Raw genomic sequence first — 139243 nt, forward strand, 5'->3', positions numbered from 1 at the left:
GGACCATGTGCCAAACAGAGCTGGGAGAATGGGCAGATGGGCTAATAAGATGGAGTCTTGGGTGACTCCACACTTGTCACACAGCATCTGCACTGTGAGTTTCAGTGTTCCAGGATCATAGAGGGCTGCGGACATGCCCCAGTGCTACAGTACTTCCCAAGCATGCAACACCATGTTTCCTCAGCACTGAGATGGAGGAAGCCTCTCTTGGTCAGCTCTGAACCTGCCTTGGACCTCACCCTTCTTGCCTTCTTGGATGACTGTCTCCTGGGTAGAGGCTTTCAGGGATCTCTGATGGTGTCTGCCCTGACCTGCTCCTGGAAGTTGAGACAGGGAACCTCTTTCCTCAGCTGTGCTGAGCTCTCCAGAGAAGGCTCTTCTTACTCTTGATTCTGCCTTTTCATCAGCATGACTTTAGCTTAGTAGAGGAAACCACAGTGAGAGTCAGGACCATGTAAATGTCTCCTGAGCCACAGGCCAAACATGGTGGGGAATGGGTTGGAACATTCATAGACTTTTAACAGGATGGGGCTCCTGACTCTTAAGTCAGGGGTCAAGACAACCCCATCATGCCACCTCTAACTCCGACAACACGAGCAGATCTCATCCCACCTGGAGATCCTGAAGCTCTTCCAGGAAACTGTTCACATCAACAGTGACATCACAAGACAGTCTTGCAAACATTTGCCAGCTCAGAGTTGTCTAGAGGAAACCTCAGCCAATGAAATGTGATCTGAATCCAATTGAAGGTAACCTATTTCTATGCTGTATAAATATTAACCTTCCCATTTGCAGGGGTGTCAACACAAAGGAGTCAGGCCACCAAGGTTACCCTATCCTATTCAGAACTCTAGAGAAGTGGGTTGTCTCAGACCAATGGGACCAGGCATGTTGTTACCTGTATCAGAGAGCATCGATCTTTCAAGTAGCCTCCCTTTGTGTAGAGACCTTAAAGGAGACAGAAATCTTCCATATGAACAGTGACATCATGATTGGTGTAATCATCTGAGGAACTAAAACAGACAAATCCCCCGGACCACAAGCACAGAAAAGGCAATTTCATGCCATACCAACAGCCCATTCTGAACCAGTCTGTTTCCCCAGAAGAAGTGAAATCCTTGAGCTCTCAAGGATTTCATGCAATTCTCATCCTTGAGAGTTTGAGATGCATCAGGACACTTCAAACACCATGACATTGTTGTCCTGTGGTGAAGGGAAGTGAGGAGACCTTGTCTAGAGGAGACAGTGAGCCAACCTTACACAGGCTCAATGTGTCAGTGCAGGGGTCCAGCTTGGCCTGACTTCAGCTGTTTTGAGTCCAACCATCAAGAGCCACAACAAGAAACCTCAACCTGCTCTGCCTGCATGGGCCCCTGCCGTTGCAGTGGACTGTAGGTGTTTGTGAAGATTCCCAAGTGCTGCCAGTGCAGGAACCAAGCCTGACATTGGTGGCATTAGCTGAGACTAGAACAGACACTTCCTGACTCTGGTTAATGCCAGGATTATCCTGCTCACCACTCCTCCCTCTGAGAGCTGTGGCAGCACACCAGCCTTCCTACCTTCCTCAGCCTGGTGTTTGCCCATATCTTCCTACCTCAGATCAGTCTGATTTATCCTGACCGCCTTTGTCTTTGGTCCCATGCCACCTTCTGCTGTCATTGACTGCTATATACTCCATTTTCTAGACCACAGTTAATATTTATTGAACACAAATTATAGTAGACAAGAATTATAGTTCATAAATATTGACAAATTATAGAAGACAAGAGGACAAAATCCAGGTTATCTAGACACTATCTTGGCCATCACACCTCCCCACAGTATGAGAGGAAGCTGAGGGTCACAGACTGAGTATCTTGTCACAAACATGTTGACCCCAAACAATACTTTGTTTGACATCTTAAGTACATCTGCCTTGACTCTCTATCTCCAAAGACCCAATAATGACACAGCACAGCATAGACTTTCACTTTGATGTCATCGGTCTCTCTGGTGACCTTGTCCCCTTGGAGGACTGACTACTTCTCAAGAATTCCATCTTTTCTTCTGTCACCACCACCATCCTCAACATCATCTACATCCCCATCATCATCACCATCACTATCACTATGCAGAAATTACTTCCTAGAAGACACGAGGGTGAGTTCATCCTGCTGATGCTGGGATGAATCACCTAGAGTTCATAGGGACCCTGCCCTCAGGGAACGGTATGTGGTCCCCTGCTCTGGCTTCAGCTCCCACTCTGGCTTTCTCCCATCTTCAGCCATCTAGGTTTCCTAGGTTCTCATGGCTTGTTCCTGTACTGCTCTCCATATCAGACCCTCTGTATTGCAGTCCTAGTCCCATTCTCTGGGCATTCTTGCCCCTTATTTTAGACTCCAGATTCTGTCTTCTTTAAGCACTGCATTGACCTTGCTCTGCTCAGCCAGAGATTCAAACTCCTTAACCCTCAGGTCCATAGACTTGATCATGCCTTATTTCCCTTATAACTGTATGTTTCCCCCCCACTTCTTGTCCTCACCCCTGTACATGTCATTTCTCCTGATCTCTTAACTGCTTGGTGGAGGGATCACTGAGGCTAGACTGACTGTAGATCCTTGTGGAGCTGCTCAAATTCACGCAACCTCTCTTCTAGATTGTTAACCACCTCCCGTAGCACTCCTCCTGACTGTGTCTTTGCCCCATTGTGTAAATCTATGGAGTCTGTCACAAGGTTATACACATCAAGTGCATGTAGTGAAAGCTTACCGACTCCTTTTACAATCCTGGCTTGTCTGGTTCCAAGGGAAATATTGCGTGAGATGAGATTCCTCAACTGCCTAATACCTTCTCTAAATGTTGGGAAGGTCAAGATTCTGCCTGTCCTGATGGCTTGAACATGATCCCTGAGGGTTTTCCAGGTACAACATAACTCCACACCCTGACCACTGTCTTTGAATGTGATCAAAGGCATGATATTCAAAATTTTGTTCACTATGTCTATGCTGGCATCAACCAGCCGCCTGGCTTCACTTTTATCTGTCCCTCTGATGGATGCTTCCACAATGCCAGTGGTGAGACTAGTCGCAGCTGATGCTGCTCCTAGACCTGCTGCTGCGATAGCCAGAGAGGCCCCTCCTGCGAAGGGTGCCAGAATAAATCCAGTGATTGTGGCGGCGATGCCGGTGGAGCCGGACACCACATTGGCGATGGTGAAGCCCCTGTGCACCTCGTCAAGATGGTCAGCCAGAGCTCGGAGCTTACTGATGTTTTCTTCAAGTTTCCTTTTCAACTCAGGAAATTTTTTCAGAAATTTTTTTTTCCGCTGCCTCTTTTCTGTTTCATCTTTTTCATCTGCGGGCTCCCGGGCTAAATGCTCCTTCAGTGCATCACGCAGGGCAGCTTCCTCCTCACTGTGTCAGAAGAGATCAAGTTCATGAATAAAACAGTTACTTTTTGAATGTTAAAGCCTGGTTCAAACCTTCGTTTCATACCACAGACCCAGCAGGAGTAACGCAGCAGAAATCTGTAATCTGCCCTCTACCCGGATCATCTGTTACAGCATAGAGGTCCAGGGCCTTAGTCCATAGGGGTCAGTGTGTGAAGTCAGGACACTTGACAAAATTAGAGGCACTGATAAAATGATTTCACTCAAGGTCAAGTCAATGCCATCACTGTCTGTGGGAGCCCTGTAGATGAGCACTGTGTTGTGGGCTTAGAGCGATTACTCTTTTAGTCAGAGAACTGTGCGTGGTGTATGGAATTCCCCTTTCCCCAGAGTCTCCTCTCTGTTCCTGGTTGCCCTGAAGTCATCTGCAGCCCATGCAGTATCCAGCTGGCAGGAATGCCTGTGCTTGCCTGTGAGGTCTGTAATGGAGCATTCACAGGGCAAGCCAAGTGTGGATCCCTCATTCTGAATGAATTCCAAACCTAGCAACCAAAACTCCACATCTGTCCTCATGGGACAATACACAGCGACAGCACAACTGATTATAAAGAATTACACAAGACTCCTCCATCTCCTGTACACTGTCAGCATTCAGGCAGATTCAGGCTCCATCTGTAATATACTTCACTAAATATCTGCAGGTGTTTCAAAGTGTGGAAAATGCAGGGTCTGAGATGCATCTGTTTCCGAGAATTTCCTATGAACATGCTCAACCTGAAAGATGTGGGAACTTTAGTGCCATTTCTGACCTGCAGAGGAACTGGAAGCCAAAACACTGATCTTAGGAAGATCCCCCTGAGGCCTGTGTCACCGGAATTGATTTGTTATTGATGTCCATGGAAGGGATCTGTGGTCCTGCCCTCCTGACAGGTGTCTCTAAGTCCCCAGATCTCTGTGTGTGCAGTATTGATGGAGGAAGGTCATTGGTTAAAATAAAAGAAGCTGCTTGGCTCTCATTGTTTAGGATATAGGTGGGAGGAGTAGTACCGGGAGGAAGAGGAAGTGAGGTCAGACTCCACAGCTCTGCTCTCTGGAGCAGACGCAGGAGAGACGCCATGCTACCTGCTCCAGGGAAGACGCATGCTATGAAGCTCCGACCCAGGATGGACTTAGGCTAGAATCTTCCCGGTAAGACCGGTGCTATATAGATGAAAAGAAATGGGCTAAATTAATATGTGAGAATTAGCCTAGAAGAGGCTAGATAGAAATGGGCCAAAGCAGTGTTTAAATGAATACAGTGTCTGTGTAATTATTTCGGGGCATAAGCTAGCCGGGCCAGGCGGCTGGGGTATTGGGGACGCAGCCCTGCCGCCCCTATTACTACACAGTATGGCTCCATGTTTGTCCCCTAGGGCAACAGTCCTGAGCAGTGTTCTCCTGGCTTCTTGGACCTACTTCAGGATGAAGATTGTTTCCTAGGGAGGGTTCCTGTTGTGCAGTAGTTATGTGATTTCCTGGTGTGCAGTAGTTATGTGACTTCCTGGTGTGCAGTAGTCATGTGATTTCCTGGTGTACAGTGGTCATGTGATTTCCAAGTGTGCAGTGGTCATGTGACCTCCTAGAGTGCAGTGGTCATGTGATTTCCTGGTATGCAGTGTTCATGTGATTTGTCACACTCAATGCCAGGCAAAACTCCACACTGAAGCTTGAAGCTCTCTCATATCCATCTGGTGGATGTTTCCATCAGGTCATTTTAAACCCTCTGTGCTCCGTGGTCAACTGTTACTATGTGCCAACTGTCTTATATGTGCATTCTTTTTGTGGTTTTTGCAATTTCTCAGTCCTGTTTGGATTAGAGTTGTCCTTCATTAATGGCTAGTGTCAAATATAAAAAGAAGGCTCACCGGGACTCTTTCCTCAGACTTTGTCATTTAGCTATTTTTGAGAATTTAAAATTAAACCCAAAACAAACCTTCAGAGCCACAAGAGACTTTCCAGATCCTTTTGCCTGCTGTCTGCTCTCTGCAGATTGCAAAATTCCTTTCCCTCCATGACTGGATCTCACAAGGTCAAGTGGCTGCCTGAGGTGACTGGGACAGGACAGCTGCCATTAACCCTGGCTCCACACTGACTCCCACGCCTCACTCACTCTTGACCAGGTCTAGTCAGAGCCCTGCAAACAGAGGTCACCCTGCTATCAGATACTACAGCTAGTGACAGTGTCTCATTTGAACACAGCAAGACCATGTGCAAAGATGCAAGGGGCCTGGGGATAACTAATAGTGCCAGGCAGGCTGGACATCGCCTGAAGCTGGACAAGGCTATAAGGGAAATATTGTACTCCGAGATGGTGACATGCGATCCCCTCAGACTCTCATGCGATCCCTCAGACTCTCAGATTCTGCAAATTGTCCTCCAACCACATTGCCTGTGGACTCTTGTCTCTAGCCACACATCCTTCTGATATTCAGGGAGTGCTTGGTAGAACAGAATAGAGTCTGCTATACCACCTGAGAACATCTGAGCACACACAGCACGTGGAGGGTGTGTCCAAACACAATGCTGCACACCCATAAATCATGAGGTCATGGCTGAGGAGATAAACACTCTTCTACATCTTGATGTCACCTGCTAGGCCTCTTCTCTGTGCCTCCAATTCCTCCATCCTTCCAGCCCTGCTGTCCTTGCCTTCTTCCTACACCTCCATTCTATGGTCACTCTCAGTCTTTCCTGGACCATGGCTGAGACACTGGTCTTTGTCTCTGTGGGTTTGGGAAAGGGTGCTGGCTCTTGGTTTTCCGTCCCTGACCTGCTCCTCATCCCAGACTGTCATCATGTCCTATAAGCCTGCACTTTTATTCCTACTGAACACAGCTGGGCTCCAGATCTCAGTAAGGACAGTCAGGGTCAACCCGGCTTTGTGTAGCTGCACTGTGGGCTTCAGACTCCTCAGTTCACAGGGGACCCTGCTGTTGTCACAGCTCCTCACATGGGAGGAAAGTGACTGAGACAGAACCTGGGGACAGGGCTAACCATGTCTACATTTTTCTCACGTGTCTCACAATAAGTTCTTGATTTCTCAGTCCTACAGGAGACTCCTGGCCCTGGTCTCTTCGCATGTCTAAAGTAGCTCTCAGTGATAAATTCAGGGGCACCCACTGTGTACTGGCCACATGCTGAGAGCTGCACACACATGATCTTATTTTCTCACACTGCAGTCTCATTGTGGTGACACTCAGGAAGTGGCTAACTAACTTGCCAAGGTCACAAAACTAGTAGATGGCAGAATCGGTCCCGGCACCTTGAGCAACATCTTCAGTCAACCCGAGGTGATGTCCACGAAGGATAAAATAGTGGAAACATCCCCCTGGATTGTTGAGAAGGATGTCAACAACCCCACCCCTGGGACTGCCTAGAGTGCGATTGCCCGCCCAGGAAAACCCTCATCCTCATGGTCTGGTGGGCAGTGCTGAGTGCACTATGCAGGTAACCTTGACAACTCTGCTGCCTCCACAAACGCCTTCCAGGCTCCATCTTCAGTTATCATGAGCTTCAGGTCATCTCTGCACACTTCGTTAGTGATGAAGGTAGTTATGTTGTCCACTATGCTTAGCGACGCTGTATACCAAGAAAAAGAGTGAGGTTAGAGGTCAGAAAGGAAGAGGTTAAAGGGCAAGTGGCAGCAGTCGGTGAGATAACATGTTCCCGATCATTTTTCTTCAGGTTCTAATGGGGTCTCCTGGGTTGTAGGTTCAATTATGTCCCCCTAAATTCATATGTAAAAGCTCTTAGGCTCAGCAAATGTTGCTTGGATACAGAACCTTTAAGGAAGTAAAGTAATGAAGACCAAATGATGCTCTAAATATAGAGCGCTACTCAGTGGGACGGGTGTCCTCATGACAGTGAGATACCCGAGGTCTGTTCTCTGTCATCTCTCCATCATTTCATTATCTATCATATGTTCACACGGTTGGCTCTGTGTCCACCTACCTCTCTGTCTATGTCTATGCATACAGAGGAGACTCCATGTGCAGATGTAGTGACCCTTCTCCTTCTGCATACCAACAAGAGGATGCTTACTGGGACTAAATTTCCCAATGTTCATTATAGATATGGGCTTCCATTGCAGAGGGAATTGACAGACTTTTGTTGAATTCCTCTTTGCCCCCACCACCAGCTTCTAACACATCAAAATCTGTGGTAGCAGCGCCTTCAGATGTGACTGTCCATCCACTGGTGAGCTCTCCATTGGCTGATTGTGTCAGTAGTAGAATGTTAGAGATATGGAATCAACATCAGTGTCTACTGAACATGGAGGGACTCAGGTTGTTTCCTGGCTCAGGGCACTCTGACACCATGAAGAAATCATCCAGGACCACTCGACTCTTGCATCATTCATGACTCCACAGCCAGTACCCACTAACTACTACTAGCAATACTGCTAGGTACGGCTGCCAGCTTGGGGCAGACCATTGTCCCCTCAAACACACCAGCAGCAGCTTTGTACAGTGAAGCAGTGTTTTTCCTGGAGGAAGCAAATGTTGGGCTTTATCTTTTCTGGGCCATAGCTGAAACTCCAAACTGAAACTTAGTTGGCCAGCACCTTGCCTGGAATGCACCCTCCCATACTTCCCCAATAGCAGGAGCCTTCCCACAGTGCCCCCCAGTGTCCTTGTGTCCTTGGCAGTCACAGCCATGGCTCCACACTGAGCTTCCTAGCGTCCTTTTCTCTCCAAATACAAAATGTCAAACACTTGTCATTTATTACAGCCCTACCTGCTCTTTCATTGTTGACCTCCATACAGAGTCAGGATGAATAACCATTCCACAGACTCAAAATTATAGCATATTGACCTTACCCCACAAAGAAATTATCTGTTGCTTTTTAATTTAGCTCTTTGTAATTTCTCAGAATATGGACAGATAACACCTAGGTTATTTCCAAGATATTACAGAAATGGCCTCTATCCCAATTGCCAATAAAGTCCTTGCATCTCTCTGAAACCACATGAACCAGAATCCCCAATTCTGTGTTGCTTTCAGCAGGACTGCCTTCGAGGATCCTGCCCGACTGACCCCTGGGTCTTTGCTTACAGTGTTCAACTGCATGTCTAGTCCAGTGTTCCAAAGCCTCCCACATTTCTTGCATATATGTATATTCCTCTCTCTTCACTCTCTTTCTATACATATACAGCAACTATTTGCTATATATACTTCACATACACACACACATGCACAAACACAGGCACACACACACACAGACAACGACACACACACACACACACGTACACGTGCTTGTAACCAGGTTCTTCACAGAAGGAACCCACTCTCTGGTGAGAATTTCTGGATTCTTGCTTCTCTGTTGTCATAAACACCACGACTACTCTCATGAAACTCATTTGGCCTCCAGCTGCACAGGGTTAGATGTCCATAGTGGCAGTGAAGGGACCGAAACAGGTGTTGGAAGCTGAGAGATCACATCTCTACTGCACCTAAGAAGTGCAGAATATACTGGAAGTTGCAAGCTTATGGATTCTATTTTATTTTTTAGCCTTATTTTATTTTATTGTTGAGACAAAGTCTCATCATGAAGCTCTGACTGACCTAGAACTCAATATGTATATTAGACTAGAATCAAATTCACAGAGATCCTCCTACCTCAACTTCCCCAGTGCTGGGATTAAAGCATGCGTACTTCAATAAAGTGGGTTATAAACTCTAAAGGCCCACCCTCAGGGATGGACTTCCTTCAGGAAGGCTCCATGTCCTGTAAGTTCTGTAACTGCCTAAATGGCAACACTAATTGAGAACCAAGTATTCAAATGCTTGACCTTCTGGGGTATCTTTAGTAGGAACAGCCAGCACAATTATACACACAGGCACCAACACAGGCGAACCACGAAGACAAAAAGAACCTGGTTTGGACAAGTAAAAGGTGCAGCATTTCCTTCCCCCTTTGAACTGTTGTGAGATGGAAGAAGGAAAGAATAAAGGTAGTTGGCTACCAGATGCCATGACTGCGTCCGTTCCTCAGCACCAGCTCTGGGACTTCAGACAGGTTCTTCTCACAGCTCTTTGCGTGTCCAGGCTGGAGGGAGGAGAAAGACAACTGTAAGATGCCATGGGGACAGCTGAGGGAAGTCAGATGGGAGGGGAGAGAGACCGAGAGGCTACACCAAAGTGGGGGTAAAGGACCAAACAACTGGTAGCCAGAGTTTCTCCTCCTGTGGGCCCCACACTGCTGCTTAGAGATGTCGGTCATCTGATCTACCCTCTCCCCTTTCCCTGGCCACGTCAGAGCCTTCATGTGCTGTATTGTCCGTGAAGAATGTCGCCAGCTAGGGACATAGCTATGAAGGAAAACAACATACAATCTATATACAAGATATATATGTAAAGAGATACTCTGTGAATTTCTAGGTGGGCACCTATGGGAACTGAAGGTAATAGCAGATGTTTTCTGTATGTCTGTGATACCCAGGGCTCCTAATACAACCTCATTAGGTGACCAACATCCTCTATGAGATGAGGACACTCATGAGCCCCATTGTAAAGCTAACTGAAGATCCTAAAGGTTGCTGACAACAATCTGCCATATTTCCCAGTAATGCTATACCACAGATTGAACCTGATTGGCACCTCCCTTTTTAGGTATGACTCCCCACACCCTTAAACACACAGTAGCGCTTCCTTTATGTCCCATGTGACTGTGAGAGCGTTCTCACTCAAACAAGGGCAGGTTCCCTGTGACACCTTAAATTCTTGTATGCTACAGGCAGCTCCTTGAGGCCATACCCTCTTTGTTTCTACAGGATCCTGGGCTGGAATCCTGTCAGTCCCTGCCCTGGCCCATCTATTCCTCTGCCCTCTTCCTAAGTGTTCAACCTTAGGTCATTTCTAATCATGTGAACAGCAGTGGAAGGCTATTTTCCTGTGAGAAACGTCTGCACTGGGATTATTTTCTGTAAGGTATTTCTAAAAGCAAAATGCCTGGATCATGTAGTATCTATCTTTAAATTTTCATAACCTGAAGCTTATTGTTGTAGACATAATGTGTGAGAACCCACACTCCCACAGGCGGTGCATGAGGGCAGACATTCCTCCTGGACTCCTAGCGCACAGTAGCCTGAAACAGCAAATCTGACTGCATGTGGAGAGGCTGAGGCAGGGTGGGGGCTGACAGTTTGAGGCCAGCGGAGGCTTCTCATGCAGACAGTAGATCTAACTTAGGACCATCACCACTGAGGTTAGGGGTAAGGTTGCCTTTCTATGTATGTCAGGTAGACAGAGGGGCATCCATCAAGTCCAGAGGCAACTATAGTGAAGGCACATGCATGGCGACCCGGAGGTGGCAGGGGCCTGAACACTCAGAACCCCAGATTCTCTTAGGCTTCGTGCAGGATATCACACTCTACGCTTCCAATGACCTTTAATGTATGTGCTGTTTGTGTCCCTGTTCCCCTCTCTCTGTAGCCCCCTCCCTGCCTTCCAAGCAGTGACATGTCCACCCCAATCGTCCTCCTCCCCTTCATACTTCTGACAGCTTAGGGACCTGTGTCTCTTTTCCTCTCTACCAGTGCTCAGCCTTGCAGCAACCATAGATGGAGAGCAGCCTGCGGGACTCAGTGGGGCAGCAATCCAGCTTCCTCTATCAGAGGATTAAAACAGGGACATGGAGAAGTGTGACAAACCCCATGTCACACAGCACGCAGAGCAGAGAGGTGAGGGAAACAACAGCCCTGACTCTGAACCGAGGAGAAATCCTGTGGATTCAACACTCTGGGTCCCTCTGCTCTATTGGAGTCCACTCTGCCGCACAATCTGCACCTAGTGTTATGCTGGGGTGCCATGATCCTGGGATTCTGCACTGAGTCCACTCTCAGTCCCCTTTCCTGAGTCCCTTCCACACCTGCACACACAGGACAGCCTTGGCTTCCTTCTCTGTCCCCACAGGCTAGCAGAGGGTAGCTGATGACAAGGAGTGAGCCTCTCACCCACCTGGTCAGCCTCCCTCCAGGTACTCTACACAGGTCACTCTCTGCTATGCCTCAGTTTCTCCACAGTTCCTGACATAGCATAGTCAACAAGGACCACATGAGCCAGCACCCCTTAGTCATCCTGTACATCTTAGTAAAACCTCATTCTCATTGATCCAAGAACAGACCCCAAGACAAGTGTTGTTTGTCCATGCAGCACAGTTGCTATCCCTGTGTCCCCCAAACTCTTCCAGTTTCTTCTTCTATTTTTTATCTATTTAAAATGACAGACTACGAAAAATGGCTACCTTCCCTCTAGGGTCCCTGATCATGTCTCAGGCTGACCTGCAAGGATTTTCAGGGCCCAAGCAGTGTGGGGATCCCATCTGCGGCATCCCACACCCTCTCCTGGGATGAGCGCAGAGGAATAGAGAGAAGTAGACAGACCTCGTTCTGACTTCAAGTCCAGCCATGCTGCTGCTGAGTCTGCGACCTGAACCATTGTCCAACCTTGTTGAGTTCAGCCATAAAATGGGGCTATAACCCTCCTCCTCCAGAGCACTTGAAAGGATAAATATGTGGGGACAAGGATTTTCAACTCACCTAGGAATCTTCCCGTAACCAAGGGTTGATGGGTCCCAGCTGTCCTAAGCTATGTGGAACCAGTCACCGGCTGCATGTGTGAGACACAAACAGACTAGCTCTAGGCTCTCTATCCCCAGTGCCTGAAAGTGAAAGAAAAATTTCTGGTTGTGGTCTCTCATGATAAACAACCCAGCAGGCATGATGTCTGCCAGGCACCACCCTACTGATGCCCCATGGCCAGGAGCTGTTATGCGCAATAGCACGTCTGGCCTGGGTGAGATAAGAGTAGACCAAGAATGAAGGTTGCTGATGTGGCTTCAGCTGGGTGCCCACTTCCAAGGAAAAGAACACATTCGTGACTGTGATGATAAGAGAATGCTTGGTCTCACAACAGGGACCACCCTTGTTTCCATGGATTGGAGGAGAGAGAATAAACTTGGGACTCGCCACAGTCATGGGTACATTTCTCATGCATCTCTCAGGACTTTCTGATGATTGAAAGGTTCAGAGTAATAGAAGCTTACTATAGCATGGCTGGGAGGAGAGGGTGGCCAGGGAGGAGGGCACCAATAGGAAGGCAGTCAAGGTCTAGCAGAGGGCACTTAAGAGGCACAAGGGACATTGCTTCCCTCACAGCTCTGACCTCAGGCTTCATGAGCTGCAGAGCTGTGCATGGGTGCCCTCTACACACTGTCTGCTCTGAGGGGTCCATGATGATATTAGTGCCTGTCTTCTGATTTAATCAGAGTTCCCAGAACATCACAAAGAATGTGTGGCTACAGATAACTCCCAAAGTCAGTGCGATTGAAGGAAGATTTTCATAAATCCAGCATGAGTGGGTCCTATGTCCCCATCTCAGATGAAAACTCTTCCCTTGTTGCCTCTCACAATTTGAGTGGATTTCCTAGCTGCACTTTATGATTGGTGTTCTCCTGGCCACTTTCGTCCTAGCAGGCAGCCTTGCTTTATTCCAATGCAACACTGGCACCTAGTGTGGTGTCTGTTGCCTGGTGACATCTGTCTGCAGGATCTCGAACGAGACCTGCCATGGGGGTTTATAGCCAGTGAGGGACGAGAGTCATCCTGGAGCCAGGGAGAGTTGAGGTCTTCTGCTCTCAGCAGCTGACCCTGGGTGTTTTATAGATGGGGGGAGTGGGCTGTGGGCATCTGTATAGAGCATTCCGGAGGCAATAGATGTGGGGCCTCACTTATGGCTCTGAGTTTGTTTTTTTGTTTGTTTGTTTTTTGTTTGTTTTCAACTGCATTGTAAGTTGCCAGGAGTACTTAAGTTGGCCAAGTCTAAAACAACAGTCTTAATTAGCTGCTTGCACCTTTCTGATAATGTCTTAGGTAGGGTTTCTGTTGCTGTGATGAAAACCATGACTAAAAGCAATTGTGGAGAAAAGGGTTTGTTTAGCTTACACGTCCCTTCCATGGGCCAAGATGGGAAGAAGTCAGGACAGGAACTCAAACTGGGCGGTATCCTGGTGGCAGAAGCTGACAGAGCAGTGATGGAAACTGTTGCTTTCTGGCTTGTTCCCAGTGTCTTTCTCTGCTTGAATTCTTGGGGCAGTCCACGGGTATTGCCACCCACAATGTGTTTGCCCCCCAACATCAATCACTAATTAAGGAAGATGACAGTGGCTTGCCTAGGTGTCAGAGCAATGCTGAGACAGCTTCATATTGGACGGTGGCTCTTATTTAGATTTTTATCCTCTTTATATGCTCACCTAGTTAGGTTCCATTGCCGAGCTCTCCAGGCAAGCACAGACATTCCTGCAGCATGGAAGCCTTGGGGCAGCAGATGACTTCCCAGCAGCCAAGAGAGGGAAGACTCTGGAAAGGGGAAACCCTCACGACTCTTTAACACTCTCTGAGCTTGGAGATTTGCTCTGATCCCACATCCCCGAGCTCATTCCCAGAGTCACCAGTGGACAAATATTTTGGTAGTGATGTCATTGAGTGAGGGCATCTTATCAAGTGCCTGTCACCAAGGTGTCTTGACACTACTTTACACACTGTTTCTGTGCACTAAGGATCATAGGCTTCTCTGTTGTATCAAAGGTTCATGGCAAAATCATGGAAGTAGATTAATTGAATTTTGACAATATTTAGTGTGATTTAAATTAGACAAGGGTTAAGGGCCCATGTTAGAGCTAAGCCAACCTTTTCTCAAATGCTTGACCACTGCTGTCATGGGGAGGAGGAAGTTGCCCTGTCTGATGCTCTGAAGAAGCACACAGCACACATGGGAGTGGCTGACGACAGAAATCTTCATTAGAAAGGCATGACAGGAAGAGAGCTTGGGCAGTTTTCCTTGATTGAAAGGGAAACTGAAGAGCCCCTCCGGAAAGTCCCAGCCCAGTGATCATCTTGAGTAGGCTCACAGGGACTGTGCTCTCTGTAATGTCGTGCCCAACTCCTCCAGCACTACCTTAGGAGTCCTGGCATCCTGGGTCTAGCTCTGCCACAGCAGGTGCAGCCTGCAGCTCTCAGCAGCTAGGTTGTGGCTGCTAGTCACAACTGCTGTGATGGTGCTAGTGCTGCAATTATGGAGGAGTCGTACAGGCAGGCAGCTGCAGCTGAAGCCAGGTGCATGGTTGGTGCAGGTACAAACACACGGATGGAGCTCCAGGGTATAATGGGCAGGCAGCTGCTTCTTACTGGGGCCCTGATGTGCAGCGAGTGAGCTTAGTCAGGTGCAATGAAAATATCATCTTGCACCCACCCACTGAGACAGTGGAGCTGATCTAATGGGAGCTCACCAAGGCCAGCTGGACTGTGACTAAAAAAGCATGGGATAAAACTGGACTCTCTGAACATGGCGAACAATGAGGGCTGATGAGATGCCAAGGACAATGGTACGGGATTTTAATCCTATGCAATGTGCTGGCTTTGTGGGAGCCTAGCCAGTTTGGATGTTCACCTTCCTAGATATGGACAGAAGGGGGCGGACCTAGGACTTACCACAGGGCAGGGAACCCTAACTGCTCTCTGGCCTGGAGAGGGAGGGGGAGAGGAGTGGGAGGAGGGGGAGAAGGGCGGGAGGAGCGAGAGAAGGGTGGGAGGAGGGGGAGTGAAATGGGAGGCTGGGAGGAGGTGGAAACTTGTTTTTTTTCTTCCTTTTCTCAATAAAAAATAAATTTTAAAAAAGAAAGCAATAAAATAAAAAGAAAATACCATCTGAAATTACACCTAAGGTGTGTCAGTATATGCCTTGTAGAGAATGGTCTCCCTTACTTAAGATATCTAATTGTGTGTGTGTGTGTATCTGTCTGTTTGTGTGTGTGTGTATGTGTGTGTGTGTGCACGTGTGTTAAAATGCAGAGATGCCCAATCATACTACAAAAGCATTTGTTCAACTATGTTCATAGCAGCACTATTTGTACTAGCCAGAACTTGGAAACAACCTAGGTGTCCCTCAGTAGAAGAATGGATAAAGACGGTGTGGCACATATACACATTAGAGTTCTACCCCGAGGTGAAAAACAATGACATCTTAAATTTTGTATGAAATGGATGGAAATAGAAAACACTCTACCGAGTGAGATAACCCAGATTTAAAAAGAGGAATATGGTATGTACTTACTCACACGTAGATTCTGGCCATAAACAAAGGACATTGAGCCTATAGTTCGTGATCCTAGAGAAGCTAAATAAGAAGGTGAACCCAAAGAAAAACATATATTTATCCTCCTGGATATTGGAAGTATACAAGCTCGTGGGGCAAAAGTTTTGAGCATGGGGATTTGGGGGGGGGGTTGGGAGAAGGGTCAATATGGGAGCAGGGAAGAAGATACCTTATCTAAGGGAGCCATTTTAGGGTTGGCAAGAGACTTAGCTCTAATTGGGTTCCCAGGTGTACAAGGGCTGTCCCCAGCTGGGTGGTTGGTCAGCAGAGGAAAGGGTTTGTGGCACACTGCATTCCCGTGTGTCCTAGAACCCAGTTGGTGAGCTTCGGTCAAGGGGCTGGAGGTTGAGAATACACACTCAGAGACAGACCGAAATAAACAGAGACAGACCAATACACGGACCTCTCAACACTGGTTCAGAAAGCCCCTCTTTAATTAAAACCATGGAGGCTTAAATACACTGCAGTCAATGGCCAAAAGGTGAAAATCCCATCCTCTGATCCTTTAAGCTAGGCACAGCTTCTAGGAACTTCAATTAGAAGGTTCTAGCAGGGAAGAGCAGCTGAAGGCCAGGACTCATTAGTCCCAACAAGGGTGTCTGAACTGGCCTTGTCCCATAGTCACACTGATGAATATCTCAAATATTACATGGAACATCCTTCTGGCGATGGATGGAGATAGAGACAGAGACCCTAATCAGAGCATTGGACTGAGCTCCCAAGGTCCAGTTGAAGAGCAGAAGAAGGGTGAAGATGAACAAGGAAGTCAGGACCGCAAGGGATTGGTCTATCCACTGAGACAGTGTGCCTGATTTAATCGGAGCTCACCAAGGCCAGTTGTAGTGGGACCTAATGAGCATGTGATCAAAATGAACTCTCTGAATGTGGCTGACAATGACACACCCCACAACTAGAGCTTTGGATGTTCAGTGTCCAAAAGGAGAGGCAGACGTGGGGAGAAGAGCAGAGGAGTGGATTCTGTACAGGTGGATGCGCATCAGCGTCCTCGGGAGACACTGGGCTACTGCGATGAGGTCAGTGAGCAGCCAGTGAGGAAAGGAATCTTTGGGAGCCGGTTACCTTTGACAGGCTTCACAGGGACACCTCCCAGATGCCTCGGTTTATTCATTCCTCCTACAAGACACTAGCAGCCGATGCCGATACAGTCCATGTCCGTCAGCCAAAAGTCCCAAGGACACTCCTGCCAGAGTCAGGTGAGTCAGTCATGTGTTCTCCTCAGTGAGGGAGAAGGGTCACGCTGGCATCAGGATATTACTGAAGGTGATGGGAGAAGCCACGGTAGGAGCTGGGCTTTGGTGAACTTGGTTGGAAGTGACCAAACAACCCTTCAATACATTTCCTCATGTTATGGTGACCCCAGCCATAATAAAATTGCCACTTCATAACTCTCATTTTATGGCTGTTTTGAGTGTTTTGGTTTTTTTGGTTTTTTTGAGACAGGACTTCTCTGTGTAGCTTTAGAACCTGTCCTGGAACTCTCTCTGTAGATCAAGCTGGCCTCAAAATCACTGAGATTTTTCTGCTTCTGCCTCTTGAGTGCTAGAATTAAGCCATGTACCACCACTGCCTGACCAGTTATGAATCTTACTGTAAATATCTGATATATCCAGTGCTCTTAGGAGACCCCATGAAAGGGTTGTTTAACTGCCAAACATCTTGTCTGCAGTGTCTGCTTTAGAAAGTGAAGAGATGGATCCACATAGACGTGTCTCCATAAATCCTATCTCTACTGAGAGACAGCGGAGAGGGGACGTCCCGAAAACATCACTCTATCTTGAAGGTCAAAACAAATCTCTCCATCTATTCTGAGACACCGACAGGATGAAGCCTGTGACTAGGTCATTAGGAAGAATGAAGTTCTGTGTAGCTCATGGATCAGAGACTGGAGTCCGGGAACATGGCACCAGCTCTGCCTGGGATTCTGCATCACACACAGGATAGAGCAAGCATGAAGGCTCAGGGTTCCCGTCCTTTTCTTCATTCTTTATTTTATTCTTTAAGTGTTTTATTAACATATATAAGTTATATGTAATAGTGGATTTTATTATTCCATTTATATTCATGTATTTTATACATTTTGATCAGATTCAGCACAATGACCCTCTTAGGCCCCTCTTACACCCAATGACCCCTCCCTCTTACCAACTAGCCACACTTCAACTTTCCTGTGTTGATTTTGAGACAGGGTTTCTCTGTGTAACAGCCCTGGCTGCCCTAGAACTGGCATTGCAGACCAGGCTGGCCTCAACCTCAATAAGATCCACCTGCCTCTGCCTCTCAAATTCTGGGATTAAATGGGTGTGACACTACCTCCCAGCCCCAGAGTCTGTGTGTGTGTGTGTGTGAGAGAGAGTGTTACTATTGTATCACTAGGGTTCACCTGTGACTTTACACGTAGCAGCTCAATTTTCGGGACTTGTTCTGCCTCTTTTGTTGTTCACACATGTAGAATTGTGATACCTTCTTGAATGATGTTTCCCATAATCAGAGGCCATCTCTATCCTTTTATAGTCGTTTCTGTTTGAAGTCTTGTGGAAGGACGCTTAAAAAAATCCCACACTAGTTCAGAATTGAGAAATAGATGCTTATTTATTTAGGGGGAAACTAAAAAATCAGAATCTTTGCTTGAACGGAGAACAGGGACCGAATCCAGAAACTGGAATGAGTGGCCAGAAAAGAGGCTGGATGCAGGCTCTGCATTACCATATATAGTCAAAGAGGCCACACACCAGTGGGCAGGGAACCACAAGCTGGAAGACTTCCCACAGCACCTCCCCCTCTTGTTTAAATAAGAGAGTTCTTAGCATAATACATAATTATATACAATAAGAACAAATATGTTTAACAATTATCATATCCTAACTAGGTTAAGTCTCATATAAGAAATAACTTGGCAAAGTCATGAGACCAAAGTAACTACAACTATCTACTCTTCAACCCCATCGAAGATCCAAGAAGGGAAATAATATTACTCCAGAAAGCAGAAAGTGCAATCAAGCAACTTCCAAAATTTCCCGGGGAAGGGGAATAAGGACAAACATGCTTTCTGATGATATCTTTCTCTTTTACTTCTCTTGAAAAAAATCCTCTCTGATTTTTCTCTCTTGCTCTTCTACATAGTTTTCCACAGCTCTCTATGTAGCTCTACACAGCCTCTTCTCAATCCTCACTCTGAAAAATTATATGTTACCTTTCCAGGGCCGGACTCATTCTCATAACACAAGATAAGTCAGAGTTTCTCTTAGGCTAGGGAGGTCACATTAACTGTCCAGTGTGGAACATATGACTATGTACATGGGTCCACATTGGTGAGGGTCCCAGACAGAAAGTGTCATTGAAATTCAGGACTTAAACAATAACCACTTACCCGAAACTAGCGTGGTAGGGAGTATGTCCATGAGGTCCATTACTATTGGTACCAAAGTTGCTTCAAGTCTGACCTTGAATCCGTAATAAACACCTGGATATTCCTCCTTGTGTATTCATTGCAAGGGGCAACCAGTTGCTTTGAATTTGTTCTGAAGTCTAAAATTAGCTGTTCTTGTGATTGAAAATACAGTTACTTTCCTATGTCAGTCTGAACAATGTAAAATATCTTAGCATTATTTCTATTTATCAAAATCATCTCAGGTTAAGCAGAAATCATCATCCTGACCATCCACAGCTGTACGTGTGTACAATATATGGAATATACAGATAAGAGAAACACACAAACAGAGGGAAAATACCCATCCAGTTCTCAGGGAAGGAATGCAGTTCTTAGGGAAGAAACGAAGTGGTACAAGAGAGAAAGTACAGACAGAAGCAACTGATTACATTCAGTGACTCCATGTCCTTCCCAGTTGGGTCTCCCCATCAGAGTCATTCATCTGGTGGGTTGACCTACTGAACACTAATTGTCACCTGCCGTAAGCTCCCATGGCCCCCTTCAGACCCTTAGACATGAGGACCATGTGCCAAACAGAGCTGGGAGAATGGGCAGATGGAATAATAAGATGGAGTCTTGGTGACTCCACACTTGTCAAACAGCATCTGCACTGTGTGTTTCAGTGTTCCAGGATCATAGAAGGCTGTGGACATGCCCCAGTGCTACAGTACTTCCCAAGTATGCAACACCCTGTATCCTCAGCACTGAGATGGAGGCAGGCTCTCTTGGTCAGCTCTGAACCTGCCTTGGACCTCACCCTTCTTGCCTTCTTGGAATACTTTCCCCTGGTTAGATGCTTTCAGGGATCTCTGATGGTGTCTGCCCTTCCTGCTCCTGGAAGTTGAGGCAGGGAACCTCTTTCCCAGCTGTGCTGAGCTCTCCAGATAAGGCTCTTCTTACTCTTGGTTCTGCCTTTTTCATTAGCTTGACTTTATCTTAGTGGAGGAAACCACAGTGAGAGTCAGGACCATGCAAATGTCCCCTGAGCCACAGGCCAAACATGGTGGGGAATGGGTTGGAACATTCATAGACTTTTAACCGTCAGGATGGGGCTCCTGACTCTTAAGTCAGGGGTCAAGACAACCCCATCCTGCCATCTCTAACTCCAACAACACGAGCAGATCTCATCCCACCTGGAGATCCTGAAGATCTTCCAGGGAACTGTTCACATCAACAGTGACATCACAAGACACTCATGCAAATATTTGCCAGCTCAGAGTTGTCTAGAAGAAACTTCAGCCAATGGAAATGTGACCTCAATCCAAATGAAGGTATCCTAAATCTACACTTATCTTGTGGAGAAAGGAGTGACCAGCAGAAAGGAGCCAGGCCACCAAGGTAACTCTAACCTAACCAGCACTCTTCAGAAGGGGGTTGGTCTGACCAAATGGACCAGGCATGTGGTTACCTGTATCAAAAAGCATCTACCTTTCAAGTGGCCTCCCTTTGTGTAGAGACCTTAAAGGAGACAGGAATCTTCCATGTGGACAGTGACATCATGTCTGCTGTAATCATCGGAGGAACTAAAACAGACAAACCTCCCGGACCACAAGCACAGAGAAGGCAGTTTCATGCCATACCGACAGCCCATTCTGAACCAGTCTGTTTCCCCAGAAGAAGTGAGATCCTTGAGCTCTCATGAGTTTTGAAAATGTGATTCTCATCCTTGAGACCCTGAGATGAGACAGGACACTTCAAACACCATGACATTGTTGTCCTGTGGTGAAGGGAAGTGAGGAGACCCGTGTCTAGAGGAGCCAGTGAGCCAACATTACACAGGCTCAATGTGTCAGTGCAGGGGTCCAGCTTGGCCTGACTTCAGCTGTTTTGAGTCCAACCATCAAGATCCACCACAAGAAACCCCAACCTGCTCTGCCTGCATGGGCCCCTGCCGTTGCAGTGGACTGTAGGTGTTTGTGAGGGGTCCCAAGTGCTGCCAGTGCAGGAACCAAGCCTGACATTGGTGGCATTAGCTGAGACTAGAACACACACTTTCTGACTCTGGTTAATGCCAGGATTATCCTGCTCACCACTCCTCCCTCTGAGAGCAGTGGCAGCCCACCAGCCTTCCTACCTTCCTCAGCCTGGTGTTTGCCCATATCTCTCTACCTCAGATCAGTCTGATTTATCCTGTCTGAATTTGTCTTTGTTCCCATGCCAACTTCTTCTGCTGTCATTGACTGCTATATACTCCATTTTCTAGACCACAGTTAATATTTATTGAACACAAATTATAGAAGACAAGAGGACAAAATCCAGGATATCTAGACACTATCTTGGCCATCACACCTTCCCACAGTATGAGAGGAAGCTGAGGGTCACAGACTGAGTCTCTTGTCACAAACATGTTGACCCCAAACAATACTTTGTTTGACATCTTATGTACATCTGCCTTGACTCTCTATCTCCAAAGACCCAATAATGACTCATCACAGCACAGACATTCACTTTGATGCTATTGGTCTCTCTGGTGACCCTGTCCCCTTGGAGGGTTGACTACTTCTCAAGAACTCCATCTTTTCTGCTGGCACCACCACCATCCTCAACATCGTCTACATCCCCATCATCATCACCATCACTATCACTATCCAGACATTACTTCCTAGAAGACACAAGGGTGAGTTGATCCTGCTGATGCTGGGAAGAATCACCTAGAGGTCATAGGGACCCTGCTCTCAAGGAATGGGACATGGTCCCCTGCTCTGGCTTCAGTGACCACTCTGGCTTTCTCCCATCTTCAGCTCTCCAGGTTTCCTAGGTTCTCATGGCTTGTTCCTGTACTGCTCTCCATATCAGACCCTCTGTATTGCAGTCCTAGTCCCATTCTCTAGGAATTCTGGCCCCTTATTTTAGACTTCAGTTCTCATCTTCTTAAAGCACTGCATTGACCTTGCTCTGCTCAGACAGAGAAATAGAAACCACTCAACCCTCAGGTCAATAGACTTGATCATGCCTTATTTCCCTTGTAATGGTATGTTCCCCCCCCCTTGTGTTCATCCCTATACATGTCATTTCCCCTGAACTCTTAACTGCTTGGTGGAGGGGTCACTGAGGCTAGAATGACTGTAGATCCTTGTGGTGCTGCTCAAATTCATGCAACCTCTCTTCTAGATTGTTAGCCACCTCCCGTAGCGCTCCTCCTGACTTTGTCTTTGCTCCATTGTGTAAATCTATGGAGTCAGTCACAAGGTTATACACATCAAATCCAAATAGTGAAACATTACCGACTCCTTTTCCAATCCTGGCTAGTCTGGTTCCTCGGGGAATATTGTGTGGGATGAGATTCCTCAACTGCCTAGTACCTCCTCTGAACGTTGTAAAGTTCCTGATTCTGCCTGTCCCGATGACTTTAATATGATCCCTGAGGGTTTTCCAGGCACAGATTAACTCCACACCCTTACTACTAACTTTGAATGTGATCAAAGGCATGATCTTCAAAATTCTGTTCACTATGTCCATGATGGCTCCAACCAGGTGCCTGGCTTCACTTTCATCTGCCATTGTGATGGATTCTTCCACAATGCTAGTGGTGAGACCAGTCGCAGCTGATGCTGCTCCTAAACCTGCTGCTGCGAGAGCCAGAGAGGCCCCTGCTGTGAAGGGTGCCAGAACTAATCCAGCGATTGTGGCTGCGATGCTGGTGGAGCCGGACACCACATTGGAGATGGTGCAGCCCTTGTGCACCTCGTCAAGATGGTCAGCCAGAGCTCGGAGCTTCCTGATGTGTTCTTCAAGTTTCATTTTCAACTCAGGAAATTCCTTCAGAAAATTTTTTTTCTGCTGCCTCTTTTCTGTTTCATCATTTTCATCTGCGGGCTCCCGGGCTAAATGCTGCTTCAGTGCATCACGCAGGGCAGCTTCCTCCTCGCTGTGACAGAAGAGATCAAGTTCATGAATAAAACAGTTACTTTTTGAATGTTAAAGCCTTGTTCAAACCTCACTTTCATGCCACAGACCCAGCAGGAGTAACGCAGCAGAGATCTGTAATCTGCCCTCTACCTGGATCATCTGTTACAGCATAGATGTCCAGGGCCTTAGTCCATAGGGGTCAGTGTGTGAAGTCAGGACACTTGACAAAATTAGAGGCACTGATAAAATGATTTCACTCAAGGTCAAGCCAATGTCATCGCTATTGTGGTAGCCCTGTTGATGAGTGCCGCACATGGACTTAGAGCCATTACTCTTTTAGTCAGAGAACTGTGCGTGTTGTATGGAATTCCCCTTTCCCCAGAGTCTCCTCTCTGTCCCTGGTTGCCCTGAAGTCATCGGCACCCCATGCAGTATTGAGCTTGCAGGAATGCCTGTGTTTGTCTGGGAGGTCTGCAATGGACCATTCACAGGGCAAGCCAAGTGTGGATTTCTCAATCTGAATGAATTCCAAACCTAATGTCTCAAAACTCCACATCTGTCCTCATGGGACAATACACAGCGACAGCACAACTGATTATAAAGAATTACAGAAACTCCTCCATCTCCTGTACACTGTCAGCATCCAGGCAGATTCAGGTTCCATCTGTGATATACTTTACTAAATATCTGCAGGTGTTTCAAAGTGTGGAAAATGCAGGGTCTGAGATGCATCTGTTCCCAAGAATTTCCTATGAACATGCTCAACCTGAAAGATGTGGGAACTTTGGTGCCATTTCTGATATGCAGAGGAACTGGAAGCCAAAACACTGACCTCAGGAAGATCCCCCTGAGGCCTGTGTCACCGGAATTGATTTCTTACTGATGTCCATATAGAGAAACTGTGGTCCTGCCCTCCTGACAGGTGTCTCTAAGTCCCCAGCTCTCTGTGTGTACAGTATGGCTCCATGTTTGTCCCTGAGGGCAACAGTCCTGAGCAGTGTTCTCCTGGCTTCTTTTTTTTCCATAGTTAAACATTCTTTTCTTTCATTTTTTTTAAAATTTATTTATTTATTAAGGATTTCTGCCTCCTCCCCGCCACTGCCTCCCTTTTCCCTCCCCCTCCCCCGATCAAGCTCCCCTCCCTCATCTGCTCGAAGAGCAATCAGGGTTCTCTGACCTGTGGGAAGTCCAAGGACCACCCACCTCTATCCAGGTCTAGTAAGGTGAGCATCCAAACTGCCTAGGCTCCCCCAAAACCAGTACGTGCAGTAGGATCAAAAACCCACTGCCATTGTTCTTGAGTTTTCAGTATTCCTCATTGTCCGCTATGTTCAGCTAGTCCGGATTTATCCCATGCTTTTTCAGTCCCAGGCCAGCTGGCCTTGGTGAGTTCCCGATAGAACATCCCCATTGTCTCAGTGTGTGAGTGCACCCCTCGCCGTCCTGAGTTCCTTGCTCGTGCTCCCTCTCCTTCTGCTCCTGATTTGGAACTTGAGATTTCTGTCCGGTGCTCCAATGTGGGTCTCTGTCTTGTCTCCTTTCATTGCCTGATGAAGGTTAATATTCATGAGGATGCCTATGTGTTTGTCTTTGGGTTCACCTTCTTATTTAGCTTCACTAGGAACATGAATTATAAGCTCAATGTCCTTTATTTATGGCTAGAAACCAAATATGAGTGAGTACATCCCATGTTCCTCTTTTTGGGTCTGGCTTACCTCACTCAGGATAGTGTTTTCTATTTCCATCCATTTGTATGCAAAATTCAAGAAGTCCTTGTTTTTTACTGCTGAGTAATACTCTAATATGTATATACTCCATAATTTCTTCATCCATTCTTCCGTTGAAGGGCATCTAGGTTGTTTCCAGGTTCTGTCTATTACAAACAATGCTGCTATGAACATAGTTGAGCATATACTTTTGTTGTATGATAGGGCCTCTCTTTGGTATATTCCCAGGAGTGGTATTGCTGGGTCCAGGGGTAGGTTGATCCCGAATTTCCTAAGAAACTGAAACACTGATTTCCAAAGTGGTTGCACAAGATTGCATTCCCACCAGCAATGGATGAGGGTACCCCTTCATCCACAGCCTCTCCAGCAAAGGCTATCATTGGAGTTTTTTATTTTAGCCATTCTGACCGGTGTAAGATGATATCTCAAAGTTGTTTTGATTTGCATTTCCCTGATCGCTAAGGACGTTGAGCATGACCTTAAGTGTCTTTTGGCCATTTGAAGTTCTTCTGTTGAGAATTCTCTGTTCAGCTCAGTGCCCCATTTTATAATTGGATTGATTAGCCTTTTACGGTCTAGTTTCTTGAGTTCTTTATATATTTTGGAGATCAGACCTTTGTCTGTTGCGGGGTTGGTGAAGATCTTCTCCCAGTAAGTGGGTTGCCTTTTTGTCTTAGTGACAGTGTCCTTTGCTTTACAGAGCTTCTCAGTCTCAGGAGGTCCCATTTATTCAATGATGCCCTTAATGTCTGTGCTGCTGGGGTTATATGTAGGAAGTGGTCTCCTGTGCCCATGTGGTGTAGAGTACTTCCCTTTTTCTCTTCTATCAGGTTCAGTGTGTTCGGACTGATATTGAGGTCTTTAATCCATTTGGACTTGAGTTTTGTGCATGGTGATAGATATGGATCTATTTTCATTCTTCTGCAGATTGACATCCAGTTTTGCCAGCACAATTTGTTGAAGATGCTCTCTTTTTTCCATTGTATACTTTTATCTCCTTTATCGAAAATGAGGTGTTCATAGGTTTGTGGGTTAAAGTCAGGGTCTTCTATTCGATTCCATTGGTCGACTTCTCGGTTTTTATGCCAATACCAAGCTGTTTTCAATACTGTAGCTCTGTAAGAGAGTTTGAAGTCAGGGATGGTAATGCCTCCAGACAATCCTTTATTGTATAAGATTGTTTTGGCTATCCTGGGTTTTTTTTGTTTTTCCATATAAAGTTGATTATTGTCTTCTCCAGATCTGTGAAGAATTTTGATGGGGATTGCATTGAATCTATAGATTGCTTTTGGTAGAATTGCCATTTTTACTATGTTGATCCTCCCAATCTAAGAGCAAGTGAGGTCCTTCCATTTTCTGGTGTCCTCTTCAATTTCTTTCTTCAAAGACTTATAGTTCTTGTCAAATAGATTCTCCTGGCTTCTTGGACCTACTTCAGGATGAAGGTTCATTCCGAGGGTGGGCTTCCAGGAGTGCACTAGTCATGTGATTTCCTGGTGTACAGTGGTCATGTGATTTTCTGGTGTGCAGTAGTCATGTGATTTTCTTGTGTGCAGTAGTTGTGTGATTTGTCACACACTCAATGCAAGACAACACTCCACACTGAGGAAAAGAAACTTGAAGCTTGAAGCTCTCTCATTTTCATCTGGTGGATGTTTCCATCGGCTCATTTTAACCCTCTGTGCTCCGTGGTCAACTGTTACTATGTGCCAACTGTCTTATATGTGCATTCTTTGTGTGGTTTTTGCAGTTTCTCAGTCCTGTTTGGATTAGAGTTGTCCTTCATTAATGGCTAGTGTCAAATATAAAAAGAAGGCTCACTGGGACTCTTTCCTCAGACTTTGTCATTTAGCTATTTTTGAGAATTTAAAATTAAACCCAAAACAAACCTTCAGAGCCACAAGAGACTTTCCAGATCCTTTTGTCTGCTATCTGCTTTCTGCAGATTACCAAATTCCTTTCCCTCCTTGACTGGATCTCACAAGGTGAGTGGCTGCCTGAGGTGACTGAGACAGGACAGCTGCTATTAGCCTTGACTCCACACTGACTCCCACCCCTCACTCACTCTTGACCAGGTCTAGTCAGAGCCCTGCAAACAGAGGTCACCATGGTAACAGATACTACAGCTACTGACAGGGTCACATTTGAACACAGCAAGGCCATGTGCAAATATACAAGGGGCCTGGAGATCACTAATAGTGACAAGCAGGCTGGACATCGACTGAAGCTGGACAAGGCAATAAGAGAAATATTGTCCTCTGAGATGGTGACATATGATCCCCTCAGACTGTCAAGTTCTGCAAACCGTCCTCCAACCACATTGCCTGTGGACTCTTGTCTCTAGCCACACATCCTTTCTGATATTCAGGGAGCCCTGTGTAGAACAGGATAGAGTCTGTAATACGACCTGAGAACTTCTAGGCACACACAGCATGTGGAGGGTGTGCCCAAACACAAAGCTGCACACACATAAAGCATGAGTTTGGGTCTGAGGAGATAAACACTCTTCTCCATCTTGATGTCACCTGCTAGGCCTCTTCTCTGTGCCTCCAATTCCTCCATCCTTTCATCCCTGCTGTCCTTGCTTTCTTCCAACACATCCATTCTACGGTCACTCTAAGTCTTTCCTGGACCCTGGCTGAGACCCTGGTCCTGGTCTCTCTGTGCTTTGGGAAAGGGTGCTGGCACTTGGTTTCCCATCCCTGACCTGCTGCTTATCCCAGGCTATCATCATGTCCTATCAGCCTGCACTTTTATTCCTACTGAACATAGCTGAGGCTCCAGATCTCAGTAAGGACAGTCAGGGTCAACCCAGCTCTGTGCAGCTGCACTGTGGGCTCTCGGCCTCCTCAGCCCAGAGGAGGATCCTACTTTTGTCACAGCTCTTCACATGGGAGGAAAGTGACTGAGACAGAACCTGGGGACACAGCTAACCATGTTTACGTTTTTCTCAATTGTCTCACAATAAGATCTTGATTCCTCAGTCCTACAGGAGACTCCTGGCCCTGGCCTCTTCCCATGTCTAAAGTATCTCTCAGTGATCACTTTCAGGGGCACCCACTGTGCACTGGTCACATGCTGAGAGCTGCACGCACATGATCTTATTTCCTCACATTGCAGTCTCATGGTGGTGACGCTCAGGAAGTGCTAACTAACTTGCCAAGGTCACAGAACTAGTAGATGGCAGAATCAGTCCTGACACCTTGAGCAACATCTTCAGTCAACCTGAGGAGATGTCCACCAGGGATAAAATAGTGGAAACATCCCTCCTGGATTGTTGAGAAGGAATATTGACAACCCCATCCCTGGGACTCCGTAGAGTGGGTATGCCTGCCCAGAAAGCCCTCATCCTCATGGTCTGTTGGGTAGTGCTGGGTGCACCATGCAGGTAACCTTGACAACTCTGCTGCCTCCACAAACGCCTTCCAGGTGTTATCGTCAGTTATCAACAGCTTCAAGTCATCTCTGCACAGTTTGTTCGTGATGATGGTAGTTATATTGTCCACGATGTTTAACAACACTATATACCAAAAAAAAAAAGGGTGAGGTTAGAGGGGAGCATGGAAGAGGTTAAATGGCAAGAAGCAGGAGGGGTGAGACGCCATGTTCCCGAGCATTTGTCTTAGGATTCTAATGGGGTCTCCTGGGTTGTATATTCAATTATGTTCCCTAAATTCATGTGTAAAAGCTCTTAGGCTCAACAACTGTGCTGGGATACAGAACCTTTAAGGAAGTAAAGTAATGAAGACCAAATGATGCTCTAAATATAGAGCGCTCCTCAGTGGGAGTGGTGTCCTTGTGACAGTGAGATACCCGAGGTCTGTTCTCTGTCATCTCTCTGTCATTTCATTATCTATCATATGTTCACACGGTTGTCTCTGTGTCCACCCACCTCTCTGTCTATGTCTATGCATACAGAGGAGACACCATGTGCAGATGTAGTGACCCTTATCCCTCTGCATACCAACAAGAGGATGCTTATTAGGGACTAAATTTCCATATGTTCATTATAGATATGGGCTTCCATTGCAGAGGGAATTGACCGACCTTTTGTCCTTTTGTTGAATTCCTTTTTGTGCTCACCACCAGTTTCTAACACGTCAAAAACTGTGGTACCCGCTCCTTCAGTTGTGACTTTCAAGCCAAGTAGGTTCTCTATTTGCTCATTGTGTCAATAGCAGAATTTTAAAAAATATGGAATTAACATCAGTGTCTATTGAACATGGAGTGACTCGGATTGTTTCCTGACGTAGGGAGCTCTGACACCATGGAGCATGCATTCCTCACTACTTGACTCTTGCATCTTTCATGACTCCACAGCCAGTACCCACAAACAGTATTGCTAGGTTTGGCTGTCAGCTTGGGATGGACCCTTGCCCATTCAACCACATTAGCAGCATCTTTGAACATTGAAGCAATGGCTTTCCAGGACCAAGAAAGCTCTGGGCTTTCTCCATCCTTAAGCTGGAGACTAGCTGGCATCCTCCCACTGTTCCACCACAGGGCAGGAGCCTCCAGTTAGTCTCCCAATCTCATTGACAGTCATAGCTACTCGGTGACATTGAGCCTCTTAGTGCTCCTTTTGTCTCCAGTGCAAAATTTCCAAACGTTTGTCATTTTTTACTGCCCCACCTGCTCTTTCACTGTAGATCTGTGTAAGGAGTCACCATTCCACAGACTCAATATTATGATGCCTTGACCTTTCCCCCAACAAGAAAATTAGTTCATTGTTTTTAATTTAGCCTTTTGTAAATTCTCAGAATATGGATAGAATATACTTAGGTTCTTTGTCAAAATGTCATAGGAATGACTTCTGTCCCAGTTGTCAATAAAGTCCTTGCATCCCTCTGAAATAGCATGAGCCAGAATCCCCACTTCTGCATTGCTCTCAGCACGACTGTCTTCCACGATCTTGCCAAACTGACCCATTGGGCTCTGCTTACAGTATTCAACTGCATGTCTAGTCCAATGTTCCAAAGTCTCCCACATTCCTCACATATAATATCAATCAATACAGCAAATATTTACTGTATATATCACACATTTACATGTTTGTGAGTGTGTCTGTGTGTGTGCACAGATAAAAGGAAAGAGAGAAAGAAAGATAGATATAGATAGGTAGATAGATAGATCAATAGATTGATCGATCAATAGGTAGACAGAGAGGTGGTGGTGGAGAGTTTTTCACGGCATGGGCTCATTCTCTGGTGCCAACACTGTACTAGTTACTTTTCTGTTACTGAGATAAAGCACTATGACACAAATGCACGAATGAAGATCCATTTGGCCTCCAGCTCCACAGGGTTAGATGTCCAGAGTGGCAGTGAAGGGACAGAAGCCGGTGCTGGAAACCGAGAGATCTTCTATACCTAAGATGCATAGAATGTACTGGAAGGGGCAAAGGTTAAAAACTCTATTTTATTTTATTTTGTTCATTTTTGAGACAGTGTCTCACTATGTAACACTGGCTGACCTGGAACTTGATGGGGAATCTCAACCAATCACCTTGTTTGGGGGGAGTGTTTGCCCGGGGCCCCAAATAGCCTATAAAACCATCCATGTGTGCCTGTTTGCCCCTTTTTTTACTGCTCGTCGCTGGAACCCTGGTTTTGTAAGCTGTCCTCTTCTTCCTCTTAATAAAGGTGATATTAAAGCTAGCCTGGTTAATTCTATTTGCGGGTTGTTTACGCCCCTAAAGGAACTCACTGTGTAGAGCAGTTTGACATCAACTCACAGAGACCCACCTACCTCAGACTCCCTAGTGTTGAGATTAAGACTTGAATTTTACAGTCAGCTGAGCTATAAACTCTAAAGGCACACACACAGGGATAAACTTCCTCCAGTAAGGCTCCATGTGCCATGAGTTCCATAACCTCCCCAAATGGCAACACCAACTGGAGACCAAGTATTCAAATCCATGAGCCTCGGGGGAATCTTTTAGTAAGAACAGGCAGCACACTCATACACACAATCACCACACATAGGTGGACCACTAAGACCAAAGGGACCGGATGTGGATAAGTAATAGGTGCAGTATTTTTCCTGTTTTGGAGTCTTTGTGAACTGGAGGCAGTCAGAGAGGTAGAACTTAGCTACCTGACATAGTCACGAGGGCGTCTGGGTCCTCAGCACCAGCTCTGGGATTTCAGGTAGGTTTTCCTTACAGCTCTTCACGTGTCCAGGCTGGGGGGAGGAGAAAGAAACACCAGTAAGAAGTGTAAGATGCAATGGGACAGCTGAGTGAAGTCAGGAGGGAGGGGCCAGAGGCCCAGTGGGTCCACCAGAGTGGGAGTAAAGGACCAAAGGACTGACATCCAGAGTACTTCTCAACCAGTAGGCTCTGCACTGCTGCTTACAGATGCCAGTCATCTGGTCTACCTTGTCCTCTCATCTTGGCCTTGCCAGAGCCCTCTTATCCTCCAGTGTCCAAGGGGGATGTCACCAAGTAAGGGCATAGCAATGAAGAAAAGCAATATGCAATCTACACATAGGAGAAATGGGAAGGGATGGTCTGCCAAATATTTGGTGGGAACACATGTGAATTAATGTTAATGGAAAAGATTTATTGTATGTTTGTGATACACAAGGCTCCTCATACACACCTCATTAGAGGACCACCATCCTCCGTGAGATGGGGACTCCTGTGAACCCCATTTTACAGTGGAGGGAATATCATAAGAGTTTGTTGACATCTCTCAATATTTCACAATAATACTGGACCAGGGATTTGACCCCAAGTTGTTCTGATGGCACCCCATCATTTAGGTATGATTCTCTACTCTCTAAGGCACACAGCATCTCCTCCCCTCCCTATGTGACTGTGAGGGCCTTCTCACCTATATCAGGGCCTCTGTTCTTGAATGGTTAAATTTACAGATGCCACAGTGATCTCCCAAAGTTCATACCCTCCTTGTTCTGCAGGATCCTGTATCCTACCATGCCTGGAGTCCTATTAGTCCCTGCCCCTGAAAGGGCCCATGCAGTCCTCTGCTTTCTTCTCTAAACGTTCACCCTTAGGCAGCTCCTAATCATCGTGTGAAATGAACACTCTCTTGAAAAAAAATTTTTGCACTGCAGATTGATTCCTGTAAGATGTTTCTAGAAGAAAAATGACTGGATCACAGAGCTTCAACATTTAACTTTTTCATAGCCTGAGGCTCAATGTTGCATCAACAATGTGTGAGAAGCCACTTTCCCTTGGGCAGTGCACAAGGGTGGACATTCTCCCTAGACTACTAGTGGACAGTAGCCTGAAATAGCAGATCTGATTGCACAGGGGTTAGGCAAAGTTCTGGGGAGGCTGAGGCAAGGTGGCTGCTGGCAGTTTGAGGACAGCTGAGGCTTCACACGGAGACCTTAGTTTTTTGTTTTGATTTTTTGAGACAGGGTTTCTCCATAGCTTTTGAGACCTTAGTTTTAATTAACAACAAACACCAATGGTGTCTGGGGCTAGGGCTACTTTTTGGTGGTGGAACCCCTCAGTGTGTATGAGACTCTGGGCATCATCCCTAGTGCTACAAATGGATACGATAAATAGCTCCTATCTGCAGGTTTGTCCAGACCCTCCCAGCCCTGGGTAACCTATAACTAAGGGCACTTCTCCACATTACACTTGCCACCTGCCCCACCCCAATTCCTCCTCCAGGACCAGTGGATTTGGCATGATCCTTGTTGCAGCCCTGTGCTGCGAAGCAGAACAAACTATGCAGCCTTCTCTCTAGGGCTCAGCAAGGGTTCCACAAGCACTCCATATCTAAAGCAAGGGGACAGCAGAGAGTGTCCCTGGAGATACTGTGGGGCCAGAGCAGCTCATATTGTCCAAATTATGAAGGAAGAACTGACTGTTGAACCATAAGGAAGATGACCATCAAACCAGGAAACACAAGCACCAGGAAGTGCTCTGCTTCCCTGGGACAGAACAATGAGAAATGATAGCCAGAAAGTAGGTAACCATAGAGACCCACGGGACAGAGGTGAGACGCATGGCTTACTTATTTAGCTAGGTCTGACCCCTGAGTGTGCATGTGTCACAGGTCTGCTCCATTTTCCTTTTTTTTTTGGTAATAGGGTCTCACTATGTAGCCTCCAGTACCCTGCAACTCAATGTATAGATGAGGCTGGCCTTGAACTCAAAGCCCCTACCTCCTAAATGCTGGATTAAAAGTACGTACCTCTCATGCCCAGCTGTCTGTCTTATTTACTCAAATACACAGGACAGAGCCTGCCATTCCCCATCCCGCACAGGCTGAGCAGAGAACAGGTGAGGCCCAGAGGACACAAGGCTGCCATCCACTGCTCAGCCTCCTTTCCAGGATCCTGGTCAAGCCACTCTCCACTGAGTGTGTCTCCTGCAGCCTTAGTTTACACTCAGAGACTGCCATAGATTAGGGTCTCAGAGAAAGGTTGGGTGAGAGATCTCCCATTCCCCCCAGCAACCAGAAAGGGCTCCTTGTATCTCAGAAGGCAGCCTTTGCCCCCATGAGCTTTAGAACCAGCCCTCCAGAGACAGCTTAATTACCAGTCCCCTAAGATGGGCAGGCTTAGGTCCCTGCCCTTCTCTATCTTTTTGTTTCCTCCATTTCACAATGGAGTGGGCACCCACACCAGACACCTTTCTTCTGCAGTTCCCTGTCATGCCCCAAACATTCTGTTATCCAAGGGGAACCCTTGAAGATCAGTGATCCCATTTGATGCGTTCCCCAACCTCTTGGGCTTAGGAAGAACAGTCAGAACCGACTCGGATGTAATTACAGATTCACTGCCCTTGAGTGCATCTGTAAAATGGTCCATCACATCCTCTAGAGCTGCAGTGAAGATGAGCACTGAGGGAACTGCACACCTTCCCATACTTACCGAGGAGTCTTGATCTCCCAAGCTGAGCAGGACTCAGGTTTCAGCAGCATGGGTGCCTCTGCCTGTGCCTGTGATTATCGGACAAAGGTCAGAGCTCAAGGAAGGGTGAAAACCTCCTCTTCTGTGCAGCTCAGAAACAAGGGAAACTTCAGACACAGCTTTTGAGCTCCACCCTCACTGCACTTCCGTGTCCACCCTCTCACAGGAACAACCTCAGGCTTTCTAGATTCTTCTCTGCCCACCCATGCTGTTTGTAGGTTTTCCATGGTCTTTAAGAAAATAGAGTAGACCCAGGCTAGCTGGCCTGAGCATGGGATAAATCCGGACTCGCTGAACATAGCGGACAATGAGGAATACTGAGAACTCAAGAACAATGGCAGTGGGTTTTTGATCCTATTGCACGTACTGGCTTTGGGGGAGCTTAGGCAGTTTGGATGCTCACCTTACTAGACCTGGATAGAGGTGGGCGGTCCTTGGGCTTCCCACAGGTCAGGGAACCCTGATTGCTCTTCGAGCAGATGAGGGAGGGTGACTTGATCTGAGGAGGGGGAGGGAAATGGGAGGCGGTTGCAGGGAGGAGGCAGAAATCCTTAATAAATAAATAAATTAAAAAAATAAAATAAAGCAAACTCTAAAAAAAAGGAAAATAGAGTAGGAGACAGCTCTCTGTCTCTCTCCCCTTCTTTCCCTCTTTCCCTCCCTTTCTCTTTCCTTCCCTCCTTCCACTTCTCCCTCCCTTCCTCCCTCTCAATTCTCCTTACCCACCCAATACCCTCTTCTTAAATAAAACTTTATACCAGGTTCAAAAACAAAACAAAACAAACAAACAAAAGAAAATAGAGTATGCCACCAGAGTAGGTCGTATGGCCCCTTCATTGCCTACGATCATTTGCATTTCAGATATTTACACTATGATTCATGATAGTTACAACATTCCAGATATGAAGTTGTAATGAAAGTCATTTTAGGGTTGGGGATTACTGCAGCAGGAGGAACTGATTAAAAGGTGGCAGTCTTGGAAAGTTGAGAATCACTGCACTAGAGGATTAGGAACCTACCACACATCACTCTCCACAGCTCCTGGGTTCTGACCAGCCTGTTCTCTCCGAGCCCCTCCTCTCTCTGAGCCCCTCCTTGCCCCTCATGCAGTCCTGGGCTCTGGAGTGGATGGAGCTGATGCTGTTGAACATGGTGCTTGGAATCCAACTTTGCTTAGAACCATACTACATTGCTTCCTCCATTAGTTCCCAGCATCCTCCACGACAGAGAACACTACCTCATGTCTTGCTCTCATGGCATCCTTCATGGACAGACCAAGATCCTCTGCTCTGTCAGAGACCCGCAGCTGGAAGGCTATGAGACATCTCTGACTTGTCCCAGGAGAAGGGAGTAAGAGGACCTGAACACCAGGAGCCAACAAACTCTCTCTTTTCGAGCTATTTTATCACAGACAAATGTCCCTGGGGCTGGATGGCCACGTCCTCACAGCTTGAAAAAGGGAGAGCAGGTGACTACTCAGGACCCATACACTACAGTTAGCAACACGTTCATTTCACCATTTGGAGTTTTCCGATCATTCTGTAAGATGCAAATCTTTCTCCATTTTACAAATCAGTGTGTAATTATCACATGCTCTATGGGGCTGTGCTGTAATTTTGCAGGTGGGGAGACTGGAGTGAGAACCGAGCTCACAGCTTTCATTCCATATCTCAAAGAAGACTGAGCCATGAGTCAAGCCAAGATGGAGCCTTAGACATGATGCACTCTTTAGAGAGTTATTTTTTTCATTAAAAATTTTTTCTTGGCCCCTAATTCTGGTGGATACTCACTGCTCAGTTTCAAGACATACCAGTCAGAAGAACAGGTGAGTGACCCATCTTCCAGCTGAACTGTCTCACTCCTGAGATTTGGCTCCCAGAGACCAATCCCACTCTCCCACCCAGTCCTGCCCCACCCCTGCTCCCTCCTGCATCTGTGCTCCTCCTCCTGCTCAGGTGACTCCAACTGTCACCAGCATCAGTCCAAGCTGGTAAAAGAAAACAGGTGCAGGCCACACCAGTGAGTAGAACTGGGGCAGGCCACATCAGCTAGAAAAACAGGCGAACTTGGGCAGACTGCCTGCTGGACCAGACACCACAGCTGCCACCAGAACCACACACAGGCAGGCCTGCAGCAGACCTCCTCCACTGACTCAGGGCCACCAACCTTCACTCCCTTTCTCATCACTGTATCCCACCTTCCAATGTAGGCAAAGACTTCCTGCTGCACCAAAGCCAAGCCAGCTGCCACAAGTCCAGCCCCCAACTTAGACAGAGACTCCCTACTAGATCAGAGGTCATGTCAGTTGCCAGATATCCAGGTCATAAAGTCCGGGAGACCAAAGAGGAAACAGAAACCAAAGAATAAAACACCCATCCAATAAAGATAAACTCAGAAATCAGTACCTAGACATATAATCATCCAAACCCAAGTGCCTAGATACCAGTGTAAGAACACAATGGAGAGCAGCCAGGGAAATATAGCACCACGAGAGCCCAGTTAGACGACAACAGCAAGACCAGAATGTTCCAACATAGCTGGAGCACAGGAAAATGGCCTTAAAACCAACTTCATGAACATGATACAGGCCCTTAAAGAAGAAATAGAAAATTCCCTCGAAGAAACTAGGAACGAGGCGGTTCTGGCACAGGCCAGGCAGGCACCACCACGATGAGCAAGCACGTGATAGGAGATGGGAGAGGAAGAGAAGCAGAGTGGTGTGCACTGTGAAGAGAGTCAGAACTGGAGACGCGCAGGAGTGAGAACAGCCTGATGTGAGAGGCCTGTTCTGCCACCTCGGACCACGGCGATATTGCATCTGCTCTGCCCCCAAGGGCCATGTCTGCAGCACAGGTATGTGTCGAGGTCTGTGGCACAGTGGTGCCAGCAGTGATGGGTGCAGGAGAGATGGCTCTGCCCCTCTCTTGGGCACTGCAGGAGAGCTGGCCCTGGTGGCATGCGAGAGAGAGAGCTGGTCGACTGAACAACTCAGCTAATAGACTGGTCCAGACCCAGGCCTTGTAAAATGGCATACCCCAATACCTAACCAGTCGATGAACTGCTGGAGCACATGAAGGAACTGGTCCTGTAGAACCATAGCCTCAGGATCTCCAGAACTCAGAGCAATAGCAGGATATTCCAGGAGTCTCACTGAGGGGCCACTATCAATGGTGTAGCAGAATCCAGAGGCCTCAAATACAAAAACAAAACATAACAACAAAAACAACAACAATAACAAACAAACAAAAATAAAAACAAAAACAGAGCAACAAAAACCCCAATGGCTCATTGCAAAGAACATTTGCAAGAAAAGCCTCTTGGCAAATGTGTGTACTGTGTGACACACCGTAACACACCAGTGATGTGTGATTCCCCTCTGCATCCTGTGAATACCATTGGTTCCTGAATAAAGAAGAGGCTTTGGCCTGTGATAGGGCAGAATAGAGCTAGGTGGGAAAACTAAACTGAATGGTGGGATAAAGAAGGCGGAGACAGAGAGGAGTCATATAGCTGTCACCGGGGACAAAACCCTGTGCTGGAGCCTGAGGAAACTTTGCTGGTAGGACATGACCTTGTGTGATGCACAGATTAATGCAGATGGGTTAGTTGTTTTTTAAGATTTTTTTTGGGGGGGGGTTCAAGCTAAAGATCAGGAAAGCAAAGCATCCAAGCCATTAGAGAGCTCTTGCCTCTATGAAATCTTCAGACTGAAAAAGAGCAAATTCCTGTCTCATCCTGGCTTATATGCTTCTTTAGTGCTGGGAAAAAAGGTGTGCACCACCGCCCGCCTCTGTGGCTTAGTAGTGTTGTTACTGGGGTTAAAGGTGTGTGCACCACCGCCTGGCTTGTGGGGCTGACTAGTGTGGCTAGCTTTGCACTCTGATCTTCAGGCAAGCTTTATTTACTAAAACACAAGAAAACTATCACTATAGACTTGTTATGTTCTATTATGTTCTGAAGTTCCAAGACAGTCATGGCCCTCAACCTGTGAGATCTGATCCTTCTTCCAGGTGAATAAGATTTTATTTATTTATTATGAGTACAACATTCTGCCTCCATGTATGCCCACATGTCAGAAGAGGGCGCCAGATCTCATTACAGATGGTTGTGAGCCACCATGTGGTTGGTGGGAATTGAACTCATGACCTGTGGAAGAGCAGCCAGTGCTCTTAACCACTGAGCCATCTCTCCAGCCCCAGGTGGGTTAGTTTAAGATATAAGAGTTAGCCAAAAATTCACTTAAGCCATTGGCCAAAAAATATTACAAATAATATAATTTCTGAGTGATTATTTCAGGGCTGAGCAACTGGGAACAAACTAACCACTTCCAACTACACACCACAGCTTCAGCAAGACTTTCTTCTAATTTTTAATGTTTATTTTCTAGATTTTTTTAGGAGAGGGGAGGTTGCAAGACTAGAGAGTAGACATGGAAGGACTGGCAAAGATTTGGGATTGGTGTTCATGATGTGAAACTCACAAAGAATCAAAAACTCGTGGGTAAAAAAAAGAAATCAGGGGAAAGACAAACAAAATTGGAGCAAATAAACAAATTCATTAAATAATGCCAAGACAGTCACGAAAACGCAAACAGGTAAGGCAAAGAGATCAAGATTGGAAATGAAAATAGAAACAAACAAAAAAAAAACTTCCACAAACTTAGAAGATCTTGTTTATTTCCCTTTCCCAGGGGGATCCAAGTATGTTTCTTTTAGAGTTCTCCTTGCTACCTTGCTGCATCCTCTCTGAGGAGTGGATGGGGGATGGGATGGAAAGGAAGGTGGAGGGAACTGGAGGATGGGAGGGAATGGAAACTGGGATTGGTATGTAAAATTTCAATTAAATAATAAAAAATAAAAAAACACAAACAGAGATCTCTGGAAATGGAAATCTAGTAAGTGAACAGGAGCTACAGACACAAGTATCACCAACAGAATACAAGAGATAGAAGAAAGAATCTCAGGGGTAGAAGATGCAATAGAAGCAATAGATACATTGGTGAAAGAAAATGTATAATCTGAAAAATTCACAAAACAGTACATTCTCGAAATGTGGAATACTGTGAAAAGCCAAAGCCAAAGAGTAATAGAAATAGAAGAAGCAGAAGAATCCCAGATCAAAGGCTCAGAAAATATTTTCAACAAAATTACAGAAGTAAAATGTACAAACCAAGGACAACGGCAAGGGGTTTTGATCCTACGTAATGTGCTGGCTTTGTGGGAGCCTACCCAGTTTGGATGTTCACCTTCCTAGATATGGACGGAGGGGGGAGGACCTAGGACTTACCACAGGGCAGGGAACCCTGACAGCTCTTTGGACTGGAGAGGGAGGGGGAAAGGAGTGGGGGGAGGGTGAGAAGGGTGGGAGAAGGGGGAGAAGGTTGGGAGGAGGGGGAGGGAAATGGGAGGCTGGGAGGAGGTGGAAACTTGTTTTTTTCTCATTTTCTCAATAAAAAAAAAGAGAAAAAAAAAACAAAAAAAATTAAAAAAAAACTAAAGGAAGACATTCCTATAAAGGTGAGAGAAGCTTAAATAACACTAAATAGACTAGACCAGAAAAGGAAGTCCCATGACACATGATAATCAAAAGTTTAACATACAGAACAAAAAAGACAATCAAGGGCTACAAGGGAAGAGGACCAAGTCATATATAAAGGCAAATCCATTAGAATTACAGCTGACTTCTCAATGGAGACTTAGAAACCAGAAGGGCCTGAATGTCCTACAGACTCTAAGAGACCACAGATGTTAGTCCAGACTACCATACCCAGCAAAACTTTCTATTGCCAGAGATGGACATAACAACGTAATTTATGATAAAGTCAAATTGAAACAATATCTTTCCAGAAATGCAGAAGTTGCTAAAAGGAAAATTCCAAGGGAAAGCAGTTAACTAAACTCACAAAAAACACAAAGAATACATAATCTCACACCAGAAAAGCCCAAAGAAGACACACACACACACACACACACACACACACACACACACACACACACACAAAATGAGCACCACCACCAAAATAACAGGAGTTAACAAACATTGGTCATTAATATATCTCAATATCAATGGACTCAATTCCCCAATAAAAAGACACAGGCTAACAGAACGAGTATGATTACAAGATCCATCCTTCTGCTGCATACAAGAAACACATTTCAATATCAGTGATAGACATTACCTCAGAGCAAAGAGCTGGAAAGAGATTTTCAAAGCAACTGGACCCAAGAAGCCAGCTGCTGTACCTATTCTACTATCTAACAAAATAGACTTTAAACCAAAGTTAATCAAAGAAGATGATGAAGGACTTTTCATATTCGTCAAAGGAAAAATTCACCAAGATGACATTTCAATCCTTAATATTTATACCCTGAATGAAAGGTAACCCCCATATTTGCAAAAGAATTATTACTCAGTCTTTATTCACACATAAACCCTCACTTAATGGGAGACTCCAATATTCCACTCTCAGCAAAGAACAGATAATCCAGACAAAACTAAACAGAGAAATAATGGAGCTAAGAGATGTTATGATCCAAATGGACCCAACAGATATCTACAGAATATTTCACCCAAACACATAAGAATATTCTTCTCAGCACCTCACAGAATATTCTTCAAAACTGGCCACATTCTTGGTTACAAAGCAAGTCTCAACAGTTACAAGAAAACTGAAATAACCCCCGGTAGCCTATCAGACCACACTGGTTTAAAGCTGTATTTTTTTTTTTTGGTTTTTCGAGACAGGGTTTCTCTGTGGCTTTGGAGCCTGCCCTGGAACTAGCTCTTGTAGACCAGGCTGGCCTCGAACTCACAGAGATCCGCCTGTCTCTGCCTTCCGAGTGCTGGGATTAAAGGCGTGCGCCACCACCGCCCGGCCTAAAGCTGTATTTTAACAACAGCAGAAAGTCTACAAACTCATAGAATCTGAACAACTCTCTACGGAATGACTGATGGTTAAAGAAAGAGAAAAAGAAGTTAAAAGACTTCCTAGATTCCAAGAAAATGAATGTACAATACCCTAAACTTATAAGACACATGAAAGCGGTGCTAATAGGAAAGTTCATAGCACTAAGTGTATGGAAATTAGATTTCATACCAGCAGTTTAACAGAACACCTGAAAGCTCTAGAACAAAAGAAGCAAACAAACCAAGAAGAGTAGCCAGTGGCAGGAAATAAACTGAAAGCTGAAATCAATAAAATAGAAACAGAGATGAATACAATGAAAGATTGGTTCTTTGAGAAAATCAACAGGATTTGATCAAGTAGACAAACCCTTATCCAAAATAACTGAAGGACACAGAAAGAACACCCAAACCAACAAAGTGAGAAAAGGGGGATACAACAATAGACATTTCAGAAACACAAAGAGTCATTACCTCATGCTTCAAAAGCTGTACTCCACAAAACTGGAAAATCTGAAAGAAATGGACAATTTTATCAATAGATACCACTTATCAAAGTTAAGTCAAGATCAGGTAAACCCTTTAAAAAGATCTATAACCCCAAAGAAACAGTAGCCATCATTAAAATCTCTCAAACCCCCAAAACCCAAGGCTAGATGGTGTTAGTGAAGAATTCTACCATCCTTTCAAAGAAGAGCTAATACCAATATTTCTTAAATTACTCCACAAAACAGAAACAGAAGGAGCATTGCCAAATTTATTTTTATAAGGCCACAGTTACCCTGATACCCCCCACACATAAAGATTTGACAAAGAAAGAGAATTATAGACCAATTTCTTTTGTGAACATATATACAAAAATACTTAACAAAATATTACAAACTGAATTCAAGAGCACATCCGAAAGACCACCCACCAATCAAGTAGACTTGATCCCAGAGATGCAGGGATGGTCCAACATACAAAACGTATCTATCAATATAATCCACCATATGAACATACTGAAAGGTAAAAGAAACCACAGAATCATCTCATTAGATGCTGTAAAAGCCTTTGACAAAATCCAACATCCTCTCATGATAAAAGTCTTAAAGAGATCAGAGATGCAAGAGAAACACTATACATAATAAAAGGAATTCACAGCAAGCCTGTAGCCAACATCAAATTAAATGGAGAGAAACTCAAAGCAATTCCACTAAATCAGGAACAAGACAAGGATGCACTCTTTCCATATCTATTTAATATAGTACTCGAAGTTCTAGCTAAGGCAACAAGACAACAAAAGGAGATCAAGGGGATACAGTTTGGAAAGGAAGAAGTCAAACTATCGCTATTCACAGATAATAGAATAGCATACATAAGTGGCCCCAAGAATTATACCCAGGAATTCCTATAGCCGACAAACAGCTTCAGCGAAATGGTTGGGCACAAGATTAAAACACACACACACACAAATGTAATATAATGTGTTATACATACCCTCATGTAAACAAGTGTAATATAATGTGTTAAAAAAGATTCTGCACGGTTATATTGAAGAAATGGTTCTCTGCAGCAGAACTGGCCAAGATGATGTCTCAGGTCAACTGGCTCTGCCTTCTGTTCCGTGGACTCGGGTTCAATACACAGCCACTGACTGGGAAAATGAATATAAAACACTTGCTGCTGGAGAAGGTGGTATGGGACCAAAGAAATATGCAGAGAGGGTGGCCTTGACTGCTCCTTTCTTAGGAGGTGATGGACAAACGCCAGGCTACAGGGAGCAGGAAGCAGGGCAAGCCTTCCCCCTGGTTACCAAAGTTAAGTGTCACAGATTTCAAGGCCATGCTGCGGCACAACAGTGACCCTCCTTGGTGACTGATACTGTGGTGGCCCACGATGCGGAGCTGCCGGCTGTGCTAGATCCCCATCCCGGTCCCTGACCCCCAACCCCTCTTCTCCATCTATGTGGGGATCTTCAGAACTTGAGGTCTCATCCTCTCTCTACCACTCACTGGCAGCTCCCTCAGTACTCAGGAGAGTCTTCAAGGTGAACACCAGCCTCTGAATCAGTTTCTAATCCTGTTTAACCGGGATCGCAAGGCTGCTGTGTCCACTCAGGAAATGTGTCTGAAGCTCCCGACTATTGTGAGCACGGTGTGCATCTCACAGAGGGCAGAGTTATCTATGCTCCATCAGGAAATACTATGTTCATGGGTTCAATTGTATTGTCTTACACTGAGTTCTAATTTATTTTAAATATTTATTATGTATACAATATTCTTTTTTAATTATTTATTTTTTATTTATTATGTATACAATATTCTGTCTGTGTGTATCCCTGCAGGCCAGAAGATGGCACCAGACCCCATTACAGATGGTTGTGAGCCACCATGTGGTTGCTGGGAATTGAACTCAGGACCTTTGGAAGAGCAGGCAATGCTCTTAACCTCTGAGCCATCTCTCCAGCCAACTAAGCTCTAATTTGTCATTAAGTTCCCACATAATTCAAGCCAGATGCTCTATGTGAGCAAAGACAATTAGTGTTGTCCCGAGGATGAGTGTGGAAGCCAGGCTGAGTGTCAGGACCCTTCCAGTCCCACACAGTCACCCAGGGACGTCAGCATGGGATCCAGTTTCCTTCCTTGTGCTTTGTGGTCCTGGCAGGTTTGCCTGTGTCGATGCCTGTGTGACTCCAGAAGTCCCCTGTCACATGCTCTGTTGGACAATACCTGTTCCCTGAATGAAACCTGGAGAAAGGGAGGTCAGCAGAGAGGTAGCCTCTGTTCTGAGGCAGCCAGTGCAGTCTCCACCTTGTCTGAGCTCTGTCCTCTCCAGACTGTGCACTGTGCCTTGGCTGCTGACCCCTTTGGGCTCCACTAGGTGGTGCTGGTGTTCACTCTCTGCCTCCCAGAGCCATAGCGGGGCTGCTTCCCATTGCATTAAGGTCTCTGGTGGCAGGTCTTCCTAAGTCCACAGAGAACTCCCTAGCAAAGTATCATGGACTGAGAGGGACTTGGGATGTGCAGTTAGTTCGTTCCTTTCCCTGGGTAAGCAAGGATGTTGGGATTGTGGCTGCTTCCCCACAAGTGGCCATTTTATTTTCTGGGTCTGACCTTGCTGGGGAAGGTGGGACTTTCACTTTTTGTTGCTGGGTTGAACCAGCAGGCAGCTGCTTATTGGGGTCCTGATATGCACATGGGAAGGACAGCTGTGTTCCCTTCCGGCTCAACCATGGGAAGATTTTTCAGCAAGTTGGGGATCTCTTAAGCTCCCTACCTGATCATCCTCGCAGCAGCTCTCGAAGAGAAAGATGATCAAATCAGACATCAGTCCAGGACACCAGGTAGACATGCAGCCATCCTGGGCTCTGGTTGTCCCTCTCTCCCTCCGTCATAAGCATAACAAAATGTGGAATCCCTCAGATGAGGTTACCAAGGCCCAGGGGCTCTGCTGAAGTCTGCCTAAGACCTGGCCAGCAGTCTCCCAGGAGAAGGTGGCTCTTGAGGGTTCCTACTGTACAGACTGCAGTTCATGAGTCCTTGGTAGCCTGAGGTTTGTCCAGAGTGGTTATTGCTGCCAAGACCAAATGGGACGAATATTGACTGGGGAGATTCAAGGTGCCTAGGAGTTGTGCCTCTCACTGGATCTCTGAGCACGCATCTGTGCGAGGCTCTGTGGGAATCTGAGTCTTGTTGAGGATTCAGTGAAGCAGGCTGAGCAGGTGGTTGACAAGCCCGCCTCCCTCTGGGCCTCTCCCGCCTCTGCACAGCCTGTGAGGGGTGGAGAAGGAAGACAGGCTGTCCTGTGTTTGGGTGGGCAGGGCACAGTGTGGGGCATGGAGGGAGAAGCTGCACAAACATGTAGCGAGCTGCGTGGTATCACACCTGATGGAGATGTATAATTAACTCCTATGGCTAAAGTCTGACCTATGCTATGATCACGCAATGATTATCAGCTGCTTGCATATGCGTGGGCCTATGGGCAGTGCCCACCTGGCAATCCTGGATTGGCAGCCCATGCCTACTTAAAGGCTGGGGGAGATTTGCCCAGGGAGAGAGAGGAGAGAGCGGAAGAGAGAGAGATAGTGAATAAAGTCCTGGAATAAACTGCAGTGAGAAGAGCTCCGGTGGTCGCGTCATCCTTGCGGGACGAGGGTGGCCGTGACACAAACACATCTTCAGAACTATGAGTCTTGGCATCCCAAGGTCAAAGGCCAGACTGCAGGCAGGCCGGGGGAGAGGAGATTGATTACCTGTGTGTCTGCAACAGAAGAAGGTCCTGGAAACTCTTATTTTTTTTTAATCCACACTGTTTCCTGGAATGGGGCTGATTCCTCAGAAGCTAGTGATTCGATGTCCAATGAATGTCTCCAGAGTCCAGAGAACAGCAGTTTGGAAACATGGAATGAGGTGGTCCTGATTGGTCCTGGCACCACGTGGGACTGGGTGACATTTCCTGTGAAGGAGACTCAGCACAGGCCTGCCTGGAGTTCTGGGGACTGCTTGGGGGTGGGGGTCTTGTCCAATGAATGTCTCCAGAGTCCAGAGAACAGCAGTTCTGTTCACATGGAATGAGGCGGTCCTAGTTGGTCCTGGCACCACGTGGGACTGGGTGACATTTCCTGTGAAGGAGACTCAGCACAGGCCTGGAGTTCTGTGGACTGCTTGGGGTCAGGGGTCTAATGGAGGGAATGGAGTGAAGGGAGGGGCTGAGGTAGCAGGAGACCCTCTGTCCAGTGTACATGGGCTTGAATGTGACCCTGACAGCTGATAAAAATTCTTAGGTTTATGCTGTCCTCAGCCCCTGTCTCCTTTCCCTAGGAAGATTTCCCACAGACACTGGGAATCAAGACTTGCTGAGAGCCTCTATTTGTTCCTCTGAAGAGCTTGTGCACAGCTAGGGAAGGGAGGCTCCCAGCCTGGGCTTCAGCTGGCTATGAAGAGGGAAGGGCTGGAGCCACCCACACTTCCTCCTGACTCACATTCATAGTGTGCCAGTGCTATGGTTCTCTGTGTAGCTGATTAAGTGTGTGGGAGGGCTCAAGGGAAACATGAAGGAGAGCTGACCTTTCCTTTCATTTCTTTTTTTTTTTTATTGAGAAAAGGAAAAAAAAAGTTTCCGCCTCCTCCCAGCCTCCCATTTCCCTCCCCTTCCTCCCACCCTTCCCCCCTCTCCCCACTCCTCTCCCCCTCCCTCTCCAGTCCAAAGAGCAGTCAGGGTTCCCTGCCCTGTGGTAAGTCCAAGGTCCTCCCCTCTCCGTCCATATCTAGGAAGGTGAACATCCAAACTGGCTAGGCTCCCAAAAAGCCAGAACGTTAAGTAGGATCAAAACCCCGTGCCATTGTCCTTGGCTTCTCATCAGCCCTCATTGTTCGCCATGTGCAGAGAGTCCGGTTTTATCCCCTGCTTTTTCAATCACAGTGCAGCTGGCCTTGTGGTACTAGGTGTCAGCCCTGGACCTATGCACTGAACAAGGGCTTTACCTCTGGGCTAGGCCACCAGCACAGAGTTACACAGGAAACTCAGAGTGTAGACATTTCACCCAAGTATAAGATCACCCCAAATGCCAGTCTTCTTCCTGACAGCCTCTGGGGTCCTGTAGTCTATAAAACAGGGCACACGAGGTAGGGACAGCAGCCATCTTGTCACATTAGTGTCTGTAGCAAGAGCCTTTACTATCAGCCTTCCTTATGTCTGGCTAGTCACAACTGGGTCACTTGGTCACTGTGTTATTGTTCCCAGGTCTGGAAACTAATGTCTGGGAAACACGAAGTCCAGAAGGAAGGGCAACCTGGAGGAGTATGGCTTCCACACAGGGTGGCCAGGCATCTGTGGCTCTCACCGCCACTCTCCTACTGAGGTACATCAAGACCAGCTGCACATGGACTATCCTGGGAATGGCCAGGGCAGCTGTGGGTAAGGGAAAAAAGGAAGCTGTGGTGTCCTGGCAGGAAGTTCTTGTCACAGCCTGGCCTCCCTCCTCCCTCCCCACATGACAGAAGCAGCAGGTGTCTGTGGAGTCAGTGTCTCATGTCCAGAGGCTAAGCACACTCCCAGTCATCCTGTGTGGTTATTCTCGGTGAAAGCGAAGACTCATGTGAGATCCATGGCTGGACCAGGCTAGCAGAGAGAACCTGTCAGGACCAGGGCTTGGCAGCGGACGCTTGAAGGAGAGTCTAGATGTGTGCTGCAGGAAGTGAGGGCCAGTTGTGTCCGGAGTATCTGTGGAGACCCTGTCTGTGGACAAAGAGAAAGAGATAAAGCCATACTTGGCAAAGACTAATAGTCATCTTCCTCTCCAGCAAGAGGGACCTCAGAACATTTGGGACTATGAGAAGTTAACTGTGCCGACATGACTTCCTGAGATAAATGTAACATTTGGGACTATGAGAAGCTAACTCTGCAGACATGACCTATCGAGATAAATGTAACATTTGAGACTATCAGAACCTAACTGTGCCGACATGACCTATCGAGATAAATGCTCATGTCATGCACACGTACGAGGTTGGGAAGGTTCAGAGAATGGCATTTGTTCATTTATGTAAAGATGTGTTTCTCGTCTACGTTGCCTGCCTAAGGTGCCTATTGGTCCAATAAAAAACTGAACATCCAATAGCTAGGAAAAGAAGAAATGGGTGGGGCTGGCAGGCAGAGGGAATAAGAGGAGGGAGAAATCTAGGCTTGAGGCAGAAAAACAAAGAAGGAAGTGAGGAAGACACCTGGCTCCAGCCAGCCAGGGAGGGACCAACCAGCTAGACATGGAGGAAGCAAGAAAGTAAGACATACAGAATGAAAGAAAGGTAAAAAGGCCTGAGCAAAAAGGCAGTTAGACAGAAACAGGATAAATTAGGTTAAAAGAAAGCTGGGTAGAAACAAACCTAAATGAAGAGCTGACATCTATAGCTAGTACTAAGTCTCCATGTCATGGGCTGGTGATCCTGATAAACTTGCTCCACCGGGCACGGCTCCTGTCTCTGGCAGGACCTTCTTGATGCCCCATGAGAAGTTGTCTTTACACAGCAGGACCGAGCTAGTGTGCAGACTCAGGGCTTCTTTCTCTTCTCTCAGTGCCATGAGCTCTAGCACAGTAGCCCAGATCCATAAACAATATTTCTTTTTTTAAAAAATTTATTTATTTATTAAAAATTTCCACCTCCTCCTCTCCTCCTATTTCCCTCCCACTCCCCCCACTCCCCATCCCTCTCCAGTCCTAAGATAAGACAGAGTGCCCTACCCGGTGGGAAGTCCAAGGCCCTCCTCCCTCCATCCAGGTCTAGGAAGGTGTGCATTCAAACAGACTAGGATCCCAAAAAGCCAGTACATGCAGTAGCATCAAATCCCAGTGCCATTGTCATTGGCTTCTCAGTCAGACCCCATTGTCAGCCACATTCACAGAGTCCAGTTTGATCAAATGCTCGTTCAGCCCCAGTTCAGCTGGTCTAGGTGAGCTCCGATTAGATCAGTCCCACCGTCTCCGTGGGTGGACGCACCCCTCACAGTGGGGTGGGAGGAAGGGAAGATGGGGAGAGAGAAGGGAGAAGGCGAGGATTGGGGAGAGCTTGGGGGAATGGGATGGTTGAGATGGAGGAAGGGTGGATATGGGAACAGGGAAGAAGATATCTTAATTAAGGGAGCCATTTTAGGGTTGGCAAGAGACTTGGCTCTAGAGGGGTTCCCAGGTGTTCAAGGAGATGTCCATAGCTAGGTCCTTGGGCAGCAGAGGAAGAGGGTGCCTGAAATGGCCTTATCCCATAGCCACACTGATGAACACCTTGCATATAACTGTAGAACTTTCATCTGGCGATGGATGGAGATAGAGACAGAGACCCACATGGAGCACTGGACTGAGCTCTCAAGGTCCAGATGAAGAGCAGAAGAAAGGAGAACATGAGCAAGGAAGCCAATATTTCTTCAGCTGATGTTATCTGCCTTCCTTGCTATGCACAGCTCCCAACCCAGATTTCAGCACATCTCTCCCAAGCAGCTTTAGTCCCTTTACACAGACATGTTTCCAGATGCCTGTTTTTCCCTGGACCTAGCAGGACGGGGGCCTGTTCTCTGGCTAGGGTGATAGAAGAGTGAGGGAGGCCCAGGACTGAGTCCTTAGCAGCAGGGCAGGGACACCGTCCTGTCGTTTTTGACCTTAGTTGCTCTGCTCTCTCAGACAGAGCTGTGAGACCCCAGCCTCCAATACAGTTGTCCCCCGTCCATCCCAACAGTTTGCTTTTCTCTTCCTTCCAGCCTGGACCCATAGATAGCTATGAGGAAGATCACTGAGCCACCCCACACCTGGTCTCAGGAACACAGCAGCCCTCATGGACCCCAGAGGTACCAACTTCTCTTCTCTGGCTGTTTCCTGAGTGTGGTCTAGAACCTAGGGCCTCCACATGAGAGCCCGATGAGTTGAGGATAGAAAACGAGTCCCCAAAATGGACTATGGGGGGGGTCTCCTGAAACTGACTAAAGGGTGTTCGCCTTCTTGGCTCTGTCTTGGGACACATGCTTAGGGACATCTTCCCCCTCCCTTGCCTCTCCATATTGCCAGGACAGCCTGGAGAAGTGAGGGACAGCAGGGCATGTGACTTAGTGACAACTCCTAGTGTCTGAGGACACTCCAAACTCCCCATCACACGGGAAGACACTTGTGTGTGATCTTGTGCACAGAAGGCTTCACAGGTTTGTCAGCTCCTGAGAATGAGTCTTGCATCTCCTATGAAAACCCACTGCTGTGTGCTGCGAGCACTGTGGGGAGGAGTTAGGGTTTCCAGGAGCAGGTGTTACTGCCAGATGGAATGAGTTCAAATCTGGACGGTGATGAGTGTTCACAACGTGAGTGCTCTGCCCTCTGTCTGAGGAGAGAGGTGCCCATCTGGATGGGTACTAGAGACATGTAGACCATCCAACAGGGCTAGAATATCAACTCCCCACATCCTTAGAGTTAAAACACTCGATATATAAGACAGAGAGTATATGAGAGGCTGCAAGAGAGAAACAGGGAGTCATGTATGAAGATAGGCCCATCAGACTGGCAATGATTTCTTAACAGAAAAACTTGAAAAGCCGGAAGGGCTTGGAACAATGGATTTCAAGCGCTGAGAGACCATTGCTGTTCACCCACTCCACTATACCCAGACAAATTACTGCTGTGATGCAAAGAAAAAGGGAAACATATCATGATCAAGGCAGGCTAAGAGAATTCATGATTACAGCCAGGTTTGTAATGGATCTTGGAAGGACTCTTTCAGTGTGAGGAAGAAGGTCAATATATCCAAGAGTCTACCGGAGAGACTAAATCACACTAGAATCCTGGTTAAGTAGATGAGAACTAGGTAAATATCAAACATTCCTAACTCAGCAAAATGATAGGAATTCATACTTTCAGTAATTACTATCCCTGAATACAAACAGTCTCAATTCCCCAATCAAAAGACACAGACAAGCAGGTTGGATTAAAAAACAGAGCTACACAGAACTCTTCTTGTTGCCTTGGAGAACACACAGGTGATAGTGATGAAAGCCAAATGCCCTGTGAGAGTCAAAAGAGGGAAGACAGCCATCCAGACAAATGGAACTAGCCAGAAGCTGTTCTAGTGTCTCTCAGAATAAACTTCAAACAGAAAAGACTGTGAAAGGAGAGAGATGGCCTCTGATTATCAGAGAAATCAGTCAAGAAGGGATCGCAATTCTAGATGTGTGAACACCCAAAGAGGCGGAAGAATCCCGACAACACAATGCTAGGTGTAAAGTCACAGGTGAACCCTAGTGATACAATAGTACCACACTCACAAAATAATCAGGGGCTGGGTGGTGGTGAGACATCGTTTTAATCCCAGCATTAGAGAGGCAGAGGCAGGTGGATCTTATTGAGTTCAAGGCCAGCCAGGTCTGCAATGCCAGTTCTAGGGCAGCCAGGGCTGTTACACAGAGAAACCTTGTCTCAAAACCAACACAGGAAAGTTGAAGTTTGGCTAGTTGGTAAGAGGGAGGGGTCAGTGGATGTAAGAGGGGCCTAAGTGGGTCACTGTGCTGAATTTGATCAAAATGTATTAAAAACATGGATAAAACTGTAATAATAAAATCCACTATTATATATAACTTATAAATGTTAATAAAACACTTAAAGAATAAAATAAAGAATGAAGAAAAGGACGGGAGCCCTGAGCCTTCATGCTTGCTCTATCCTGTGTGTGATGCAGAATCCCAGGCGGAGCTGGTGCCATGTTCCCGGACTCCAGTCTCTGGTCCATGAGCTACACAGAACTTTATTCTTCCTAATTACCTAGTCACAGGCTTCATCCTGTCTTGACTTCCTTGCTCATGTTCTCCCTCCTTCTGTTCCTCATTTGGACCTTGGGAGCTCAGTCCATTGCTCTAATGTGGGTCTCTGTCTCTATCTCCATCCATCACCAGATGAAGGTTCTATGGTGATATGCAAGATATTCATTAGTATGGTTATAGGATTGGGTCATTTCAGGCTCTCTTGCCTCAGCTTCCCAAGGACCTAGTTGGGGACATCTCTCCGGAACCCTATGAACCCCTCTAGAGTCAAGGTTCTTGCCAACCCTAAAATGGCTCCCTTAATTACGATATATACTTCCATGTTCCCATATCCATCCTTCCATTATCCGACTCTGCTTGAATTCTTAGGGCAGCCCATGGGTATTCCCACCCACCCCTCCAACATCAGTCATTAATTAAGGAAAGATGCCAGTGATTGCCTAGATGTCAGAGCAATGCTGAGATAGCTTCATATTGGACGGTGGCTCTTATTTAGATTTTTATCCTCTTTATATGCTCACCTAGTTTGGTTCCATTGCCGAGCTCTCCAGGCAAGCACAGACATTCCTGCAGCATGGAAGCCTTGGGGCAGCAGATGACTTCCCAGCAGCCAAGAGAGGGAAGACTCTGGAAAGGGGAAACCCTCACGACTCTTTAACACTCTCTGAGCTTGGAGATTTGCTCTGATCCCACATCCCCGTGCTCATCCCCAGAGTCACCAGTGGACAAATATTTTGGTAGTGATGTCATTGAGTGAGGGCATCTTATCAAGTGCCTGTCACCAAGGTGTCTGGACACTACTTTACACACTGTTTCTGTGCACTAAGGATCATAGGCATCTCTGTTGTATCAAAAGTTCATGGCAAAATCATGGATCTAGGTTAATTGAATTTTGACAATATTTAGTGTGATTTAAATTAGACAGGTGTCAAGGGCCCATGTTAGAGCTAAGCAAACTCTTTCTCAAGGGATTGATCTCTGCTGTCACGGGGAGGAGGAAGCTGCGGTGTCTGTTCTCTGAAGAAGCACACAGCACACATGGAAGTGACTAACAACAGAAATCTTCACTGGAAAGGCATGACAGGAAGAGAGCTTGGGAAGTTTTCCTTGATTGAAAGGGAAACTTGAAGAGCCCCTCCGGAAAGTCCCAGCCCAGTGAGTGAGTAGGCTCACAGGGACTGTGCTCTCTGTAATGTCGTGCCCAACTCCTCCAGGACTAACTCTGGAGTCCTGGCATCTGGGTCTAGCTCTGACACAGCAGGGGCAGCCTACTGCTCTCAGCAGCTAGGTTGTGGCTGCTAGCCACAGCTGCTGGGATGGTGCAGTTATGGAGGAATCGTGCAGGCAGCTGCAGCTGAAGCCAGGTGCATGGTTGGTGCAGGTACAAACACCCGGATGGAGCTCCAGGGTATAATGGGCAGGCAGCTGCTTCGTACTGGGGCCCTGATGTGCAGCGAGTAAGCTTAGTCAGGTGCAATGAAAATATCATCTGGAATTACACCTAAGGTGCGTCAGTATACGCCGTGTAGAGAATGGTCTCCCTTCCTTAAGAGATCTAATTGTGTGTGTGTGTGTGTTCACGTATGTTAAAATGAAGAGATGCCCAATCATACTACAAAAGCATTTGTTCAGCTTTTCATAGCAGCACAATTTGTAATAGCCAGAACTTGGAAACCTAGGTGTCCCTCAGTAGAAGAATGGATAAAGAAGGTGTGGCACATATACACATTAGTGTACTACTCAGCGGTAAAAAACAATGACATCTTGAATTTCTCATGCAATGGATGGAAATAGAAAACACTCTACTGAGTGAGATAACCCAGATTTAAAAAGAGGAATATGGTATGTACTCACTCACAAGTGGATTCTGGACATAAACAAAGGACATTGAGCCTATAGTTCGTGATCCCAGAGAAGCTAAATAAGAAGGTGAACCCAAAGAAAAACATATATTTATCCTCCTGGATATTGGAAGTAGACAAGCTCGCAGGGCAAAAGTGTTGAGCATGGGGGTGAGGGGGAATTTGGGAGAAGGGTCAATATGGGAGCAGGGAAGAGGATATCTTATCTAAGGGAGCCATTTTAGGGTTGGCAAGAGACTTGGCTCTAATGGGGTTCCCAGGTGTACAAGGGGATGTCCCCAGCTAGGTGCTTGGGCAGCATAGAGGAGGATGTATCACACACCACGTTTCCTTGTCTGCGCTCTGTGCCCTAGAACCCTGTTGGCGAGCTTTGGGCAAGGAGCTGGAGGTTGAGAATACACACGCAGAGACGGACCAACACAAACAGAGACAGACCAACACACGGACCTCTCAACACTGGTTCAGAAAGCCCCTCTTTAATTAACACCATGGAGGCTTAAATACACTGCAGGCAATGGCCAAAAGGTAAAAATCCCATCCTCTGATCCTCTAACTAGGCACAGCATCTAGTAACTTCAATTTGAAGGTTCTAGCAGGGAAGAGCAGCTGAAGGCCAGGACTCATTAGTCCCAACAAGGGTGACTGAACTGGCTTTGTCCCATAGTCACACTGATGAATATCTCGGATGGAGATAGAGACAGAGACCCTACTCAGAGCATTGGACTGAGCTCCCAAGGTCCAGTTGAAGAGCAGAAGAAGGGTGAACATGAGCAAGGAAGTCAGGACCGTGAAGGATTGGTCTACCCACTGAGACAGTGTGCCTGATCTAATGGGAGCTCACCAAGGCCAGTTGTAGTGGGACCTAATGAGCATGTGATCAAACCGGATTCTCTGAATGTGTCTGACAATGACACACCCCACAACTAGAGCTATGGATGTTCAGTGTCCAAAAGGAGAGGCAGACGTGGGGAGAAGAGCAGAGGAGTGGATTCTGTACAGGTGGATGCGCATCAGCGTCCTCGGGAGCCACTGGGCTGCTGGGATGAGGTCAGTGAGCAGCCAGTGAGGAAAGGAACCTTTGGGAACCTGGTTCCCTTTGACAGGCTTCACAGGGACACCTCCCAGATGCCTCGGTTTATTCATTCCTCCTCCAAGACACTAGCAGCATATGCCAGTACAGTCCATGTCCATCAGCCAAAGGTCCCAAGGACACTCCTGCCAGAGTCAGGTGAGTCAGTCATGTGTTCTCCTCAATGAGGGATAAGGGTCATGCTGGCAACATGATATTACTGAAGGTGATGGTAGAAGCCACTGTAGGACCTGGGCTTTGGTGAACTTGGTTGGAAGTGACCACACAACCCTTCAATACATTTCCTCATGTTATGGTGACCCCAGCCATAAAATTGCCATTTCAGAACTCTCATTTTATGGCTGTTTTGAGTCTTTTAGTTTTTTTAGTTTTTTATGAGATAGGACTTCTCTGTGTAGCTTTAGAGCTTGTCCTGGAACTCTCTCTGTAGATCAAGCTGGCCTCAAAATCACTGAGATCTTCCTGCCTCTGACTCTAGAGTGCTAAGATTAAAGCCATGTACCACCACTGCCTGACCAGTTATGAATCTTACTGTAAATATCTGATATATCCAATGGTCTTAGGAGACCCCATGAAAGGGTTGTTTAACTGCCGAACATCTTGTCTACAGTGTCTGCTTTAGAAAGTGTGAGATTGATCCACATACACCTGTCTCCATAAATCCTATCTCTACAGAGAGACAGCAGAGAGAGGACGTCTTCAAAATGTCACTCTGTCTTGAAGGTCAAAACAAATCTCTTCATTTGTTCTGAGACACCGACAGAATGAAGCCTGTGACTAGGTAATTGGGAAGAATGAAGTTCTGTGTAGCTCATGGACCAGAGACTGGAGTCCGGGAACATGGCACCAGCTCTGCCTGGGATTCTGCATCACACACAGGATAGAGCAAGCATGAAGGCTCAGGGTTCCCGTCCTTTTCTTCATTCTTTATTTTATTCTTTAAGTGTTTTATTAACATCTATAAGTTATATATAATAGTGGATTTTATTATTACATTTTATTCATGTTTTTAATACATTTTGATCAAATTCAGCACAGTGACCCACTTAGGCCCCTCTTACACCCACTGACCCCTCCCTCTTACCAACTAGCCAAACTTCAACTTTCCTGTGATGGTTTTAGACAGGATTTCTCTGTGTAACAGCCCTGGCTGCCCTAGAACTGGCATTGCAGACCAGGCTGGCCTCAACCTCAATATGATTCACCTGCCTCTGCCTCTCAAATTCTGGGACTAAATGGGTGTGCCACTACCTCCCAGCCCCAGATTGTGTGTGTGTCTGTCTGTGTGTGTGTGTGTGCGTGTGTGTGTTACTATTGTATCACTAGGGTTCACCTGAGACTTTACACCTAGCAGCTCAGTTTTCGGGACTTGTTCTGCCTCTTTTGATGTTCACACATGTAGAATTGTGATACCTTCTTTTTTTTTCTTTTTTTTATTGAGTAAAGGAGAAAAAAAAACAAGTTTCCACCTCCTCCCAGCCTCCCATTTCCCTCCCCCTCCTCCCACCCTTCTCCCCCTCCTCTCACCCTTCTCTCCCTCCCCCCACTACTCTCCCCCTCCCTCTCCAGTCCAAAGAGCAGTCAGGGTTCCCTGCCTGTGGTAAGTCCTAGGTCCTCCCTCCTCCGTCCATATCTAGGAAGGTGAACATCCAAACTGGCTAGGCTCCCACAAAGCCAGCATATTACATAGGATCAAAACCCCGTGCCATTGTCCTTGGCTTCTCATCATCCCTCATTGTTCGCCATGTTCAGTGAGTCCGGTTTTATCCCATGCTTTTTCAGTCACAGTCCAGCTGGCCTTGGTGAGCTCCCAATAGATCAGCTCCACTGTCTCAGTGGGTGGGTGCACCCCTCGTTGTCCTGACTTCTTTGCTCATGTTCTCCCTCCTTCTGCTCCTCATTGGGACCTTGGGAGCTCAGTCCAGTGCTCCAGTGTGGGTCTCTGTCTCTATCTCCATCCATCACCAGATGAAGGTTCTATGATGATATGTAAGATATTCGTCAGTATTGCTATGGGATAGGGTCATTTTAGTTTCCCTATCCTCAGCTGCCCAAGGAACTAACTGGGGACCTCGGCTTGGGCACCTGGGAGCCACTCTAGGTTCAAGACTCTTGCAAACCCTAAGGTGGCTCCCTTAACTAAGAATTGTGCTTCCGTGCTCCCCTATACAACATTCCTTTATCCCAATCCTCCTTTATCCCCCAAGTTCCCCCCTTCTCCCTTTTCTCTCCCCAAGATCCCAATTTTCTCCCCGGCAATTTTGTCTACTTCACATAGCCAAGAGGATAACTATATGTTTTTCCTTTGGTTCACCTTCTTACTTAGCTTCTTTTAGGATCACCAATTGTAGACTCCATGACCCTTATTTATGGCTAGAAACCAATTATGAGTGAGTACATCCCATATTCATCTTTTTGGGTCTGGGTTACCTCACTCAGGATAGTGTTTTCTATTTCCATCCGTTTGCATGCAAAATTCGAGAAGTCATTGTTTTTTACCGCAGCGTAGTACTCTAATGTGTATATATTTCACACTTTCTTCATCCATTCTTCCATTTAAGGGCATCTAGGTTGTTTCCAGGTTCTGGCTATTACAAATAATACTGCTATGAACATAGTTGAACAAATGCCCTTGTCATATGATAGGGCATCTCTTGGGTATATTCCCAGGAGTGGTATTGCTGGGTCCAGGGGTAGGTTGATCCCGAATTTCCTGAGAAACAGAAACACTGATTTCCAAAGTGGTTGCACAAGATTGCATTCCCACCAGCAATGGATGAGGGTACCCCTTCCTCCACAGCCTCTCCAGCAAAGGCTATCATTGGAGTTTTTTATTTTAGCCATTCTGACAGTCGTAAGATGATATCTCAAAGTTGTTTTGATTTGCATTTCCCTGATCGCTAAGGACGTTGAGCATGACCTTAAGTGTCTTTTGGCCATTTGAACTTCTTCTGTTGAGAATTCTCTGTTCAGTTCAGCGCCCCATTTTTTAATTGGGTTAATTAGCATTTTAAAGTCTAGTTTCCTGAGTTCTCTATATATTTTGGAGATCAGACCTTTGTCTGTTGCGGGGTTGGTGAAGATCTTCTCCCAGTTAGTAGGTTGCCTTTTTGTCTTGGTGACAGTGTCCTTTGCTTTACAGAAGCTTCTCAGTTTTAGTAGGTCCCATTTATTTAATGTTGCCCTTAATGTCTGTGCTGTTGGGGTTACACATAGGAAGCAATCTCCTGTGCCCATCTGTTGTAGGGTACTTCCCACTTTCTCTTCTATCAGGTTCAATGTGTTCTGACTGATATTGAGGTCTTTAATCCATTTGGACTTGAGTTTTGTGCATGGTGATAGATATGGGTCTATTTTCATTCTTCTACAGGTTGACATCCAGTTATGCCAACACCATTTGTTGAAGATGCTTTCTTTCTTCCATTGTATACTTTTGCCTCCTTTATCAAAAATGAGGTGTTCATAGGTTTGTGGGTTAAAATCCGGGTCTTCTCTACGATTTCATTGGTCGACTTCTCTGTTTTTATGCCAGTACCACACTGTTTTCATCACTGTAGCTCTGTAATAGAGTTTGAAGTCAGGGATGGTAATGCCTCCAGACAATCCTTTATTTTATAGGATTGTTTTGGCTATCCTGTGTTTTTTGTTTTTCCATATAGTTGATTATTGTCCTCTCAAGATCTGTAAAGAATTTTGATGGGATCTTGATGGGGATTGCATTGAATCTATAAATTGCCTTTGGTAGAATTGCCATTTTTACTATGTTGATCCTCCCAATCCAAGAGCAAGGGAGGTCCTTCCATTTTCTGGTATACTCCTCAGTTTCTTTCTTCAATGCCTTAAAGTTCTTGTCAAATAGATCTTTCACTTCCTTGGTTAGAGCTACCCCAAGATATTTTATGCTGTTTGTGGCTATCGTGAAAGGTGAAGCTTCTCTGATTTCCCTCTCTGCTTCCATATCCTTTGTGTATAAGAGGGTGACTGATTTTTTGGAGTTGATCTTGTATCCTGCCACATTACTAAAGCTGTTTATCAGCTGTAAAAGTTCTTTGGTGGAGTTTTGGTGGTCACTTATGTACACTATCATATCATCTGCAAATAACGAAAGTTTCACTTCTTCCTTTCCAATTCGAATCCCCTTGATCCCCTTATGTTGTCTTATTGCTATTGCTAGAACTTCCAGCACTATATTGAAGAGGTATGGCGAGAGTGGACAGCCTTGTCATGTTCCTGAGTTTAGCGGGATGGCTTTGAGTTTCTCTCCGTTTAATTTGATGTTAGCTGTCGGCTTGCTGTATATAGCTTTTATTGTATTTAGGTATGACCCTTGTATCCCTAATCTCTCCAATACTTTTATCATAAAGGGATGTTGAATTTTGTCAAATGCTTTTTCAGCATCTAATGAAATGATCATATGGTTTTTTTCTTTCAGTTTATTTATATGATGGATTACATTGATAGATTTCCGTATGTTGAACCAGCCCTGCATCCCAGGTATGAAGCCTACTTGATCATAATGGATAATTTTTCGGATGTGTTCTTGGATTCGGTTTGCCAGTATTTTGTTGAGGATTTTTGCATCAATGTTCATGAGTGAGATTGGTCTATCATTCTCTTTCTTGGTTGAGTCTTTGTGCGGTTTTGGTATCAGAGTAACTGTAGCTTCATAAAAGGAATTTGGCAATGCCTCTTCTGTTTATATATTTTGAAATACATTAAGGAGTAATAGGTATTAGGTCTTCTTGGAAGTTCTGGTAGAATTCTGCATTGAAACCATCTGGTCCTGGGCTTTTTTTGGTAGGGAGGTTTGTGATAACCTCTTCTAATTCTTCGCAACTACAGGTCTATTAGATTGTTCACCTGGTCCTAGTTTAACTTTGGTATATGGTATTTATCTAAAAACGTGTCCATTTCCTTTACTTTTTCCAGTTTTGTGGCATATAGGCTTTTGTAGTAAGATCTAATGATTCTCTGAATTTCCTCTGTGTCTGTGGTTATGTCCCCCCTTTCATTTTTGATCTTATTAATTTGCAAATTCTCTCTCTGCCGTTTGATTAGTTTGGATAGGGGTTGTCAATCTTGTTGATTTTCTCCAGGAACCAGCTTTTTGTTTCGTTGATTCTTTGGATTGTTTTCTGTGTTTCTATTTTGTTGATTTCAGCCCTCCGTTTGATTATTTCCAGTCTTCTACTCCTCCTAGGTGAGTCTGCTTCTTTTTTTCTAGAGCTTTCAGGTGGGCTGTTAAGTCTCTAATGTGAGCTTTCTCTGTTTTCTTTAAGTGGGCACTTAGTGCTATGAACTTTCCTCTTAGGACTGCTTTCATAGTGTCCCATAAGTTTGATTATGTTGTTTCTTTATTTTCATTGAATTCCAGGAAGACTTTAATTTCTTTCTTTATTTCTTCCTTAATCCAGGTATGGTTCAGTAGTTGACTGTTCAGTTTCCATGAATTTGTAGGCTTTCTGGGGGTAGCATTGTTGTTGAATTCTAACTTTAATCCATGGTGATCTGATAAGACACAGGTGGTTACTAATATTTTTTTGTAACTGTGGATGTTTGCTTTGTTACCGACTATGTGGTCGATTTTTGCGAAGGTTCCATGAGCTGCAGAGAAGAAGGTATATTCTTTCCTATTTGGGTGGAATGTTCTATAGATGTCTGTTAAGTCCATTTGATTCATTACCTCCATTAATTCTCTTATTTCTCTGTTAGGTTTCTGTCTGATTGACCTGTCCATTGGTGAGAGGAGTGTTGAAGTCTCCTCCTATTAGTGTGTGCGGTTTGATGGCGGCCTTGAGTTTTAGCAATGTTTCTTTTATGTACATGGGTGCTTTTATATTAGGGGCATAGATGTTCAGGATTGAGACTTCATCCTGATGAACTGTTCCTGTTATGAGTATAAAATGCCCCCCTCCATCTCTTCTGATTGATTTAAGTTTGAAGTCAACTTTTTAGAGATTAGTATGGCCACACCTGCTTGTTTCTTAGGTCCATTTGCTTGATAAGCCTTTTCCCAGCCCTTTACTCTGAGGAGGTGCCTGTCTTTGTGGTTGATGTGTGTTTCTTGTAAACAGCAGAATGTTGGATCCTGTTTTCGTATCCAATTTCTTAGCCTGTGCCTTTTTATAGGTGAGTTGAGTCCATTGACATTAAGTGATATTAATGACCAGTGGTTGTTAACTCCGGTCACTTTTTTAGTCGTAGAGTTTGTGTGTTTCCCTTCTTTGATTTGTGTTGGTGAAGGGTCTCTAGATGTCTGAGTTATTGTGGTCATTGTTGGACTCCTTGGTTAGTGATTTTCCTTCTATTACTTTCTGTAAGGCTGGATTTGTGGCTGTGTAATTTTTAAATTTGTTTTTATCCTGCAAAATTTTATTTTCTCCATTTATAGTGAACGAAAGCTTGGCTGGGTATAGTAATCTGGGCTTGCATCCATGGTCTCTCAGTTTCTGCATTACATCTATCCAGGACCTTCTGGCTTTCATGGTTTCCATGGACAAGTCAGGTGTAAGTCTGATAGGTTTACCTTTATAAGTAATTTGACCTTTTTCCTTTGCAGCTCTTAATATTCTTTCCTTATTCTGTATGCTTTGTGTTTTGATAATTATATGGTGAGGGGAGGCTTTTTTTTGATCCAGCCTATTCAGTGTTCTGTATGCTTCTTGAACCTTCATAGGTATATCTTTCTTTAGGTTGGGAAAGTTTTCTTCTATAATTTTATTAAATATATTTTGTGGACCATTGAGCTGCACTTCTTCTCCTTCTTCTACTCCAAATATTCTTAGGTTTGGTCTTTTTATTGTGTCCCATATTTCCTGAATGTTTTGTGATGAGAGTTTGTAGGACTTGGTGTTTTCTTTGATCAGTGTGTTTATTTTCTCTATGTTATCTTCAGAATCTGAGATTCTTTCTTCTAACTCTTGTATTCTGTTGGTTATGCTTGTTCCTGTAGACTCTGTTTGTTTACTTAAATTTTCCATGTCCAGCCGGCCCTCTGTTTGTGTTTTCTTCTTTGCCTCCATTTCAGTTTTCAAGTCTTGAACTGTTTCCATTATCTGTTTGATTGTTTTTTCTTGGTTTTCTAGGGTATTATTCACTGATTTATTCTATTCTTCAAACTTTCTGTTATATTTCTCATCCATTTCTATAAGGGCGTTTTTTACATGCTGTTTAAGGGTGTCAATCACTTTCATGAAGTCAATCTTTTCTACTTCTTCTTGATTAAGGTGTTCATGTCCTCCCGTTGTGAGGTAGCTGGTTTCTGGTGGCTTCAAGTTGCTTTTCAGCTTGTTGGGCAAATTCTTGCCTTGGCGTCTGCCCATCTCTTCTTCCAAATGCTCCCTTATGGATCTTCTTTTACTGGATCAGGTCTCCTTGCCTACCCAACGCTGGCTCTCCCCAATGCTGGCTCTCCTGGGGCCGAGAGATCAGGTCTCCGTGTTGATTGGGCAGCTCGCAAACAAAGTGCCTACCCTGCTTGGTGCAGGCAGGCCATAGAAACAAAGGAACTCCCACCCGCTTGGGTGCCCCGAGGATTCGGACCCAGTGCCCAGACAGGCTGGGCTGGGTGATGTTATGTGGTACAAGAGAGAAATTACAGAGAGAAGGAACTGGTCACTTATATTCAGTGACTCCGTGGCCTTCCCAGGTAGGACTCCCCATGAGAGTCATTCATCTGGTGGGTTGACCTACTGAACACTAATTGTCACCTACTGATTGCTCCCATGGCCCCTTTCAGACCCTTAGACATGAGGACCATGTGCCAAACAGAGCTGGGAGAATGGCCAAATGGGATAATGAGATGGAATCTTGGGTGACTCCACACTTGCCTAGCAGCATCTGCACTGTGGATTTCGGTCTTCCATGCTCCTGTAGGGCTGTGGACATGCCCACTTCCTAAGCATGCAACACCCTGAATCCTCAGCGCTGAGATGGAGGAAGGCTCTCTTGGTCAGCTCTGAACCTGCCTTGAACCTCACCCTTCTTACCTTCTTGGATGACTGTCCCCTGTGTAGATGCTTTCAGGGATCTCTGATGGTGTCTGCCCTGACCTGCTCCTGGAAGTTGAGACAGGGAACCTCTTTCCTCAGCTGTGCTGAGCTCTCCAGATAAGGCTCTTCTTACTCTTGATTCTGCCTTTTAGTCAGCATGACTTTATCTTAGTAGAGGAAACCACAGTGAGAGTCAGGACCATGTAAATGTCTCCTGAGCCACAGGCCAAACATGGTGGGGATTGCGTTGGAACATTCATAGACTTTTAACAGTCAAGATGTGGCTCCTGACTCTTAAGTCAGGGGTCAAGACAACCCCATCCTGCCATCTCTAACTCTAACAACACGAGGAGATCTCATCCCACCTGGAGATCCTGAAGATCTTCCAGGGAACTGTTCACATCAACAGTGACATTACAAGACAGTCTTGCAAACATTTGCCAGCTCAGAGTTGTCCTTAGGAAACTTCAGCCAATGGAAATGAGACCTCAATCCAAATGAAGGTATCCTAAATCTACACTGTGTAAATATTAGCCTTATCTTGTGGAGAGAGGAGTGACCAGCAGAAAGGAGCCAGGCCACCAAGGTTACCCTACCCTATTTAGAACTCTAGAGAAGAGGGTTGTCTCAGACCAACGGGACCAGGCATGTTGTTACCTGTATCAGAGAGCACCGACCTTTCAAGTGGCCTCCCTTTGTGGAGAGACCTTAAAGGAGACAGGAATCTTCCATATGAACAGTGACATTATGACTGGTGTGAAGGCGTAAGTCACAAACATTGCCACACCAGTTTGGAATTATGATTAATAGAGTGGTATTTATTTAAAGGGGAAAAACTTACAGATCACAGCCCTCTGTGCAATCAGGAAGGGAGTCTAGTCGCCTGCGGAGCAGGAAGTGAAGAGAGAGTGGAGAGGGAAGTGGCCACTTTTTTAAAGGGAGAGAGACCACGCCCCAAGGGGCTGGTATCTCAGCAGCTATAGGCTGGAGGAGCGGGAGGACCTCCCGCAACACCTCCCGCTTTTGTTTAAATAAGAGAGTTATAAACCTACTATGAAATTATATACAATAAGTACAAATATCCTATTCTAACTAGCTTAGGTCTTGTATAATAAATAACTTGGCCAACTCATGAGAGAAAATTAACTACATCTATATAGTCTTCAACCCCATCGAAGATCTGAGAAGGGAAATAATGTTACCTGGGTAATTAGGAAGTTCAGGAAAACAACTTCCAAAACATACAACAAATCACAGAGACAACTAGCTACCTGGGCAATCACCCAAAGTCACGTTAGCAGCGTTGAAGCAACCAACTTTGGCTAAGGCCTAACATAACTGACATACCATTTTCAAAGGCAAGCAACTTTTCAAAACTATCCTACCCTGTCTTGGCAGGATATGACAGTCTTGTTTTATCCATTGATGCATGCTCTGTATCTCTGTCAGTGGTTGAGGTATGGGCATTTCTTTGCCCAAAGGCCAGTTCTGCTAAAAAGAAAGGCTCCAGGTGGAGTGTCTTTGGTGCTCAACATTCTCTTGGGAATAGAGCGGTGTTTCTAGGAGCAATTGTGTCTCACTACCACAAAACTCTGAGTTAGATTAAAGGCCATTTTCTACAGCTCTTTGAAGAAGTTGAAGATTATCTATCTATACTGTGTATAATCTCTATATATCTAAAGAACCTGATTAGTCTAATTATAAATGACAAACTTAGATGACTATTAATCTATATAATTCTCAATATCTATCTAACTTAAAGACTAAGAAAATAAACGACTGTGAAACAAATGAGGACAATGACCTCCAAATATAAGGAATGTACAAATATACGTTGCAGTAGGTAAATATATATCAATACACAAACATTATATAAGTATCTTAATCAGAGGTAGAAATGTACACTGCAATATGGTAAATATATAATATATATCAATACAATATATGTCAATACATAAAAAATGTTTTAAACAGAGGTAGAAACATGCATGCATACAATAGTCAATATAATTTAACTTTGTATCAATATACAAGAATCTATACCAATATATTTGTCTAAAAACAGTAACTCACAATTACAAATCTATTATCCCATCATCCCTCTTTTTTTTTTCAAAATGATCCCTGAGCTTATAAAATTCCTCCCCCAACCCTCATTCGTATACTAATTATAATCAACCCCTAAATAATGTCCCTAAACCCAAGGGCAAACTTTACTGGGAGAGGGGACGTTGTCCTCTATAATTACTTCCAGCTGTCATGGGGGTGACGTTCTTTCTGGGGGATCCTGTGAAAGTAAAATGATGGTTAAATTTCAAGATCAATGTCTTTTAAAATTGCCAATAGTCTCTGAGTATTTTGTGCAGGTCTGGTCAAAATGTTGTATAAGATATGCACCATTTCAGCTAACCAAGTTGGAACTGTCTTGTGCAGCTGGTACCCAAAGCAGGTCTTGTAGTAGCGCTATCAGTATCATGACGTCATATCAACCAGGTGGAGTTGTTGTTATGGGGCCCCATCTTCTTCCTGGAAGTTTCAAATGTCACTTCAGGAAAAACTCATTGTTCATTGTGAAAAACTTAAACATTAATCATATAGACATATATAGACATAAATATATATATTCATTGAAAGGCATGATAGATATATTCAATGAAAAGTATGATAGATATGAAGAAAAGCAAAGATGTTTTCTAAACTCATATTTCTTTCTGTCCCATATCATGGCTCTTGACATGAGACAGAAACTCCAGAAACTCTGGGTTTTTCTCTTACTAACAGGCTTGGAATTGGAGAGGGACTGAGCCAGAGTCCAACTTCAAAACCAGCTTTATAAATTTAAAAATATGGTTTAATATATTTTACTTACACAACTCATTCAGTTTTCTTGATATTTCCTATTGGGCAGGTATTTTTCCATCTGTCAGTATCCAAACATCCAGGGTCCCTTGAATTTCTCAAAGATGAGTGTTTTCCTGTGGAGATAAGAACAGAACCCTGCCCCCATTTTATGTTTTTCTTACCACCTGTATGACTATCATCTTTGTGGATGAGTTGTCATTTCTCCTTTCCAAGAGGTTTCTCCTCTTCAAATCGAAACTTTATTAATTTTGATGGTATCCACAATTTTTCTTCTCCTGTGGAAACAAGAGCAAAACCCCTTCCCCAACGTAGCACATCTCCTGGCTTCCATTGAGAGGTCAGCACATCTTTGAAATAAATCGGTTGATTTAGTTCAGCAGACTTTTCCATTATCCAATGTCTTTCTGCTGCTGTCGTTCCTTTCTCATTAGCGTTAAGAAAATTCAAGGTTAATAAAGCATTATGTAATCTATTTCTGGGGGTATTTTCGGTCCCTTTCTGTTTGTTCAGCATATCCTTTATAGTACGATTTGATCTTTCTATAACTGCATGACCTATAGGATTATTTGGTATACCTGTAATGTGTTTTATATTATAATAATCAAAAAAGCGTTTCATTTTCTTAGATACATATGCTGGACCATTATCTGTCTTTATTTGTGCAGGTATACCCATGATGGCCATAACTTCCAATAAATGTATGATTACTGAATCAGCCTTTTCTGAGCTCAGGGCAGTAGCCCATTGAAAACCTGAATACGTGACTATGGTATGGTGTACATATTTTAATATACCAAATTCCATAAAGTGGAACACATCCATCTGCCAGATTTCATTTCTCTTAGTACCCTTTGGGTTACTCCCTGCAGGCAACGGTGTTTGATTATAGAAAGAACAAGTAGGACATCTGTTTATAATGTCCTTAGCTTGTTGCCAAGTAATGGAAAATTCTTTCTTTAAGCCTTTACTATTGAAATGATGCTTCTTATGAAATTCTGAGGCCTGTAACACACTTCCAATCAATAATTGATCAACCTCAGCGTTGCCTTGGGCTAGAGGACCAGGCAGACCTGTATGGGACCGGATGTGTGTTATGTACATCAGATAAAGCCTGTTCCTGATTATGTCTTGTACCTGGATAAACAATGAAGTCAACTCTGTATCATCTGGTATAAATTCAGCAGTTTCAATATGCAAGATAACTCTTTCTGCTTATTGTGAATCTGTAACTATATTAAGAGGTTCTTTAAAATCCCTTAGCACCATAAGAATGGCATATAATTCTGCCTTCTGGACAGAATTATAAGGGCTTTGTTCCACTTTACTCAATTCATCTGACTTGTAACCTGCTTTCCCTGATTTATTTGCATCAGTATAGAACGTACGGGCTCCAGTTATTGGAGCATTACGTACAATTCTAGGAAGAATCCAAGAATTTCTTTTTATGAGGTTACGTCTACCACTTTTGGGATAGTTGCTATTAATTTCTCCCAAAAAATTGGCACAAGCTCTTTGCCACGGTTCATTGTCTTCCCATAACTTTTTTATTTCTTCAGTAGTAAAAGGCACTATAATTTCTGCTGGGTCTATACCTACTAGTTGACGAAGTCTCAGCTTACCTTTTATAATTAATTCAGAGACTTTTTCCACATAAGTTTTAAATTTTTTACTTGGTTTATTAGGTATAAATATCCACTCTAAAATAATATCTCCCCTCTGCATTAGAATCCCTGTAGGAGTAATTCTGGAAGGCAATAAGACTAGGATGCAGCTAAGATTTGGGTTCACCCTATCCACATGTGCCTCCTGTAATTTTTCCTCAATCATTGTCAGTTCCTTTTCAGCTTCAGCTGTCAGTTTTCTTGGACTATTCAAATCTTTATCACCATATAAGGTTTTGTTTAAATGAACTATTAGATCAGGTGTTATCCCAACAGCTGGTCGTAGACTAGAAATGTATCCTAACAATCTTTGGAAGTCATTAAGAGTCTTTAACTGGTCTCTCCTAATTTGTGCCTTTTGCATTCTAATTTTCTCTAACCCTATTCTGTAACCTAGGTAATTAATAGAATTTCCTCTTTGAATCTTTTCAGGGGCAATTTGTAATCCCCACCTAGGCAAGACTTTCTTTACTTCTTCAAACATCCTTTCTAAAGTATCTTTATTTGAATCAGATAACAAGATGTCATCCATGTAATGATAAATTATGGACTTGGGGAATTGTTTACGAATTATTTCCAATGGCTTACTTACAAAATATTGGCACAATGTAGGACTATTGAGCATACCCTGTGGGAGGATAGTCCATTGATATCTCCTATTAGGCTGAGAATTATTATAAGTAGGCAATGTGAAGGCAAATTTTTCTCTATCCTTTTCTTGTAACGGTATAGTGAAAAAACAATCTTTCAAATCAATAACTATAAGAGGCCATCCTTTGGTAACAGAGAAGGCAAAGGAATTCCAGATTGTAGTGGGCCCATAGGTTGAATTACTTTGTTGACAGCTCTTAGATCTGTCACCATTCTCCATTTACCAGATTTCTTTTTTTACAACAAACACAGGAGAATTCCAAGGGCTGGTTGATTCTTCAATATGGTGAGCATCTAGTTGCTCTTGCACCAGCTGTTCCAATACCTGTAGTTTATCTTCAGCTAGAGGCCACTGTTTGATCCATATTGGCTTCTCAGTTAGCCATTTTAAAGTTAGGGCTGTTGGTACCTCTAAAGGTTTGGTATTTGCTGTATGTTCTTGTACAGCATGAATGGCTGGTGACCTTTTTCCATAATACCTCATCATATCCTTCCCAAAATTATGAGTTCCTGGAACTACAGGAATGTTAATCTGTTGATTTCATTGGTTAAGCAATAAAGAAACTGCTTGGCCCTCATAGGTTAAAACATAGGTGGGAGGACTAAACAAAACAGAAGGCTGGGAGAAAGAAGCTAAATCAGAGAGTCGCCATGATTCTCCCACACCAGGCAGACGCAGGTTAAGATCATTCCTGGTAAGCCAGCTCGGGGGCTACAGCAGATTATTAGAAATGGGCTAGTCCAGGTGCGAGAGCTAGCCTAGAAGATGCTAGATAGAAATGGGCAAAGCAGTGTTTAAAAGAATATAGTTTCGGTGTAATTATTTCAGGTAAAGCTAGCCGGGTGGTGGCACACAGCCCTGCAGCTCTTATTTCAACACTGGTGTAATTATCTGAGGAACTAAAACAGATCAACGCCCCAGACCACAAACACAGAGAAGGCAATTTCATGCCACACCGACAGCCCATTCTGAACCAGTCTGTTTCCCCAGAAGAAGTGAAATCCTTGAACTCTCAAGGGTTTCATGTGATTCTCATCCTTGAGACTTTGAGATGCATCAGGACACTTCAAACACCATGACATTGTTGTCCTGTGGCGAAGGGAAGTGAGGAGACCCGTGTCTAGAGGAGCCAGTGAGACAACATTACACAGGCTCAATGTGTCAGTGCAGGGGTCCATCTTGGCCTGACTTCAGCTGTTTTGAGTCCAACCATCAAGAGCCACCACAAGAAACCCCAACCTGCTTTGCCAGCATGGGCCCCTGCCGTTGCAGTGGACTGTAGGTGTTTGTGAGGGGTCCCAAGTGCTGCCAGTGCAGGAACCAAGCCTGACATTGGTGGCATTAGCTGAGACTAGAACAGACACTTCCTGACTCTGGTTAATGCCAGGATTATCCTGCTCACCACTCCTCCCTCTGAGACCTGTGGCAGCACACCAGACTTCCTACCTTCCTCAGCCTGGTGTTTGCCCATATCTTCCTACCTCAGATCAGTCTGATCTATCCTGACCGCCTTTGTCTTTGGTCCCATGCCCCCTTCTTCTGCTGTCATTGACTGCTATATACTCCATTTTCTAGACCACAGTTAATATTTATTGAACACAAATTATAGAAGACAAGAGGACAAAATCCAGGTTATCTAGACACTATCTTGGACATCACACCTCCCCACAGTATGAGAGGAAGCTGAGAGTCACAGACTGAGTCTCTTGTCACAAACAAGTTGACCTCAATCAATACTTTGTTTGACATCTTATGTAAATCTGCCTTGACTCTCTATCTCCAAAGACCCAATAATGACACAGCACAGCATAGACATTCACTTTGATGTCATTGGTCTCTCTGGTGACCCTGTCCCCCTGGAGGGTTGACTACTTCTCAAGAATTCCATTTTTTCTGCTATCACCACCACCATCCTCAACATCATGTCCATCATCACTATCACCTTCACTATCCAGACATTACTTCCTAGAAGACACAAGGGTGAGTTGATCCTGCTGATGCTGGGAAGAATCACCTAGAGGTCATAGGGACCCTACCCTCAGGGAACGGGATGTGGTCCCCTGCTCTGGCTTCAGCCCCCACTCTGGCTTTCTCCCATCTTCAGCCATTCAGGTTTCCTGGTTCTCATGGCTTGTTCGTGTACTGCTCTCCATATCAGACCCTCTGTATTGCAGTCCTAGTCCAATTCTCTAGGCATCCTGGCCCCTTATTTTAGACTCCAGATTCTGTCTTCTTAAAGCACTGCATTGACCTTGCTCTGCTCAGCCAGAGGTACAAACTCCTCAAATCTCAGGTCCATAGACTTGATCATGCATTATTTCCCTTGTAATGATATATTCTCCCCCACCTTGTGCCCATCCCTATACATGTCCTTTCCCCTGAACTCTTAACTGCTTGGTGGAGAGATTACTGAGGCTGGACCGACTGCAGATCCTTGTGGAGCTGCTCAAATTCGCACAAGTTGTCTTTTAGATATTTAGCCCATGCCCGTAGCTCTTCAGGTGACTCTATTTTTGCAGTGGATTTGAATTTCATGGTTTCTCCTGCTCTGATGGCTTGGATACGTTCCTTGAGTGTCCCCCAGGCACAGAATAATTGCACACCTGCACTATCATGTTTGATTACAATCAAAGGCATCATCTTGTAGACTCTGCTCAGGATGTTTTTGCTGGCTTGAACCAGGCACCTGGCTTGACTTTCATCTGCCTGTCTGATGGATTCTTCCACAATGGTAATGGTGACACCAGTTGCAGCTGCTGCTGCTCCTACACCTGCTGCTGTGATTATCAGAGAGGTCCCTTTTGTCAAGGGTGCCACAAATAATCCAAGGATTGTAGCGGCCATGCTGGTGAAGTCGGACAACACATTGGAGATGGTGCAGCCCCTGTGCACCTGGTCACGATGGTCAGCCAGGTCTCGGAAATTCCTGATGTTTTCTTCAAGTTTCATTTTCAACTCAGGAAATTCTTTCAGAAAATTCTCTTTCTTCTGTCTCTTTTCTGTTTCATCATTTTCATCTGTGGGCTCCTGGGCTAAATGCTGCTTCAGTGCATCACGCAGGGCAGCTTCCTCCTCGCTGTGAGAGCAGAGATAAAGTTCATGAATAAAATAGTAACTTTTTGAATGTTAAAGCCTTGTTCAAACCTCACTTTCAACCTACAAACCCAGCAGGAGTAACGTAGCAGAAATCTGTGATCTGCACTCTACCCTGAACTTTTGGTACTGTATAGACACCCAGGGCCTTAATACACAGGGTCCGTGTATGAAGTCAGGACACTTGACAAAATTAGAGGCACTGATAAAATGACTTCACTCAAGTCAAGTCAATGCCATCACTGTCTGTGGGAGCCCTGTAGATGAGTGCCACATGTGGGCTTAGAGTAATTACTCTTTAACTCATAGAACTGTGTGTGTTGTTTCGAATTCCCCTTTCCCCAGAGTCTCCTCTCTGTTCCTGGTTGCCCTGAAGTCATCTAAGCCCATGCAGTGTCCAGCTGAGAAGAATGCCTGTGTTTGCCTGGAAGGTCTGCGATGGACCATTCACAGGGCAAGCCAAAAGTGCACTCTTCAGCCTTAATGAATTCCAAACCTAATGTCTCAAAACTCCACATCTGTCCTCATGGGACAATACACAGCGACAGCACAACTGATTATAAAGAATTACAGAAACTCCTCCATCTCCTGTACACTGTCAGCATTCAGCAGATTCAGGCTCCATCTGTAATATACTTCACTAAATATCTGCAGGTGTTTCAAAGTGTAGAAAATGCAGGGTCTGAGATGCATCTGTTCCCAAGAATTTCCTATGAACATGCTCAACCTGAAAGATGTGGGAACTTTGGTGCCATTTCTGACTTGCAGCGGAACTGGAGGAAACAAAGCACTGATCTTAGGAAGATTCCCCTGAGGCCTGTGTCACTGGAATTGATCTGTTGTTGATGTCCCTGTAAAGGATCTGCTGGACTGCCCTCCCGACACGTGTCTGCAGGTCCCCAGCTACCTGTGTGTACAGAGTGACTCCACCTCTGTTCCACTAGGGCAACAGTCCTGAGCAGTGTCCTCCTGGCTTCTTGGACCTGCTTCAAGATGAAGATTCTTTCCTACAGTGGGCTTCATGGTTTGGAGTGGTCATGTGATTTCCAGGTGTGCAGTGGACATGTGATTTCTTGTTGTACAGTAGTCATGTGATATCCTGGTGTACAGTGGTCATGTGATTTCCTGGTGTGCAGTGGTCATGTGATATTTTGGTGTGCAGGAGTCATGTGATTTCCCGGTGTGCAGTGGTTTTGTGATTTCCTGGTTTGCAGTAGTCATGTGATTTGTCACACACTCAGTGCAGATCAACACTCCACACAAAGGAGAAAAAACTTCAAGCTTGAATCTCTCTTTTTTCTGTCTGCTGGATATTTCCATTGGCTATTTTAACCCTCTATGCTCCATGGTTAACTGTTACTATGTCACACCTATCTTATACGTGAGTTCTATGTGTGGTTTTTGCAAATCACAATCTTGTTGGGATTAGAGTAGTCCTTCATTAAGGACTGGTATCGAATACACAAAGAAGGCTCACTAAGACTCTTTTCTCAGACTTTGTCCTTTAGCTATTTCTGAGAATTTAAAATTAAGCCCAAAACAAACCTTCAGAGCCACAAGAGACATTCCCAATCCTTTTGCTTGATCTCTGCAGATTGCCAAATTTCTTTCCCCCCTTGACTGGATCTCACAAGGTCAAGTGGCTGCCTGAGGTGACTGGGACAGGACAGCTGCCATTAACCCTGGCTCCACACTGACTCCCACGCCTCACTCACTCTAGACCAGGTCTAGTCAGAGTCCTGCAAACAGAGGTCACCATGCTAACAGACATCACAGCTAGTGACAGTGTCTCATTTGTACACAGCAAGACCATGTGCAAAGATGCAAGGGGTCTTGGGATAACTAATAGTGCCAGGGAGGCTGGACATCGCCTGAAGCTGGACAAGGCTATAAGGGAAATATTGTCCTCAGAGATGGTGACATGTGATCTCCTCAGACTGTCAGGTTCTACAAACCGTCCTCCAACCACGTTGCCTGTGGACTCTTGTCTCTAGCCACACACCCTTTTTGATATTCAGGAAGCCCTGTGTAGAACAGGATAGAGTCTGAAATAACACCTGAGAACTTCTGGGCACACACAGCACGTGGAGGGTGTGTCCAAACACAATGCTGCACACACATAAGGCATGAGGTCAGGGCCGAGGAAATCAACACTCTTCTCCATCTTGCATGTCCCCTGCTAGGCCTCTTCTCTGTGCCTCCAATTCCTCCATCCTTCCAGCCCTGCTGTCCTGGCCTTCTACCTGCACCTCCATTCTAGGGTCACTCTAAGTCTTTCCTGAACCATGGACGAGATACTGGTCTTGGTCTATGTGGGTTTTGGGAAGGATGCTGGCATTGGTTTCCCGTCCCTGACCTGCTGCTCGTCCCAGGCTGTCATCATGTCCTATCAGCCTGCACTTTTATTCCTACTGAACACAGCTGGGCTCCAGATCTCAGTAAGGACAGTCAGGGTCAACCCAGCTCTGTGCAGCTGCACTGTGGGCTCTCGGCCTCCTCAGTTCACAGAGGACCCTGCTGTTGTCACAGCTCCTCACACGGGAGGAAAGTGACTGAGACAGAACCTGGGGACACAGGTAACCATGTCTACATTCTTCTCACATGTCTCACAGTTAGTTCTTGATTTTTCAGTCCTATAGGAGACTCCTGGCCCTGGCCTCTTCCCATTTCCAAAGTAGCTCTCAGTGATAATTTCAGGGACACCCACTGTGTACTGGCCACATGCTGAGAGCTGCACACACATGATCTTATTTTCTCACACTCAGTCTCATGGTGGTGACACTCAGGAAGTGGCTAACTAACTTGCCAAGGTCACAGAACTAGTAGATGGCAGAATTGGTCCCGGTACCTTGAGCACCATCTTCAGCCAACCTGAAGAGGAGTCCACCAGGGATAAAATAGTGGAAACATCCCCCTGGATTGTTGAGAAGGAATTTCCACAACCCCACCCCTGGGACTGCCTAGAGTTGGTATGCCTGCCCAGGAAAACCCTCATCCTCATGTTCTGGTGGGTAGTGCTGGGTGCATCACGCAGGTTACCTTGACAACGCAGCTTCTGCCACAAACGCCTTCCAGACTCCATCTTCAGTTATCAAGACATTCAGGTCATCTCTGCCCACTTTGTTCGTGATGAAGGTAGTTATGTTGTCCACTATGCTTGGCGGCGCTGTATACCAAGAAAAAGAGTGAGGTTAGAGGACAGAAAGGAAGAGGTTAAGGGCAAGTGGCAGCAGGCGGTGAGATACCATGTTCCCGAGCATTTTTCTTCAGGTTCTAATGGGGTCTCCTGGGTTGTAGGTTCAATTATGTCCCCTAAATTCATATGTAAAAGCTCTTAGGCTCAGCAACTGTTGCTTGGATACAGAACCTTTAAGGAAGTAAAGTAATGAAGACCAAATGATGCTCTAAATATAGAGCGCTACTCAGTGGGACTCGTGTCCTCATGACAGTGAGATACCCGAGGTCTGTTCTCGGTCATCTCTCTGTCATTTCATTATCTATCATATGTTCACACGGTTGTCTCTGTGTCCACCCACCTCTCTGTCTATGTCTATGCATACAGAGGAGACCCCATGTGCAGATGTAGTGACCCTTATCCCTCTGCATACCAACAAGAGGATGCTTATTGGGACTAAATTTACAAATGTTCATTATAGATATGGGCTTCCATTGCTGAGGGAATTGACAGAGCTTTTGTTGAATTCCTTTTTGCCCCCACCACCAGCTTCTAACACATCAAAATCTGCGGTAGCAGCGCCTTCAGATGAGACTGTCCATCCACTGGTGAGCTCTCCACTAGCTCATTGTGTCAGTAGTAGAATGTTAAAGAGATATGGAATCAACATCAGTGTCTACTGAACATGGAGGGACTCGGGTTGTTTCCTGGCTCAGGGCACTCTGACACCATGAAGAAATCATCCAGGACCACTCGACTCTTGCATCATTCATGACTCCACAGCCAGTACCCACTAACTACTACTAGCCGTACTGCTAGGTACGGCTGCCAGCTTGGGGCAGACCATTGTCCCATCAAACACACCAGCAGCAGCTTTGTACAGTGAAGCAGTGTTTTTCCTGGAAGAAGCAAATGTTGGGCTTTCTCTTTTCTGGGCCATAGCTGAAGCTCCAAACTGAAACTTAGTTGGCCAGCACCTTGCCTGAAATGCACCCTCCCATACTTCCCCAAGAGCAGGAGCCTTCCCACAGTGCCCCTCAGTGTCCCTGTGTCCTAGGCAGTCACAGCCATTGCTCAACACTGAGCTTCCTAGTGTCCTTTTCTCTCCAAATGCAAATTGTCAAACACTTGTCATTTATTACCGCCCCACCTGCTCTTTCATTGTTGACCTCCATACAGAGTCAGCATGAATAACCATTCCACAGTCTCAATATTATAGCATATTGACCTTACCCCACAAAGAAATTATCCATTGCTTTTTAATTTAGCTCTTTGTAAGTTCTCAGAATATGGACAGATAACACCTAGGTTATTTCCAAGATATTACAGAAATGGCCTCTGTCTCAATTGCCAATAAAGTCCTTGCATCTCTCTGAAACCACATGAACCAGAATCCCCACTTCTGCATTGCTTTCAGCAGGACTGCCTTCCAGGATCCTGCCCCACTCACCCCTGGGTCTTTGCTTACAGTGTTCAACTGCATGTCTAGTCCAGTGTTCCAAAGCCTCCCACATTTCTTGCATATATGTATATTCCTCTCTCTTCACTCTCTTTCTATACATATACAGCAACTATTTGCTATATATACTTCACACACACACAGACACACTCACACACACACACACACAGACACACAGACACACACACACAGACACACACACTCACAGGCACACACGCACAGAAACACAGACACACACACACACACCCACACACACACACGTGCTTGTAACCAGGCTCTTCACAGAAGGAACCCACTCTCTGGTGTGAATTTCTGGATTATTGCTTCTCTGTTGTCATAAACACCACGACTACTCTCATGAAACTCATTTGGCTTCCAGCTGCACAGGGTTAGATGTCCATAGTGGCAGTGAAGGGACCGAAGCAGGTGTTGGAAGCAGAGAGATCACATCTCTACTGCACCCAAGAAGTGCAGAATATACTGGAAGTTGCAAGGTTATGGATTCTATTTTATTTTTTAGCCTTATTTTATTTTATTGTTGAGATAAAGTCTCATCATGAAGCTCTGACTGACCTAGAACTCAATATTTATATTAGACTAGAATCAAATTCACAGAGATCCTCCTACCTCACCTTCCCCAGTGCTGGGATTAAAGCACGCGTACTTCAATAAAGTAGGTTATAGACTCTAAAGGCCCATCCTCAGGAATGGACTTCCTTCAGGAAGGCTCCATGTCCTGTAAGTTCTGTAACTGCCTAAATGGCAACACTAAATGAGAACCAAGTATTCAAATGCTTGACCTTCTGGGGTATCTTTAGTAGGAACAGCCAGCACAATTCTACACACAGGCACCAACACAGGCGAACCACGAAGACAAAAAGAACCTGGTTTGGACAAGTAAAAGGTGCAGCATTTCCTTCCCCCATTGGAACTTTTGTGAGATGGATGAAGGAAAGAATAAAGGTAGTTGGCTACCAGATGTCATGACTGCGTCCGTTCCTCAGCACCAGCTCTCGGACTTCAGACAGGTTCTTCTCACAGCTCTTCGCGTGTCCAGGCTGAGGGAGGAGAAAAAAACTGTAAGATGCCATGGGGACAGCTGAGGGAAGTCAGATGGGAGGGGACAGAGGCCCAGTGGTTACACCAGAGTGGGGGTAAAGGACCAAACAACTGGTAGCCAGAGTTTCTCCTCCTGTTGGCCCCACACTGCTGCTTAGAGATGTCGGTCATCTGATCTACCCTCTCCCCTTTCCCTGGCCACGTCAGAGCCTTCATGTGCTGTATTGTCCGTGAAGAATGTCGCCAGCTAGGGACATAGCTATGAAGGAAAACAACATACAATCTATATACAAGATATATATGTAAAGAGATACTCTGTCAAGTCCTAAGTGGGCACATATGGGAACTGAAGGTAATAGCAGATGTTTTCTGTATGTCTGTGATACCCAGAGCTCCTAATACATCCTCATTAGATGACCAACATCCTCTATGAGATGGGGACACTCATGAGCCCCATTGTTAAGCTAACTGAAAGTCCTAAAGGTTGCTGACAACAGTCCGCCATATTTCCCAGTAATGCTATACCACAGATTGAACCTGATTGGCACCTCCCTTTTTAGGTATGACTCCCCACACCCTTAAACACACAGTAGCACTTCCTTTATGTCCCATGGGACTGTGAGAGCCTTCTCACTCAAACCAGGGAAGGTTCCCTGTGATACCTTAAATTCTTGGGTGCTACCGGCAGCTCCTCGAGCCCATACCCTCTTTGTTTCTACAGGATCCTGCTTCCCCCCAGGGCTGGAGTCCTGTCAGTCCCTGCCCTGGCCCATCTCTTCCTCTGCCCTCTTCCTAAGTGTTCAACCTTAGGTCATTTCTAATCATGTGAACAGCAGTGGAAGGCTATTCTCCTGTGAGAAACGTCTGCACTGGGATTATTTTCTGTAAGGTATATCTAGAAGCAAAATGCCTGGATCATGTAGTATCTATCTTTATTTTTTTCATAACCTGAAGCTTATTGTTGTAGACATAATGTGTGAGAACCCACACTCCCACAGGCAGTGCATGAGGGCAGACATTCCCCCTGGACGCCTAGTGCACAGGAGCCTGAAACAGCAAATCTGACTGCATGTGGAGGGGCTGAGGCAGGGTGGGGGCTGACAGTTTGAGGCCAGCGGAGACTTCTCATGCAGACAGTAGATCTAACTTAGGACCATCACCACTGAGGTTTGGGGTAAGGTTGCCTTTCTATGTATGTCAGGTAGACAGAGGGGCATCCATCAAGTCCAGGGGCAACTATAGTGAAGGCACATGCATGGAGACCCGGAGGTGGCAGGGGCCTGAACACTCAGAACCCCAGATTCTATAAGGCTTCCTGCAGGATATCACACTCTACGCTTCCAATGACCTTTAATGTATGTGCTGTTTGTGTCCCTGTTCCCCTCTCTCTGTAGCCCCCTCCCTGCCTTCCAACCAGTGACATGTCCACCCCAATCGTCCTCCTCCCCTTCATACTTCTGACAGCTTAGGGACCTGTGTCTCTTTTCCTCTCTACCAGTGCTCAGCCTTGCAGCAACCATAGATGGAGAGAAGCCTGCGGGACTCAGTGGGGCCGGCAATCCAGCTTCCTCTATCAGAGGATTAAAACAGGGACATGGAGAAGTGTGACAAACCCCATGTCACACAGCACGCAGAGCAGAGAGGTGAGGGAAACAACAGCCCTGACTCTGAACCGAGGAGAAATCCTGTGGATTCATTACTCTGGGTCCTCTGCTCTATTAGAGCCCACTCTGCCGCACAATCTGCACCTAGTGTTAGGCTGGGGTGCCATGATCCTGGGATTCTGCACTGAGTCCACTCTCAGTCCCCTTTCCTGAGTCCCTTCCACACCTGCACACACAGGACAGCCTTGGCTTCCTTCTCTGTCCCCACAGGCTAGCAGAGGGCAGCTGATGACAAGGAGTGAGCCTCTCTCCCACCTGGTCACTCTCCATCCAGGTACTCTACACAGGTCACTCTCTGCTATGCCTCAGTTTCTCCACAGTTCCTGACATAGCATAGTCAACAAGGACCACATGAGCCAGCACCCCTTCGTCATCCTGTACATCTTACTAAAACCTCGTTCTCATTGATCCAAGAACAGCACCCCAAGACAAGTGTTGTTTGTCCATGCAGCACAGGTTGCTCTCCCTGTGTCCCCCAAACTCTTCCAGATTCTTCTTCTGTTTTTTATCTATTTAAAATGACAGACCACAAAAAATGGCTACCTTCCCTCTAGGGTCCCTGATCATGTCTCAGGCTGACCTGCAAGGATTGTCAGGGCCCAAGCAGTGTGGTGATCCCATCTGAGGGATCCCACACCCTCTCCTGGGATGAGGGTAGAAAAATAGAGAGAAGTAGACGGACCTCGTTCTGACTTCAGGTCCTGCCATGTTGCTGCTGAGTCTGCGACCTGAACCATTGTCCAACCTTGTTGAGTTCCGCCATAAAATGGGGCTATAACCCTCCTCCTCCAGAGCACTTGAAAGGATAAATATGTGGGGACAAGGATTTTCAACTCACCTAGGAATCTTCCCGTAACCAAGGGTTGATGGGTCCCAGCTGTCCTAAGCTATGTGGAACCAGTCACCGGCTGCATGTGTGAGACACAAACAGACTAGATCTAGGCTCTCTATCCCCAGTGCCTGAAAGTGAAAGAAAAATTTCTGGTTGTGGTCTCTCATGATAAAACAACCCAGCAGGCATGATGCCTGCCAGGCACCACCCTACTGATGCCCCATGGCCAGGAGCTGTTATGCGCAATAGCACGTCTGGCCTGGGTGAGATAAGAGTAGACCAAGAATGAAGGTTGCTGATGTGGCTTCAGCTGGGTGCCCACTTCCAAGGAATAGAACACATTCGTGACTGTGATGATAAGAGAATGCTTGGTCTCACAACAGGGACCACCCTTGTTTCCATGGATTGGAGGAGAGAGAATAAACTTGGGACTCGCCACAGTCATGGGTACATTTCTCATGCATCTCTCAGGACTTTCTGATGATTGAAAGGTTCAGAGTAATATAAGCTTACTATAGCATGGCTGGGAGGAGAGGGTGGCCAGGGAGGAGGGCACCAACAGGAAGGCAGTCAAGGTCTAGCAGAGGGCACTTAAGAGGCTCAAGGGACATTGCTTCCATTCCAGCTCTGACTTCAGGCTTCATGAGCTGCAGAGCTGTGCATGGGTGCCCTCTACACACTGTCTGCTCTGAGGGGTCCATGATGATATTAGTGCCTGTCTTCTGATTTAATCAGAGTTCCCAGAACATCACAAAGAATGTGTGGCTACAGATAACTCCCAAAGTCAGTGCGATTGAAGGAAGATCTTCATAAATCCAGCATGAGTGGGTCCTATGTCCCCATCTCAGATGAAAACTCTTCCCTTGTTGCCTCTCACAATTTGAGTGGATTTCCTAGCTGCACTTTATGATTGGTGTTCTCCTGGCCACTTTCGTCCTAGCAGGCAGCCTCGCTTTATTCCAATGCAACACTGGCACCTAGTGTGGTGTCTGTTGCCTGGTGACATCTGTCTGCAGAATCTCGAACGAGACCTGCCATGGGGGTTTAATGCCAGTGAGGGACGAGAGTCATCCTGGAGCCAGGGTTAGTGGAGATCTTCTGCTCTCAGCAGCTGACCCTCGGTGCTTTATAGATGGTGGGAGTGGGCTGTGGGCATCTGTATAGAGCATTCTGCAGGCAATAGATGTGGGGCCTCACTTATGGCTCTGACAGGCTTCTGTTTTCAACTGCATTGTAAGTTGCCAGGAGTACTTACGTTGGCCAAGTCTAAAACAACAGTCTTAATTAGCTGCTTGTATCTTTCTGATAATGTCTTAGGTAGAGTTTCTGTTGCTGTGATGAACACCATGACCAAAAGCAATTGTGGAGAAAAGGGTTGTTTAGCTTACCCGTCCCTGTCATGGCCCATGATGGGAAGAAGTCAGGACAGGAACTCAAACTTGGTGGTATCCTGGTGGCAGAAGCTGACAGAGCAGTGATGGAAACTGTTGCTTTCTGGCTTGTTCCCAGTGTCTTTCTCTGCTTGAATTCTTAGGGCAGTCCACGGTTATTGCCACCCACAATGTGTTTGCCCCTCCAACGTCAATCACTAATTAAGGAAGATGACAGTGGCTTGCCTAGGTGTCAGAGCAATGCTGAGACAGCTTCATATTGGACGGTGGCTCTTATTTAGATTTTTATCCTCTTTATATGCTCACCTAGTTAGGTTCCATTGCCGAGCTCTCCAGGCAAGCACAGACATTCCTGCAGCATGGAAGCCTTGGGGCAGCAGATGACTTCCCAGCAGCCAAGAGAGGGAGGACTCTGGAAAGGGGAAACCCTCACGACTCTTTAACACTCTCTGAGCTTGGAGATTTGCTCTGATCCCACATCCCCGTGTTCATCCGCAGGGTCACCAGTGGACAAATATTTTGGTAGTGATGTCATTGAGTGAGGGCATCTTATCAAGTGCCTGTCACCAAGGAGTCTTGACACTACTTTACACATTGTTTCTGTGCACTAAGGATCATAGGCATCTCTGTTGTATCAAAGGTTCATGCCAAAATCATGGATGTAGATTAATTGAATTTTGACAATATTTAGTGTGATTTAAATTAGACAAGTGTTAAGGGCCCATGTTAGAGCTAAGCCAACCTTTTCTCAAATGCTTGACCACTGCTGTGGTCAAGGAGGTCAAGGAGGTCAAGGAGGAGGAAACTGCCGTGTCTGATGGTCTGAAGAAGCACACAGCACACATGGGAGTGGCTGAAGACAGAAATCTTCACTAGAAAGGCATGACAGGAAGAGAGCTTGGGCAGTTTTCCTTGATTGAAAGGGAAACTGAAGAGTCCCTCCGGAAAGTCCCAGCCCAGTGATCATCTTGAGTAGGCTCACAGGGACTGTGCTCTCTCTAATGTCGTGCCCAACTCCTCCAGCACTACCTCAGGAGTCCTGGCATCCTGGGTCTAGCTCTGCCACAGCAGGTGCAGCCTGCAGCTCTCAGCAGCTAGGTTGTGGCTGCTAGCCACAGCTGCTGTGATGGTGCTAGTGCTGCAATTATGGTGGAATCGTGCAGGCAGGCAGCTGCAGCTGAAGCCAGGTGCATGGTTGGTGCAGGTACAAACACACGGATGGAGCTCCAGGGTATAATGGGCAGGCAGCTGCTTCTTACTGGGGCCCTGATGTGCAGCGAGTGAGCTTAGTCAGGTGCAATGAAAATATCATTTTGCACCCACCCACTGAGACAGTGGAGCTGATCTATTGGGAGCTCACCAAGGCCAGCTGGACTGTGACTAAAAAAGCATGGGATAAAACTGGACTCTCTGAACATGGCAAACAATGAGGGCTGATGAGAAGCCAAGGACAATGGCACGGGATTTTAATCCTACGCAATGTGCTGGCTTTGTGGGAGCCTAGCCAGTTTGGATGTTCACCTTCCTAGATATGGACAGAGGGGGGCGTACCTAGGACTTACCACAGGGCAGGGAACCCTAACTGCTCTTTGGACTGGAGAGGGAGGGGGAAAGGATTGGGAGGAGGGGGAGAAGGGTGGGAGGAGCGAGAGAAGGGTGGGAGGAGGGGGAGTGAAATGGGAGGCTGGGAGGAGTTGGAAACTTGTTTTTTTTCTTCCTTTTCTCAATAAAAAAATAAATTAAAAAAAAGAAAGCAATAAAATAAAAAGAAAATATCATCTGAAATTACACCTAAGGTGTGTCAGTATATGCCTTGTAGAGAATGGTCTCCCTTCCTTAAGATATCTAATTGTGTGTGTGTGTGTCTGTATGTGTGTGTGTATGTCTGTGTGTGTGTGCACGTGTGTTAAAATGAAAAGATGCCCAATCATACTACAAAAGCATTTGTTCAACTATGTTCATAGCAGCACTATTTGTAATAGCCAGAACTTGGAAACCTAGGTGTCCCTCAATAGAAGAATGGATAAAGAAGGTGTGGCACATATACACATTAGAGTACTACTCAGCGGTAAAAAACAATGACATCTTGAATTTTGCATGCAATGGATGGAAATAGAAAACACTCTACTGAGTAAGATAACCCAGATTTAAAAAGAGGAATATGGTATGTACTCACTCAGAAGTGGATTCTGGCCATAAACAAAGGACATGGAGCCTATAGTTCGTGATCCTATAGAAGCTAAAGAAGAAGGTGAACCCAAAGAAAAAGATATATTTATCCTCCTGGATATTGGAAGTATACAAGCTCGCGGGGCAAAAGTTTTGAGCATTGGGGTGAGGGGGGTTTTGGGAGAAGGGTCAATATAAGAGCAGGGAAGACGATATCTTATCTAAGGGAGCCATTTTAGGGTTGGCAAGAGACGTGGCTCTAATGGGGTTCCCAGGTGTACATGGGGATGTCCCCAGCTAGGTGCTTGGGCAGCAGAGGAGAGGGTGTGCCGCACACCGCATTCCCGCGTCTGTGCTCTGTGTCCTAGAACCCAGTTGGTCAGATTCGGGCAAGGGGCTGGAGGTTGAGAATACACACGCAGAGACGGACCAACACAAACAGAGACAGACCAACACACGGACCTCTCAACACTGGTTCAGAAAGCCCCTCTTTAATTAACACCATGGAGGCTTAAATACACCAAATACCAAAAGGTGAAAATCCCATCCTCTGATCCTTTAAGCTAGGCACAGCTTCTAGGAACTTCATTTAGAAGGTTCTAGCAGGGAAGAGCAGCAGAAGGCAAGGACTCATTAGTCCCAACATCCATCTGAAGGCCAGGACTCATTAGTCCCAACAAGGTTGGCTGAACTGGCCTTGACCTATAGTCACACTGATGAATATCTTGAATATTACCATGGAACCTCTGTCTGGCGATGGATGGAGATAGAGACAGAGACCCTAATCAGAGCATTGGACTGAGCTCCCAAGTCCAGTTGAAGAGCAGAAGAAGGGTGAAGATGAACAAGGAAGTCAGGACGGCAAGGGATTGGTCTACCCACTGAGACAGTGTGCCTGATTTAATCAGAGCTCACCAAGGCAAGTTGTAGTGGGACCTAATGAGCATGTGATCAAAATGAACTCTCTGAATGTGGCTGACAATGACACATCCCACAACTAGAGCTTTGGATGTTCAGTGTCCAAAAGGAGAGGCAGACGTGTGGAGAAGAGCAGAGGAGTGGATTCTGTACAGGTGCATGCGCATCAGCGTCCTCGGGAGCCACTGGGCTGCTGCGATGAGTTCAGTGAGTAGCCAGTGAGGAAAGGAACCTTTGGGACCCTGGTTCCCTTTGACAGGCTTCACAGGGACACCTCCCAGATGCCTCGGTTTATTCATTCCTCCTACGAGACACTAGCAGCATATGCCAGAACAGTCCATGTCCGTCAGCCAAAAGTCCCAAGGACACTCCTGCCAGAGTCAGGTGAGTCAGTCATGTGTTCTCCTCAGTGAGGGAGAAGGGTGACGCTAGCATCATGATATTACTGAAGGTGATGGGAGAAGCCACTGTAGGAGCTGGGCTTTGGTGAACTTGGTTGGAAGTGACCACACAACACTTCAATACATTTCCTCATGTTATGGTGACCCCAGCCATAAAATTGCCACTTCAGAACTCTCATTTTATGGCTGATTTGAGTCTTTGGGTTTTTTTTTTTCGTTTTTTTGAGACAGGACTTCTCTGTGTAGCTTTAGAGCCTGTCCTGGAACTCTCTCTGTAGATCATGCTGGCCTCAAAATCACTGAGATCTTCCTGCCTTTGCCTCTTGAGTCTAGGATTAAAGCCATGTACCACCTATGCCTGACCAGTTATAAATCTTACTGTAAACATCTGATATATCCAATGGTCTTAGGAGACCCCTATAAAAGGTTTGTTTAACTTCTGAATATACAGTGTCTGCTTTAGAAAGTGAGAGATGGATCCACATACACGTGTCTCCATAAATCCTATCTCTACTGAGAGACAGTGGAGAGGGGACGTCTTCAAAATGTCACTCTGTCTTGATGGTCAAAACATATCTCTTCATCTGTTATGATACAACGACAGGATGAAGCCTGTGACTAGGTAATTGGGAAGAATGAAGTTCTGTGTAGCTCATGGACCAGAGACTGGAGTCCGGGAACATGGCACCAGCTCTGCCTGGGATTCTGCATCACACACAGGATAGAGCAAGCATGAAGGCTCAGGGTTCCCGTCATTTTCTTCATTCTTTATTTTATTGTTTAAGCGTTATATTAACATCTATAAGTCATGTATAATAGTCGATTTTATTATTACATTTTTATCCATGTTTTTAATACATTTTGATCAAATTCAGCACAATGACCCACTTAGGCCCCTCTTACACCCACTGACCCCTCCCTCTTACCAACTGGCCAAACTTCAACTTTCCTGTGTTGGTTTTGAGACAGGATTTCTCTGGGTAACAGCCCTGACTGCCCTAGAACTGGCATTGCAGACCAGGCTGGCCTTGAACTCAATAAGATCCACCTGCCTCTGCCTCTCAAATTCTGGGATTAAATGGGTGTGCAACTAGGTCCCTGCCCAAGATTGTGTGTGTGTGTGTGTGTGTGTGTGTGTGTGTGTGTGAGTGTTACTATTGTATCACTAGGGTTCACCTGAGACTTTACACCTAGCACCTCAGTTTTCGGGACTTGTTCTGCCTCTTTTGATGTTCACACATGTAGAATTGTGATACCTTCTTGAATGATGTTTCCCATAATCAGAGGCCATCTCTATCCTTTTATAGTCGTTTCTGTTTGAAGTCTTGTGGAAGGACGCTTAAAAGAAGTCCCACACTAGCTCAGAATTGAGAAATAGATGGTTATTTATTTAGGGGGAAACTAACAAATCAGAATCCTCTGCTTGAACGGAGAACAGAGACCGAATCCAGAAACTGGAAAGAATGGCCGGAAAAGAGGCTGGACGCAGGCCCTGCATTACCATATATAGTGGAAGAGGCCACACCCCAGTGGGCAGGTAACCACAAGCTGGAAGACTTCCCACAGCACCTCCCCCTCTTGTTTAAATAAGAGAGTTCTAAGCATAATACATAATTATATACAATAAGAACAAATATATTTAATAATTATTCTATCCTAACTAGTCTTGTATAATAAATAATAAAAACTAAGTCTTGTATAATAAATAACGTGGCAAAGTCATGAGACCAAAGCAACTACAACTATCTAGTCTTCAACGCCATCGAAGATCCGAGAAAGAAAATAATATTACTACAGTAAGCAGGAAGTGCAATCAAGCAACTTTCATAATTTCCCTGGGGAGGGGGGAATAAGGACAAACATGCTTTCTGATGGTATCTTTCTCTTTTACTTCTCTTGAAAAAAAAAATCCTCTCTGAAAATCTCTCTTGCTCTTCTACATCGTTTTCCACAGCTCTCTATGTAGCTCTACACAGCCTCTCCACAATTCAAATTCTGAAAAATTATATGTTACCTTTCCAGGGCCGGACTCATTCTCATAATACAAGATAAGTTAGAGTTTCTCTTAGGCTAGGGAGGTCACATTAACTGTCCAGTGTGGAACACATGGCTATGTACATGGCTCTACATTGGTGAGGGTCCCAGACAGAAAGTGTCATTGAAATTCAGGACTTAAACAATAACCAGTTAGCCGAACCTTGCGTGGTAGTGAGTATGTCCATGAGGTCTATTACTATTGGCTACCAAAGTTGCTTCAAGTCTGACTTGAATCAGTAATAAACACCTGGGAATTCCCCTTGTGTATTCATTGCCAGGGGCAACCAGTTGCTTTGAATTTGTTCTGAAGTCTAAAATTAGCTGTTCTTGTGATTGAAAATATAGTTACTTTCCTATGTCAGTCTGAACAATGTAAAATATCTTAGCATTATTTCTATTTATCAAAATCATCTCAGGTTACGCAGAAATCATCATCCTGACCATCCACAGCTGTATGTGTGTTCAATATATGGAATATACACATGAGAGAAACACACAAGCAGAGACAAAACACCCATTCAGTTCTCAGGGAAGGAATGCAGTTCTCAGGGAAGAAACGAAGTGGTACAAGAGAGAAATTACAGACACAAGCAACTGGTCATGTATATTCAATGACTCCATGGCCTTCCCAAGTGGGTCTCCCCATGAGAGTCATTCATCTTGTGGGTTGACCTAGTGAACACTACTTGTCACCTACTGTATGCTCCCATGGCCCCCTTCAGACCCTTAGACATGAGGACCATGTGCCAAAGAGAGCTGGGAGAATGGGCAAAAGGGATAATGAGATGGAATCTTGGGTGACTCCACACTTGCCTAGCAGCATCTGCAATGTGGGTCTCAGTCTTCCGTGTTCCTATAGGGCTGTGGACATCCATACTTCCCAAGCATGCAACACCCTGTATCCTCAGCGCTGAGATGGAGGAAGGCTCTCTTGGTCAGCTCTGAACCTGCCTTGGACCTCACCCTTCTTCCCTTCTTGGATGACTGTCCCCTGTGTAGATGCTTTCAGGGATCTCTGACGGTGTCTGCCCTGACCTGCTCTTGGAAGTTGAGGCAGGGAACCTCTTTCCTCAGCTGTGCTGAGCTCTACAGATAAGGCTCTTCCTACTCTTGATTCTGCCTTTTCATCAGCATGACTTTAGCTTAGTAGAGGAAACCACAGTGAGAGTCAGGACCATGTAAATGTATCCTGAGCCACAGGCCAAACATGGTGAGGAATGGGTTGGAATATTCATAGACTTTTAACAGTCAGGATGGGGCTACTGACTCTTAAGTCAGGGGTCAAGACAACCCCATCTTGCCATCTCTAACTCTGACAACACGAGCAGATCTCGTCCCACCTGGCGATCCTGAAGATCTTCCAGGGAACTGTTCACATCAACAGTGACATCACAAGACAGTCTTGCAAACATTTGCCAGCTCTGAGTTGTCTAGAGGAAACTTCAGCCAATGAAATGTGATCTGAATCCAATTGAAGGTAACCTATTTCTATGCTGTATGAATATTAACCTTCCCATATGCAGGGGGGGATTAGCACAAAGGAGTCAGGCCACCAAGTTTAACCTACCCTATTCAGAACTCTAGAGAAGAGGGTTGTCTCAGACCAACGGGACCAGGCATGTTGTTACCTGTATCAGAGAGCATCGACCTTTAAAGTAGCCTTTCTTTGTGTAGGGACCTTAAAGGAGACAGGAATCTTCCATATGAACATTGACATCATGACTGGTGTAATCATCTGAGGAACTAAAACAGACAAATCCCCCGGACCATAAACATAGAAAAGGCAATTTCATGCCATACCGACAGCCCATTCTGAACCAGTCTGTTTCCCCAGAAGAAGTGAAATCCTTAAGCTCTCAAGGATTTCATGTGATTCTCATCCTTGAGGCTTTGAGATGCATCAGGACCCTTCAAACACCATGATATTGTTGTCCTGTGGTGAAGGGAAGTGAGGAGACCCGTGTCTAGAGGAGCCAGTGAGACAACATTACACAGGCTCAATGTGTCAGTGCAGGGGTCCATCTTGGCCTGACTTCAGCTGTTTTGAGTCCAACGATCAAGAGCCACCACAAGAAATACCAACCTGCTCTGCCTGCATGGGCCCCTGCCGTTGCAGTGGACTGTAGGTGTTTGTGAGGGGTCCCAAGTGCTGCCTGTGCAGGAACCAAACCTGACATTGGTGGCATTAGCTCAGACTAGAACAGACACTTTCTGACTCTGGTTAATGCCAGGATTATCCTGCTCACCACTCCTCCCTCTGAGAGTTGTGGCAGCCCCTGAGCCTCCTACCTTCCTCATCCTGGTGTTTGCCCATATCTTCCTACTTCAGATCAGTCTGATTTATCCTGACCGCCTTTGTCTTTGGTCCCATGCCACCTTCTTCTGCTGTCATTGACTGCTATATACTCCATTTTCTAGACCACAGTTAATATTTATTGAACACAAATTATAGAAGACAAGAGGACAAAATCCAGGTTATCTAGACACTATCTTGGCCATCACACCTTCCCACAGTATGAGAGGAAACTGAGGGTCACAGACTGAGTCTCTTGTCACAAACCTGTTGACCCCAAACAATACTTTGTTTGACATCTCATGTACATCTGCCTTGACTCTCTATCTCCAAAGACCCAATAATGACACAGCACAGCATAGACATTCACTTTGATGCCATTGGTCTCTCTGGTGACCCTGTCCCCTTGGAGGGTTGACTACTTCTCAAGAACTCCATCTTTTCTCTTGTCACCACCCCCATCCTCAACATCATCTACATCCCCATCATCATCACCATCACTATCACTATCCAGACATTACTTCCTAGAAGACACAAGCGTGTGGTGATCCTGCTGATGCTGGGAAGAATCACCTAGTGGTCATAGGGACCCTGCCCTCAGGGAACGGGATGTGGTCCCCTGCTCTGGCTTCAGCTTCCACTCTGGCTTTCTCCCATCTTCAGCCATCCAGGTTTCCTAGGTTCTCATGGCTTGTTCCTGTACTGCTCTCCATATCAGACCCTCTGTATTGCAGTCCTAGTCCCATTCTCTAGGAATTCTGGCCCCTTATTTTAGACTTCAGTTCTCATCTTCTTAAAGCACTGCATTGACCTTGCTCTGCTCAGACAGAGAAATAGAAACCACTCAACCCTCAGGTCAATAGACTTGATCATGCCTTATTTCCCTTGTAATGGTATGTTCCCCCCCCCCCCTTGTGTTCATCCCTATACATGTCATTTCCCCTGAACTCTTAACTGCTTGGTGGAGGGGTCACTGAGGCTAGAATGACTGTAGATCCTTGTGGTGCTGCTCAAATTCACGCAACCTCTCTTCTAGATTGTTAGCCACCTCCCGTAGCGCTCCTCCTGACTTTGTCTTTGCCCCATTGTGTAAATCTATGGAGTCAGTCACAAGGTTATACACATCAAATCCAAATAGTGAAACATTACCGACTCCTTTTCCAATCCTGGCTAGTCTGGTTCCTCGGGGAATATTGTGTGGGATGAGATTCCTCAACTGCCTAGTACCTCCTCTGAACGTTGTAAAGTTCCTGATTCTGCCTGTCCCAATGACTTTAATATGATCCCTGAGGGTTTTCCAGGCACAGATTAACTCCACACCCTTACTACTAACTTTGAATGTGATCAAAGGCATGATCTTCAAAATTCTGTTCACTATGTCCATGATGGCTCCAACCAGGTGCCTGGCTTCACTTTCATCTGCCATTGTGATGGATTCTTCCACAATGCTAGTGGTGAGACCAGTCGCAGCTGATGCTGCTCCTAAACCTGCTGCTGCGAGAGCCAGAGAGGCCCCTGCTGTGAAGGGTGCCAGAACTAATCCAGCGATTGTGGCTGCGATGCTGGTGGAGCCGGACACCACATTGGAGATGGTGCAGCCCTTGTGCACCTCGTCAAGATGGTCAGCCAGAGCTCGGAGCTTCCTGATGTGTTCTTCAAGTTTCATTTTCAACTCAGGAAATTCCTTCAGAAAATTTTTTTTCTGCTGCCTCTTTTCTGTTTCATCATTTTCATCTGCGGGCTCCCGGGCTAAATGCTGCTTCAGTGCATCACGCAGGGCAGCTTCCTCCTCGCTGTGACAGAAGAGATCAAGTTCATGAATAAAACAGTTACTTTTTGAATGTTAAAGCCTTGTTCAAACCTCACTTTCATGCCACAGACCCAGCAGGAGTAACGCAGCAGAGATCTGTAATCTGCCCTCTACCTGGATCATCTGTTACAGCATAGATGTCCAGGGCCTTAGTCCATAGGGGTCAGTGTGTGAAGTCAGGACACTTGACAAAATTAGAGGCACTGATAAAATGATTTCACTCAAGGTCAAGCCAATGTCATCGCTATTGTGGTAGCCCTGTTGATGAGTGCCGCACATGGACTTAGAGCCATTACTCTTTTAGTCAGAGAACTGTGCGTGTTGTATGGAATTCCCCTTTCCCCAGAGTCTCCTCTCTGTCCCTGGTTGCCCTGAAGTCATCGGCACCCCATGCAGTATTGAGCTTGCAGGAATGCCTGTGTTTGTCTGGGAGGTCTGCAATGGACCATTCACAGGGCAAGCCAAGTGTGGATTTCTCAATCTGAATGAATTCCAAACCTAATGTCTCAAAACTCCACATCTGTCCTCATGGGACAATACACAGCGACAGCACAACTGATTATAAAGAATTACAGAAACTCCTCCATCTCCTGTACACTGTCAGCATCCAGGCAGATTCAGGTTCCATCTGTGATATACTTTACTAAATATCTGCAGGTGTTTCAAAGTTTGGAAAATGCAGGGTCTGAGATGCATCTGTTCCCAAGAATTTCCTATGAACATGCTCAACCTGAAAGATGTGGGAACTTTGGTGCCATTTCTGATATGCAGAGGAACTGGAAGCCAAAACACTGACCTCAGGAAGATCCCCCTGAGGCCTGTGTCACCGGAATTGATTTCTTACTGATGTCCATATAGAGAAACTGTGGTCCTGCCCTCCTGACAGGTGTCTCTAAGTCCCCAGCTCTCTGTGTGTACAGTATGGCTCCATGTTTGTCCCTGAGGGCAACAGTCCTGAGCAGTGTTCTCCTGGCTTCTTTTTTTTCCATAGTTAAACATTCTTTTCTTTCATTTTTTTTAAAATTTATTTATTTATTAAGGATTTCTGCCTCCTCCCCGCCACTGCCTCCCTTTTCCCTCCCCCTCCCCCGATCAAGCTCCCCTCCCTCATCTGCTCGAAGAGCAATCAGGGTTCTCTGACCTGTGGGAAGTCCAAGGACCACCCACCTCTATCCAGGTCTAGTAAGGTGAGCATCCAAACTGCCTAGGCTCCCCCAAAACCAGTACGTGCAGTAGGATCAAAAACCCACTGCCATTGTTCTTGAGTTTTCAGTATTCCTCATTGTCCGCTATGTTCAGCTAGTCCGGATTTATCCCATGCTTTTTCAGTCCCAGGCCAGCTGGCCTTGGTGAGTTCCCGATAGAACATCCCCATTGTCTCAGTGTGTGAGTGCACCCCTCGCCGTCCTGAGTTCCTTGCTCGTGCTCCCTCTCCTTCTGCTCCTGATTTGGAACTTGAGATTTCTGTCCGGTGCTCCAATGTGGGTCTCTGTCTTGTCTCCTTTCATTGCCTGATGAAGGTTAATATTCATGAGGATGCCTATGTGTTTGTCTTTGGGTTCACCTTCTTATTTAGCTTCACTAGGAACATGAATTATAAGCTCAATGTCCTTTATTTATGGCTAGAAACCAAATATGAGTGAGTACATCCCATGTTCCTCTTTTTGGGTCTGGCTTACCTCACTCAGGATAGTGTTTTCTATTTCCATCCATTTGTATGCAAAATTCAAGAAGTCCTTGTTTTTTACTGCTGAGTAATACTCTAATATGTATATACTCCATAATTTCTTCATCCATTCTTCCGTTGAAGGGCATCTAGGTTGTTTCCAGGTTCTGTCTATTACAAACAATGCTGCTATGAACATAGTTGAGCATATACTTTTGTTGTATGATAGGGCCTCTCTTTGGTATATTCCCAGGAGTGGTATTGCTGGGTCCAGGGGTAGGTTGATCCCGAATTTCCTAAGAAACTGAAACACTGATTTCCAAAGTGGTTGCACAAGATTGCATTCCCACCAGCAATGGATGAGGGTACCCCTTCATCCACAGCCTCTCCAGCAAAGGCTATCATTGGAGTTTTTTATTTTAGCCATTCTGACCGGTGTAAGATGATATCTCAAAGTTGTTTTGATTTGCATTTCCCTGATCGCTAAGGACGTTGAGCATGACCTTAAGTGTCTTTTGGCCATTTGAAGTTCTTCTGTTGAGAATTCTCTGTTCAGCTCAGTGCCCCATTTTATAATTGGATTGATTAGCCTTTTACGGTCTAGTTTCTTGAGTTCTTTATATATTTTGGAGATCAGACCTTTGTCTGTTGCGGGGTTGGTGAAGATCTTCTCCCAGTAAGTGGGTTGCCTTTTTGTCTTAGTGACAGTGTCCTTTGCTTTACAGAGCTTCTCAGTCTCAGGAGGTCCCATTTATTCAATGATGCCCTTAATGTCTGTGCTGCTGGGGTTATATGTAGGAAGTGGTCTCCTGTGCCCATGTGGTGTAGAGTACTTCCCTTTTTCTCTTCTATCAGGTTCAGTGTGTTCGGACTGATATTGAGGTCTTTAATCCATTTGGACTTGAGTTTTGTGCATGGTGATAGATATGGATCTATTTTCATTCTTCTGCAGATTGACATCCAGTTTTGCCAGCACAATTTGTTGAAGATGCTCTCTTTTTTCCATTGTATACTTTTATCTCCTTTATCGAAAATGAGGTGTTCATAGGTTTGTGGGTTAAAGTCAGGGTCTTCTATTCGATTCCATTGGTCGACTTCTCGGTTTTTATGCCAATACCAAGCTGTTTTCAATACTGTAGCTCTGTAAGAGAGTTTGAAGTCAGGGATGGTAATGCCTCCAGACAATCCTTTATTGTATAAGATTGTTTTGGCTATCCTGGGTTTTTTTTGTTTTTCCATATAAAGTTGATTATTGTCTTCTCCAGATCTGTGAAGAATTTTGATGGGGATTGCATTGAATCTATAGATTGCTTTTGGTAGAATTGCCATTTTTACTATGTTGATCCTCCCAATCTAAGAGCAAGTGAGGTCCTTCCATTTTCTGGTGTCCTCTTCAATTTCTTTCTTCAAAGACTTATAGTTCTTGTCAAATAGATTCTCCTGGCTTCTTGGACCTACTTCAGGATGAAGGTTCATTCCGAGGGTGGGCTTCCAGGAGTGCACTAGTCATGTGATTTCCTGGTGTACAGTGGTCATGTGATTTTCTGGTGTGCAGTAGTCATGTGATTTTCTTGTGTGCAGTAGTTGTGTGATTTGTCACACACTCAATGCAAGACAACACTCCACACTGAGGAAAAGAAACTTGAAGCTTGAAGCTCTCTCATTTTCATCTGGTGGATGTTTCCATCGGCTCATTTTAACCCTCTGTGCTCCGTGGTCAACTGTTACTATGTGCCAACTGTCTTATATGTGCATTCTTTGTGTGGTTTTTGCAGTTTCTCAGTCCTGTTTGGATTAGAGTTGTCCTTCATTAATGGCTAGTGTCAAATATAAAAAGAAGGCTCACTGGGACTCTTTCCTCAGACTTTGTCATTTAGCTATTTTTGAGAATTTAAAATTAAACCCAAAACAAACCTTCAGAGCCACAAGAGACTTTCCAGATCCTTTTGTCTGCTATCTGCTTTCTGCAGATTACCAAATTCCTTTCCCTCCTTGACTGGATCTCACAAGGTGAGTGGCTGCCTGAGGTGACTGAGACAGGACAGCTGCTATTAGCCTTGACTCCACACTGACTCCCACCCCTCACTCACTCTTGACCAGGTCTAGTCAGAGCCCTGCAAACAGAGGTCACCATGGTAACAGATACTACAGCTACTGACAGGGTCACATTTGAACACAGCAAGGCCATGTGCAAATATACAAGGGGCCTGGAGATCACTAATAGTGACAAGCAGGCTGGACATCGACTGAAGCTGGACAAGGCAATAAGAGAAATATTGTCCTCTGAGATGGTGACATATGATCCCCTCAGACTGTCAAGTTCTGCAAACCGTCCTCCAACCACATTGCCTGTGGACTCTTGTCTCTAGCCACACATCCTTTCTGATATTCAGGGAGCCCTGTGTAGAACAGGATAGAGTCTGTAATACGACCTGAGAACTTCTAGGCACACACAGCATGTGGAGGGTGTGCCCAAACACAAAGCTGCACACACATAAAGCATGAGTTTGGGTCTGAGGAGATAAACACTCTTCTCCATCTTGATGTCCTCTGCTAGGCCTCTTCTCTGTGCCTCCAATTCCTCCATCCTTTCATCCCTGCTGTCCTTGCTTTCTTCCAACACATCCATTCTACGGTCACTCTAAGTCTTTCCTGGACCCTGGCTGAGACCCTGGTCCTGGTCTCTCTGTGCTTTGGGAAAGGGTGCTGGCACTTGGTTTCCCATCCCTGACCTGCTGCTTATCCCAGGCTATCATCATGTCCTATCAGCCTGCACTTTTATTCCTACTGAACATAGCTGAGGCTCCAGATCTCAGTAAGGACAGTCAGGGTCAACCCAGCTCTGTGCAGCTGCACTGTGGGCTCTCGGCCTCCTCAGCCCAGAGGAGGATCCTACTTTTGTCACAGCTCTTCACATGGGAGGAAAGTGACTGAGACAGAACCTGGGGACACAGCTAACCATGTTTACGTTTTTCTCAATTGTCTCACAATAAGATCTTGATTCCTCAGTCCTACAGGAGACTCCTGGCCCTGGCCTCTTCCCATGTCTAAAGTATCTCTCAGTGATCACTTTCAGGGGCACCCACTGTGCACTGGTCACATGCTGAGAGCTGCACGCACATGATCTTATTTCCTCACATTGCAGTCTCATGGTGGTGACGCTCAGGAAGTGCTAACTAACTTGCCAAGGTCACAGAACTAGTAGATGGCAGAATCAGTCCTGACACCTTGAGCAACATCTTCAGTCAACCTGAGGAGATGTCCACCAGGGATAAAATAGTGGAAACATCCCTCCTGGATTGTTGAGAAGGAATATTGACAACCCCATCCCTGGGACTCCGTAGAGTGGGTATGCCTGCCCAGAAAGCCCTCATCCTCATGGTCTGTTGGGTAGTGCTGGGTGCACCATGCAGGTAACCTTGACAACTTTGCTGCCTCCACAAACGCCTTCCAGGTGTTATCGTCAGTTATCAACAGCTTCAAGTCATCTCTGCACAGTTTGTTCGTGATGATGGTAGTTATATTGTCCACGATGTTTAACAACACTATATACCAAAAAAAAAAGGGTGAGGTTAGAGGGGAGCATGGAAGAGGTTAAATGGCAAGAAGCAGGAGGGGTGAGACGCCATGTTCCCGAGCATTTGTCTTAGGATTCTAATGGGGTCTCCTGGGTTGTATATTCAATTATGTTCCCTAAATTCATGTGTAAAAGCTCTTAGGCTCAACAACTGTGCTGGGATACAGAACCTTTAAGGAAGTAAAGTAATGAAGACCAAATGATGCTCTAAATATAGAGCGCTCCTCAGTGGGAGTGGTGTCCTTGTGACAGTGAGATACCCGAGGTCTGTTCTCTGTCATCTCTCTGTCATTTCATTATCTATCATATGTTCACACGGTTGTCTCTGTGTCCACCCACCTCTCTGTCTATGTCTATGCATACAGAGGAGACACCATGTACACATGTAGTGACCCTTCTGCCTCTGCACAGCAAGAAGAGGATGTTTATTGGGACCAAATTTCCACATATTCTTTATAGATATGGGCTTCCATTGCAGAGGGAATTGACCGACCTTTTGTCCTTTTGTTGAATTCCTTTTTGTGCTCACCACCAGTTTCTAACACGTCAAAAACTGTGGTACCCGCTCCTTCAGTTGTGACTTTCAAGCCAAGTAGGTTCTCTATTTGCTCATTGTGTCAATAGCAGAATTTTAAAAAATATGGAATTAACATCAGTGTCTATTGAACATGGAGTGACTCGGATTGTTTCCTGACGTAGGGAGCTCTGACACCATGGAGCATGCATTCCTCACTACTTGACTCTTGCATCTTTCATGACTCCACAGCCAGTACCCACAAACAGTATTGCTAGGTTTGGCTGTCAGCTTGGGATGGACCCTTGCCCATTCAACCACATTAGCAGCATCTTTGAACATTGAAGCAATGGCTTTCCAGGACCAAGAAAGCTCTGGGCTTTCTCCATCCTTAAGCTGGAGACTAGCTGGCATCCTCCCACTGTTCCACCACAGGGCAGGAGCCTCCAGTTAGTCTCCCAATCTCATTGACAGTCATAGCTACTCGGTGACATTGAGCCTCTTAGTGCTCCTTTTGTCTCCAGTGCAAAATTTCCAAACGTTTGTCATTTTTTACTGCCCCACCTGCTCTTTCACTGTAGATCTGTGTAAGGAGTCACCATTCCACAGACTCAATATTATGATGCCTTGACCTTTCCCCCAACAAGAAAATTAGTTCATTGTTTTTAATTTAGCCTTTTGTAAATTCTCAGAATATGGATAGAATATACTTAGGTTCTTTGTCAAAATGTCATAGGAATGACTTCTGTCCCAGTTGTCAATAAAGTCCTTGCATCCCTCTGAAATAGCATGAGCCAGAATCCCCACTTCTGCATTGCTCTCAGCACGACTGTCTTCCACGATCTTGCCAAACTGACCCATTGGGCTCTGCTTACAGTATTCAACTGCATGTCTAGTCCAATGTTCCAAAGTCTCCCACATTCCTCACATATAATATCAATCAATACAGCAAATATTTACTGTATATATCACACATTTACATGTTTGTGAGTGTGTCTGTGTGTGTGCACAGATAAAAGGAAAGAGAGAAAGAAAGATAGATATAGATAGGTAGATAGATAGATCAATAGATTGATCGATCAATAGGTAGACAGAGAGGTGGTGGTGGAGAGTTTTTCACGGCATGGGCTCATTCTCTGGTGCCAACACTGTACTGTTACTTTTCTGTTACTGAGATAAAGCACTATGACACAAATGCACGAATGAAGATCCATTTGGCCTCCAGCTCCACAGGGTTAGATGTCCAGAGTGGCAGTGAAGGGACAGAAGCCGGTGCTGGAAACCGAGAGATCTTCTATACCTAAGATGCATAGAATGTACTGGAAGGGGCAAAGGTTAAAAACTCTATTTTATTTTATTTTGTTCATTTTTGAGACAGTGTCTCACTATGTAACACTGGCTGACCTGGAACTTGATGGGGAATCTCAACCAATCACCTTGTTTGGGGGGAGTGTTTGCCCGGGGCCCCAAATAGCCTATAAAACCATCCATGTGTGCCTGTTTGCCCCTTTTTTTACTGCTCGTCGCTGGAACCCTGGTTTCGTAAGCTGTCCTCTTCTTCCTCTTAATAAAGGTGATATTAAAGCTAGCCTGGTTAATTCTATTTGCGGGTTGTTTACGCCCCTAAAGGAACTCACTGTGTAGAGCAGTTTGACATCAACTCACAGAGACCCACCTACCTCAGACTCCCTAGTGTTGAGATTAAGACTTGAATTTTACAGTCAGCTGAGCTATAAACTCTAAAGGCACACACACAGGGATAAACTTCCTCCAGTAAGGCTCCATGTGCCATGAGTTCCATAACCTCCCCAAATGGCAACACCAACTGGAGACCAAGTATTCAAATCCATGAGCCTCGGGGGAATCTTTTAGTAAGAACAGGCAGCACACTCATACACACAATCACCACACATAGGTGGACCACTAAGACCAAAGGGACCGGATGTGGATAAGTAATAGGTGCAGTATTTTTCCTGTTTTGGAGTCTTTGTGAACTGGAGGCAGTCAGAGAGGTAGAACTTAGCTACCTGACATAGTCACGAGGGCGTCTGGGTCCTCAGCACCAGCTCTGGGATTTCAGGTAGGTTTTCCTTACAGCTCTTCACGTGTCCAGGCTGCGGGGAGGAGAAAGAAACACCAGTAAGAAGTGTAAGATGCAATGGGACAGCTGAGTGAAGTCAGGAGGGAGGGGCCAGAGGCCCAGTGGTTCCACCAGAGTGGGAGTAAAGGACCAAAGGACTGACATCCAGAGTACTTCTCAACCAGTAGGCTCTGCACTGCTGCTTACAGATGCCAGTCATCTGGTCTACCTTGTCCTCTCATCTTGGCCTTGCCAGAGCCCTCTTATCCTGCCAGTGTCCAAGGGGGATGTCACCAAGTAAGGACATAGCAATGAAGAAAAGCAATATGCAATCTACACATAGGAGAAATGGGAAGGGATGGTCTGCCAAATATTTGGTGGGAACACATGTGAATTAATGTTAATGGAAAAGATTTATTGTATGTTTGTGATACACAAGGCTCCTCATACACACCTCATTAGAGGACCACCATCCTCCGTGAGATGGGGACTCCTGTGAACCCCATTTTACAGTGGAGGGAATATCATAAGAGTTTGTTGACATCTCTCAATATTTCACAATAATACTGGACCAGGGATTTGACCCCAAGTTGTTCTGATGGCACCCCATCATTTAGGTATGATTCTCTACTCTCTAAGGCACACAGCATCTCCTCCCCTCCCTATGTGACTGTGAGGGCCTTCTCACCTATATCAGGGCCTGTGTTCTTGAATGGTTAAATTTACAGATGCCACAGTGATCTCCCAAAGTTCATACCCTCCTTGTTCTGCAGGATCCTGTATCCTACCATGCCTGGAGTCCTATTAGTCCCTGCCCCTGAAAGGGCCCATGCAGTCCTCTGCTTTCTTCTCTAAACGTTCACCCTTAGGCAGCTCCTAATCATCGTGTGAAATGAACACTCTCTTGAAAAAAAATTTTTGCACTGCAGATTGATTCCTGTAAGATGTTTCTAGAAGAAAAATGACTGGATCACAGAGCTTCAACATTTAACTTTTTCATAGCCTGAGGCTCAATGTTGCATCAACAATGTGTGAGAAGCCACTTTCCCTTGGGCAGTGCACAAGGGTGGACATTCTCCCTAGACTACTAGTGGACAGTAGCCTGAAATAGCAGATCTGATTGCACAGGGGTTAGGCAAAGTTCTGGGGAGGCTGAGGCAAGGTGGCTGCTGGCAGTTTGAGGACAGCTGAGGCTTCACACGGAGACCTTAGTTTTTTGTTTTGATTTTTTGAGACAGGGTTTCTCCATAGCTTTTGAGACCTTAGTTTTAATTAACAACAAACACCAATGGTGTCTGGGGCTAGGGCTACTTTTTGGTGGTGGAACCCCTCAGTGTGTATGAGACTCTGGGCATCATCCCTAGTGCTACAAATGGATACGATAAATAGCTCCTATCTGCAGGTTTGTCCAGACCCTCCCAGCCCTGGGTAACCTATAACTAAGGGCACTTCTCCACATTACACTTGCCACCTGCCCCACCCCAATTCCTCCTCCAGGACCAGTGGATTTGGCATGATCCTTGTTGCAGCCCTGTGCTGCGAAGCAGAACAAACTATGCAGCCTTCTCTCTAGGGCTCAGCAAGGGTTCCACAAGCACTCCATATCTAAAGCAAGGGGACAGCAGAGAGTGTCCCTGGAGATACTGTGGGGCCAGAGCAGCTCATATTGTCCAAATTATGAAGGAAGAACTGACTGTTGAACCATAAGGAAGATGACCATCAAACCAGGAAACACAAGCACCAGGAAGTGCTCTGCTTCCCTGGGACAGAACAATGAGAAATGATAGCCAGAAAGTAGGTAACCATAGAGACCCACGGGACAGAGGTGAGACGCATGGCTTACTTATTTAGCTAGGTCTGACCCCTGAGTGTGCATGTGTCACAGGTCTGCTCCATTTTCCTTTTTTTTTTGGTAATAGGGTCTCACTATGTAGCCTCCAGTACCCTGCAACTCAATGTATAGATGAGGCTGGCCTTGAACTCAAAGCCCCTACCTCCTAAATGCTGGATTAAAAGTACGTACCTCTCATGCCCAGCTGTCTGTCTTATTTACTCAAATACACAGGACAGAGCCTGCCATTCCCCATCCCGCACAGGCTGAGCAGAGAACAGGTGAGGCCCAGAGGACACAAGGCTGCCATCCACTGCTCAGCCTCCTTTCCAGGATCCTGGTCAAGCCACTCTCCACTGAGTGTGTCTCCTGCAGCCTTAGTTTACACTCAGAGACTGCCATAGATTAGGGTCTCAGAGAAAGGTTGGGTGAGAGATCTCCCATTCCCCCCAGCAACCAGAAAGGGCTCCTTGTATCTCAGAAGGCAGCCTTTGCCCCCATGAGCTTTAGAACCAGCCCTCCAGAGACAGCTTAATTACCAGTCCCCTAAGATGGGCAGGCTTAGGTCCCTGCCCTTCTCTATCTTTTTGTTTCCTCCATTTCACAATGGAGTGGGCACCCACACCAGACACCTTTCTTCTGCAGTTCCCTGTCATGCCCCAAACATTCTGTTATCCAAGGGGAACCCTTGAAGATCAGTGATCCCATTTGATGCGTTCCCCAACCTCTTGGGCTTAGGAAGAACAGTCAGACCCGACTCGGATGTAATTACAGATTCACTGCCCTTGAGTGCATCTGTAAAATGGTCCATCACATCATCTAGAGCTGCAGTGAAGATGAGCACTGAGGGAACTGCACACCTTCCCATACTTACCGAGGAGTCTTGATCTCCCAAGCTGAGCAGGACTCAGGTTTCAGCAGCATGGGTGCCTCTGCCTGTGCCTGTGATTATCGGACAAAGGTCAGAGCTCAAGGAAGGGTGAAAACCTCCTCTTCTGTGCAGCTCAGAAACAAGGGAAACTTCAGACACAGCTTTTGAGCTCCACCCTCACTGCACTTCCGTGTCCACCCTCTCACAGGAACAACCTCAGGCTTTCTAGATTCTTCTCTGCCCACCCATGCTGTTTGTAGGTTTTCCATGGTCTTTAAGAAAATAGAGTAGACCCAGGCTAGCTGGCCTGAGCATGGGATAAATCCGGACTCGCTGAACATAGCGGACAATGAGGAATACTGAGAACTCAAGAACAATGGCAGTGGGTTTTTGATCCTATTGCACGTACTGGCTTTGGGGGAGCTTAGGCAGTTTGGATGCTCACCTTACTAGACCTGGATAGAGGTGGGCGGTCCTTGGGCTTCCCACAGGTCAGGGAACCCTGATTGCTCTTCGAGCAGATGAGGGAGGGTGACTTGATCTGAGGAGGGGGAGGGAAATGGGAGGCGGTTGCAGGGAGGAGGCAGAAATCCTTAATAAATAAATAAATTAAAAAAATAAAATAAAGCAAACTCTAAAAAAAAGGAAAATAGAGTAGGAGACAGCTCTCTGTCTCTCTCCCCTTCTTTCCCTCTTTCCCTCCCTTTCTCTTTCCTTCCCTCCTTCCACTTCTCCCTCCCTTCCTCCCTCTCAATTCTCCTTACCCACCCAATACCCTCTTCTTAAATAAAACTTTATACCAGGTTCAAAAACAAAACAAAACAAACAAACAAAAGAAAATAGAGTATGCCACCAGAGTAGGTCGTATGGCCCCTTCATTGCCTACGATCATTTGCATTTCAGATATTTACACTATGATTCATGATAGTTACAACATTCCAGATATGAAGTTGTAATGAAAGTCATTTTAGGGTTGGGGATTACTGCAGCAGGAGGAACTGATTAAAAGGTGGCAGTCTTGGAAAGTTGAGAATCACTGCACTAGAGGATTAGGAACCTACCACACATCACTCTCCACAGCTCCTGGGTTCTGACCAGCCTGTTCTCTCCGAGCCCCTCCTCTCTCTGAGCCCCTCCTTGCCCCTCATGCAGTCCTGGGCTCTGGAGTGGATGGAGCTGATGCTGTTGAACATGGTGCTTGGAATCCAACTTTGCTTAGAACCATACTACATTGCTTCCTCCATTAGTTCCCAGCATCCTCCACGACAGAGAACACTACCTCATGTCTTGCTCTCATGGCATCCTTCATGGACAGACCAAGATCCTCTGCTCTGTCAGAGACCCGCAGCTGGAAGGCTATGAGACATCTCTGACTTGTCCCAGGAGAAGGGAGTAAGAGGACCTGAACACCAGGAGCCAACAAACTCTCTCTTTTCGAGCTATTTTATCACAGACAAATGTCCCTGGGGCTGGATGGCCACGTCCTCACAGCTTGAAAAAGGGAGAGCAGGTGACTACTCAGGACCCATACACTACAGTTAGCAACACGTTCATTTCACCATTTGGAGTTTTCCGATCATTCTGTAAGATGCAAATCTTTCTCCATTTTACAAATCAGTGTGTAATTATCACATGCTCTATGGGGCTGTGCTGTAATTTTGCAGGTGGGGAGACTGGAGTGAGAACCGAGCTCACAGCTTTCATTCCATATCTCAAAGAAGACTGAGCCATGAGTCAAGCCAAGATGGAGCCTTAGACATGATGCACTCTTTAGAGAGTTATTTTTTTCATTAAAAATTTTTTCTTGGCCCCTAATTCTGGTGGATACTCACTGCTCAGTTTCAAGACATACCAGTCAGAAGAACAGGTGAGTGACCCATCTTCCAGCTGAACTGTCTCACTCCTGAGATTTGGCTCCCAGAGACCAATCCCACTCTCCCACCCAGTCCTGCCCCACCCCTGCTCCCTCCTGCATCTGTGCTCCTCCTCCTGCTCAGGTGACTCCAACTGTCACCAGCATCAGTCCAAGCTGGTAAAAGAAAACAGGTGCAGGCCACACCAGTGAGTAGAACTGGGGCAGGCCACATCAGCTAGAAAAACAGGCGAACTCGGGCAGACTGCCTGCTGGACCAGACACCACAGCTGCCACCAGAACCATACACAGGCAGCCCTGCAGCAGACCTCCTCCACTGACTCAGGGCCACCAACCTTCACTCCCTTTCTCATCACTGTATCCCACCTTCCAATGTAGGCAAAGACTTCCTGCTGCACCAAAGCCAAGCCAGCTGCCACAAGTCCAGCCCCCAACTTAGACAGAGACTCCCTACTAGATCAGAGGTCATGTCAGTTGCCAGATATCCAGGTCACAAAGTCCGGGAGACCAAAGAGGAAACAGAAACCAAAGAATAAAACACCCTTCCAATAAAGATAAACTCAGAAATCATAGACATATAATCATCCAAACCCAAGTGCCTAGATACCAGTGTAAGAACACAATGGAGAGCAGCCAGGGAAATATGGCACCACGAGAGCCCAGTTAGACGACAACAACAAGACCAGAATGTTCCAATGTAGCTGGAGCACAGGAAAATGGCCTTAAAACCAACTTCATGAACATGATACAGGCCCTTAAAGAAGAAATAGAAAATTCCCTTGAAGAAACTAGGAACGAGGTGGTTCTAGCACAGGCCAGGCAGGCATCACCAGGATGAGCAAGCATGTCATAGGAGATGGGAGAGGAAGAGAAGCAGAGTGGTGTGCACTGTGAGGAGAGTCAGAACTGGAGACACGCAGGAGTGAGAACAGCCTGATGTGAGAGGCCTGTTCTGCCACCTCGGACCACGGCAATATTGCATCTGTTCTGCCCCCAAGGGCCATGTCTGCAGCACAGGTATGTGTCGAGGTCTGTGGCACAGTGGTGCCAGCAGTGATATGGGTGCAGGAGAGATGGCTCTGCCCCTCTCTTGGGCACTGCAGGAGAGCTGGCCCTGGTGGCATGCGGGTGAGAGAGCTGGTCCACTGAACAACTCAGCTAATAGACTGGTCCAGACCCAGGCCTTGTAAAATGGCATACCCCAATACCTAACCAGTCGATGAACTGCTGGAGCACATGAAGGAACTGGTCCTGTAGAACCATAGCCTCAGGATCTCCAGAACTCAGAGCAATAGCAGGATATTCCAGGAGTCTCACTGAGGGGCCACTATCAATGGTGTGGCAGAATCCAGAGGCCTCAAATACAAAAACAAAACATAACAACAAAAACAACAACATTAACAAACACACAAAAATAAAAACAAAAACAGAGCAACAAAAACCCTAATGGCTCATTGCAAAGAACATTTGCAAGTAAAGCCTCTTGGCAAATGTGTGTACTGTGTGACACACCGTAACACACCAGTGATGTGTGATTCCCCTCTGCATCCTGTGAATACCATTGGTTCGTGAATAAAGAAGAGGCTTTGGCCTGTGATAGGGCAGAATAGAGCTAGGTGGGAAAACTAAACTGAATGGTGGGAGAAAGAAGGCGGAGTCAGAGAGGAGTCATGTAGCTGTCACCGGGGACAAAACCCTGTGCTGGAGCCTGAGGAAACTTTGCTGGGAGGACACGACCTTGTGTGATGCACAGATTAATGCAGATGGGTTAGTTGTTTTTTAAGACTTTTTTTGGGGGGGGTTCAAGCTAAAGATCAGGAAAGCAAAGCATCCAAGCCAGTAGAGAGCTCTTGCCTCTATGAAATCTTCAGACTGAAAAGAGAGCAAATTCCTGTCTCATCCTGGCTTATATGCTTCTTTAGTGCTGGGATTAAAGTTGTGCACCACCGCCCGGCCTCTGTGGCTTAGTAGTGTGGTTACTGGGGTTAAAGGTGTGTGCCACAACCGCCTGGCTTGTGGGGCTGACTAGTGTGGCTAGCTTTGCACTCCGATCTTCAGGCAAGCTTTATTTACTAAAACACAAGAAAACTATCAGTATAGACTTGATATGTTCTATTATGTTCTGAAGTTCCAAGGCAGTCATGGCCCTCAACCTGTGAGATTTGATCCTTCTTCCAGGTGAATAAGATTTTATTTATTTATTATGAGTACAACATTCTGCCTCCATGTATGCCCACATGTCAGAAGAGGGCGCCAGATCTCATTACAGATGGTTGTGAGCCACCATGTGGTTGCTGGGAATTGAACTCAGGACCTGTGGAAGAGCAGCCAGTGCTCTTAACCACTGAGCCATCTCTCCAGCCCCAGATGGGTTAGTTTAAGATATAAGAGTAAGCCAAAAATTCATTTAAGCCATTGGCCAAAAAATGTTACAAATAATATAATTTCTGAGTGATTATTTCAGGGCTGAGCAACAGGGAACAAACTAACCACTTCCAACTACACACCACAGCTTCCGCGGCAAGACTTTCTTCTAATTTTTAATGTTTATTTTCTAGATTTTTTTAGGAGAGGGGAGGTTGCAAGACTAGAGAGTAGACATGGAAGGACTGGCAAAGATTTGGGATTGGTGTTCATGATGTGAAACTCACAAAGAATCAAAAACTCGTGGGTAAAAAAAGGAAATCAGGGGAAAGACAAACAAAATTGGAGCAAATAAACAAATCCATTAAATAATGCCAAGACAGTCACGAAAACGCAAACAGGTAAGGCAAAGAGATCAAGACCTGGAAATGGAAATAGAAACAAACAAAAAAAACCCCCACAAACTTAGAAGATCTTGTTTATTTCCCTTTCCCAGGGGGATCCAAGTATGTTTCTTTTAGAGTTCTCCTTGCTACCTTGCTGAAACCTCTCTGAGGACTGGATGGGGGATGGGATGGAAAGGAAGGTGGAGGGAACTGGAGGAGGGGAGGGAATGGAAACTGGGACTGGTATGTAAAATTTCAATTAAATAATAAAAAAATAAAAAAACACAAACAGGGAATTCTGGAAATGGAAATCTAGTAAGTGAACAGGAGCTACAGACACAAGTATCACCAACATAATATAAGAGATAGAAGAAAGAATCTCAGGGGTAGAAGATGCAATAGAGGCAATAGATACATTGGTGAAAGAAAATGTATAATCTGAAAAATTCCTAAAACAGTACTATCTCGAAATGTGGAATACCGTGAAAACCCAAAGCCAAAGAGTAATAGAAATAGAAGAAGCAGAAGAATCCCAGATCAAAGGCTCAGAAAATATTTTCAACAAAATTACAGAAGTAAAATGTTCAAACCTAAAGGAAGACATTCCTATAAAGGTGAGAGAAGCTTAAATAACACTAAATAGACTAGACCAGAAAAGAAAGTCCCATGACACATGATAATCAAAAGTTTAACATACAAAACAAAAAAAGACAATCAAGGGCTACAAGGGAAGAGGACCAAGTCATATATAAAGGCAAATCCATTAGAATTACAGCTGACTTCTCAATGGAGACTTAGAAACCAGAAGGACCTGAATGTCCTACAGACTCTAAGAGACCGCAGATGTCAGTCGAGACTACCATACCCAGCAAAACTTTCTATTGCCAGAGATGGACATAACAACTTAATTTATGAGAAAGTCAAATTGAAACAATATCTTTCCAGAAATGCAGAAGGTACTAAAAGGAAAATTCCAAGGGAAAGCAGTTAACTAAACTCACAAAAAACACAAAGAATACATAATCTCACACCACAACACAAAAGCCCAAAGAAGACACACACACACACACACACACACACACACACACACACACACACACACAAAATGAGCACCACCACCAAAATAACAGGAGTTAACAAACATTGGTCATTAATATATCTCAATATCAATGGACTCAATTCCCCAATAAAAAGACACAGGCTAACAGAACGAGTATGATTACAAGATCCATCCTTCTGCTGCATACAAGAAACACATTTCAATATCAGTGATAGACATTACCTCAGAGCAAAGAGCTGGAAAGAGATTTTCAAAGCAACTGGACCCAAGAAGCAAGCTGCTGTACCAATTCTACTATCTAACAAAATAGACTTTAAACCAAAGTTAATCAAAGAAGATGATGAAGGACTTTTCATATTCATCAAAGGAAAAATTCACCAAGATGACATTTCAATCCTTAATATTTATACCCTGAATGAAAGGTAACCTCCATATTTGCAAAAGAATTATTACTCAGTCTTTATTCACACATAAACCTCACTTAATGGGAGACTCCAATATTCCACTCTCAGCAAAGAACAGATAATCCAGACAAAACTAAACAGAGAAATAATGGAGCTAAGAGATGTTATGATCCAAATGGACCCAACAGATATCTACAGAATATTTCACCCAAACACATAAGAATATTCTTCTCAGCACCTCACAGAATATTCTCCAAAACTGGCCACATTCTTGGTTACAAAGCAAGTCTCAACAGTTACAAGAAAACTGAAATAACCCCCGGTAGCCTATCAGACCACAGTGGTTTAAAGCTGTATTTTAACAACAGCAGAAAGTCTACAAACTCATAGAATCTGAACAACTCTCTACGGAATGACTGATGGTTAAAGAAAGAGAAAAAGAAGTTAAAAGACTTCCTAGATTCCAAGAAAATGAATGTACAATACCCTAAACTTATAAGACACATGAAAGCGGTGCTAATAGGAAAGTTCATAGCACTAAGTATATGGAAATTAGAGAGATTTCATACCAGCAATGTAACAGAACACCTGAAAGCTCTAGAACAAAAGAAGCAAACAAACCAAGAAGAGTAGCCAGTGGCAGGAAATAAACTGAAAGCTGAAATCAATAAAATAGAAACAGAGATGAATACAAAGAAAGATTGGTTCTTTGAGAAAATCAACAGGATTTGATCAAGTAGACAAACCCTTATCCAAAATAACTGAAGGACACAGAAAGAACACCCAAACCAACAAAGTGAGAAAAGGGGGTACAACAATAGACATTGTAGAAACACAAAGAATCATTACCTCATGCTTCAAAAGCTGTACTCCACAAAACTGAAAAATCTGAAATAAACGGACAATTTTATCAATAGATACCACTTACCAAAGTTAAGTCAAGATCAGGTAAACCCTTTAAAAAGATCTATAACCCCAAAGAAACAGTAGCCATCATTAAAATCCCTCAAACCCCCAAAACCCAAGGCTACATGGTGTTAGTGAAGAATTCTACCAGCCTTTCAAAGAAGAGCTAATACCAATATTTCTTAAATCACTCCACAAAACAGAAACAGAAGGAGCATTGCCAAATTTATTTTTATAAGGCCACAGTTACCCTGATACCCCCCACACATAAAGATTTGACAAAGAAAGAGAATTATAGACCAATTTCTTTTGTGAACATATATACAAAAATACTTAACAAAATATTACAAACTGAATTCAAGAGCACATCCGAAAGACCACCCACCAATCAAGTAGACTTGATCCCAGAGATGCAGGGATGGTCCAACATACAAAACGTATCTATCAATATAATCCACCATATGAACATACTGAAAGGTAAAAGAAACCACAGAATCATCTCATTAGATGCTGAAAAAGCCTTTGACAAAATCCAACATCCTCTCATGATAAAAGTCTTAAAGAGATCAGAGATGCAAGAGAAACACTATACATAATCAAAGGAATTCACAGCAAGCCTGTAGCCAACATCAAACTAAATGGAGAGAAACTCAAAGCAATTCCACTAAATCAGGAACAAGACAAGGATGCACTCTTTCCATATCTATTTAATATAGTACTCGAAGTTCTAGCTAACGCAACAAGACAACAAAAGGAGATCAAGGGGATACAGTTTGGAAAGGAAGAAGTCAAACTATCGCTATTCACAGATAATAGAATAGCATACATAAGTGGCCCCAAGAATTATACCCAGGAATTCCTATAGCCGACAAACAGCTTCAGCGAAATGGTTGGGTACAAGATTAACACACACACACACACACACACACACACACACACAAAAATCATTAGCCCTACAATACACAGTAGGTCGTGTTCTAGACAAAAGGCTTGTCCTCCATAAGGACTGGGTGACTTGAGAGACCAGAGCAGTAAAAAGAATCAATATGTTCTCTGCTGTGCAGCACCAAGGATGGGTTTGGGGGTGGAGAGTAAAGACGTATTTGAGTAATGGGTCACAACTTGTGATAAAAAAAAATCCTAGCCATTTGGTTTCTTCGAAAGTCTCCACCCTGGCAGATGTTTAAGGAATGAAGGAACTTGCTGCTGGGCTTAAGAACCTGAGTAGATTTCTGGAAATCTCATGGTGGCAGGAGGACCTGGCTTGAGTTGTCTCAGCATCTCCATATGTGTTCCTTCCTACACACACACACACACACACACACACACACACACACACACACACAAATGTAATATAATGTGTTTACATACCCACACGTAAACAAGTGTAATATAATGTGTTAAAAAAAGATCCTGTACGGTTATATTGAAGAAATGGTTCTCTGCAGCAGAACTGGCCAACATGATGTCTCAGGTCAACTGGCTCTGCCTTCTGTTCCATGGACTCAGGTTCAATACACAGCCACTGACTGGGAAAATGAATATAAAACACTTGCTGCTGGAGAAGGTGGTATGGGACCAAAGAAATATGCAGAGAGGGTGGCCTTGACTGCTCCTTTCTTAGGAGGTGACGGACAAACGCCAGGCTGCAGGGAGCAGGAAGCAGGGCAAGCCTTCCCCCTGGTTACCAAAGTTAAGTGTCACAGATTTCAAGGCCATGCTGCGGCACAACAGTGACCCTCCTTGGTGACTGAGTACTGTGGTGGCCCACGATGCGGAGCTGCCGGCTGTGCTAGATCCCCATCCCGGTCCCTGACCCCCAACCCCTCTTCTCCATCTATGTGGGGATCTTCAGAACTTGAGGTCTCATCCTCTCTCTACCACTCACTGGCAGCTCCCTCAGTACTCAGGAGAGTCTTCAAGGTGAACACCAGCCTCTGAATCAGTTTCTAATCCTGTTTAACCGGGATCGCAAGGCTGCTGTGTCCACTCAGCAAACGAGTCTGAAGCTCCCGACTATTGTGAGCACGGTGTGCATCTCACAGAGGGCAGAGTTATCTATGCTCCATCAGGAAATACTATGTTCATGGGTTCAATTGTATTGTCTTACACTGAGTTCTAATTTATTTTAAATATTTATTATGTATACAATATTCTTTTTTTAATTATTTATTTTTTATTTATTATGTATACAATATTCTGTCTGTGTGTATCCCTGCAGGCCAGAAGAGGGCACCAGACCTCATTACAGATGGTTGTAACCCACCATGTGGTTGCTGGGAATTGAACTCAGGACCTTTGGAAGAGCAGGCAATGCTCTTAACCTCTGAGCCATCTCTCCAGCCAACTAAGCTCTAATTTGTCATTAAGTTCCCACATAATTCAAGCCAGATGCTCTATGTGAGAAAAGACAATTAGTGTTGTCCCGAGGATGAGTGTGGAAGCCAGGCTGAGTGTCAGGACCCTTCCAGTCCCACACAGTCACCCAGGGACGTCAGCATGGGATCCAGTTTCCTTCCATGTGCTTTGTGGTCCTGGCAGGTTTGCCTGTGTCGATGCCTGTGTGACTCCAGAAGTCCCCTGTCACATGCTCTGTTGGACAATACCTGCTCCCTGCATGGAACCTGGAGAAAGGAAGGTCAGCAGGGAGGTAGCCTCTGTTCTGAGGCAGCCAGTGCAGTCTCCACCTTGTCTGAGCTCTGTCCTCTCCAGGCTGTGGCCTGTGCAGTGGTGACCATGATGGCCCTGTGCCTTGGCTGCTGACCCCTTTGGGCTCCACTTGGTGGTGCTGGTGTTCACTCTCTGCCTCCCAGAGCCATAGCGGGGCTGCTTCCCATTGCATTAAGGTCTCTGGTGGCAGGTCTTCCTAAGTCCACAGAGAACTCCCTAGCAAAGTGTCATGGACTGAGAGGGACTTGGGATGTGCAGTTAGTTCGTTCCTTTCCCTGGGTAAGCAAGGATGTTGGGATTGTGGCTGCTTCCCCACAAGTGGCCATTTTATTGTCTGGGTCTGACCTTGCTGGGGAAGGTGGGACTTTCACTTTTGGTTGCTGGGTTGAACCAGCAGGCAGCTGCTTATTGGGGTCCTGATATGCACATGGGAAGGACAGCTGTGTTCCCTTCCGGCTCAACCATGGGAAGATTTTTCAGCAAGTTGGGGATCTCTTAAACTCCCTACCTGATCATCCTTGCAGCAGCTCTCGAAGAGAAAGATGATCAAATCAGACATCAGTCCAGGACACCAGGTAGACATGCAGCCATGCTGGGCTCTGGTTGTCCCTCTCTCCCTCCGTCATAAGCATAACAAAATGTGGGAACCCTCAGATGAGGTTATCAAGGCCCCGGGGCTCTGCTGAAGTCTGCCTAAGACCTGGCCCGCAGTCTCCCAGGAGAAGGTGGCTCTTGAGGGTCCACCTGTACATACTGAAGTTTATGAGTCCTTGGTACCCTGAGGTTTGCCCAGAGTGGTTATTGCTGCCAAGACCAAATGGGACGAATATTGACTGAGGAGATTCAAGGTGCCTAGGAGTTGTGCCTCTCACTGTATCTCTGAGCGCGCATCTGTGTGAGGCTCCATGGGAATCTGAGTCTTGTTGAGGATTCAGTGAAGCAGGCTGAGCAGGTGGTTGACAAGCCCGCCTCCCTCTGGGCCTCCCCAGACTCTGCACAGCCTGTGAGGGGTGGAGAAGGAAGACAGGCTGTCCTGTGTTTGGGTGGACAGGGCACAGTGTGGGGCATGGAGGGAGAAGCCGCACAAACACATCTTCACACCTATGAGCCTTGGCATCCCAAGGTCAAAGGCCAGACCGCAGGCAGGCCAGGGGAGAGGAGATTGATTACCTGTGTGTCTGTAACAGAAGAAATTCCTGGAAACTCTTATTTTTTTAATCCACACTGTTTCCTGGAATGGGGCTGATTCCTCAGAAGCTAGTGATTCGATGTCCAATGAATGTCTCCAGAGTCCAGAGAACAGCAGTCTGGGCACATGAAATGAGGCGGTCCTGGTTGGTCCTGGCACCACGTGGGACTGGGTGACATTTCCTGTGAAGGAGACTCAGCACAGGCCTGGAGTTCTGCGGACTGCTTGGGCGTGGGGGTCCTGTCCAATGAATGTCTCCAGAGTCCAGAGAACAGCAGTTCTGTTCACATGGAACGAGGCGGTTCTAGGCACCACGTGGCACTGGGTGACATTTCCTGTGAAGGAGACTCAGCACAGGCCTGGAGTTCTGGGGACTGCTTGGGGTCAGGGGTTTAATGGAGGGAATGGAGTGAAGGGAGGGGCTGAGGTAGCAGGAGACCGTCTGTCCAGTGTACATGGGCTTGAATGTGACCCTGACAGCTGACAAAAATTCTTAGGTTTATGCTGTTTTGAGCCTCTGTCTCCTTACCCTAGTAAGATTTCCCATAGACACTGGGAATCAAGACTTGCTGAGAGCCTCTATTTGTTCCTCTGAAGAGCTTGTGCACAGCTAGGGAAGGGAGGCTCCCAGCCTGGGCTTCAGCTGTCTATGAAGAGGAAAGGGCTGGAGCCACCCACACTTCCTCTTGGCTCACATCCATAGTGCATAGTGTGCCAGTGCTAAGGGGTTCTTTGTGTAGCTGATTAAGTGTGTGGGAGGGCTCAAGGGAAACATGAAGGACAGCTGACCTTTCCTCTCTCTTTTCCTTTCATTTCTTTTGTGGTACTAGGTGTCAGCCCTGGACCTATGCACTGAACAAGGGCTTTACCACTGGGCTTGGCCACCAGCACAGAGTGACACAGGAAACTGAGAGTGTAGACATTTCACCCAAGTATAAGATCACCCCAAATGCCAGTCTTCTTCCTGACAGCCTCTGGGGTCCTGTAGTCTATAAAACAGGGCACACGAGGTAGGGACAGCAGCCATCTTGTCACATTAGTGTCTGTAGCAAGAGCCTGTACTATCAGCCTTCCTTATGTCTGACTAGTCACAACTGGGTCCCTTGGTCACTGTGTTATTGTTCCCAGGTCTGGAAACTAATGTCTGGGAAACACGAAGTCCAGAAGGAAGGGCAACCTGGAGGAGTATGGCTTCCACACAGGGTGGCCAGGCATCTGTGGCTCTCACCGCCACTCTCCTACTGAGGTACATCAAGACCAGCTGCACATGGACTATCCTGGGAATGGCCAGGGCAGCTGTGGGTAAGGGAAAAAAGGAAGCTGTGGTGTCCTGGCAGGAAGTTCTTGTCACAGCCTGGCCTCCCTCCTCCCTCCCCACATGACAGAAGCAGCAGGTGTCTGTGGAGTCAGTGTCTCATGTCCATAGGCTAAGGACACTCCCAGTCATCCTGTGTGGTTATTCTCGGTGAAAGTGAAGACTCACGTGAGATCCACTGATGCACCAGGCTGGTAGAGAGAACCTGTCAGGACCAGGGCTTGACAGGGGACGCTTGAAGGAGAGTCTAGATGTGTGCTGCAGGAAGTGAGGGCCAGTTGTGTCCGGAGTATCCATGGACACCCTTTCTGTGGACGAAGAGCAGGAGGTAAAGCCCTACTTGGCAAAGACTAACACTCATTCTTCCTCTCCAGCAAGAGGGACCTCAGAACATTTGGGACTATGAGAAGTTAACTGTGCCGACATGACTTCCCGAGATAAATGTAACATTTGGGACTATGAGAAGCTAACTGTGCCGACATGACCTATGGAGATAAATGTAACATTTGAGACTATCAGAACCTAACTGTGCGACATGACTTCCCGAGATAAATGCTCATGTCATGCACACGTACGAGGTTGGGAAGGTTCAGAGGATGGCATTTGTTCAATTATGTAAAGATGTGTTTCTCTTCTACGTTGCCTGCCTAAGGTGCCTATTGGTCCAATAAAAAGCTGAACATCCAATAGCTAGGAAAAGAAGGAATGGGTGGGGCTGGCAGGCAGAGGGAATAAGAGGAGGGAGAAATCTAGGCTTGAGGCAGAAAAAAAAAAGAAGGAGGAAGTGAGGAAGACACCTGGCTCCAGCCAGCCAGGGAGGGACCAACCAGCTAGACATGGAGGAAGCAAGAAAGTAAGACATACAGAATGAAAGAAAGGTAGAAAGGCCTGAGCAAAAAGGCAGTTAGACAGAAATAGGATAAATTAGGTTAAAAGAAAGCTGGGTAGAAACAAACCTAAATGAAGAGCTGACATCTATAGCTAGTACTAAGTCTCCATGTCATGGGCTGGTGATCCTGATAAACTTGCTCCACCGGGCACGGCTCCTGTCTCTGGCAGGACCTTCTTGATGCCCCAGAAGAAGTTGTCTTTACACAGCAGGACCGAGCTGGTGTGCTGACTCAGGGCTTCTTTCTCTTCTCTCAGTGCCATGAGCCCTAGCACAGTAGCCCAGATCCATAGACAATATTTCTTTTTTTAAAAAATTTATTTATTTATTAAAAATTTCCACCTCCTCCTCTCCTCCTATTTCCCTCCCACTCCTCCTACTCCCCCTCCCTCTCCAGTCCTAAGATAAGACAGGGTGCCCTGCCCAGTGGGAAGTCCAAGGTCCTCCCCTCTCCATCCAGGTCTAGGAAGGTGTGGATCCAAACAGACTAGGATCCCAAAAAGCCAGTACATGCAGTAGAATCAAATCCCAGTGCCATTGTCATTGGCTTCTCGGTCAGACCCCATTGTCAGCCACGTTCAGAGAGTCCGGTTTGATCACATGCTTGTTCAGCCCCAGTCCAGCTGGTCTTGGTGAACTCCCATTAGATCAGCCCCACTGTCTCCGTGGGTGGACGCACTCCTCGCGGTGGGGTGGGGGGGAAGGGAAGATGGGGAGAGAGAAGGGAGAAGGGGAGGATTGGGGAGAGCTTGGGGGAGTGGGGTGGTTGAGATGGAGGAAGGGTGGATATGGGAACAAGGAAGAAGATACCTTAATTAAGGGAGCCATTTTAGACAAAATTTTAGACAAATTACTGCCGCGATGCAAAGAAAAAGTGAAACCTATCATGATCAAGGCAGGCTAAGAGAATTCATGATTACAGCCAGGTTTGTAATGGATGTTGGAAGGATTCTTTCAGAGTGAGGAGAAAGGTCAATATCTCCAAGAGTCTGCAGGAGAGAATAAATCACACTAGAATCCTGGTTAAGTAGATGAGAACTAGGAAAATATCAAACATTCCTAAGTCAGGAGAATGATAGGAATTCATACTATCAGTAATTACTATCCCTGAATACAAACAGTCTCAATTCCCCAATCAAAAGACAGAGAAGCAGGTTGGATTAAAAACAGAGCTACTCAGAACTCTGCTCACTGCCTCATCACAGCAGCCCAGTGGCTCCCGAGGACCCTAATGCGCATCCACCTGCACAGAATCCACTCCTCTGATCTCCCCATGCCTGCCTCTCCTGTTGGACACTGGGCATCCATAGCCCTAGTTGTGGGATGTGTTAAAACTTACAGTGACTGTGTGACATGGGCAGAAATGAAGGGAAACTTGCTAAAGGAGTTCTGGGGGCTCTTGTTAAAGACATAGGTGAGTCAGGATGGATGGCTGTCCCTTTCTCTTTCTTCCTGCCTCACAGTTCTTCCTGTCTCACAGGCTGTAGGACCCCCATTGCTACCAGGGGGAGCCGGCCTCCAGTCAGAACCAGGATATGCAAAAACAGACCTGAATTCAGTGATGTCTTAGAAAATATTCTTATCTATCTGAGGTGGGAAATAAGAAAGAAAATGCTTTCTGATGGTATCTTTCTCTTTTACTTCTCTTGGAAAAAAATCTTCTCTGAAAATCTCTCTTGTTCTTCTACATAGTTTTCCACAGCTCTCTATGTAGCTGTGATGATGGGGATTGCATTGAATTTATAGATTACCTTGTTAGAATTTTTACTATACCTTTAGTAATGTGGCAGGATACAAGATCAACTCCAAAAAATCCTATACACAAACAACAAAGAAGAAGAGTGAAATCAGAGAAACATGACTTTTCATGATAGCCACAAATAGCATAAAGTACCTTGGGGTAACTCAACCAAGGAAGTGAAAGATCTATTTGACAAGAAGTTTAAGGCTTTGAAGAAAGAAATTGAAGAGGATACAAGAAAATGGAGGGATTCCCCAATTCTCTTGGATTGGTAGGAACAACATTGTATAAATTGCAGTTCTACTAGAGTAAGCAGGAAGTGCAATCAAGCAACTTCCAAAATTTCCTGTCGGGAAGGGGGTGGGCACGGAATAAGAAAAAATGCTTTCTGATGGTATCTTTCTCTTTTACTTCTCTTGAAAAAAATCCTCTCTGAAAATATCTCTTGCTCTTCTACATAGTTTTCTACAGCTCTCTATGTAGCTCTACATAGCCTTTCCTCAATCCAAATTCTGAAAAATTATACGTTACCTCTCCAGGGCCAGACTCATTCTCATAACACAAGATAAGTCAGAGTTTCTCTTAGGCTAGGGAGGTCACATTAACTGTCCAGTGTGGAACGCATGGCTATGTACATGGCTCTACATTGGTGAGGGTCCCAGACAGAAAGTGTCATTGAAATTCAGGACTTAAAGAATAACCAGTTAGCTGAAAATTGCGTGGTAGGGAGTATGTCCATGAGGTCCATTACTATCGGCTACCAAAGTTGCTTCAAGTCTGACCTGAATCAGTAATAAACACCTGGGAATTCCCCTTGTGTATTTATCGCCAGGGGCAACAAGTTGCTTTGAATTTGTTCTGAAGTCTAAAATTAGCTGTTCTTGTGATTGAAAATACAGTTACTTTCCTATGTCAGTCTGAACAATGTAAAATATCTTAGCATTGTTTCTATTTATCAAAATCATCTCAGGTTATGCAGAAATCATCATCCTGACCATCCACAGCTGTACGTGTGTCCAATATATGGAATATACACATGAGAGAAACACACAACCAGAGAGAAAACACCCTTCTAGTTCTCAGGGAAGGAATGAAGTTCTTAGGGAAGAAAGAAAGTGGTACAAGAGAGAAATTACAGACAGAAGCAACTGGTCGCATACATTCAATGACTCCGTGGCCTTCCCAGGTAGGACTCCCCATGAGAGTCATTCATCTGGTGGGTTGACCTACTGAACACTGATTGTCACCTACTGTATGCTCCCATGGCCCTCTTCAGACCCTTGGACATGAGGACCATGTGCCAAACAGAGCTGGGAGAACGGGCAAATGGGATAATGAGATGGAATCTTGGGTGACTCCACACTTGCCTAGCAGCATCTGCACTGTGGGTCTCAGTCTTCCATGCTCCTATAGGGCTGTGGACATGCCCACTTCCCAAGCATGCAACACCCTGAATCCTCAGCGCTGAGATGGAGGAAGGCTCTCTTGGTCAGCTCTGAACCTGCCTTGGACCTAGCCCTTCCTGCCTTCTTGGATGACTGTCCCCTGGGTAGATGCTTTCAGGGATCTCTGAGGGTGTCTGCCCTGACCTACTCCTGGAAGTTGAGGCAGGGAACCTCTTTCCTCAGCTGTGCTGAGCTTTCCAGATAAGGCTCCTCTTACTCTTGATTCTGCCTTTTCATCAGCATGACTTTAGCTTAGTAGAGGAAACCACAGTGAGAGTCAGGACCATGTAAATGTATCCTGAGCCACAGGCCAAACATGGTGGGGAATGGGTTGGAACATTCATAGACTTTTAACAGTCAGGATGGGGCTACTGACTTTTAAGTCAGGGGTCAAGACAACCCCATCCTGCCATCTCTAACTCCAACAACACGAGCAGATCTCATCGCACCTGGAGATCTTGAAGATCTTCCAGGAAACTGTTCACATGAACAGTGACATCACAAGACAGTATTGCAAACATTTGCCAGCTCAGAGTTGTCTCGAGGAAACTTCAGCCAATGAAATGTGATCTGAATCGAATTGAAAGTAACACATTTCTATGCTGTATAAATATTAACCTTCCCATTTGCAGGGGGGGGGGGGAGCAGCACAAAGGAGGCAGGCCACCAAGGTTACCCTACGCTGATGTGGGAGTGTCGTATATCAATCTGTTGATTTCATTGGTTAAGCAATAAAGAAACTGCTTGGCTGGCCCTCATAGGTTAAAGCATAGGTAGGCGGAGTAAACAGAACAGATTCTGGGAGAAAGAAGCTGAGTCAGTCAGTCGCCATGATTCTTCCCCTCCAGGCAGATGCAGGTTAAGATCATTCCTGGTAAGCCAGCTCATGGGCTACAGCAGATTATTAGAAATGGGCTAGTCCAGGTGCGAGAGCTAGCCTAGAAGAGGCTAGATAGAAATGGGCCAAGCAGTGTTTAGAATACAGTTTTGGTGTAATTATTTCGGGTAAATCTAGCCGTGTGGGCGGCCGGGTGCTGGGGACGCAGCCCCTCCGCTCATAATTCACCAGATGGCGCCCAATCTGGTGGACTAAATCCACTTAAAAAACCCGAGAAGGCTTAAAAATAAGGGAGAGAGAATTTAACACAATTTTTTGCTGTTTGTTGGTGGCGTGCTGTAGAGAGATTTCCTGATTCAGCAACAGCAGCAGAAAAAACGCTGCATCATTTTAAACCGCAGCTTCTTATGGCTGTGCTGCCAGCATGAACTCTGGCTTTAAAGCATTTCAATGGATTTTAGGGGACTGGATGTTTGTGTTCCTGCTTGGGATTGGAAGGAGAGTGCTCTGAGACCATTCTGATGGCTCATCACTCCCCAACTGCACCTGGGCAGATGGCCGAATCAGGCTTAGGCAGGCGGAAGGGCACGGCAGATTCCCGCCGCCATACGTGTTTTCAGACTGCGCAGTGCTCTGCGTGTCAGATTTGGCTGTAACATGGATGAAAAGAGTTTCTGTGCTGCACGCTCAGTCTCAGAATTAAACTGCTGAGTGCGGCTCCAATGTGGACTTGCTGTGTGCCTGGAACTGTGCGCAGCTCAGGGGCACCAAATGGATCTGAGGCAGGAGCAGCTGCTCCATGCTGAACTGTGCTGACCTCAGGCAGGAACTACCGTAAGTACCGTAAAAACAGCGCAGTTAAGGTTTCAACTGGGCAGGACACAGGCGGTACCGTATTACCTGTACATGGTGCAACTTAAGTTTTTAAGAAAAAAATGCTTAACATTTTAAGAAATGCTCCTGGATTGTAAAAAAAATGTTACAGATTCACAATAAAACAGATTCAGACATAAAAGACCACACTGTTGGATGAATGTACGTAGGCTTGAGAGAGAGAAGAAAAAGAATATAGAGAATAAAATTAATGGTTTTTTAAAAAAAAGGTAAAGTCTTTAAAGAGACAGAGTACAGATAGTTAAGAGATTAAAAGAAATAAAGAAAAATAAGCCACGTAAAAATGCAAAATTCAGGCCGGGCAGTGTTAGTGCACGCCTTTAATCCCAGCACTCAGGAGGCAGAGGCAGGCGGATCTCTGTGAGTTCAAGACCAGCCTGGTCTACAAGAGCTAGTTCCAGGACAGGCTCCAAAAGCACAGAGAAACCCTGTCTCGAATAAAAAAACAAAAATAATAGAAAATTCACAGAGAGTCTGGATTATGTACATTGTGTTTTCTTTAAAATTTTTGACTGTAAAGGAGCTAAGTACAGACAGACATTTCATTATATGGACTGCCAAATGGAACCAGAACAGATATCATAAGGGTATTACGATTTCAAAATTTGGGTCTAAGGATATGATGCTTCGGAGAGGGTCTTGTTTTGTTTTAACAGAGGACCAGATCCTGTGGATTGCATCTATCCCGATATGGTATAATAGACCATGACCTCCTGAAAAGTTCCTGTGAACACCCTCAAAAAATTACTTCACTCAACTGCCAACTGAGATAAACCTGGCACACAGGTTACACCCTAAATGATCTGATTTAACAGCGCCCCCATTCAGCAAGAAGCAGTTTGGAGAGAAAAAACTGCGCCCATGTTCCCAAAATATTGTTTATAAATGTTCTTTTACATTTAAAGGGGAATATGATATAGATACGAATAATTTGCATTAGTATAGATTTTGCTTTATTGATAGAGATTTAAGGTCAATTTTGTTATATGTATATGTATTTCTTGATCTTTATTAATGTATTGTGATTGTGTAGTTCATGTAAAAATGTACTGTATAATTAAGAAATATAGGTTGTTAATGGATAATCATCGATAATAGTAAAGCTTGTAGTCATGTTAGTTAGATTTTCTAGATATATAGAGATAGGCATATATATATATAGGCATATAAATATAGATATATTTCAGATAGGCATTCTTCATATCTCTCAAAGGCTGCAGAATATGGCATTTAAAATATTTTAATAACTTAGGACTTTTCATGACAATGAGACACTCTGGTCCTGGCAGCACCAATCTACTTGGAGAGGAAGATGGGCATCGAAGAGGATCCTTATGGAGTTTGATAGCCATTTGGGCAAGAAACTGCTCTTGCCTGGACTGATGCATGAACTGGACACAAAGAACCCGCAGAGAGAGGACTGCTGAACTTGCCTAAAGGTGAGATGGTCTTTTGGGGTTCCTGACTCATGAAAGAGTCTGTGAAACATTCTGCAGGATACAGCAGAAAGTGACTGAACTGTCTTTGGAATTTCCTGCATGATGAAAATGTCTGCTGGATACTATGGGCCTGAAGGCTGAAGATGGATGCCCCAACGGTACAAAAGAACTTTGGGTGACAGTCCAGGCAGCGAGACATCTCTGTCATTTCTAGAGTTTTATTATTTCTTGTTTACTTAGGTAGTATTATATCCTTCTGGAGTCTTTGATGGAGTTGAAGAATAAAGAAATAGTTATAGTTTTCCTTAGTTATGATAAAAGATAAAATAGATATAAATATTGTAACTGTAATTCTTGCTTGATAACTGTTTTGCTATATGTAATTTTACTAGGTTAAAGTTAAAGCCTTCCTTTTTTTTTGTTTAAACAGAAAAAGGGGAAGTGATGTGGGAGTCTCATATATCAATCTGTTGATTTCATTGGTTAAGCAATAAAGAAACTGCTTGGCTGGCCCTCATAGGTTAAAACATAGGTAGGCGGAGTAAACAGAATAGGATTCTGGGAGAAAGAAGCTGAGTCAGTCAGTCGCCATGATTCTCCCACTCCAGACAGAGGCAGGATAAGATCATTCCTGGTAAGCCAGCTCGTGGGCTACAGCAGATTATTAGAGATGGGCTAGTCCAGGTGCGAGAGCTAGCCTAGAAGAGGCTAGATAGAAATGGGCCACGCGGTGTTTAAAAGAATACAGTTTTGGTGTAATTATTTCAGGTAAAGCTAGCCGTGTGGGCGGCCGGGTGCTGGGGACGCAGCCCCGCCGCTCGTAATTCAACAGTACCCTATTCAGACCTCTAGAGAAGAGGGTTGTCTCAGAACAACGGGACCAGGCATGTTGTTACCTGTATCAGAGAGCATCGACCTTTCAAGTAGCCTCCCTTTGTGTAGAGACCCTAAAGGAGACAGGAATCTTCCATATGAACAGTGACATCATGACTGGTGTAATGATCTGAGGAACTAAAACAGACAAACCCCCCAGACCACGAACACAGAAAAGGCAATTTCATGCCATACCGACAGCCCATTCTGAACCAGTCTGTTTCCCCAGAAGAAGTGAAATCCTTAAGCTCTCAAGGATTTCATGTGATTCTCATCCTTGAGACTTTGAGATGCTTCAGGACACTTCAAACACCATGACATTGTTGTCCTGTGGTGTAGGGAAGTGAGAAGTCCTGTGTCTAGAGGAGCCAGTGAGCCACCATTACACAGGCTCAATGTGTCAGTGCAGGGGTCCATCTTGGCCTGACTTCAGCTGTTTTAAGTCCAACCATCAAGAGTCACCACCTGAAACCCCAACCTGCTCTGCCTGCGCGGGCCCCTGCCGTTGCAGTGGACTGTAGGTGTTTGTGAGAAGCCCCAAGTGCTGCCAGTGCAGGAACCAAGCCTGACATTGGTGGCATTAGCTGAGACTAGAACAGACACTTCCTGACTCTGGTTAATGCCAGGATTATCCTGCTCACCACTCCTCCCTCTGAGAGCTGTGGCAGCCCACCAGCCTTCCTACCTTCCTCAGCCTGGTGTTTGCCCATATCTTCCTACCTCAGATCAGTCTGATTTATCCTGACCGCCTTTGTCTTTGTTCCTATACCACCTTCTTCTGCTGTCATTGACTGCTATATACTCCATTTTCTAGACCACAGTTAATATTTATTGAACACAAATTGTAGAAGACAAGAGGACAAAATCCAGGTTATCTAGACACTATGTTGGCCATCACACCTCCCCACAGAATGAGAGGAAGCTGAGGGTCACAGACTGAGGCTTTTGTCACAAACATGTTGACCCCAAACAATACTTTGTTTGATATCTCATGTACGTCTGCCTTGACTCTCTATCTCCAAAGACCCAATAATGACACAGCACAGCATAGACATTCACTTTGATGTCATTGGTCTCTCTGGTGACCCTGTCCCCCTGGAGGACTGACTACTTCTCAAGAACTCCATCTTTTCTGCTGTCACCACCACCATCCTCAACATCATCTACATCCCCATCATCATCACCATCATTATCACTATCCAGACATTACTTCCTAGAAGACACAAGGGTGAGTTGATCCTGCTGATGCTGGGAAGAATCACCTAGAGGTCATAGGGACCCTGCCCTCAGGGAACGGGATGTGTTCCCCTGCTCTGGCTTCAGCACCCACTCTGGCTTTCTCCCATCTTCAGCCATCCAGGTTTCCTAGGTTCTCATGACTCGTTCGTGTACTGCTCTCCATATCAGACTCTGTATAGCACTGCTAGTCCCATTCTCTAGGCATTCTGGCCCCTTATGTTAGTCTTCTGTTCTTACCTCTTAAAGCACTGACTATCTACATTGACCTTGCTTTGCTCAGCCAGAGAAATAGAAACCACTCAACCCTCAGTTCCATAGATTTGATCATGCGTTATTTTCTTTGTAACGGTATGTCCCACCCTTGTCCCCACCCCTTTACATGTCATTTCCCCTGAACTCTTAACTGCTTGGTGGAGGGATCACTGAGGCTAGACCGACTGCAGATCCTTGTGGAGCTGCTCAAATTCGCGCAACTTCTCTTCTAGATATTTAGCCAATGCCAGTAGCTCTTCTGGTGACTCTATTTTTGCAGTGGTTTTGAATTGCATGGTTTCTCCTGCTCTGATGGCTTGGATATGTTCCCTGAGCGTCCCCCATGCACAGAATAATTGCACACCTGCACTCTCATGTATGATTACAATCAAAGGCATGATCTTGTATATTGTGTTCAGGATGTTTTTGCTGGCTTGAACCAGGGACCTGGCTTCACTTTCATCTGCCCCTCTGATGGATTCTTCCACAATGGTAGTGGTGACACCAATTGCAACTACTGCTGCTCCTAGACCTGCTGCTGTGATCATCAGAGAGGCCCCTTCTGTCAAGGTTGCCACAAGTAATCCAGCGATTGTAGCGACGATGCTGGTGATGTCGGACACCACATTGCAGAAGGTGTAGCCCCTATGCACCTGGTCACAATGGTCAGCCAGGTCTCGGAAATTCCTGATGCTTTCTTCAAGTTTCCTTTTCAACTCAGGAAATTCTTTCAGAAAATTCTCTTTCTGCTGCCTCTTTTCTGTTTCATCATTTTCATCTGTGGGCTCCTGGGCTAAATGCTCCTTCAGTGCAAAATGCAGGTCAGCTTCCTCCTCGCTGTGAGAGAAGAGATAAAGTTTATGAATAAAATAGTAACTTTTTGAATGTTAAAGCCTTGTTCCAACCTCACTTTCATCCTACAAACCCAGCAGGAGTAACGTAGCAGAAATCTGTGATCTGCACTCTACCCTGAACATTTGGTACTGTATAGACACCCAGGGCCTTAATACACAGGGTCCGTGTATGAAGTCAGGACACTTGACAAAATTAGAGGTACTGATAAAATGACTTCACTCAAGTCAAGTCAATGCCATCACTGTCTTTGGGAGCCTTGTAGATGAGTGCCACATGTGGGCTTAGAGTAATTACTCTTTAACTCATAGAACTGTGTGTGTTGTTTTGAATTCCCCTTTCCCCAGAGTCTCCTCTCTGTTCCTGGTTGCCCTGAAGTCATCTAAGCCCATGCAGTGTCCAGCTGAGAAGAATGCCTGTGCTTGCCTGGAGGGTCTGCGATGGACCATTCACAGGGCAAGCCAAGTGTGGATTCCTCATTCTGAATGAATTCCAAACCTAATGTCTCAAAACTCCACATCTGTCCTCATGGGACAATACACAGCGACAGCACAACTGATTATAAAGAATTACACAAGACTCCTCCATCTCCTGTACACTGTCAGCATTCAGGCAGATTCAGGTTCCATCTGTAATATACTTCACTAAATATCTGCAGGTGTTTCAAAGTGTGGAAAATGCAGGGTCTGAGATGCATCTGTTCCCAAGAATTTCCTATAAAAATGCTCAAAGTGAAAGAGGTGGGAACTTTGGTGTTAATTCTGACCTGCAGAGGAACTGGAGGAAACAAAGCACTGATCTTAGGAAGATTCCCCTGAGGCCTGTGTCACTGGAATTGATCTGTTGTTGATGTCCCTGTAAAGGATCTGCTGGCCTGCCCTCCTGACATGTGTCTGCAGGTCCCCAGCTACCTGTGTGTACAGAGTGACTCCACCTCTGTCCTTTAGGGCAACAGTCCTGAGCAGTGTCCTCCTGGATTCTTGGACCTGCTTCAGGATGAAGATTCTTTCCTAGGGTGGGCTTCCTGGTTTGTAGTGGTCATGTGATTTCCTGGTGTGCAGTAGTCATGTGATTTTTTGTTGTACAGTGTCATGTGATTTCCTGGTGTACAGTGGTCATGTGATTTCCTGGTGTGCAGTGGTCATGTTATTACCTGGTGGGCAGTGGTCATGTGTTATTTTGGTGTGCAGTAGTCATGTGATTTCCTGGTGTGCAGTAGTCATGTGATTTGTCACACACTCAGTGCAGGTCAACACTCCACACAAAGGAGAAAAAACTTCAAGCTTGAATCTCTTTTTTCTGTCTGCTGGATATTTCCATTGGCTATTTTAACCCTCTGTGCTCCATGGTTAACTGTTACTATGTCACAACTATCTTATACGTGAGTTCTATGTGTGGTTTTTGCAAATCACAATCTTGTTGGGATTAGAGTAGTCCTTCATTAAGGACTGGTATCGAATATACAAAGAAGGCTCACTGAGAGACTCTTTCCTCAGACTTTGTCATTTAGCTATTTCTGAGAATTTAAAATTAAACCCAAAACAAACCTTCAGAGCAACAAGAGACATTACCAATCCTTTTGCCTGATCTCTGCAGACTGACAAATTCCTTTCCCCCCTTGACTGGATCTCACAAGGTCAAGTGGCTGCCTGAGGTGACTGAGACAGGACAGCTGCCATTAACTCTGGCTCCACACTGACTCCCACGCCTCACTCACTCTAGACCAGGTCTAGTCAGAGTCCTGCGAACAGAGGTCACCTTGCTAACAGACATCACAGCTAGTGACAGTGTCTCATTTGAACACAGCAAGACCATGTGCAAAGATGCAAGGGGCCTAGGGATAACTAATAGTGCCAGCCAGGCTGGACATCGACTGAAGCTGGACAAGGCAATAAGGGAAATATTGTCCTCAGAGATGGTGACATGTGATCTCCTCAGACTGTCAGGTTCTACAAACTGTCCTCCAACCACGTTGCCTGTGGACTCTTGTCTCTAGCCACACTCCCTTTTTGATATTAGGAAGCCCTGTGTAGAACAGGATAGAGTCTGAAATAACACCTGAGAACTTCTGGGCACACACAGCACATTTAGGGTGTGTCCAAACACAATGCTGCACACACATAAGGCATGAGGTCAGGGCCAAGGTGATAACCACTCTTCTCCATCTTGCATGTCCCCTGCTAGGCCTCTTCTCTGTGCCTCCAATTCCTCCATCCTTCCAGCCCTGCTGTCCTTGCCTTCTACCTGCACCTCCATTCTAGGGTCACTCTAAGTCTTTCCTGAACCATGGACGAGATACTGGTCTTGGTCTCTGTGGGTTTTGGGAAAGGATGCTGGCACTGGTTTCCCGTCCCTGACCTGCTGCTCATCCCAGGCTGTCATCCTGTCCTATCAGCCTGCACTTTTATTCCTACTGAACACAGCTGGGCTCCAGATCTCAGTAAGGACAGTCAGGGTCAACCCAGCTCTGTGCAGCTGCACTGTGGGCTCTCGGCCTCCTCAGTTCACAGAGGACCCTGCTGTTGTCACAGCTCCTCACACGGGAGGAAAGTGACTGAGACAGAACTGGGGACACAGCTAACCATGTCTACATTCTTCTCACATGTCTCACAGTTAGTTCTTGATTTTTCAGTCCTATAGGAGACTCCTGGCCCTGGCCTCTTCCCATTTCCAAAGTAGCTCTCAGTGATAATTTCAGGGACACCCACTGTGTACTGGCCACATGCTGAGAGCTGCACACACATGATCTTATTTTCTCACACTCAGTCTCATGGTGGGGAAACTCAGGAAGTGGCTAACTAACTTGCCAAGGTCACAGAACTAGTAGATGGCAGAATTGGTCCCGGTACCTTGAGTACCATCTTCAGCCAACCTGAAGAGGTGTCCACCAGGGATAAAATAGTGGAAACATCCCCCTGGATTGTTGAGAAGGAATGTCCACAACCCCACCCCTGGAACTGCCTAGAGTTGGTATGCCTGCCCAGGAAAACCCTCATCCTCATGTTCTGGTGGGTAGTGCTGGGTGCATCACGTAGGTTACCTTGACAACGCAGCTTCTGCCACAAACGCCTTCCAGACTCCATCTTCAGTTATCAAGACCTTCAGGTCATCTCTGCCCACTTCGTTAGTGATGAAGGTAGTTATTCTGTCCACTATGCTTAGCGGCACTGTATACCAAGAAAAAGAGTGAGGTTAGAGGTCAGAAAGGAAGAGGTTAAAGGGCAAGTGGCAGCACGCGGTGAGATACCATGTTCCCGAGCATTTTTCTTCAGGTTCTAATGGGGTCTCCTGGGTTGTAGGTTCAATTATGTCCCCTCAATTCATATGTAAAAGCTCTTAGGCTCAGCAACTGTTGCTTGGATACAGAACCTTTAAGGAAGTAAAGTAATGAAGACCAAATGATGCTCTAAATATAGAGAGCTACTCAGTGGGACTGGTGTCCTCATGACAGTGAGATACCCGAGGTCTGTTCTCTGTCATCTCTCTTTCATTTCATTATCTATCATATGTTCACACGGTTGTCTCTGTGTCCACCCACCTCTCTGTCTATGTCTATGCATACAGAGGAGACACCATGTGCAGATGTAGTGACCCTTATCCCTCTGCATACCAACAAGAGGATCCTCATTGGGACTAAATTTCCAAATGTTCATTATAGATATGGGCTTCCATTGCTGAGGGAATTGACAGAGCTCTTGTTGACTTCCTTTTTGCCCCCACCACCAGCTTCTAATACATCAAAATCTGTGGTAGCAGCGCCTTCAGATGTGACTGTGCATCCACGCGTGAGCTCTCCACTAGCTCATCGTGTCAGTATAGAATGTTAAAGAGATATGGAATCAACATCTGTGTCTACTGAACATGGAGGGACTCAGGTTGGTTCCTGGCTCAGGGCACTCTGACACCATGAAGAAATCATCCAGGGCAAGTCGACTCTTGCATCATTCATGACTCCACAGCCAGTACCCACTAACTACTACTAGCTGTACTACTAGGTACGGCAGCCAGCTTGGGGGGACCATTGTCCCATCAAACACACCAGCAGCAGCTTTGTACAGTGAAGCAGTGTTTTTCCAGGAGGAAGCAAGTGTTGGGCTTTCTCTTTTCTGGGCCATAGCTGAAACTCCAGACTGAAACTTATTTGGCTAGCACCTTGCCTGGAATGCACCCTCCCAGACTTCCCCGAGAGCAGGAGCCTTCCCAGAGTGCCCCTCAGTGTCCCTGTGTCCTTGGCAGTCACAACCATGGCTCCACACTGAGCTTCCTAGCGTCCTTTTCTCTCCAAATACAAAATGTCAAACACTTATCATTTATTACAGCCCCCCTGCTCTTTCAATGTTGACCTCCATACAGAGTCAGCATGAATAACCATTCCACAGTCTCAATATTATAGCATATTGACCTTACCCCACAAAGAAATTATCGATTGCTTTTTAATTTAGCTCTTTGTAAGTTCTCAGAATATGGACAGATAACACCTAGGTTATTTCCAAGATATTACAAAAATGGCCTCTATCCCAATTTCCAATAAAGTCCTTGCATCTCTCTGAAACCACATGAACCAGAATCCCCACTTCTGCGTTGCTTTCAGCAGGACTGCCTTGCAGGATCCTGCCCCACTGACCTTTTGGTCTTTGCTTACAGTGTTCAACTGCATGTCTAGTCCAGTGTTCCAAAGACTCCCACATTTCTTGCATATATGTATATTCCTCTATCTTCACTCTCTTTCTATACATATACAGCAACTATTTGCTATATATACTTCACATACACACACACATGCACAAACACAGGCACACATGCACACAAACACAGACACACACACACACGTACACGTGCTTGTAACCAGGTTCTTCACAGAAGGAACCCACTCTCTGGTGAGAAATCTGGATGATTGCTTCTCTGTTGTCATAAACACCACGACTACTCTCATGAAACTCATTTGGCCTCCAGCTCCACAGGGTTAGATGTCCATAGTGGCAGTGAAGGGACCGAAACAGGTGTTGGGAGCTGAGAGATCACATCTCTACTGCACCCAAGAAGTGCAGAATATACTGGAAGTTGCAAGGTTATGGATTCTATTTTATTTTTGTAGCCTTATTTTATATTATTGTTGAGATAAAATCTCATCATGAAGCTCTGACTGACCTAGAACTCAATATGTATATTAGACTATAATCAAATTCACAGAGATCCTCCTACCTCACCTTCCCCAGTGCTGAAATTAAAGCATGCGTACTTCAATAAAGTGGTTTATAAATTCTAAGGGCCCACCCTCAGGGATGGACTTCCTTCAGGAAGGCTCCATGTCCTGTAAGTTCTGTAACTGCCTAAATGGCAACACTAATTGAGAACCAAGTATTCAAATGCTTGACCTTCTGGGGTATCTTTAGTAGGAACAGCCAGCACAGTAATACACACAAGCACCAACACAGGCAAATCACGAAGACAAAAAGAACCTGGTTTGGACAAGTAAAAGGTGCAGCATTTCCTTCCCCCATTGGAACTTTTGTGAGATGGAGAAGGAAAGAAAAAAGGTAGTTGGCTACCAGATGCCATGACTGCGTCTGTTCCTCAGCACCAGCTCTGGGACTTCAGACAGGTTCTTCTCAGAGCTCTTCACGTGTCCAGGCTGGAGGGAGGAGAAAGACAACTGTAAGATGCCATGGGGACAGCTGAGGGAAGTCAGATGGGAGGGGACAGATGCCCAGAGGTTACACCAGAGTGGGGGTAAAGGACCAAACAACTGGCAGCCAGAGTTTCTCCTCCTGTGGGCCCCACACTGCTGCTTAGAGATGTCGGGCATCTGGTCTACCATCTCCCCATTCCCTTGCCACGTCAGAGCCTCATGTGCTGTATTGTCCGTGAAGAATGTCACCAGCTACGGACATAGCCATGAAGGAAAACAATATACAATCTATATACAAGATATACATACATACATACATACATACATACATACATATATGTGTGTGTGTGTGTGTGTAAAGAGATACTCTGTGAAGTCCTAGGTGGGCACATATGGGAACTGAAGGTAATAACAGATGTTTTCTGTATATCTGTGATACCCAGGGCTGCTAATACAACCTCATTAGGTGACCAACATCCTCTTTGAGACGAGGACACTCATGAGCCTATTGTAAAGCTAACTGAAGATCCTAAACGTTGCTGACAACAGTCTGCCATATTTCCCAATAATGCTATACCGCAGATTGAACCTGATTGGCACCTCCCTTTTTAGGTATCACTCCCCACACCCTTAAACACACAGTAGCACTTCCTTTATGTCCCATGTGACTGTGAGAGCCTTCTCACTCAAACCAGGGCAGGTTCCCTGTGACACCTTAAATTCTTGTATGCTACAGGCAGCTCCTCGAGCCCATACGCTCTTTGTTTCTGCAGGATCCTGCATCCCCCAGGGCTGGAGTCCTGTCAGTTCCTGCCCTGGCCCATCTATTCCTCTGCCCTCTTCCTAAGTGTTCAACCTTAGGTCGTTTCTAATCATGTGAACAGCAGTGGAAGGCTATTCTCTTGTGAGAAACGTCTGCACTGGGATTATTTTCTGTAAGGTATTCCTAGAAGCAAAATGCCTGGATCATGTAGTATCTATCTTTAATCTTTTCATAACCTGAAGCTTATTGTTGTAGACATAATGTGTGAGAACCCACACTCCCACAGGCAGTGTATGAGGGCAGATATTCCCCCTGGACTCCTAGTGCACAGGAGCCTGAAACAGCAGATCTGACTGCATGTGGAGAGGCTGAGGCAGGGTGGGGGTTGACAGTTTGAGGCCAGCGGAGGCTTCTCATGCAGACAGTAGATATAACTTAGGACCATCACCACTGAGGATTGGGGTAAGGTTGCCTTTCTATGTATGTCAGGTAGACAGAGGGGCATCCATCAAGTCCAAGGGCAACTATAGTGAAGGCACATGCATGGAGACCCGGAGGTGGCAGGGGCCTGAACACTCAGAACCCCAGATTCTCTAAGGCTTCGTGCAAGATTTCAAACTCTACGCTTCCAATGACCTTTAATGTATGTGCTATTTGTGTCCCTGTTCCCCTCTCTCTGTAGCCCCCTCCCTGCCTTCCAACCAGTGACATGTCCACCCCAATCGTCCTCCTCCCCTTCATGCTTCTGACAGCTTAGGGACCTGTGTCTCTTTTTTCCTCTCTACCAGTGCTCAGCCTTGCAGCAACCATAGATGGAGAGAAGCCTGCGGGACTCAGTGGGGCAGGCAATCCAGCTCCCTCTATCAGAGGATTAAAACAGGGACATGGAGAAGTGTGACAAACCCCATGTCACACAGCACGCAGAGCAGAGAGGTGAGGGAAACAACAGCCCTGACTCGGAACCGAATAGAAATCCTGTGGATTCAACATTCTGGGTCCCTCTGCTCTATTAGAGCCCACTCTGCCGCACAATCTGCACCTAGTGTTAGGCTGGGGTGCCATGATCCTGGGATTCTGCACTGAGTCCACTCTCAGTCCCCTTTCCCGAGTCCCTTCCACACCTGCACACACAGGACAGCCTTGGCTTCCTCCTCTGTCCCCCACAGCCTAGCAGAGGGCAGCTGATGACAAGGAGTGAGCCTCTCACCCACCTGGTCACTCTCCATCCAGGTACTCTACACAGGTCACTCTCTGCTATGCCTCAGTTTCTCCACAGTTCCTGACATAGCATAGTCAACAAGGACCACATGAGCCAGCACCCCTTAGTCCTCCTGTACATCTTACTAAAACCTCATTCTCATTGAACCAAGAACAGCACCCCAACAAGTGTTGTTTGTCCATGCAGCACAGGTTGCTCTCCCTGTGTCCCCCAAACTCTTCCAATTTCCTCTTGTTTTTTATCTATTTAAAATGACAGACCATGAAAAATGGCTACCTTCCCTCTAGGGTCCCTGATCATGTCTCAGGCTGACCTGCAAGGATTGTCAGGGCCCAAGCAGTGTGGGGATCCCATCAGAGGCATCCCACACCCTCTCCTGGGATGAGGGCAGAAGAAAAGAGAGAAGTAGACAGACCTCGTCTGACTGCAGGTCCAGCCATGCTGCTGCTGGGTCTGCGACCTGAACCATTGTCCAACCTTGTTGAGTTCAGCCATAAAATGGGGCTATAACCCTCCTCCTCCAGAGCACTTGAAAGGATAAATATGTGGGGACAAGGATCCACAAACTCACCTAGGAATCTTCCCTAACCAAGGGGTGATGGGTCCCAGCTGTCCTTAGCTATGTGGAACCAGTCACCGGCTTCCTGTGTGAGACACAAACAGACTAGATCTAGGCTCTATATCCCCAGTGCCTGAAAGTGAAAGAAAAATTTCTGGTTGTGGTCTCTCATGATAAAACAACCCAGCAGGCGTGATGCCTGCCAGGCACCACCCTACTGATGCCCCATGGCCAGGAGCTGTTATGCTCGATAGCACGTCTGGCCTGGGTGAGATAAGAGTAGACCAAGAATGAAGGTTGCTGATGTGGCTTCAGCTGGGTGCCCACTTCCAAGGAAAAGAACACATTCGTGACTGTGATGATAAGAGAATGCTTGGTCTCACAACAGGGACCAACCTTGTTTCCATGGATTGGAGGAGAGAGAATAAACTTGGGACTCGCCACAGTCATGGGTACATTTCTCATGCCTCTCTCAGGACTTTCTGATGATGGAAAGGTTCAGAGTAATAGAAGCTTACTATAGCATGGCTGGGAGGTGAGGGTGGCCAGGGAGGAGGGCACCAATAGGTAGGCAGTCAAGGTCTAGCAGAGGGCACTTAAGAGGCACAAGGGACATTGCTTCCCTCCCAGTCTCTGACCTCAGGCTTCATGAGCTGCAGAGCTGTGCATGGGTGCCCTCTACACACTGTCTGCTCTGAGGGGTCCATGATGATATTAGTGCCTGTCTTCTGATTTAATCAGAGTTCTCAGAACATCACAAAGAATGTGTGGCTACAGATAACTCCCAAAGTCAGTGTGATTGAAGGAAGATTTTCATAAATCCAGCATGAGTGGGTCCTATGTCCCCATCTCAAATGAAAACTCTTCCCTTGTTGCCTCTCACAATTTGAGTGGATTTCCTAGCTGCACTTTATGATGGTGGTCTCCTGGCTGCTTTCGTCCTTGCAGGCAGCCTTGCTTTATTCCAATGCAACACTGGCACCTAGTGTGGTGTCTGTTGCCTGGTGACATCTGTCTGCAGGATCTCGAAGGAGACCTGCCATGGGGGTTTAAAGCCAGTGAGGGACGAGAGTCATCCTGGAGCCAAGGTTAGTGGAGATCTTCTGCTCTCAGCAGCTGACCCTGGGTGCTTTATCGATGGGGGGAGTGGGCTGTGGGCATCTGTAGAGCATTACGCAGGCAATAGGTGTGGGGCCTCACTTATGGCTCTGAATTTTTTTTTTGTTTTCAACTGCATTGTAATTTGCCATGATTACTTGAGTGGCCAAGTCTAAAACAACAGTCGTAATTAGCTGCTTGTATCTTTCTGATAATGTCTTAGGTAGGGTTTCTGTTGCTGTGATGAACACCGTGACCAAAAGCAATTGTGGAGAAAAGGGTTGTTTAGCTTACACATCCCTGCCAAGGCCCATGATGGGAAGAAGTCAGGACAGGAACTCAAACTGGGCGGTATCCTGGTGGCAGAAGCTGACACAGCAGTGATGGAAACTGTTGCTTTCTGGCTTGTTCCCAGTGTCTTTCTCTGCTTGAATTCTTGGCGCAGTCCACGGGTATTGCCACCCACAATGTGTTTGCCCCCCAACATCAATCACTAATTAAGGAAGACGGCAGTGGCTTGCCTAGGTGTCAGAGCAATGCTGAGACAGCTTCATATTGGACGGTGGCTCTTATTTAGATTTTTATCCTCTTTCTATGCTCACCTAGTTTGGTTCCATTGCCGAGCTCTCCAGGCAAGCACAGACATTCCTGCAGCATGGAAGCCTTGGGGCAGCAGATGACTTCCCAGCAGCCAAGAGAGGGAAGACTCTGGAAAGGGGAAACCCTCACGACTCTTTAACACTCTCTGAGCTTGGAGATTTGCTCTGATCCCACATCCCCGAGCTCATTCCCAGAGTCACCAGTGGACAAATATTTTGGTAGTGATGTCATTGAGTGAGGGCATCTTATCAAGTGCCTGTCACCAAGGTGTCTTGACACTACTTTACACACTGTTTCTGTGCACTAAGGATCATAGGCATCTCTGTTGTATCAAAGGTTCATGCCAAAATCATGGATGTAGATTAATTGAATTTTGACAATATTTAGTGTGATTTAAATTAGACAAGTGTTAAGGGCCCATGTTAGAGCTAAGCCAACCTTTTCTCAAATGCTTGACCACTGCTGTGGTCAAGGAGGTCAAGGAGGTCAAGGAGGAGGAAACTGCCGTGTCTGATGCTCTGAAGAAGCACACAGCACACATGGGAGTGGCTGACGACAGAAATCTTCACTAGAAAGGCATGACAGGAAGAGAGCTTGGGCAGTTTTCCTTGATTGAAAGGGAAACTGAAGAGCCCCTCCGGAAAGTCCCAGCCCAGTGATCATTTTGAGTAGGCTCACAGGGACTGTGCTCTCTCTAATGTCGTGCCCAACTCCTCCAGCACTACCTTAGGAGTCCTGGCATCCTGGGTCTAGCTCTGCCACAGCAGGTGCAGCCTGCAGCTCTCAGCAGCTAGGTTGTGGCTGCTAGCCACAGCTGCTGTGATGGTGCTAGTGCTGCAATTATGGTGGAATCGTGCAGGCAGGCAGCTGCAGCTGAAGCCAGGTGCATGGTTGGTGCAGGTACAAACACACGGATGGAGCTCCATGGTATAATGGGCAGGCAGCTGCTTCTTACTGGGGCCCTGATGTGCAGCGAGTGAGCTTAGTCAGGTGCAATGAAAATATCATCTTGCACCCACCCACTGAGACAGTGGACCTGATCTATTGGGAGCTCACCAAGGCCAGCTGGACTGTGACTAAAAAAGCATGGGATAAAACTGGACTCTCTGAACATGGCAAACAATGAGGGCTGATGAGAAGCCAAGGACAATGGCACGGGATTTTAATCCTACGCAATGTGCTGGCTTTGTGGGAGCCTAGCCAGTTTGGATGTTCACCTTCCTAGATATGGACAGAGGGGGGCGTACCTAGGACTTACCACAGGGCAGGGAACCCTAACTGCTCTTTGGACTGGAGAGGGAGGGGGAAAGGATTGGGAGGAGGGGGAGAAGGGTGGGAGGAGCGAGAGAAGGGTGGGAGGAGGGGGAGTGAAATGGGAGGCTGGGAGGAGTTGGAAACTTGTTTTTTTTCTTCCTTTTCTCAATAAAAAAATAAATTAAAAAAAAGAAAGCAATAAAATAAAAAGAAAATATCATCTGAAATTACACCTAAGGTGTGTCAGTATATGCCTTGTAGAGAATGGTCTCCCTTCCTTAAGATATCTAATTGTGTGTGTGTGTCTGTATGTGTGTGTGTATGTCTGTGTGTGTGTGCACGTGTGTTAAAATGAAAAGATGCCCAATCATACTACAAAAGCATTTGTTCAACTATGTTCATAGCAGCACTATTTGTAATAGCCAGAACTTGGAAACCTAGGTGTCCCTCAATAGAAGAATGGATAAAGAAGGTGTGGCACATATACACATTAGAGTACTACTCAGCGGTAAAAAACAATGACATCTTGAATTTTGCATGCAATGGATGGAAATAGAAAACACTCTACTGAGTAAGATAACCCAGATTTAAAAAGAGGAATATGGTATGTACTCACTCAGAAGTGGATTCTGGCCATAAAAAAAGGACATGGAGCCTATAGTTCGTGATCCTATAGAAGCTAAAAAAGAAGGTGAACCCAAAGAAAAACATATATTTATCCTCCTGGATATTGGAAGTAGACAAGCTCGCGGGGCAAAAGTTTTGAGCATTGGGGTGAGGGGGGTTTTGGGAGAAGGGTCAATATAAGAGCAGGGAAGACGATATCTTATCTAAGGGAGCCATTTTAGGGTTGGCAAGAGACGTGGCTCTAATGGAGTTCCCAGGTGTACATGGGGATGTCCCCAGCTAGGTGCTTGGGCAGCAGAGGAGAGGGTGTGCCGCACACCGCATTCCCGCGTCTGTGCTCTGTGTCCTAGAACCCAGTTGGTCAGATTCGGGCAAGGGGCTGGAGGTTGAGAATACACACGCAGAGACGGACCAACACAAACAGAGACAGACCAACACACGGACCTCTCAACACTGGTTCAGAAAGCCCCTCTTTAATTAACACCATGGAGGCTTAAATACACCAAATACCAAAAGGTGAAAATCCCATCCTCTGATCCTTTAAGCTAGGCACAGCTTCTAGGAACTTCATTTAGAAGGTTCTAGCAGGGAAGAGCAGCAGAAGGCAAGGACTCATTAGTCCCAACATCCATCTGAAGGCCAGGACTCATTAGTCCCAACAAGGTTGGCTGAACTGGCCTTGACCTATAGTCACACTGATGAATATCTTGAATATTACCATGGAACCTCTGTCTGGCGATGGATTGAGATAGAGACAGAGACCCTAATCAGAGCATTGGACTGAGCTCCCAAGTCCAGTTGAAGAGCAGAAGAAGGGTGAAGATGAACAAGGAAGTCAGGACCGCAAGGGATTGGTCTACCCACTGAGACAGTGTGCCTGATTTAATCAGAGCTCACCAAGGCAAGTTGTAGTGGGACCTAATGAGCATGTGATCAAAATGAACTCTCTGAATGTGGCTGACAATGACACATCCCACAACTAGAGCTTTGGATGTTCAGTGTCCAAAAGGAGAGGCAGACGTGTGGAGAAGAGCAGAGGAGTGGATTCTGTACAGGTGCATGCGCATCAGCGTCCTCGGGAGCCACTGGGCTGCTGCGATGAGTTCAGTGAGTAGCCAGTGAGGAAAGGAACCTTTGGGAGCCTGGTTCCCTTTTACAGGCTCCACAGGGACACCTCCCAGATGCCTCGGTTTATTCATTCCTCCTACGAGACACTAGCAGCATATGCCAGAACAGTCCATGTCCGTCAGCCAAAAGTCCCAAGGACACTCCTGCCAGAGTCAGGTGAGTCAGTCATGTGTTCTCCTCAGTGAGGGAGAAGGGTCACGCTAGCATCATGATATTACTGAAGGTGATGGGAGAAGCCACTGTAGGAGCTGGGCTTTGGTGAACTTGGTTGGAAGTGACCACACAACACTTCAATACATTTCCTCATGTTATGGTGACCCCAGCCATAAAATTGCCACTTCAGAACTCTCATTTTATGGCTGATTTGAGTCTTTGGGTTTTTTTTTTTCGTTTTTTTGAGACAGGACTTCTCTGTGTAGCTTTAGAGCCTGTCCTGGAACTCTCTCTGTAGATCATGCTGGCCTCAAAATCACTGAGATCTTCCTGCCTTTGCCTCTTGAGTCTAGGATTAAAGCCATGTACCACCTATGCCTGACCAGTTATGAATCTTAGTGTAAATATCTGATATATCCAATGGTCTTAGGAGACCCCTATGAAAGGGTTGTTTAACTGCTGAATATTGTCTACTGTGTCTGCTGCAGAAAGTGAGAGATGGATCCACACACACGTGTCTCCATAAATCCTATCTCTACAGAGAGACAGCGGAGAGGGGACGTCTTCAAAACGTCACTCTGTCTTGATGGTCAAAACAAATCTCTTCATCTGTTATGATACAACGAGAGGATGAAGCCTGTGACTAGGTAATTGGGAAGAATGAAGTTCTGTATAGCTCATGGACCAGAGACTGGAGTCCGGGAACATGGCACCAGCTCTGCCTGGGATTCTGCATCACACACAGGATAGAGCAAGCATGAAGGCTCAGGGTTCCCGTCATTTTCTTCATTCTTTATTTTATTCTTTAAGCGTTATATTAACATCTATAAGTCATGTATAATAGTGGATTTTATTATTACATTTTTATCCATGTTTTTAATACATTTTGATCAAATTCAGCACAATGACCCACTTAGGCCCCTCTTACACCCACTGACCCCTCCCTCTTACCAACTAGCCAAACTTCAACTTTCCTGTGTTGGTTTTGAGACAGGATTTCTCTGGGTAACAGCCCTGACTGCCCTAGAACTGGCATTGCAGACCAGGCTGGCCTTGCACTCAATAAGATCCACCTGCCTCTGCCTCTCAAATTCTGGGATTAAATGGGTGTGCAACTACGTCCCTGCCCAAGATTGTGTGTGTGTGTGTGTGTGTGTGTGTGTGTGAGTGTTACTATTGTATCACTAGGGTTCACCTGAGACTTTACACCTAGCACCTCAGTTTTCGGGACTTGTTCTGCCTCTTTTGATGTTCACACATGTAGAATTGTGATACCTTCTTGAATGATGTTTCCCATAATCAGAGGCCATCTCTATCCTTTTATAGTCGTTTCTGTTTGAAGTCTTGTGGAAGGACGCTTAAAAGAAATCCCACACTAGCTCAGAATTGAGAAATAGATGGTTATTTATTTAGGGGGAAACTAACAAATCAGAATCCTCTGCTTGAACGGAGAACAGAGACCGAATCCAGAAACTGGAAAGAATGGCCGGAAAAGAGGCTGGACGCAGGCTCTGCATTACCATATGTAGTCGAAGAGGCCACACCCCAGTGGGCAGGTAACCACAAGCTGTAAGACTTCCTACAGCACCTCCCCCTCTTGTTTAAATAAGAGAGTTCTAAGCATAATACATAATTATATACAATAAGAACAAATATATTTAATAATTATTCTATCCTAACTAGGTTAAGTCTTGTATAATAAATAACGTGGCAAAGTCATGAGACCAAAGCAACTACAACTATCTAGTCTTCAACGCCATCGAAGATCCGAGAAAGAAAATAATATTACTACAGTAAGCAGAAAGTGCAATCAAGCAACTTTCATAATTTCCCTGGGGAGGGGGGGATAAGGACAAACATGCTTTCTGATGGTATCTTTCTCTTTTACTTCTCTTGAAAAAAAAATCCTCTCTGAAAATCTCTCTTGCTCTTCTACATCGTTTTCCACAGCTCTCTATGTAGCTCTACACAGCCTCTCCACAATTCAAATTCTGAAAAATTATATGTTACCTTTCCAGGGCCGGACTCATTCTCATAATACAAGATAAGTTAGAGTTTCTCTTAGGCTAGGGAGGTCACATTAACTGTCCAGTGTGGAACACATGGCTATGTACATGGCTCTACATTGGTGAGGGTCCCAGACAGAAAGTGTCATTGAAATTCAGGACTTAAACAATAACCAGTTAGCCGAACCTTGCGTGGTAGTGAGTATGTCCATGAGGTCTATTACTATTGGCTACCAAAGTTGCTTCAAGTCTGACTTGAATCAGTAATAAACACCTGGGAATTCCCCTTGTGTATTCATTGCCAGGGGCAACCAGTTGCTTTGAATTTGTTCTGAAGTCTAAAATTAGCTGTTCTTGTGATTGAAAATACAGTTACTTTCCTATGTCAGTCTGAACAATGTAAAATATCTTAGCATTATTTCTATTTATCAAAATCATCTCAGGTTACGCAGAAATCATCATCCTGACCATCCACAGCTGTATGTGTGTTCAATATATGGAATATACACATGAGAGAAACACACAAGCAGAGAGAAAACACCCATTCAGTTCTCAGGGAAGGAATGCAGTTCTTAGGGAAGAAACGAAGTGGTACAAGAGAGAAATTACAGACACAAGCAACTGGTCATGTATATTCAATGACTCCATGGCCTTCCCAAGTGGGTCTCCCCATGAGAGTCATTCACCTTGTGGGTTGACCTAGTGAACACTACTTGTCACCTACTGTATGCTCCCATGGCCCCCTTCAGACCCTTAGACATGAGGACCATGTGCCAAAGAGAGCTGGGAGAACGGGCAAAAGGGATAATGAGATGGAATCTTGGGTGACTCCACACTTGCCTAGCAGCATCTGCAATGTGGGTCTCAGTCTTCCGTGTTCCTATAGGGCTGTGGATATCCATACTTCCCAAGCATGCAACACCCTGTATCCTCAGCGCTGAGATGGAGGAAGGCTCTCTTGGTCAGCTCTGAACCTGCCTTGGACCTCACCCTTCTTACCTTCTTGGATGACTGTCCCCTGTGTAGATGCTTTCAGGGATCTCTGATGGTGTCTGCCCTGACCTGCTCTTGGAAGTTGAGGCAGGGAACCTCTTTCCTCAGCTGTGCTGAGCTCTACAAATAAGGCTCTTCCTACTCTTGATTCTGCCTTTTCATCAGCATGACTTTAGCTTAGTAGAGGAAACCACAGTGAGAGTCAGGACCATGTAAATGTATCCTGAGCCACAGGCCAAACATGGTGAGGAATGGGTTGGAATATTCATAGACTTTTAACAGTCAGGATGGGGCTACTGACTCTTAAGTCAGGGGTCAAGACAACCCCATCTTGCCATCTCTAACTCTGACAACACGAGCAGATCTCGTCCCACCTGGCGATCCTGAAGATCTTCCAGGGAACTGTTCACATCAACAGTGACATCACAAGACAGTCTTGCAAACATTTGCCAGCTCTGAGTTGTCTAGAGGAAACTTCAGCCAATGAAATGTGATCTGAATCCAATTGAAGGTAACCTATTTCTATGCTGTATGAATATTAACCTTCCCATATGCAGGGGGGGATTAGCACAAAGGAGTCAGGCCACCATGGTTAACCTACCCTATTCAGAACTCTAGAGAAGAGGGTTGTCTCAGAACAACGGGACCAGGCATGTTGTTACCTGTATCAGAGAGCATCGACCTTTAAAGTAGCCTTTCTTTGTGTAGGGACCTTAAAGGAGACAGGAATCTTCCATATGAACAGTGACATCATGACTGGTGTAATCATCTGAGGAACTAAAACAGACAAATCCCCCGGACCATAAACATAGAAAAGGCAATTTCATGCCATACCAACAGCCCATTCTGAACCAGTCTGTTTCCCCAGAAGAAGTGAAATCCTTGAACTCTCAAGGGTTTCATGTGATTCTCATCCTTGAGGCTTTGAGATGCATCAGGACCCTTCAAACACCATGACATTGTTGTCCTGTGGTGAAGGGAAGTGA

General features: G+C 45.7%; 5 protein-coding genes and 1 long non-coding RNA gene across 6 annotated transcripts; all 6 read right to left on the reverse strand.

Moving 5' to 3' along the window:
- Positions 1 to 1690: 1690 nt before the first annotated feature.
- Positions 1691 to 12016, reverse strand: LOC142844699 (apolipoprotein L3-like). Its single transcript, XM_075963514.1, has 4 exons — positions 11947 to 12016; positions 9373 to 9455; positions 6859 to 6985; positions 1691 to 3392 (listed from the first exon to the last, which is right to left on the reverse strand). The coding sequence occupies exons 2-4, from the start codon at positions 9380 to 9382 to the stop codon at positions 2579 to 2581; spliced, it is 951 nt and encodes a 316-aa protein (XP_075819629.1). The 5' UTR covers positions 9383 to 9455; positions 11947 to 12016; the 3' UTR covers positions 1691 to 2578.
- Positions 12017 to 22061: 10045 nt separating this feature from the next.
- Positions 22062 to 33516, reverse strand: LOC142842915 (apolipoprotein L3-like). Its single transcript, XM_075959458.1, has 4 exons — positions 33437 to 33516; positions 30680 to 30766; positions 27977 to 28103; positions 22062 to 22875 (listed from the first exon to the last, which is right to left on the reverse strand). Exons 2-4 carry the CDS (start codon positions 30684 to 30686, stop codon positions 22062 to 22064), a joined length of 948 nt encoding a protein of 315 aa, XP_075815573.1. The 5' UTR covers positions 30687 to 30766; positions 33437 to 33516.
- A 34849-nt stretch (positions 33517 to 68365) lies between these two features.
- LOC142843124 (apolipoprotein L3-like) lies at positions 68366 to 78115 on the reverse strand. Its single transcript, XM_075960004.1, has 4 exons — positions 78048 to 78115; positions 75462 to 75544; positions 72892 to 73018; positions 68366 to 69835 (listed from the first exon to the last, which is right to left on the reverse strand). The coding sequence occupies exons 2-4, from the start codon at positions 75469 to 75471 to the stop codon at positions 69166 to 69168; spliced, it is 807 nt and encodes a 268-aa protein (XP_075816119.1). The 5' UTR covers positions 75472 to 75544; positions 78048 to 78115; the 3' UTR covers positions 68366 to 69165.
- A 10114-nt stretch (positions 78116 to 88229) lies between these two features.
- Positions 88230 to 93688, reverse strand: LOC142842916 (apolipoprotein L3-like). Its single transcript, XM_075959459.1, has 2 exons — positions 93669 to 93688; positions 88230 to 89043 (listed from the first exon to the last, which is right to left on the reverse strand). Exons 1-2 carry the CDS (start codon positions 93686 to 93688, stop codon positions 88230 to 88232), a joined length of 834 nt encoding a protein of 277 aa, XP_075815574.1.
- Positions 93689 to 94177: 489 nt separating this feature from the next.
- On the reverse strand, positions 94178 to 99682 carry LOC142844700 (uncharacterized). The gene is made up of 3 exons (XR_012909763.1): positions 99603 to 99682; positions 96845 to 96931; positions 94178 to 94271 (listed from the first exon to the last, which is right to left on the reverse strand). It is a non-coding gene; the product is annotated as an uncharacterized LOC142844700 (long non-coding RNA).
- A 21820-nt stretch (positions 99683 to 121502) lies between these two features.
- Positions 121503 to 130490, reverse strand: LOC142843125 (apolipoprotein L3-like). The gene is made up of 4 exons (XM_075960005.1): positions 130411 to 130490; positions 127778 to 127860; positions 125269 to 125395; positions 121503 to 122213 (listed from the first exon to the last, which is right to left on the reverse strand). The coding sequence occupies exons 2-4, from the start codon at positions 127785 to 127787 to the stop codon at positions 121553 to 121555; spliced, it is 798 nt and encodes a 265-aa protein (XP_075816120.1). The 5' UTR covers positions 127788 to 127860; positions 130411 to 130490; the 3' UTR covers positions 121503 to 121552.
- Positions 130491 to 139243: the final 8753 nt, after the last annotated feature.

Source organism: Microtus pennsylvanicus, chromosome 2 (assembly GCF_037038515.1).
Source record: "Microtus pennsylvanicus isolate mMicPen1 chromosome 2, mMicPen1.hap1, whole genome shotgun sequence".
Lineage (NCBI taxonomy): Eukaryota > Metazoa > Chordata > Mammalia > Rodentia > Cricetidae > Microtus > Microtus pennsylvanicus.

Excerpts from the sequence above, each read along its gene's own strand:
- LOC142844699 (XM_075963514.1), bottom strand. Across the intron at positions 3,393-6,858 it reads GAGGCAGCAGAGTTGTCAAG|TGAGGAGGAAGCTGCCCTGC; the intron begins GTTACCTGCATA and ends CTTCTGACACAG.
- LOC142842915 (XM_075959458.1), bottom strand. Across the intron at positions 22,876-27,976 it reads GAGGCAGCAGAGTTGTCAAG|CGAGGAGGAAGCTGCCCTGC; the intron begins GTTACCTGCATG and ends CTTCTGTCACAG.
- LOC142843124 (XM_075960004.1), bottom strand. Across the intron at positions 69,836-72,891 it reads GCAGAAGCTGCGTTGTCAAG|CGAGGAGGAAGCTGCCCTGC; the intron begins GTAACCTGCGTG and ends CTGCTCTCACAG.
- LOC142842916 (XM_075959459.1), bottom strand. The coding sequence starts at position 93,688 with ATGGTTAGCTGTGTCCCCAG. Across the intron at positions 89,044-93,668 it reads ATGGTTAGCTGTGTCCCCAG|CGAGGAGGAAGCTGCCCTGC; the intron begins GTTCTGTCTCAG and ends CTTCTGTCACAG.
- LOC142843125 (XM_075960005.1), bottom strand. Across the intron at positions 122,214-125,268 it reads GCAGAAGCTGCGTTGTCAAG|CGAGGAGGAAGCTGACCTGC; the intron begins GTAACCTACGTG and ends CTTCTCTCACAG.